Source organism: Heptranchias perlo, chromosome 17 (genome assembly GCF_035084215.1).
Source record: "Heptranchias perlo isolate sHepPer1 chromosome 17, sHepPer1.hap1, whole genome shotgun sequence".
In the NCBI taxonomy this organism is placed as follows: Eukaryota; Metazoa; Chordata; class Chondrichthyes; order Hexanchiformes; family Hexanchidae; genus Heptranchias; species Heptranchias perlo.
The window spans coordinates 18,796,113-18,940,291 of record NC_090341.1 but is presented as its reverse complement, the minus strand read 5'-3'; the positions used below and the strand labels follow the sequence as shown (position 1 = coordinate 18,940,291).

The following is a 144,179-nucleotide window of genomic DNA, read 5'->3' as shown; positions in this document are numbered from 1 at the left end:
TTCTCAAGGGCAATTAGGGATGGGCAATAAATGCCGGCCTCGCCAGCGACGCCCACATCCCATGAACGAATAAAAAAAAAGGTACTACTTTGCATCTGTTTTTACGAAGGAAGACGATGCTGCCAAAGTCACAGTAAAAGAGGAGGTAGTTGAGATACTGGACGGGCTAAAAATTGATAAAGAGGAGGTACTAGAAAGGCTGGCTGTACTTAAAAGTAGACAAGTCACCCGGTCTGGATGGGATGCATTGTAGGTTACTGAGGGAAGTAAGGGTAGGAATTGCAGAGGTGCTGGCCATAATCTTCCAATCCTCCTTAGATATGGAGGTGGTGCCAGAGGACTGGAGAATTGCAAATGTTATACCCTTATTCAAAAAAGGGTGTAAGGATAAACCTGGCAACTACAGGCCAGTCAGTTTAACCTCAGTGGTGGGGAAGCTTTTAGAAATGATAATCTGGGACAAAGTTAATAGTCACTTGGACAAGTGTGGATTAATAAAGGAAAGCCAGCAAGGATTTTTGTTAAAGGCAAATCATGTTTAACTAACTTGATTGAGTTTTTTGATGAGGTAACAGAGAGGTTGATGAGGGCAATGGGGTTGATATAGTGTATATGGACTTCCAAAACGCGTTTGATAAAGTGCCACATAATAGGCTTGTTAGCACAATTGAAGCCCATGGAATAAAAGGGGCAATGGCAGCATGGATACGAAATTGGCTAAGTGACAGGAAACAGAGAGTAGTGGTGAATGAATGTTTTTCGGACTGGAGAAAGGTATACAGTGGTATTCCCAAGGGTGGGTACTAGGACCACTGCTTTTTTTGATATATATTAATGATTTGGACTTGGGTGTACAGGGCACAGTTTCAAAATTTGCAGATGACAAAACTTTGAAGTGCAGTAAACAGTGAGGAGGATAGTAATAGACTTCAAGAGAATATAGACAGGCTGGTGGAATGGGCAGACACATGGCAGATGAAATTTAATGCAGGGAAGTGCGAAGTGATACATTTTGGCAGGAAGAATGAGCAGAGGCAATATAAACTAAATGGTACAATTCTAAAGTGGATGGAGGAACAGAGAGACTTGGGGGTATATGTGTGCACAAATCTTTGAAGGTGGCAGGACAGGTTGAGAAAGCGGTTAAAAAACCTATACAAGATCCTGGGCTTTATAAATAGAGGTATAGAGTACAAAAGCAAGGAAGTTATGTTGAACCTTTATAAAACACTGGTTCGACCACAACTGAAGTATTGTGTCCATTTCTGGGCACCGTACTTTAGACCCTCTGAAGACCTTAGAGGGGGTGCAGAAAAGATTTAACAGAATGATTCCAGGGATGAGGGACTTCAGTTACATGGATAGACTGGAGAAGCTGGGGTTGTTTTCCTTACAGCAGAGAAGGTTAAAAGGAGATTTGATAGAAGTGTTCAAAATCATGAAGGGCTTAGATAAAGTAAATAAAGAGAAACTGTTCCCATTGGTGGAAGGGTCGAGAACCAGAGGTCACAGATTTAAGGTGATTGGCAAAAGAACCAAAGGTGACATGAGGAAAAACCTTTTTACGCAGTGAGTAGTTATGATATGGAATGCACTGCTTGAAAGGGTGGTGGAAGCAGATTCAATCATGACTTTCAAAAAGGAATTGGATAAATACTTGAAGGGAAAAAAATTGCAGGGTGACAGGGAAAATGGGACTAACTGGATTGCTCTTACAAAGAGCCGGCACAAACTCGATGGGCCGAATGGCCTCCTCCTGTGCTGTAACCATTCTATGATTCTATGATATGCAGCAGAATATAATTGCCAGGGGCATCCGTTATAGTTTTTATCTTTTAATGCTAATGCTAGTGCTGTTAGGAAGTTCAAAAAATGAATGTTACTCATATTGCACTGATCATTAACTCGATTCCTCCTCCACATCAGCACCTTCTTTCCCTCTCCCCTCCTCCTGTTCCCCCTTTATTCCTCCCCTCCTCTTTCATTTCTTCTCTCCTCTCCCTTACTAGCCTCCTCGCCCCTCATCACGCCCTCATCCCACCCCTCACTTGTCCTTACCCTCTATCTGCCCTCTGTCCCCTACCCATTCCTCCCCCTCCCTGCTTGTCCCTTCCCTACCCTTCCTCTCCCCCTCACTCAGTCTGCCATCACGTTTTTCACCCTCTCTCTTTCTCTTACCCCTCCCCTTCCTGTCTTGGTATAAATATCTCCCTTGGTTCATGTGAAAAATTGCATTGGTTTTGACTCCCCATGTGCAATGCCATGGGAGATCAACTAGCAAAAACTGCAACCTATGAAAAGAAATCTCTCCCCCTCAGCACAGTCATAGCATCACTTTCTACATCTCCCGGTAGAATAACAAAAGGTTGCCCCCACTCAACTGAGCAAAAAAAATAAATTCACAACCCACCCACTGAGCAAACGTTGGAAACCAAGCCAATGATTCTATATAGGGAAATAACCCCCCAAAAAATCCCCAGATTAGGCAGGAAACCCGGAAGTGAAATCAATTGCCTTCAATTGAGATGCGATTGCAGATTCCAGAGCGCTTACTTGACTTCCGGGTTTCCCACGCGATAATCCACCCGCCCACTCAGTTCCCGGCTCCATGCTAAAATCATACCCCAGAGCTCCGGCTCTGAATTCTGGGTTGACATCCAGCGGGATACTCGTGTCTGGTGGGTGTAGGTGCCACCCTCCCGCATCGCATGGTTGTGGGATCCACAACCCTCCTGCTGTATAGGACTAATCACCATATCAGCTGGTATAAAGATGGTTACGGCCATGGAAGGTGCGTTCATGTCATGGCCCATCAGCCTGGTAATCAGCCTACGAATCTTCCACGACTTCACATTCTTCTCCAAGTGTGTGAAGATATGAAAACAACAACAAATCTCCTTTTAGTTTTCTCTGATTCAGTCAAAGTTGTCTTAGTATCTCAAGACTTTCCTCATTACCATAGTTTCCCAACCCTGGCATTATCCTGGTGAATCTACACTGTACGTTCTTTGTGGATTTAGTTTCCTTTCTATAATGGGTGCCCAAAGCTGCACACAGTATTCTAACTGTGGCTTACGCATTGCTTTGTACAAATTTGTCATTAGCTCCGTGCTCCTCTGCTCAATGTCCCTATTTTTTTTTATTCGTTCATGGGATGTGGGGATCGCTGGCAAGACCAGCATTTATTGCCCATCCCTAATTGCCCTTGAGAAGGTGGTGGTGAGCCGCCTTCTTGAACCGCTGCAGTCCGTGTGGTGAAGGTTCTCCCACAGTGCTGTTAAGTAGGGAGTTTCAGGATTTTGACCCAGCGACAATGAAGGAACGGCGATATATTTCCAAGTCGGGATGGTGTGTGACTTGGAGGGGAACGTGCAGATGGTGTTGTTCCCATGAGTCTGCTGCCCTTGTCCTTCTAGGTGGTAGAGGTCGTGAGTTTGGGAGGTGCTGTCAAAGAAGCCTTGGCGAATTGCTGCAGTGTATCCTGTGGATGGTACACACTGTAGCCACTGTGCACCGGTGGTGGAGGGAGTGAATGTTTAGGGTGGTGAATGAGGTGCCAATCGAGCAGGTTGCTTTGTCCTGGATGATGTCGAGCTTCTTGAGTGTTGTTGGAGCTGCACTCATCCAAGCAAGTGGAGAGTATTCCATCACACTCCTGACTTGTGCCTTGTAGATGGTGGAAAGGCTTTGGGGAGTCAGGAGGTGAGTCACTCATTGCAGAATACCCAGTCTCTGACCTGCTCTTGTAGCCACAGCATTTATGTGGCTGGTCCAGTTAAGTTTCTGGTCAATGGTGACCCCCAGGATGTTGATGGTGGGGGATTCTGCAATGGTAATGCCGTTGAATGTCAAGGGGAGGTGGTTAGATTCTCTCTTGATGAAGATGGTCATTGCCTGGCACTTGTCTGACGCAAATTTTTTTTTTATTTGTTCATGGGATGTGGGCGTCGCTGGCGAGGCCGGCATTTATTGCCCATCCCTAATTGCCCTTGAGAAGGTGGTGGTGAGCCCCCTTCTTGAACCACTGCAGTCCGTGTGGTGATGGTTCTCCCACAGTGCTGTTAGGAAGGGAGTTCCAGGATTTTGACCCAGCGACGATGAAGGAACGGCGATATATTTCCAAGCCGGGATGGTGTGTGACTTGGAGGGGAACGTGCAGGTGATGTTCCCATGTGCCTTGTCCTTCTAGGTGGTAGAGGTCGCGGGTTTGGGAGGTGTTGTCGAAGAAGCCTTGGTGAATTGCTGGAGTGCATCCTGTGGATGGTATACACTACAGCCACAGTGCGCCGGTGGTGAAGGGAGTGAATGTTTAGGGTGGTGGATGGGGTGCCAATCAAGCGGGCTGCTTTGTCCTGGATGTTGTCGAGCTTCTTGAGTGTTGTTGGAGCTGTACTCATCCAGGCAAGTGGAGAATATTCCATCACACTCCTGACTTGTGCCTTGTAGATGGTGGAAAGGCTTTGGGGAGTCAGGAGGTGAGTCACTCGCCACAGAATACGCAGCCTCTGACCTGCTCTTATAGTTATAGTATTTATGTGGCTGGTCCAGTTAAGTTTCTGGTCAGTGGTGACTCCCAGGATGTTGATAGTGGGGGATTCGGCGATGGTAATGTTGTTGAATATCAAGGGGAGGTGGTTAGACTCTCTCCTGTTGGAGATGGTCATTGCCTGGTACTTATCTGGCGTGAATGTTACTTGCCACTTATCAGCCCAAGCCTGGATGTTGTCCAGGTCTTGCTGCATGCGGGCTCGGACTGCTTCATTATCTGAGGAGTTGCGAATGGAACTGAACACTGTGCAATCATCAGCAAACATCCCCATTTCTGACCTTATGATGGAGGGAAGGTCATTGATGAAGCAGCTGAAGATGGTTGGGCCTAGGACACTGCCCTGAGGAACTCCTGCAGCAATGTCCTGGGGCTGAGATGATTGGCCTCCAACAACCACTACCATCTTCCTTTGTGCTAGGTATGACTCCAGCCACTGGAGAGTTTTCCCCCTGATTCCCATTGACTTCAATTTTACTAGGGCTCCTTGGTGCCACATTTGGTCAAATGCTGCCTTGATGTCAAGGGCAGTCACTCTCACCTCACCTCTGGAATTCAGCACTTTTGTCCATGTTTGGACCAAGGCTGTAATGAGGTCTGGAGCCAAGTGGTCCTGGTGGAACCCAAACTGAGCATTGGTGAGCAGGTTATTGGTGAGCAAGTGCTGCTTGATAGCACTGTCGACGACACCTTCCATCACTTTGCTGATGATTGAGAGTAGACTGATGGGGCGGTAATTGGACGGATTGGGTTTGTCCTGCTTTTTGTGGACAGGACATACCTGGGCAATTTTCCATATTGTCGGGTAGATGCCAGTGTTGTAGCTGTACTGGAACAGTTTGGCTAGAGGCACGGCTCGTTCTGGAGCACAAGTCTTCAGCACTACAGCCGGGATGTTGTCAGGGCCCATAGCCTTTGTTGTATCCAGTGCACTCAGCCGTTTCTTGATATCACGGGAAGTGAATTGATTTGGTTGAAGACTGGCTTCTGTAATACAATCCAAGCTGTAATTAGCCATTCTTATAGCTTTATCTACCTGCACTTGCAAATAATTATATATTTGAACCTCTAGGCTTCTGTGTCCCTCCACTCCCTTCACAGCCTTGGTCAGACCCCATCTGCAGTATTGTGTTCAGTTTTGGGCACCGCACCTCAGGAAGAATATATTGGCCTTGGAGGAGGTACAGCATAGATTCACCAGAATGACACCATGGCTTAAAGGGTTATATAAAGGGCAAGTTGCATAACTTGGCTTTTATTCCCTTGAGTTTAGAAGGTTGAGGGGTGATCTAATTGAGATGTTTAAAATGATTAAGGGATTCAGTAGGGTAGATACAGAGAACGTATTTTCTGTAGTGGGGAAATCCAGAACAACTGGTACAATCTTTTAACTGAAAATTTCAAGACTGAGATTGATAGATTTTTGTTAGGTAAGGGTATCAAAGGATATGGATCAAAGGCAGGTAAATGGAGTTGAAGTACAGATCAGCCATTATCAGACTGAATGGCGGGACACATTCCAGCCTATGTTTTACACTTTGTATTGCCTATGTAATACTTTAGTAAGATTTATCTAGCCTAGCACGTCAGTTAGGACCTCATCATACAGTAATAAGCAATCTGGTTTCACACTGTTGTGCACAAACTGTCACTGACTCTTGCTCCCTCTACAGTCCGTTTTCATTCTGCAGTTAGTTCCTTCGTCAGATTCTGTCGGGCCGATTTTAACACAGTTTGCAGGGTTGGGGGGGAGGTGGAAACAGGATTGTAGCAGCCCTAAATAGATGGGCTGCAGTTACCAACTCCTATCCCATTTTGCCTGGGGCCTTAGCAGGGGAGACCCAGGCGCCCATCTGAATCAGGTGGGAGCCTCATTAAGTACTGAAATGCAGTGTCAGCTGTGGCTTAGTTGGTAGCACTTTCTCCTTTGAGTCACAGGTTGTGGGTTCAAGTTCCCACTCCAGAGACTTGAACACATTATCACATTGCTATCTGTGGGACCTTGCTGTGCGTAAATTGGCTGCCATGTTCAAAAGTGCTTCTTGGCTGTAATGCACTGAGGTCGAGAAAGGCGCTATCCAAATGCAAGTCTTTCTTTCAAATTGGGGTCATATGACATAAATAGGATTGCAATTTCGAGGAGTGTGCACTGTGCACCCTCCACCCATTTGTACTGGGTGGTGAGCCGCCTAACCAGCGGTCCTTAAAGTGACTGCCAGAGGTCACTCACAAAACGGGCCAGGAAATATCCATTTTGTTTATTTGGTGGGGCCAAGAGGAACAGGAGTGCTCCGCATGGGCCCACAAAAATTCTGGGCTGCTGCTGGACAGTCCTAGGCACCTTGGAATTGCCTCCCCCCACCACAGGCTTCGACTACCAGCTAGCTCAGTGTGGGAGCTGGCTGATTTCTCACCCTCCCAGAACTGGCAAGCTGCAACGAGGTGCCTATTGGGCACCCACAGCTCACCGGTGGAATGGAAATATGTGTATTGATATGTGTATTTTACTGTAAAAACCTAATTTTCTGGGGGAGGATAGATGAATTTCGGTTCCGTCTCTGATGTGTACACCACAGTCTTCCTTTCACCTTTCTACAGTCATTGGGAGGAAATGGCATGTTGGGGTAAACCTATTCCTTTGTTGGATTTTACACATTAATGCATATGGGGACACCACAGATTTTGAAAGTCAAACAGGAAACATGCAAATACTACACATGGGAATTAATGGCCAAAAGCCCAGGTATGGAAAAAAAATTGTGGATGCATCCATGAGCAATCACAGAGACATTACTGGGAACATGAATCTACAATTGACTGTTGCACTTGTGACTTCATAGCAAGGACTGCAGGTTATTTTGTCAAAGATAACTGCTGCTCCTTTGACTGACATGCTTGTTATATGCACGTTTCTTTGTGCAAGATATGGCTTCATACATTTATGTTTAAATCTTTGTCTTTCTTTTGGATGCAGGTAGTGAATGGCTCTAATGTAATCACCTTTGACCTCCAGTGCCTCTAGTACGAACTATGTCAGTGTCTCTGTGGTAACAAAAGACAATTGCATTCAAAATGCATACAAATCAGAGCTTGTATGTGAGCTGATTTTCCTTTTAGTGTTCTTCTGCCACCCAATGGTGGTGCCAGGTTTTATCAGTAGGGCTCCAAATCTAGATGAGCTGTGAAAGGCAATGAATTATTTTCTTGACAAAAGGCAACGGGGGTGGGGGAAAGACAGACTAAAGCAGGAGTTTTAATTCTTATTTCTCAATGTAAAATGTGAATTTTGATAAAACATAAACATTGAGTCCTTCAGTACTGCATCAAATATCATTCTACATTGACAGATTATGGCAAGGAAGACAGGAGGTAGAATTAACATACAGTGTGCCCTATAGCATGTTGCATTACAGTAGTTAGGCATGGAATGGTAGAATAATTGTTATCCCTATGATGGCCTATGCTGAGTTCCTAATCTGTCCTCAGATTGTTTAAGGAGGCAATGAAAAAGCCACGGGAGGGAAAATCAGAGATGAATTTTTATGGCTTTGTAAAGCAGGGTTGCATTGGAAGATGCTTGGGACAGATTTGCCCCTTGTTGGGCAAACAGTGCAGAATATACATGCAATAAGTCAGTGTCTAAGCATTTGTTCCCTTTAAATGCAAGTGGTGTTAACTGCCACGCACAGGATTAGATTTAGATTTTTAATTTTAAAAAATCTCCTTTAAACATTACTGTACGATGAAAAGCATATTTTTGAAAGCTGAAAAGAATATAAGGCCTCACATGATTAAAAGATCAATAATCTGAATACAAAATAGATTTCTAGCATATCTCCTATGGTGGATGCAGCTAAGCATTGCTCTTTTCCAACTAGATTGGTAAATTTATTACAAGAACAGAAGCAATATGAAACAGAACATTCTCCCAGCATGCAAGATAATTAATTATGCATGCTAGGTAATAAAAGACTTTAATGTGTTCAAATATGAACCTTGATTTTTAATGGTTCCCTAAGGATCACTTTTGAACTTACATTATTGAAAGTACAAGGTTAAAAGGTGAAGCTGTCGGGAAGCCAGTGAGGCCACTGAAGGTAAGTGAAAAAATCTTTCCTTAGTCAGGCCAAGAGGAGCAGGAATGTTCCTCCAAGCTCCACAGAGAAAGTTGGGACCACTGGAGCCCCGGAATCCCCTCCATCCCCAGCCCTAAGTTATTCTACTTGTTTTGCACCATACTCTGGCAAGGGAAAACAGAGCTCTGTGAATGCTCTGCTCACCTGTACCCAAATGCCGGTTAAGTTTTAAGATGAGCAAAGCCTTAGCAAGACAGTCAGTTCATAGCTAACAATTTAATGGATCTGCAGTAGATATTCATTTGGGCCCCACATCACTGGTCACCTCCTAAGTGGACCCCATATCCCCTATGGTTAAGAGTGCGCCTTTATTGCCCAATATCTAGTTAAATGATAGTGTGATCTGGGGATTGTTACAGAAACCCTGCATTACAAATATTGGATACAACAGCCCCAATTTTATTTCCCTCCCCCCCACACTCGTCGGGAACATGGCTTGCAAAGGATTAAAATGCTTGCAGTGACTTACTCATCCCATCCTTGCTGGTCTCGTGCCATGCACCATTTTAACAGGTGCGCTGTGGCCAGCCAGCGAGGTTTTCGTAGCAGCCAGCCGAGGACTTCATTGTAATTAAAAAGTCGAGGTCTGATGTTGTTGTTAAGACCTTGGCTTCATTTTAACTCTCGGCAGTTGCGTTCGGTGCCCAGTGCCGAAGAGGGCCGGAAAGGTAAGTAATATTTTTTAAAAAGGTTTCATTGTGGGCTAGGAGGAGCAGTAATGCTCCTCCGGGCCCTACAAGGAAGTTTAGGGCCCTGGGCTTCCCACCCCTGACTGCCTACTCTCCTTACTACTTACCTGACTGCTGGGGACTGTTCCCACAGGTCCCCAGTCACAGCCGCCTGCCGAGCTCACCTGGCTCCCGCCCGCTGGTCTGATGTTATTGATGCTGGGTTCAGGTGGGAGTCAGGCCTGGTTTATTTAAATGAGGCCCGTGAGTTAAACTCGCCTGGGCCTCATGTCGGTGACCCTCAACCCAGCGGCTCAAGCTTATGATCTCACATGTATTGCCTCGTGTTTTCTCCTATCTTTATGGAAGATGGACTGAAAAACATTCAAGCAAGATTCAACTTTAAAGTCACTCCACTGAGTATAATGCTTGCTGAAATTTATGAAGTGGATTTATTCAGTTTGGGTCATTTTTTGTCGACAGTGATCCTTTTAAAAGTGCCAGCTGTTCATATACCCCCTCCCATCAGTGCACAACAACATTCACATTGAAGGATTAATAATTGTTTGATAAACATGCAAACATAATAGTACAATTTTCATTTCAAAGCCAGAAAATAATTTAGCCAATGAATATTATTAAATAATTATTCATAACTCATAGGAGAAAAAAATCCTAGATTAATTTCACTGCAGCCCAAATTTTGTGTTGCAGAGACCTTTGAGTATCATTAGAATTCATCTGAGAAAGGGTTAATTCATTGTACTATACTGGATCAGGAGAAACTGAGGCACAGCTGTCTGAGACTCAGACTTTCATCTAACTGCTAATAGAGAGAAACCTTGGTGCCAAATGCAGACCATTAAACCCAAGATAGCTGGTTTACAGTTGGCATGTGTGGTGAAATTACATTCAGATAGAAGAAGGATCCTAAGATCCCAATAAAATAATAAATCTATTGTACTGGCCCTTTATACTCATCTCTACTTTTTCATTAGTGATCAAAACAAAATATAGCTGTTAATTATTTCTGTCAGGAGAGAAGTTGGCTCCTGCTTACATTAACAACATTAAAATACAAGACATAATTATAAGATGGGCAAAATTAATTACTGTGCAGCCAATGTTGTTTTCCAGATCACTGATGAATATGTCAAGTAGATCCTCCAACTTCCATGATTATACTACGAGAGAGCCACAATATGTGTATATATTTTTATCAATATAAATTTGTACATATTTTTATAACATCTAATTTTATGTAATTTTACACCAATTTATTTTTCTATTATTCTCTGTGAGCAATGCCACGGGAGAGCTACTAGTAAGTGTGTTCGTGTTATGTATATATATAATAGCTTTTGACTGTTGCCAGTCACACTTTAGATGTCACATTTCAAAATATCAAAGCTATTAAGAGATTTGGAGGCAATCAACCTCAAGGTATGCCTATTTAAAGCAATTAGACTTTGTGATCCTAAATGCACAGGTTAATTAAACACAACTTCACTTTAAGTACAGAATAATATATTGCTGCCTACATTTTCTAAGCCCGTGTCAGTAGCAAGGCATCTTGGTGTCGGCCTTGGCTCAGTGGTAGCACTTGCACCGTGAGTTAGAAGGTTGTGGGTTCAATCCCCACCCTAGGACTTTAGTACGTAATCTGGTCTGGCACTTCAGTGCAGTACTGAGAGATTGCTGCATTGTTGGAGGTACCATCTTTCAGGTGAGGTGTTAAATTGAGGCTTCATCTGCCTACTCAGGTGGATGTAAAAGACCCATGGCACTATTTGAAGAAAAGTAGCAGAGTTCTTCTGGTGTCCTGACCAATGTTTATCCCTCAACCAACACCACAAAAAACAGATTAACTTGGATATTCATTACTGTGGAACTTTGCTGTGCACAAATTGACTCCTGTGTTTGCCTATAAAACAGCAGTGACCACACTTCATTGCTTGCAAAGTGCTTTAGGATGTTCTGAGGACATGAAAAGTAGTGTATCAATGCAAGTTCTTTCTTCTTTAAGGTGCATTCACTGGAAAACCTCAAAGAAAATAAAACCCATTCTAATTCTCTGTACAACCTTATCTGTTGTCGGCTTCTTTCTGAGGTCACTTTTTGATGTGATCTGAGAGAACCCATTACAATTTCTGAAATAACCTGTGTCTCAAGAGACAAAATGTCAGGCATCAAATTGCTTTTGGAATAGAAAAACGTCTTGTGCAAAAATGGGATTGGAATATTTGTAATAAATTCAGGGTTTCAAGATTGTACAGCACTAACAAATGTGAAAAAAGCACAGCATTTATTTGGCTTTAAATAAACATGAAAATATTTGGTTAGTTTGCTTTTGTGAATATATTTGTGAATTTAACTTTCAACAAATTGAAGCCCGTTACCATCATTATTTGTTATTCCTTTTCTATATACAATGTATTTTTGTAAATAAAAATTTATACTGCCATTAACAGAGTTGTTCTAATTTTTCATTGATGTTTCTTGCTTTGTATTTTGTCAAATCAGATTTAATGTGTTATCCTGCTCAGATGTCCCTGCAGGTGAGGAAACAACCAAAGTCATTCTTTGATGGCAGTGGTTGACAACCACTACATAATAGGTTAAATACCATGAAAGTCAGTTTTTGTTGCTAATTAAAAAACCTGTTTTCAGCTTTTATTGCAGAAAAAGGAGAAAATCAGTGTGAAAACAGTGGACCCCAAAGAATTCAGGGAAAATCAGGAAAAAAACAGTTTTTATTTTGAACATCAAGAAAACAAGCATATGACTTTAAAAAATTAGGCTTACTACCAGACTCTCATTTAAAACCCTAGATCATTTTATTTTTAAAATTAAAAGTAAAATTTAAGAATTTCCTTGGGCCTGCTCTTCTGGCATAATTGCAGCACAATAGACACCAGTGACCTGCACTCATGACAAGGTCAGAGTGGGAATATCTCATTTGCATGTCTTCGGGCATACATGTCAGTGTAGGAGCATCTTGGGCCCCTGCTAGCGAAAGGGTGGCGGGAATGTGGTGCCAGATGGCCGCTTTGGGCTGAGGGTGGGGGGTAGGGGGTGGGGGCAGTGACAGTCCCTCTCCAAAAGTGCAGGTTCTACAGCTGATTGACCCCCTTTAAAAGATGGCCAACTTCTGGGGGGGTTTTCCAGGCCATGGACCAGGTGGGCCCCACTTACACCCCTACAGAGACCTGTACTCTGGGTTCTTCCAGTAACCGGTATGTAGGCAAGAGCTGAGAGAATTCCGGGATTGGGAAAGCCCTCCCCCAGCCCTGCCTCCACTGACACCTGTAGGCACAATCCACCGAAAACTTGCTTTAAAGGTGTCCTTAAAATGGATTCTGAAACTATAGAACCGTGAGATATACTAAACAGCGAAGAGTTGTGAATACCTGTGAGAATAAGGCACAGAGAATGGGATGGTGTACTTTAAAAGGAGGAACACAGGGTTACTGCAGTCTGAAGGATAGTCATGGTAGTTATGCTGAATATATGTACTTCCTGGTTCTAAATAAAGTGCATATTAGTTTAGCTTTGTTTTTGGTTATAAGTAATTTATAAATAATGAATAAATAATTCTCTTCCAAAATGCATAAAATGGCACATTTGCTTATAATTTAATAATAATTGACTATGTTAACTGAAACTTTGGGGGTAATTTTAACCCCTAAGAATGGGTGGGTTAGGGGCGGGTGAGAAGGTAAAAATCGTAAAAATGTAAAACCCGACCCCAGCCTGCCTCCAACCCACCTACTTCCGGTTTTAACGGAGGTGGGTCAAGGGGCAGGCGACCAACCCGCTCTCAGGAGGGGGGTTGGTCAGTAACATTTTTTAAGGAGGCTGCGGGCCTCCGTTTCAATACTTTTTTATTTTTTGCTCCTGGGGGCCGGGATTCCTGGGCCTTCTGATTCACACCATATAAGAGGATGCAAGAAGGCCTGGATCAACAGGTAAGTGCCTTTACTGCACTGCTTGTGGGCCAGGAGCAGCAGGAGTGTTTCCTCCAGGTGCAACAAGCTTACCTGCCGCGATCTGACGCACGCGATCGGCCGACCCCGCTCCATGTCTGACCCCCCTAATCTATCCAAGGCCCCCCTCCGATGTCTCTGACACCCCCCCTCCCCGATGACTGATCCCCCTCCCCGATGCCCAGCCCCAACATCCCAACCTGGCATCCACTCCCCGGCTGCTTTCCCGTCCGACAGGCTGCCAGCCTGTCAATCATGCTGCCTGTCGAGCGGGAAACCTGCTGAAAAATTTAAAAGACGTCCTGATGTCAAATTCGTCAGGACCTCTGGGAAACCCGTACTTCCGAGTTTCCTATCCGGAAATGCTTCCCCCCGCCCCCGGCTCTCCATGGCTCGGAGTAAAAATCCAGGCCTTTGTTCTAGTTGTATTTGGATATTCTGATGTTAGCTAATTTGAGCTGTCAATAGAGTTAAAATACTATTTCATGCAAGAAGCTAAAAGGTCAAATCCAAGTATAGAAATGGAATTTGGTCTTGTGCTTGCTTGAGGGAATTCTCCAAATTTTGCTTTCTTTTATAGTAAGCTATGATCACCACTTTCCATTTCCTGCGTTTCTATGACATTATTTCCTATATTTGAGATTTATCAGTGCTCTAAATCACATTAGCCCTCCAGCAGTATCTGAAATTTCCAATTTGATGCTGTCTCTTGATAGATTTGTCACTTGTATCAGTATTGATGTGTCACTTTGCTATGATCATGCAGTGTACCATGAATTATTAACATAATGTTAATCTACAGTGTCATGCAAAGACAACTAATACAAAAAAATTCTCATGTTAGGATGACCAGTTTTTAGTAACAGAGTACAATTAACAGAAATTCTTTTACACAGAGACATTTTAGGCATTTGATGTAAGGTTTTATTGATGTAAATCATTGCTGAGCAGCCTGATAGATCTAGAAATAGAACTTTTGGCTTGAATTCCAGGGCCTTGGGACTGATGTTGTGCTCAGTTACCTCTATTGATAAGGTTTGTTAGTTCATATATGCCCCAGTTATATTAACTTAGCTTCAGCAAATGAGGCACATTAAATTAAGCACTGGTTTCCTCTGTTGGGCTAAATCCCACTGTCCATACGTGGGGACGTGCACATTTCATCCGGAGTATATCTATACCTGTACGATGCTGTTCCAAGTATTGGTGCATAGTCTATAGGCTTGAGGTGTTATCACTGTGGGGATATGACTTGCCCCCCCGAGGCCTGTGGCAATGCTACTCTAGAACTAAATGCCAGGAGGTGTGACAGAGCAACCCGTAGGGATTTACCTTTTAATTTTCTCTGCCTTTATGTCAGGAAGAGTCTCCGTTTAGTGCCTCTCCCAACAGCACAGCTGAGATGAGGAACTCACCCGTGCTTATTTGCAACCTGCACTCCATAGGATGATCCACTGGTTAACCGCTACTGCTTATTGTGTAATACTGATGCAAATATCTAGAAGCATTAAATGTGAACCTATAAGGGGAGTGTTCTATGTTACACAATAAAACAAATTACTTTATATTCATTTATGTTTCCTTCCTGCTGTTTATGATTCTGTACATACAAGATATAATAAAGAAGTAAACCTTACATACAGTAGGGAAAGAAAACAAATAATTATAGCCAAAGGCATTTCCAAGAACTGAGAAAGCAACAGTCTGCAGGAACAATAAAAATACCAAAATCCATGTAATAAGTGATCCTTGACCAAGCCCAGAGCAACTGAGGTGCCTGCAGCTGAGCTGAAGATAGGTAGGTACTTAAGTCACAATAGTAAGAGGCAGCTACATGAGTCCAAGAAAGGGTGTCTACAGATGGTGTAAACAAAGGAGCTGTAAAACTGAGTACCACTGAGCACAGAAATACAGTTTCCTATTGTTTATTTGGCTCGATCTTAATGTGAAATAAATACCATCTTGGATCTATAGTAAGCATAAAAGATATTTGGAATAATAATAATGTGAATTTAATAACAAACTTTATAGCATCTAGTATGCAAAGCTAAAAAAAACCTCCAGATATTTGAAATTATTCATCAGATATCACAACTTTAATATATTAAGAAGATTTATAAACAGCCAGTCATATATAACCATGGACAGTTGTATTATGATGTATTAAACATTCACAGCACGTAGCATTAATTGTGAAACAGTGAAAAATACTGAACTCATTAAGCAAGGATTTTAATCATCTGCACTGAATTAATGTTGAGAACATTAGCAAAATAAATTACCAAATGTTAGTCATTAAGTCATTCAAAAATCAATTAAAATCCCTGGCAATCACTGCAAGATTTTAACACTTTCTGCAGCACTTGCAAAGTAAGCTTAATCATGATGTATTTGTCCAATGTTGCATTATAATAATTTTCTGAAACACATTAAACTTTTGAGAAAAGATTTTGGGAATAAACAAAATGAATTTTCTAACTGGAAATATATCGACACCCATCTGATTTATTATACAATGGTATATTCAGCACACATATCCTGTCAGTCACATCTCACATCCTGTCTCACACTTTGGCTCAAATTTCATGCTGCAATAAATCAGAACTCAGTAATTAAGAGCAGCGATGAAAATCTACCAATTAAAAAAACACACAGAATCGAACTAATCAAATCATTCAAAATCATTTTGACCACCATTTTTTCCTCAGTGATCCCAATGAAACAACCTCAGCGGCTGGATAAAAGTTATTTTAACCACAGTCAGCTGATCCCTGTGCCAAGTTGTGAGAAACGTAGAGGAATATACTTGCAACAGCATAATCTCTGTCTCACCATGAGAGTTCTTCTAGTAACATCTAGAAAGCAACATTGGCCATTATATGTAAGGACATTGTAAATGTGCTTTTGAAGATTTCTTCATTGTTTATATTAAAAAAATCATGCGGTAAAGACATTTTTAGCAGCCCTGGACAGTACAAATCATACAGAGCTTAATCCAATGTGTGTTGGAATGTCAGAAATAAATTGCGACTGTCAGTTAAATAGTTTCCCCAGAGTTTGAAAGAAAAAATAAACTGACATTTAAAGGAAGAGTATAAATCATTCTTATAGTTCATTATTGTATCTTCCTAGTGTTAATGTCTCTGATTAATCTTAAAATTCCATTGGATTACAGCTTTCATTCAATAAAACATTTTGTAAACATGTCTTTAGCCTAACATTCTGAATTGAATCAGCACTGACAATTGATAAGGAGTTGGCTGAAAGGTGAGTGGTGATTTGTAGAAGACCATTAGGGACAAGTCTAGTGTTCCATAGGGCTTCATCAGTGGTTTTCAGAATAGATTGTGGTGAGGTCTGACATTATAGACCATTCAATAACACAAAGATCTTCTTGTTGACAGTATTCAATTATCTTTTGCCATTTCAGTTGTGGCAATTACAAAAGGAAACAAGCTTTTATTTTCTTCTGTGTGCTAAATATTAGGTACTTTGGGAAATAAGAAGCAATAGTGTGTTTTTGCTTAGTATTGTGTCAGAATTGTTGAAATAAAAAGCAAATTATATTTGTAAATTTTAAATAACTTATAAGTTGGATCTGGATTTAAGAAAATCGAGAAAACAAAAAATATCATAGTGCTCAAGTTCAAAATAAAGGAGGCAAAAGGCACAAAACATGCAATGTTGAAAATGGTTAACAATACTGAGTAGGAACTTCAAAGTTTGACAGAAAATCAGTTAAGAAATTATAAAAGTATCTACAGTCTGGCCTCAGCTCATGATGGGTTACAATGACATGGGTTGGAAAACGTTACAGAGATATTTTGTGTGTGGTCGTACCAGGTCCACAAACATTACCTCCATTATCATTGTTTTCCAGATTCAAATTGTTCTTCTTGGTTGGGAAGGCGATAGAATCTAGCCTACAGACATCTGCATGGAGGGCATCGACTCCTCCGTTAACCTGCCAGCAGGTCTTTCCCAGCACCGACACCTATCGTTGCGGTACAATCTCTTTTGCAAAGAAAGGGTTAACAATCATTGTTGTTGTTTTTAGCATCTGCCAATCAAAATCATTAAAGAAATACAAATTGATTAGCAGGAATTACAGTAAATCACCTATCACAGTGCAGCTGTAATAATGGCCGTTTCACGCTTCTCTTTAACTAACAGATTAACTGAAACATACAGCTCTTTGTGTTTAAAGAACAGCTACAGATGTGTAGCAGTTACTGCGTGAATGGTCTTAGTTATGCACCTTTGTACTGGGTTAAAACTAGAACATAAATGCAGTGGAAAAATTCTAAACTCAGATAATTATGGAAGGTATACCGACAAATGCTGCATTGCAAGAAAATCTTCACAACCTATTCATATGAGCAAGTAATAGCCATAAGCTGTGATTGTTGCTATGGTTACAGCAGTGACTATTTTTTTTACAGCATACAACCATGGACATAATATAAATTTATAATTAAGATCTGTTGTATATTTATAGAAACTTATCATAATCTGGCCGATTCAAATAAAGTCATTGTTACATAATTTTAAAAATACAGATTTTACTGCATTCGTGCAATAACAGTAAAATATATTTGTACATGTATACAAACACTAGAAGATCTCCTATAATGTTGCTCATGGGTGGTCCAGGGCACAGGACTGGAAATGGATTTATTAGGTGGGGAATAGATCTCAGGGCTGTGGAATGGGGCAGTGAGGTGAAGTGGGAACTGGGACAAATATGCAGTAGGGTGCAAGCCCTGAGTTTAAGCAGGAATGGAGTTAGGTCAATTTCCTGCTACATGGCAACCAGAAGCAGCAATGTCCAGGGACCATGGTGGGCAGAGATGTTAGCAGGCCTAAGGCCAGAAGATAAGGATTTCCTGGGGATGAGATGTGGATGATTTATCACATCATAATTCCATTTTGATGAACAATGCAGCCTTCCTAAATCCCACAAACTCACGCACTACATAAAACAGACCACAAATTGTAAATTGTAACGATTTATCTTTAAAGATAAAGTGAGTCACCTGACAAAGGAGGAAAGCTCCGAAAGCTTGTGATTCCAAATAAAGCTGATGGACTATAACCTGGTGTTGTAAGACTCCTTACATTTGTCCACCCCAGTCCATCACCGGCATCTCCACATCACAACATTCTTTGTGACTGTGACTTTGGTGCATATTCTTCCTCAACCTTTCTGCAGCCTTTGATACTGTCGACCACACCACCTTGCTCAAATGCCTCTCCTCCATTATCCAGTTCTCACTCAGAGCTACAGCCTCTCCAGCAATGGCTTCTCTTTGCGCCCCATCACCATTACCTCGGTAGTCCTCCAAGGATCTATCCCTGGTCCCTTCCTCTTTCTCATCTACATGCTGCCCTTGGTGATATCGTTTATAGACATGAGGTCAGCTTCCGCATATAAGCTGATGGCACCCGGCTTTACTATTTCACCATCTCTCTCGATCCCTCCACTTCCTCTGTGTTATCGGTCTGCATAGAAGTTTACAACATGGAAACAGGCCCTTCGGCCCAACATGTCCATGTCGCCCAGTTTATACCACTAAGCTAGTCCCAATTGCCTGCACTTGGCCCATATCCCTCTATACCCATCTTACCCATGTAACTGTCCAAATGCTTTTTAAAAGACAAAATTGTACCCGCCTCTACTACTGCCTCTGGCAGCTCGTTCCAGACACTCACCCCTTCAAAAAACTCAATCAAATTCGTGAGACATGATTTTCCTCTCACAAAACCATGCTGACTGTTCCTAATCAGTCCCTGCCTCTCCAAATGCCCGTAGATCCTGTCTCTCAGAATACCCTCTAACAACTTACCCACTACAGATGTCAGGCTCACCGGTCTGTAGTTCCCAGGCTTTTCCCTGCCGCCCTTCTTAAACAAAGGCACAACATTTGCTACCCTCCAATCTTCAGGCACCTCACCTGTAGCGGTGGATGATTCAAATATCTCTGCTAGGGGACCCGCAATTTCCTCCCTAACCTCCCATAACGTCCTGGGATACATTTCATCAGGTCCCGGAGATTTATCTACCTTGATGCGCATTAAGACTTCCAGCACCTCCCTCTCTGTAATATGTACACTCCTCAAGACATCACTATTTATTTCCCCAAGTTCCCTAACATCCATGCCTTTCTCAACCGTAAATACCGATGTGAAATATTCATTTAGGATCTCACCCATCTCTTGTGGTTCCGCACATAGATGACCTTGTTGATCCTTCAGAGGCCCTACTTTCTCCCTAGTTACTCTTTTGCCCTTTATGTATTTGTAGAAGCTCTTTGGATTCACCTTTGCCTGATCTGCCAAAGCAATCTCATGTCCCCTTTTTGCCCTCCTGATTTCTCTCTTAACTCTACTCCGGCAATCTCTATACTCTTCAAGGGATCCACTTGATCCCAGCTGCCTATGCATGTCATATGCCTCCTTCTTCTTTCTGACTAGGGCCTCAATCTCCCGAGTCATCCGAGGTTCCCTACTTCTACCAGCCTTGCCCTTTACTTTATAAGGAATGTGCTTACCCTGCACCCTGGTTAACACATTTTTGAAGGACTCCCACTTACCAGACGTCCCTTTGCCTGCCAACAGACTCTCCCAATCAACTTCTGAAAGTTCCTGTCTAATACCATCAAAATTGGCCTTTCCCCAATTTAGAATTTTAACTTTTGGGCCAGACCTATCCTTCTCCATAGCTATCTTAAAACTAATGGAATTATGATCACTGGTCCCAAAGTGATCCCTCACTAACACTTCTGTCACCTGCCCTTCCTTATTTCCCAAGAGGAGGTCAAGTTTTGCCCCCTCTCTAGTCGGGCCATCCACATACTGAATGAGAAATTCCTCCTGAATACACTCAACAAATTTCTCTCCATCCAAGCCCCTAATGCTATGGCTGTCCCAGTCAATGTTGGGAAAGTTAAAGTCCCCTACTATTACCACCCTATTTTTCTTGCAGCTGTCTGTAATCTCCTTACATCTTTGCTCAATTTCCCGTTGACTATTTGGGGGTCTGTAGTACAATCCTATCAATGTGATCTCTCCCTTCTTATTTTTCAGTTCTACCCATATCGACTCCGTGGGCGAACCCTCGGATATATCCTCTCTCACTACTGCCGTGATGTTCTCCCTAATCAAGAACGCAACTCCCCCTCCTCTCTTACCTCCTGCTCTATCTTTCCTATAGCATCTGTACCCTGGAATATTTAGCTGTCAGTCCTGCCCCTCCCTTAGCCATGTTTCAGTAATAGCTATAACATCCCAGTCCCATGTACCCATCCATGCCCTGAGTTCATCTGCCTTGCCCATCAGACTTCTTGCATTGAAATAAATGCAGTTTAATCTAGACTTCCCTTGGTCTTTGCCCTGCTTTCTCAGACCATTTGTCCGGTCATGTTTTGTACACTCTCCCTTACTGCCTTTTGTTTCTGTCACCACTTTACTTCCCACTGACTTCCTGCATCGATTCCCATCCCCCTGCCACTTTAGTTTAAACCCTCCCCAACAGCACTAGCAAACACTCCCCCTAGGACATTGGTTCCAGTCCTGCCCAGATGCAGACCGTCCAATTTGTACTGGTCCCACCTCCCCCAGAACCGGTTCCAATGTCCCAGGAATTTGAATCCCTCCCTCTTGCACCATCTCTCAAGCCACGTATTCATCCTAGCTATCCTGTCATTCCTACTCTGACTAGCCCGTAGCACTGGTAGCAATCCTGAGATTACTACCTTTGAGGTCCTACTTTTTAGTTTAACTCCTAACTCCCTAAATTCAGCTTGTAGGACCTCATCCCGTTTTTTACCTATATCGTTGGTACCTATATGCACCACGACAACTGGCTGTTCACCCTCCCCCTCCAGAATGTTCTGCAGCCGCTCCGAGACATCCCTGACCCTTGCACCAGGGAGGCAACATACCATCCTGGAGTCTCGGTTGCGTCCGCAGAAACGCCTGTCTATTCCCCTTACAATCGAGTCCCCTATCACTATAGCTCTGCCACTCTTTTTCCTGCCCTCCTGTGCAGCAGAGCCAGCCACGGTGCCATGAACCTGGCCGCTGCCACCTTCCCCTGGTGAGCCATCTCCCACAACAGTATCCAAAACGGTATACCTGTTTGAGAGGGGGATGGCCACAGGGGACCCCTGCACTACCTGCCTGCACCTCTTACTCTTCCTGGTGGTCACCCATTCACTTCCTGCCTGTACTGCCTTTACCTGCGGTGTGACCAACTCGCTAAACGTGCTATCCACGAGTTTCTCTGCATCGCGGATGCTCCACAGTGAGTCCACCCGCAGCTCCAGCTCCGAGATACGATCGGTCAGTAGCTGCAGGTGGACACACTTCCTGCACACATGGTTGGCAGGGACACTGGTAGTGTCCATGACTTCCCACATCTTGCAGGAGGGGCATATCACGGGTGCGAGGTCTGCTGCCATGATTTGCCTTAGCTTAGTTACCTCTTTTAAATTACGTTGAAATTTGAAAATGTTAACTATACCAGGGACCTAGGTTCACTAAAAAAAAACTACCTGCTATAAAAGCTGCTTAGTTTCCCAGCTCTTAGTTTAAACCAATGCCCTAATTTAGAGAAGAAAAAAAAACAGTAATACTCACCAACCAATCACTTACCTGCTGTCCTGTGACGTCACTCCTTGGTTTTCTGTTGTTGTTTTTGATCCGATCAGGTCCACCGCCGCTCTGGTCTCGGGCCTCGGGCCTCGGCTCTGGTCTCGGGCCTCGGGCCGCCGCTCTGGTCAAGGGCCTCGGGCCTCGGCTCTGGTCTCGGGCTTCGGGCCGCCGCTCTGGTCTTGGGCCTCGGGCCTCGGCTCTGGTCTCGGGCCTCGGGCCGCCGCTCTGGTCTTGGGCCTCGGGCCTCGGCTCTGGTCTCGGGCTTCGGGCCGCCGCTCTGGTCTCGGGCCTCGGCTCTGGTCTCGGGCCTCGGGCCGCCGCTCTGGTCTTGGGCCTCGGGCCTCGGCTCTGGTCTCGGGCTTCGGGCCGCCGCTCTGGTCTCGGGCCTCGGCTCTGGTCTCGGGCCTCGGGCCGCCGCTCTGGTTTCGGGCCTCGGCTCTGGTCTCGGGCCTCGGGCCGCCGCTCTGGTCTCGGGCCTCGGGCCGCCGCTCTGGTCTCGGGCCTCGGGCCGCCGCTCTGGTCTCGGGCCTCGGCTCTGGTCTCGGGCCTCGGGCCGCCGCTCTGGTCTCGGGCCTCGGCTCTGGTCTCGGGCCTCGGGCTGCCGCTCTGGTTTCGGGCCTCGGCTCTGGTCTCGGGCTTCGGGCCGCCGCTCTGGTCTCGGGCCTCGGCTCTGGTCTCGGGCCTCGGGCCGCCGCTCTGGTTTCGGGCCTCGGCTCTGGTCTCGGGCCTCGGGCCGCCGCTCTGGTCTCGGGCCTCGGGCCGCCGCTCTGGTCTCGGGCCTCGGGCCGCCGCTCTGGTCTCGGGCCTCGGGCCGCCGCTCTGGTCTTGGGCCGCCGCTCTGGTCTCGGGCCTCGGCTCTGGTCTCGGGCCTTGGGCCGCTGCTCTGGTCTCGGGCCTCGGCTCTGGTCTCGGGCCTTGGGCCGCTGCTCTGGTCTCGGGCCTCGGCTCTGGTCTCGGGCTTCGGGCCACCGCTCTGGTCTCGGGCCTCGGCTCTGGTCTCGGGCCTCGGGCCGCCGCTCTGGTCTCGGGCCTCGGCTCTGGTCTCGGGCCTCGGGCCGCCGCTCTGGTCTCGGGCCTCGGCTCTGGTCTCGGGCCTCGGGCCGCCGCTCTGGTCTTGGGCCTCGGCTCTGGTCTCAGGCTTCCGGCCGCCGCTCTGGTCTCGGGCCTCGGGCCGCCGCTCTGGTCTCGGGCCTCGGCTCTGGTCTCGGGCCTCGGGCCGCCGCTCTGGTCTCGGGCCTCGGGCCGCCGCTCTGGTCTCGGGCCTCGGCTCTGGTCTCGGGCCTCGGGCCGCCGCTCTGGTCTCGGGCCTCGGGCCGCCGCTCTGGTCTCGGGCCTCGGTCCGCCGCTCTTTTATCCCCGCTCTCGGTCTCTCTCCTCTGCTCCCGATCAGGTCCGCCGCCGCTCTGGTCTCGGTCCGCCGCTCTTTTATCCCCGCTCTCGGTCTCTCTCCTCTGCTCCCGATCAGGTCCGCCGCCGCTCTGGTCTCGGGCCTCGGTCCGCCGCTCTTTTATCCCCGCTCTCGGTCTCTCTCCTCTGCTCCCGATCAGGTCCGCCGCTGCTCTGGTCTTGGGCCTCGGGCCACCGTTCTTTTATCCCCGCTCTCGGTCTCTCTCCTCTGCTCCCATTCAGGTCCGCCGCCGCTCTGGTCTGGGGCCTGGGGCCGCCGCTCTTTTATCCCCGCTCTCGGTCTCTCTCCTCTGCTCATCCAGGACTGGATGCATGTGTGACATCCAGTCCTGGATGAGCTGCAACTACCTCCCATTAAACATTAGGAGGACCTTCACAAACTCCACATCCTTGTCACAAACTCAATCCTCTTCCTTGGTCACTGTCTCAACCTGAACCAGACTTTTCACAACCTTGGTATCCTATTTGAGCCTGGGCTGAGCTTCCGACCTCATACTTTCTCCATCACACCACCTTTGTCCACCTCTGTAACATTGCCCACCTCTGCCCCTTCCGCAATCCATCTGCTGCTGAAACCCTCCCTCATCCATGTCTTTATCACCTCAAGACTCAACTATTCCAAGGCTCTCCTGACCAGCTACCCATCCTCCACCCTCCATAAACCACAACTCATTCAAACCTATCCTACCTTGCACCAAGTCCCACTGCCCATTATATATTGTTCTTGCTGACCTGCGTTGGCTCCCGGTACATCAACACTGCAATTCAAAATTCTCATCCTTTTGTTTAAATCCCTTCATGGCCTTGCCCCATCTCATCTATATAACCTCCTCCCGAAGTCTCCGTTCCTCAGACTCTGGCCTTTTGTGTACTCCCTCCTCCCTGCCCTGTCGACCTGTTGTCAGGTTGCCCCACTCCCCTTAGTAGCATGGTGTTTGGATCTAGTGCTGTTAGTGTGGTAAGAAAACAGCAAAACGTGGGATCCAACCGTAACTTTTTTCAATTTTTTAATTGAAATATTGAAAATGTTGGCCTGAAAAGTTCTAATCTTGGTCTGTCCAGGAAAAGGCATCATATTCTGTTTATTCTGCCTTTCAGGAAGGACCTGAAGACAACCAACAAAGCTACAGTAAATCAAAAGCAAAATACTGCCAGTGCTAGAAATCTGAAATAAAAAGAGAAAATGCTGGACATACTCAACAAGTCAGGCAGCATCTGTGGAGAAAGAAACAGAGTTAACGTTTCAGGTCGATGACCTTTCGTCAGTAAACCAGAGTACAAAGGCGTGATTTTGACCCCGAGCCGGGAAGAGGGTGGGTGGTCAAATTGTGAACGGGAAACCCGGAAGTATGCCTCCTTGAAAGGCTTTAGTCACCAATCCGCCTTCTCGGCCCGCCCTGGTGAAAACTAGAAATGGGCGGGTTGGGGACGGCTTGGGGGTGGGTTGGGGGCAAGTCTGAAGCGGTTGCAATTTTGAATGCCCCCCCCGCCCCCAACACACCCGTTTTTCAAAGTTAAAATCATGCCCCAAATGTTAGTCAGGTCTAATGCTTTAATGTTGAAGCTGCCACAAGCAGACCTAAAACAAATGACATTTACTTGTAAATTATCATTTTGTAAAGTTATTTTCTCCTCTATTTGCGCCCCCCGCATGCCATGAACTATGCCTTGCCCAACAAGGCAAGCAGTTGGCCAAGAGCTCAAGAATGACACTGTAATTGGCCACTAGTGGGCATACAAGGGTATCTGAGGTGGCTTTGCCATTATTTCCCATACTTTTCCTTCTGTGTGCAGCTGCGGCCTGGGAATTCACAGTGTAGCCAAGTACAATACCCAACTTGTACTGCTGTGTAGTGCAATATATTCATGCATGAATGCACGGTACCATCAGGCTGGCCAAAGCAGATTATACTAATAAAAACTGTCAGGAAGAGAAAATACTGAAGCATTTAGCCTTCCAATTTAACTTTGTAAATAGGCTTTGCTTATCTTGCATCATCTTCTGGCACAGTGGCATGAGTTATGCCATGAGATATTAAGGCTGTTTATTGCTTTATCTTAAATTCATCTCTGTCATTTAAACCAAGATGCTTACCTATTTACTTTAAATAAATGGCACTTCTAAAATAGCGTAGGAGGAAATTTTAGGTGAATGTGTTAAATGTTTGTATGCTAATATTCCATTGCATAATTTGAGGGCCTATATATAGGTCAGAATATAGATAGGAGGCAGTTGACATATCCATGACCTAACCACTAAAGTAGTCCCTGTCATGAATCACTACTTTCTCTAGTCTAATATGCTCATACAAAAATCATATATGGATTATGAAATCAGTTTTGGTGGAGTATGGTGGTCTTTGTTGCATAGTGTAGAGTTGTAGATAGTAGGACCAGATAGTAAACCAGAATGTAATTTTCATGATGCTGTTGCTTTATAGGATTATCGTTTCCATTAGCTCAAATAACTGGATTTTTCGAGAAATAGTAAAATGTGGTGTCTTTTGAAGTAGATGCAAATTTCACTAAGCCTGAAGAACTGATTCAATGCAAATGGCCTCCCAGGATTTATGGTAAATGAGATCAAGCTCTTTTGCTTGTTTTTCTACTTGTAATTTGCATAAATTTCTCTCTCTCTAAGCTACTTTTATTCTGGTGTTCAGTCAGTTTAGATTTCAGGAGACCATAATCCGTGAGTTGTTTACACCATTAAATCTGGTTCTCTTTCCCAGTGGTAGAATTGTTTTTCGGGGGTCTACTGCTGATTCTACTGCTGCAATAAGGGGAATGGATTTGGTAATGTCATCATAAGATTCTAGCTCAAAGACGTCAATCCTCTGGAATCTGAACTAAATTAGCAGCAATTTAAAAGCAGCTTTAGTGGACTTTTTTGTGCTTGTCAAGTTGAAGGATACTAGTGATGAGAAACATTTCAGCACCAACTTGCATTCATGTGCCACTTTTAATCTGCTAAACACTTGCAGGCGTCACAGAGGAGAAACTGAGCAGTAAAAGAAGAATGTGGAAGAGATTTAAAGACTGGTTTGAGGTTATGAAGAGGCTTTTGTAAGTGGGAAGAGAGATAGCAAAGTGGAGGAGTTAAGGGAAGGAATTCCAGAATGTCAAATCAAACTGGCTGTAAGCTTTGCTGCTGTTGATAGAGCTGTTTGAGTTGGAGCAGAATTTCACAAGAGGCCTGAGTTGGAAAACTGAAAGGCACAGGCTGGGATGTAAGAATTGAGGAGTTTACAGAGGTAGAGAGGAGTGAGGGAATTGTAAGTGAAGATGAGGATTTTAAATTCAATGCATTGGGCTCGGAGAACTAGTGGTACTTGGCGAGGTTAGAGGCAAGGAGTCTGAGCACTAGATTTTGACTAGCAGGCGGCTGACTGCTGGAGCGTGCTGGCAGCTGTCTTATCGAGCCGGGTCCATTTTAAGGACTTGGCCTCATTACCAGACCCTGGCAGGCTTTGGGTGGAAAATATGTGCCCTTGGGGCAGCCCACCGCCTCCGGACTGGCTCTATATTAGAGGCCGGCCTGACCCAGAAAATGATAGGTCTGGGAGGGGTTACATTTGTGCGGGCGGGGGCAGGAAGGCCCATGTAGCAGCGGCCCTGGTTATTTTTATGAAGCCCTGGAGGAGCACTCCTACTCCTCCTGGCCCAACAAAAATAAGTAAAATCTTATGCTTGGGCTCCTCTTCGGCTAGATTGCCATCTAAAACTGGCCAGAGTGTGCACGCGCATGCTCTGCCCAGTTCTGTCAGGAATGTCCTAAAGTTCTTGCTCCAATTCTTCATTTATATGTTGCACCTTGGCAATATTATCAACAGGTGTGGGGTCAGCTTCCACGGGCAAGATGATGACACTGAAGTCTATATCTCTGCTATCACCCTTGACTCCACAACCAGCGGTGTGCTGTCAGATTATTTGTCTGACTTTTAAGTCATAGATGATCTAGAACTTCCTCCAACTTAACACAGGCAAGATTGAAGCCATGCTGTTTGGCTGTCACCCAAAACTCTACTTTTGCTCATTGGCATAACTGTAGCGCATCTAAATGCATGGAAATTCTCCCCCGATTACTTTTTGGACCTATCGTCAGCATCAAGCACTCCCAGTTCAAGCTTACCATGGTATAGATGCAGTGTAAAGTTCTCTTTGCATTACTCCAAAAATACTTCTTAACCCTAAACCACTTCCATATTGCATCAATATGACATTTCTATTTCCCACATTAACTATCCTTTTGACATCTCTGAATGAGATTGCTATGGATAACTTTATGTGTGAACTCACACCAATCAGGAGCTTAATTGGGATTCCATAAGCTCATTATTATATGTAAGATCTTTATGGCTATTAAAGAGAGGAGGCTTCCATCCATTACGCTTTGCTGAATTGAAACCTAGGTCCCAAAGGTGAAAGAACAGTGTTGTAACCCACTGTGCCACCCAGTCCCTGAAATCTGTAGGGTTTATTTTCTTTCTTTTTGCCATAAGAAATGCAATTTTGCTGCTTTGATAAAGTGCCTGGTAACCTTGCAGACCTGCAACAAAATAATGACACCAGTGTTGTGTTTGTTGAAATTACTAATATCCTTTTGTGGTGTCACCTCATGCCATGTGTTATCAATATCTGAGAGGATGAGGTGGGGAATCTTCTCCCAAGTCCCTGCAAATAGTGCTCCATAAGCGAGTGCACAGAAATATCCAAGAGTGTCCCAAGGTGACTGGGCCTCAGGTTTGCTTTTTGTCCCCATGAGGAAGTAGACCTCGAGTCGGTGCCTCCCTATAATAATGCAAGTGAATTTGGAAATCTCATTGTGTGGGAAATGGCCAGAAACCAACGTCTCACCACTCTATACCGCAGTGTTAAAGAAATGTGTGACTGTAAGAGAGGGCAAGGGAATATGAAAGCTAACTGGAGTTCTTCTACTAAGTTAATTATTCTACATTCACAACTAAATTTGATCAGTTTATCTTTGTGTGTCCATCTGTATTTAATCCAGATATTTTGCTGTCACAGGAAGATTTGTTGTGCTCAAGGTTTTTTTTAAAAGACCTATTAGATGGCATTTTCTCCAAAGAACTATGATGCAAACTGCAAAATGAGAACAAAGGATTTGAAAGGCAAACAGCACGAAAGGTTTTCATTCAAAGTATCTTGCTGGAAAACAAATTTAACATGATTACTTTATGAACTCCAAATCAGTGTGCCAGGGATCTGGGAGTTGTAGGCTTGTGCCCATCATTACCCTGGTGGTAAGTTGTTCATTTCAGATATGCTGCTATCAAGAGGCAGAGTGGAGGTCTTGCACTTCCCCACTTGGAGAAAGAGAAAATTGGAAGGCCAGTCAATCAGCTGTTTTCCTGGACCTTCTAGAGGTCAGAATGGGTGGAAAAACTAGTGGGGTAAATTTTTGTCTTCATGCCTGGACGTAAAATATCGCTTAGATAGAGGGCAGAAAGGAAAGCCGGTTGGAGCAAATTGCACACCCTGAATGAAGCTCACCCTATTTTCGTTCCATTAACTTAAAGCCTGTATATATAAAATTCTGAGCTCTTGGTGATTTTTTTAAAAATAGGTTCTGGGTGATAGAGCAGGGAAACTCGGTTTTTATCAAGTTACTTGGAATCTGACCAAGTAGTGGGGGCACTGCCTTCAAGTCTAATTTTGAAAGCACAGGTCAACAAATATCAAAAATCAAGAACATTAAAATACTTTGAGATTAGAGTTTTTTTTAATGTTCCTGGACTACAACTTTTCTTTGAATTTCAATTTTTCCAACAAGATACTCCATATCCTACATATATAAACAAACTCTCCCTCCTATGCAGGTTTATGATGATAGACAGCATCTGCATGGTCGTAATATTGCATTTGGCAAAGCAGGTTAAAAGTAAGATTTACTAACTGAGACATAATGAAAAACAGACAGCTTCTAGCTTTCTGTCTGGTTGAAAAAATTTGGTGTTGAATCTTGTCAATGATTTCCTAAGAGCCTTGTAGATTTTGGAAACACAACACACAAAAAATATGGAAACCTTTCATCAAGAAAAGAGGATCATCTACATAAGTAGATGTTTCTCTTCGGCTGACAGGTTTCCTAATAGCAAAGCAGTCTAACACAATTTTGGTGCAACGAAATGTAAATTCCTAATGATTATCAGAATCCCCTGTTCGGTTTGAATCTTCTGGAGACCAAATGAAAAAAATTAATTGACTCTGGATGAAATGAGGGATAACAGAAACAAAGCGAACCTTGATTTTTGAGTTCTGACGGAAGGTTACATCCTGATCGTTAAACTGTCTTTTCTCTGACTGACCTGCTGTGTATTTCCAGCATGGTACTGATCTTGTTTCTCAATTTTCATTGTTACTTCAGAGTTACTTGACATGTTGCATGAAGTGCTGATATGACACTCATGCTGAGCAAAATAATTCCAACTAAAATAAACGGCCAAGGTGTGGGGAAAGGATTGGGGGTAATATTCTGGCATGGGTGGAGGATTGGTTATCTAACAGGAAGCAGAGAGTTGGGATAAATGGTTCATTCTCGGACTGGCAACCAGTAGCCAGTGGTGTTCCACAGGGGTCGGTGCTGGGTCCCCAATTCTTTACAATCTATATTAACGATTTGGAGGAGGGGACCGAGTGTAACATATCAAAGTTTGCAGATGATACAAAGATGGGAGGGAAAGTAGAGAGTGAGGAGGACATAAAAAACCGACAAGGGGATATAGACAGGCTGGGTGAGTGGGCGGAGATTTGGCAGATGCAATACAATATTGGAAAATGTGAGGTTATGCACTTTGGCAGGAAAAATCAGAGAGCAAGTTATTATCTTAATGGCGAGAAACGGGAAAGTACTGCAGTACAAAGGGATCTGGGGGTCCTAGTGCAAGAAAATCAAAAAGTTAGTATGCAGGTGCAGCAGGTGATCAAGAAGGCCAATGGAATGTTGGCATTTATTTCTAGGGGGATAGAATATAAAAACAGGGAGGTATTGCTGCTGTTATATAAGGTATTGGTGAGACCACACCTGGAATACTGCATACAGTTTTGGTGTCCATACTTAAGAAAAGACATACTTGCTCTCGAGGCAGTACAAAGAAGGTTCACTTGGTTAATCCCGGGGATGAGGGGGTGGACATATGAGGAGAGGTTGAGTAGATTGGGACTCTACTCACTGGAGTTCAGAAGAATGAGAGGTGATCTTATTGAAACATATAAGATTGTGAAGGGGCTTGATCGGGTGGATGCGGTAAGGATGTTCCCAAGGATGGGTGAAACTAGAACTAGGGGGCATAATCTTAGAATAAGGGGCTGCTCTTTCAAAACTGAGATGAGGAGAAACTTCTTCACTCAGAGGGTAGTAGGTCTGTGGAATTTGCTGCCCCAGGAAGCTGTGGAAGCTACATCATTAAATAAATTTAAAACAGAAATAGACAGTTTCCTAGAAGTAAAGGGAATTAGGGGTTACGGGGAGCGGGCAGGAAATTGGACATGAATTTAAATTTGAGGTTAGGATCAGATCAACCATGATCTTATTGAATGGCGGAGCAGGCTCGAGGGGCCGATTGGCCTACTCCTGCTCCTATTTCTTATGTTCTTATGTTCTTAAAGCCAATACCTGAATACTTTATTGCACGAGGCATTCGAGACTGAAAGGGTGTTTCACGACTTCAAATTACACAATGACACAGCAATAGTTTCAGGTAGGAGAAGACTTTCGGTCCATCTAGCCTACCTCTCCGCAGTATTCTCTTAGTGCATTTCTAGTTGTGTGAAAAGTACTAAAGTATTAGCAGTAATAGAGTCTGGTTAACTTCAGCTGCAATCACTTATAATATTTTGTTTCTTTTATGTTTTGTTTTAGATAATTGCTTTGTTAATGACATGTGGCATCTCTTTTTGTAGTATCACAGGGCTGCTGATGATGCACAGAACTGAAACATTGCTCTATGCCATAATGCCAGTGAAGGTTTTTTCTTTTACAGTTGTTACTAAACTTGAATTTTTGTGTAATCCAAAATCTATGTACAATACCTAGTTTTGTATACCCAAAATACCCGATTCTGTATGGGTACACAGGAAAACATACAGCGACATTATATAGGAAAACCTAATTAAAAGGTGATGGCCTAGAAATTTGAACACTGTTTTTCAGGTGCTAAACAATGCCTAAGCCTCCAATATGGCAGGCAGGAAGTGTGCGCTCATTACCAGCTGGGAGTGTGCCACCCAGCAGATGGGTATAGGCAAAAAAAAGACACTCAGGACTTGCGCCTGAGTGCTCCTCCTGGCTCCACATTAAAACTGCAGGCTGCTTCCAGCCATCTCTCGCTCCCCCGTCTCAATTGCCCCCCCATCCTGGTCGCCTGATAGCCCACCGTCTCAGTCGATCAATTCCCCCCCCCCCAACCCCTGGTCCCGGTCGCCCGACCAACCCTCTCTTGGTTCGTCCCCCTCCCCTCACTCCCAATCACCTTCCCTTTCCCAGTCGCCTGCCTGAGGGCCAATGCTGACAACGCAGCAGCCTAAAATTCAAAGCCTCTTCGTCAGTGAGCTACCTGGGAACGTCAAACAGGTGTCCACAGCTCGCCGGTCTCATGTAAAGGAGGCCCAATGTCAACCTTTTCAGGCGATCAGTTCACACCGGCCTGTGATCCCTGGTGCTATAGAGGGTGGTGTGTGAAATGAGGGCAAAACTATGAAGTCTCTGGTAGTCTAGGCATGTGGTAGGCAGTCTTGTAAGGGTGGTATGTCTGTCCCATCCCTGGTAATCTAGTAAGGAGAGAAGTAAGCCCTTTTTCCCATGTCTGATATTTTTATATCTAATGGGCAAAAGCATTCAAAGAAAGTTTAAAAAAAAGACCATTTTTTATTGCCCATATGATTTTTCTCTTGGGTTGCTCGCAGCAGTCTGGAGATTAGTCTTTAATTCTTGGAGACTCCAGGGCAATTCTGGTGGGTTGCCAACTCTATCCCAGGCCAAGTTTCTACTCTGAAGAGTGTACTATCTGCCAATGAAACAGAAAATGAAGTTGTGTTTCCTGATGGCCTAGTGGGTAAATGCAATGTGTGCTGTGTTAGTGAGCCATACAGAGCAGAAGGTCTTACAATTTCAGCATGGAGTGACTTAGTTGTCTCAGCTAGAAAATCTCAACCCAGATTCCGCTTCTGAAAGCGCTGAAATAGTCCCTGCTGGAAAATGTATGCGTACAGACATAAGGAGAGAACTGAATTGGCACCGCTGTGGTGTCTTCATGAATGAATAGCCTGCTGAAACTGCCTGGCTCACACATGATGAATGGCTACTTTGGTGAGACACTGGAGGGCTGCTTTTGCTCATAGAACTGTTTCCTAGCAGAAGTCAATATCTTCAGGTGAGGGTAGTAAATCCGAGAAAAAAACAAAAGTTGAAATGCACTCCAGTCTTGAACTAATGAAAGTTTAATTATCTTTGTACCCATGCATTAAAGCAGTCAGATACAGAATCACTCAGTTCCTTATCCTAGATCTAAACCCTCACTAATTACAGTATACTGTGTAAGTTCTGTAGCTTTCACAGCATGAACAACTGATGTTAATTTAGAATCGCAGTCAGCCATGACATGGGCTCTTTATGTAATGTGGTAGAAATTGGCCTTAATTGTAAGAAAGAAAAATAGCCTAATAGACAAAAGACTGAATTTGTCTTGAGTGCCAACTATTCTTGTCTGCATAGACTGCTTGACCTACTTGCTTAATCTGTCGTTGTGCTGAAATATAACGCTGAGAAAAGATGCCCACATAATAGCTTGCATCTATTTAGTGAAGGCAGACAGAGCTGTTGCCTTTATTTCATTGGCTCTTTAAACAGATGGAGACAAGGTAAACGAACATTAAATCTGTAGTGTATGCCACTAAATGCGCATTTTCTCTAAGCTTCACCTAGCTTCAACAATTTGAAAAGTTTGATGACCTGCATTCAGTGTGCCTTTCAAAGATATTTGGCTTTGACTGATCACATATTCAACAATTCAACAAAATGTTTATCTTTTGTCCTGCCAGCTGATAATTAATCAGGTCAGTCAACCATTTTACATAAAGAGAGTGGCAGCAGAATTCTGCACCAGAGAGCTGACAATGTATTTATTAAAAAGAAATTTCAAGTAGTATTGCCTATCAGGAGAAGGTTGCTGCATTTGTACCTCTACAACTTTGTTGTGTGCTAAAGGTGTCTAAAAGTTAAAAGTGTATGGGTTACTTCAGGAACCCGAGCACGGATGCGGAGATGAGGTACAATCAGTGCTATGTCTCCACTCGAACCCTGATATAGCAGACCATAGGCCTTCTGAAGCAACACTTCCACTTCCTAAATAGGTCTGGAGGTATGCTGCAGTTTAGCCCTCAGAGAGTCTCTAAGATCAGTCGTTGTATGCTATCCTCTCGTTGTGCCTTTACTCCTGCACACTTTTGCTCAGTGCATCACCCAGTGCTGACCCTTTCTAAGTCACTATCTAAAGATCGCGAGGTACCAATTTCAGAGTTGGTGCTTGCAATGGTAAGAATGTGTGATGATGCAACCTTCAATTGGAATTTCCTCCTCTACCTTTACTGCCAATAGGCCCGGGACTTCTGTTGGACCTGATAAAGAGGGAACGGAGAAAATGGTTAATAGCTAGAGGCAATGGTATATTGTTGCAAAAGAGTAGTCACTCAGTGCAGATTAGGTAATAACACAAAAGGATAGTTGTAGGGCCAAGCACCCTGTGGCACATTTCCTCCTGCCTTGCCCTCTACTACTGCACTGGCTCTCCTTCTGCCCAGGATATTCAGGATTATGAATGTGAGGACTTGAAAGGATGGTGTCCCTCCTCTGTTACGGGATCTCTCCCTGGCAACGTGTGCAAGTTTTTCCTGCATGAGGAAGGGGAGTGTGTTAGTGAGCGATGGATGAAAAGTTGTGAACATCTGTGTGCGAGGGTAGAATAGTTTGTCTGCTGCTATAAAGAAGTATCTGGTGTGTTCAAAAAGAAGGCATTAATTGTGAGAGTAGGTGCACAGCATGGATGTGGCAGTGGGAGGAGGGCCACTGAAGTGTGTTGCAGTGATTGGATGAGAGGGATGTGAAGCAGGAGAGGTGAAACTTTTCAGTATGCTGTTACAGTAATTGGTGCTAACAGTGAGAAAAATCTGTGAATGGCAGTCTTACCTTAGCAGCCCATGTCAGGTCATTGAACTTTTTCCTGCTCTGTCTCTAGGTCCGAGGGGCTAAACTTCTGGCATTGACAGGCTTAACAACCTCAGACCATCTTTTCCTGGCAGTGTGGTGGGGCACCCTTTTCCCATCGAATGGAAGGAGGATATTCTTCCTCCTGCTGACCATCAACAGTCCAAGGCACTATCAGAGAATTGGGGTGCCCTCCCAGTGGACATTGTTGCAGTCTAGAAAGAAACAGCCTTCAGTTAAGCTCCACAATGAACACTGCACCTCCCCTTTAAGAGGTGCGGGCCAGCTGGAAGTGATGTCGGGCCTGCCCAAAATCCCTCACCCCAGTTGGTGAGCCGTCCAATTACCAGCACTATCCGAGCTGACAGCTCGCCCATCATACTTAAACCTGAAAATGGTTTGTGCCTCCTGCTGATGTGATCAGAAGAGGGACTTGGTCACCCTGCCCACTTTGCACCCATTTTCGGCACAACTTGAAAATCTTCCCCAGTATTTATCTCAAAGACTTTATGTACATACTCGTTTTCTGTGCTATATCTAGTTAGGCATCTATAATATGAATGGAATGATGTTGCTGCAAAAAAAGCCACATTATATTAATAACACCATTTGGGAGTAGACTAAGATCTGTTAAGAAATGTGACTGGCAATCGTTTATCTCAACTATTAAAGGAAATATTTAGTTGATATGAAAAGCTAAAAATTGTTGGCAGGAAATTGTATTCCAGTCACTAAGGTAGCAGAACTCTGTAAATATCAGAAAAAATTAAAAGAATGTTATCCCACTAAGGGACACCTTAATAACTTAAAGGAAGATGGGTGGGGGAGGGGGGAGGAAACAGGGGGATTGTAACAGCATAACATATAAGACATTAGGATTATGGATGTCAAGGATTATTATTAAAAATCACAGAAATAAAACAAAAAATGTAAAGATTTTAGAGAAAAAACAGAAATATAAGAAATAATTTGCTGTAGTTTTAGGTTGAGCTACATTCTCTGCCTCACCTGACTTGTATGTAAGGATTAAGAGCTTTGTGCTTTTTGGTGCTGTCACTTTTAATGACAGCAGTTACCATGACTACAGTATTTGTCTGTTCTATTAGTGCACAAAAACAGTTTCTCTGTTATTAACCATTTTCATTCCTTGCGTAAATTGCTAGATTTTAGGATCATGATTTATGTAACAATTTCCAGACTAACTAAATAGCAAAACTATATAAGCAGACGGCTGCATTGTTAGTGTTTTCCCAGCTTAAGGACAACTAACAATTGATTAAAAAATGAAAGAGATTGTACCTACATTTCTTTCATTAGTTTGTCACTTTTCTGTTAATGGTTATTAGCGAGCCATGCCCATATAAGATGTGGTTAATTTTTTCAACCAGTTGGTGTGACTAAAGGTGATGACATCAAACAGATTTCTCTGTACGTAAATCCTGCAGCACTTAATTTGTCAATGTCAACTCTAATTCTTACGTGGTAGCTCACTTTTTAAGGTATTTTTATTTCCTATCATATAACATGCACATTCCACACTTACGGATTTGGAGGTGGCTTGTGGGAGAAAAGGGAGGCAAGTGATTTGCTCTGCAGCCTTTGCCTCACTTAAACTAGATGCTAGGAAGTGCACACATGTAGCCTGAGGTGACTTTCTCTCCTATTGCAGCAGATAAGTGCCACGTTGGAAAGGATGTTGGCACAGTTACAATGAGATGACATGCTTGAAATAAAGGGTTGGCTGAAGCTTTGCACTTAGGCAATATAAGCTCATAAAAACTGCCCTGATAACCTTTCCAACATGCTAGTGTCACCAGAAAATTAGCGGGGTGGGGGGAGGCAGAAATCTTAGATCCATTCATTTCCATCTTTATTACTTTCCGTGTAAATATAAACTGCTCATGCAATATTTTTATGATGAATGTGCACAAAGTTTAAAGTATTGGTTATAATGTTTAAAAAGTGTCTTATTATCTGCAGTCTGTGTTAAAGAATTCAGACTGTTTTCTTATTTTACATGTGAATAGCTTATTAGTCCTCTGCTGAGCTTTGTGTTCCTGTGCTGTGAAGACATCTAGTTCAGAACATTACATTTGGGGGATACCATTACCTCCTCATCCATTGTGGCAATCCGTAGGTGTGCTTTACGTTTTACAGAATTTTGACCCATAAAGGAATTAACAAATTAGACAAAATGTAGCTGAAACATTTCCAGTGTATATTGAATTTTTACTCACCCACAATTACTTTTCTTTTTCTCTCTCTTTGTATGTCTCCAAATGCCCTGAGAAGCTTTGCTGCTTGATGATTCTTTTATGCCAATCAAGAAGGTTCTAGGCAAATGACATTAGCCAGGTTACTTGTCAGCACTAAAAGCATGTCCAGCATCCTACAAAAGGAATACTTTACTGACGTCAGCACCCAGGGTTAGTCCTGATCACTATGCTGTGATCATTGATGGGAGTGCATGTGTGTATATGTCTGGTGAGGGTGGGATTGTGCTTGGCTGTGATGCTCCTTATGGTTGAGTAGCCTGCTGCCATTCACTTTCAAACCTCACACAAGAATAATGATCCATGGAACTGCACCCAAACAAGGTTTCTAAGCTATCAGGAGCGCAAAGGAGAAGAAAAAAACGCCAAGAAATATGAAGCAAAAAAATTACCTTAGCTGCACGTGGTCCTGTATTACTGAATCAATGAAAGAAGGAGAGGGAATGGTGCCTCAAGGTACAATATCGCCAGCACAAACACAAGAGCAGGACTCCGAACACTGAAAGTTAAAGCAAAATAAAACTAACTAAATCCTGCTTCTATGGGTTTTTATTGGGAGAAGAGAAAATATTTTTTGGCAATCAAAAGATATTTAATGGAAGAAGAAAGGTGTTAGATTAGAAAAGAGAGTTTTGAAGGATAGGAACCTGAAATGGTTAATTATGGTTGCTTGCAAGGAACAATACTCTTCCCTCTGTAAAGTGCACTATGGTACAGTGGGTAAATATTCTTGTGTTACCCTAAGCTATTTATCTTACCAGAAACATATTTCAACTTTAGTAAGATTTGACTGATTCTATTATGCAGCAGTGGAATATTTGATGTTGAGATAGATCATGAATCATAGAATCATAGAATCTTACAGCACATTGTGCCTGTGCCTACTCTTTGAAAGAGCTATCCAATTTAGTCCTACATCCCAGCTTTTTCCCCATAACACTGCAAATTAGTCCTCATCAAGTACATGTCCAATTGTCTTTTGAAAATTCCATCACCCTTTCAGGTAGTGCGTTCCAGATCTTAACAACCCTCTGTGTGAAAACATTTTTCTTCATTTCCCCTCTAGTTCTTTTGACAATTATTTTAAATCTATGGCCTCTGGTTACCGACCCACTTGCCAGAGGAAACAATTTCTCCCTACTTGCTCTATCGAAACCCCTCATTATTTTGAATTTCTCTATGAGATCTCCCCTTAACCTTCTTTGCTCTAAGGGGATCAATCCCAACTCCTCCAATCTCTCCACATAACTGAAGTCCCTCATCCCTGGTATCATCTTGATAAACCTCCTCTGTACCCCTTCTAAGGCATTGACATCCTTCCTAAAGTGTGGTGCCCAGAATTGTACACAATACTTCAGCTGAGGCCTTACCAGTGATTTAAAAAAAAATCTGCATTTATCCCCCAAAGGTCAGAACTGTCTGTTCATAGCTGAAATTCTTTGCTGAATAGCAGTAAGCTCCTTTCAAATACTGATGTTCCTCAGGGTAGTAAGATGTGAATCTAAATGCTGCAAAGGTCAGAGCTTGTTAGTGAGGATGCAGTAAGCTCATAACTACTGATCAGTTTGTAAAATGCAGCTCTTTTCAAAATGCAGTACAGTTTTGGTAAAACATGCATTAGAGTTTTAGATGTCCCTGTGATTTTAATATTTAATTGCAATGGTGGCTGCCTGTCACCTCTGAAATAAATGGGTTGAAGATAGCATGACTTAAAATGGAAGTACTAAAATGCTCTCCAAACATGTCTAACAATGTTCATTACATAGAACTACATAGAATTTACAGCACAGAAACAGGCCATTCGGCCCAACAGGTCTTTGCCGGTGTTTGTGCTCCACATGAGCCTCCACAACCTTACTTCATCTAACCCTATCAGCATATCCTTCTATTCCTTTCTCCCTCATATACTTATCTAGCTTCCCCTTAAATGCATCTATGCTATTCACCTCAACCACTCCATAAGTGCCATATTCTATCCACACACTGGGTAAAGAAGTTTCTCCTGAATTCTTTATTGGATTTTTTAGTGACTACCTTATTTTGGCCCCTATTTTTGGACTCCCCCACAAGTGGAAACATCTTCTCCATGTCTACTCTATCAAACTCATTATTCATTATTTAAAGTTCAATGAAATAAAATGTGATGCTTCTTAAGCAATACAAACAGAATAGACCATGTGGAATAATACAAGATCGAGTGTTTATTTTTATGCTTAAATGCCTGTACTATCTTCCCCAAATGATAATAAGTAGACAATAGTGCATGCTTTTAACTTGTTTCCAATTAATTAACATCCAGGGATTGCAGCCTCTTGTAAACAGTGCTGTCTAGCGGTTGTGGTAGACGAATCCCCATGGTGGCACGATAACAGGAGGTCGCGTTTGAACATTGAGATTTCATTCATCATAACTATACTTTACTGCAGGCCTCTGATAAATTTGTTAGGCCAGCCTCAAGTGCCATTGTGACTGATGTGCTACTCCACTCAGAGGCTGATCCTGTCAAAGGTTTCTTACTGTGATTCTGTCTCCCAAAGTTGTATACCAAGAAGTTTTAAGAGTTTTATAAAATAGTAGTGAAACATATTTTTCAATGTGAAAAATTTGCCCTTTTTTGTAGGACTTTTTGAATATGAACAAATATCACCTGCCGCAATGGATTACTGAGAAACTGTTTTGTGTGATGTCCTACTGAGACAATATAAACCAGGCACGTGTATTGAGAGAAAAACAAACAAGAAACTTATAATTTCTACATTTAGCTCCTAGTTCCTTGATTGCAGAAATCTTTTTACTATTTCAAATTAAAATAGAAAAAGAGCCCATGCTGTAAGGTGGCCCTGTATTTCCCTGAAATGTTCAGCCACAATTACCAGGTTTTTATCCTCTAGGTTTTCTTTTCTATACCATTTGCCTGTAGGAGATGACTTGTTTTTTTCCAGGTCATTTTATTAAATATTACAATTGCATAATATTTAAATATACATGATTTTTAATGTAACAATTTTCATTTGTGGTGGTCACCGTAGTAACTGATAATGAATTCCAATAGGTCTATAAATTACAGCAGTTGCTCACTTGGCAGATTATTCATGAGAGATTCTTGATTTAGCATTTATATTGAGCTTTATTTCAAATGTTTAGTACACAAATATGTAGAAAATGAAAGTTTTGCTTGTTTCAGGTCCACAGCTTAATTAGGGGCTTAATTGCGGTCATTGTACCATTTTAATATAGGGGTTAATGATCTGATACATGACTTCAAACAGGATCTTCTCAGTCAATGTCTTTTAATCCAGAGTGGGGGCATGAGATTAGAAGAGTGTAGGTACCTATTGTACAGGATATGTGTGCATTGTTGGAGATATATGGAAGTACAAGTTTCACTCAGTGTACATTACATTATTAATCCCTGGTCTGCAAGTCACTGAATGTTTCCTAGCTGCCCTTACCTGGCTGCCTGTACAGTCCAAAGTGGCTTTATCCTTCATTTTGAAGTTCTACTAATTGAAAACCTAATTTGTAAATTATAAGGTTTTGTTTGCTTTTAATTTTCTAAGCAAAAATGAGTGTACACAATTTATCTCATTCACAACCCAGTTGAGACCTTCTCACAAAATCCCTGGACGCCCGTTGGCAATATTTAATTTAAGTGACCCCATCCTGACCCTGGAAACTCTGGCAGGGTCAGGACCAGAGGTCACCAGCACCCGCTGTGCCGCACTTACGCTGTTGAAGCATAGCCAAGGATTTTTGTCCCTCTTGCCTCAACATTAACTTCTTCTAAATTATGTAGAATTATTACCAAAGACTACTTTTATTTTCAGAAAAACACCCTCACTGCATTGTATACAGAGCACAGTAGTGTCCTTATATTTTGTTCATTGATTTTATCCATTTTAACTAGTTCCATTGCTGCTCTCCAGTAATTGCTCATGATGAATAGACAAAAAGAAAACCCGTAGGTCCTCAGATGTGAAACACTGAGCATCATTGACCAGTTTTCAGAGGCCTCGTTCTTTTTGAGTTAGAATTCTTAAGGTTCCTTAGGCAGTTGGTGCAATTCTGTGAGCTTGTTTTACAGCTGACATAGTTAATTAACTTGGGCCATTTTGCTGAAGGATTCTTGTTGGAAGTCGGGCAATTTTCAGTCTGCTTTTGCTTATGCAATAAAGTAAAGGTTTTGGCATATTTCAGAATATATATTTACTCATTTCTTTGAATACAGAAATCAATTTCTTCCCTTGCCAGTTTCTATCTCTGTTCTGATTTAGTTCCGAAGATGTTGATTCCTTGCTGGGATACGGTTCCCATGGGCGCCATTCATCCTCTAATACCTCACTACTGCAACCACTATTCATGTATGAGCCTGGACAGTGAGTGCTGTTAGGCTATTTGTCATGTAGGGCATCACATTTGAGCCCAAACCTGGCCCTGGAGCTGCCACCTGCTCCATGGATATCTGCATGCTCTCAAGTCCGTTTATCAGAACCTCACACATGAGGGTGTAGACTCCTCCACACTGGTCACCATGTTGCGGAAGCTGTTAGGCATATCATCCAATAAATACAGCAGCTCATCATGTTCTGCAAGCATTATTTGTTAATTGTATCCATATGATTTATATCAATTAGCATTAATTGTATTCAGATGGTGTGTATCAATTGGGGACTCCCTTGTATCCATTTATATGAGAGCTTAGCTAGGGTGTGGTGTGGGTAATGCGGATCTCTGTGAATAAAGGCTTGGAAGCAACTGAAGACCAGGCTCTAGTATTCTATCCTTCACCACCTGGCTATCCAGTTTATTACATTATATTTTCGAAAGCAGAGCCATGGAGATCTGAGCCCACTGCCTGTACAACTGTTGAAGGAGGGGCTCTCCTCCAATTAAGTGCCATCTCTTCTTCCTCCTCCTTACTATCCTGTGTTCAGTGATTCCACCTCAGTGCTCCCTTCATATATCCTCCCCCCCACCCCCTGCTGGGTGGACGTAACTTGGCTATTGCATACAGAGTCTTGGAATTGTGATGGGGTGCCAGGTGAACTGCTTCCTGCAGGTTCTGTAGAAGGTCTGGCATTTCCTTGGTGTGCCAATCCTGTGAAAGCACAAAGAAGGACAATCATAAGAGCAAATGCAGAAAGAACTTAAGGTATACTCACCCACCCATACCATCACTTTCATTAACCAGGGAAAGTTATCAGAGTTGACAATTACTTGGATTGGAAGGCTGGGAATTTAAGACAATGATGAACCCTCAGTAGGGACTTGCCCGCCGATTTCACCATCTTCTGCCACCTCTTCCAAGTTCTGTTCTTGGAGCTTTATAACCCCTTCCTCAAACGGGGCAACTTCCTGGATGGTAGAAGATCCTTCTCCAGTAGCGATGGCCTGTCTTCCATTTAAAGCCATCTTCTCCTTACATTAGAACCATTCTTCCTGACCTGTATCCAAGTTTTCTAAGTCCTGCACACAGCATTACTCTGTCAATAATTTGCTCCCAAACTAGCTGAACTAGTATTTTTGAGGAAGGTGCCCTTCTGATTCATACATAACAGTCCTCTTTTCCCCAACTTCACAAATTAGTACTTCCATCAAATCTTGCACTTCTTGCTCTCCTTGATTTCATTGTACAGGAAAATGGTTGAGAAATCCCAGGGCTATCCCTCCCCTGTGCAAATTTAGGGGTTTAAATGTCAACTTAAATTAGCTAACTGTGGCTCTGTTTAATAATGATTTCTGATGTCCCATTGAACAGCCCATTGTGCAGGTGGAAGATCATATGGTTTCATAATGAAAGTAGCAGTATTGGGGTTAAATGGCAGATGAGAATTCCCCCTAAATTCCCCCCCAAAAACCTTTGTAGCCCACAGTTGTGCCCAAAATAGCATTTCAAGAGCAATTCCTAGTCTCTTGTTACCAAGTGAAAACCTTTCTGCAGTGTAGAAAGAATCTAATAGCTTGCAGCAATGTGGTCTTATTTTTTTCCTTCAACAGAACAAAGCCTCGCTACATTCTTTCAAGAATAGCTCAGGAAGTCTTTTCTGATCAGAAAGGATTAAAAGTTTTAGCCTTCAGCGAAGAAGGGCAGGTTTTCGGGAGGTTTTAACGGTTCCATGATTACACAGCATGACTTTCTCAGATGGCCTTATGGCTTTAAGCAAAGATAAAGTGGAGCTGCAATTATTAGAGCTTAGCACACCTACTTTGCTGCTGCTAAACCATCTGTGTGTATAGTTATTATTCAGACTCCATGAAGTTGAGACTGCCAACCAGAAATATTTACTGTATAAATCTTTAATAGCTTTTTCTTAAGATGGTTAATTTTATGATCTGTTAGCATAAACCAACATTGGTTTCAAATTTACTTCCATCACATTAGGATGCCAGATAATGTGGAAATACTGTGCTTTACCTTTCTCTTAAGACAGCATCGGAACATAGGAACAGGAGTAGGCCATTTAGCCCCTCGTGCCTGTTCCACCATTCAATGAGATCATGGCTGATCTGTGACCTAACCCCATATACCCGCCTTAGCCCCATATCTCTTAATACCTTTGGTTAACAAAAATCTATCTATCTCAGATTTAAAATTAACAATTGCGCTAGCATCAACTGCCGTTTGTAGAAGAGAGTTCCAAACTTCTACCACCCTTTGCGTGTAGAAATGTTTCCTAACTTTACTCCTGAAAGACCTGGCTCTAATTTTTGGGCTATGTCCCCTAGTCCTAGACTCCCCAACAAGAACCATAGAAACATAGAACCATAGAAAAGATACAGCACAGAAGGGGGCCATTTGGACCATTGTGTCTGCGCTGGCTCGAAGAACAACCAGGTGCCCATTCTAATCCCACCTTCCAGCACCCGGTCCATAGCCCTGCAGCTTACAGCACTTTAGGTGCGGGTCCAGGGACTTTTTAAAAGAGTTCAGGGTCCTTGCCTCTACCACCAATTTGGGCAGCGAATTCCATAGACACACCACCCTCTGGGTAAAAAAGATTTTCCTCATGTCCCCTCTGATCCTTCCATCAATCAGCTTAAATCTACGTCCTCTAGTTCTTGAACTCTCCACTAGGCGAAACAGGTACTTCCTGTCTACTCTATCTAGGCCCCTCATAATTTTGTACACCTCAATCAAGTCTCCCCTCAGCCTCCTCTGCTTCAAGGAAAACAACCCCAGCCTATCCAATCTCTCCTCGTAGCTTCAATTTTCAAGCCCTGGCAACATTCTTGTAAATCTTTTCTGTACTCTCTCCAGAACAATTACGTCCTTCCTGTAATGTGGTGACCAGAACTGCACACAATACTCCAGCTGTGGCCTTACCAGCGTTTTATACAGTTCCATCATTACATCCCTGCTTTTGTATTCTATACCTTGGCTAATAATGGAGAGCATTCCGTATGCCTTCTTCACAATCTTATCTACCTGTACTGCCACCTTCAGGGACCTGTGCACATGCAGTCCAAGGTCTCTCACTTCCTCCACCCCTCTCAATGTATTCCTGTTTACTGCATATTCCCTTTTACTGTTTGCCCTCCCTAAGTGAATTACCTCACACTTCTCCGGGTTGAACTCCATTTGCCATCTTTCCACCCACTCCACCAACCCATTGATATCTCCTTGGAGTCTACAGCTATCCTCTTCACTATCAACAACACGGCCAATTTTTGTGTCATCTACAAATTTGCCAATCATGCCCCCTACATTCAAGTCCAAATCATTAATATATACCACAAACAGCAAGGGACCCAACACTGATCCCTGTGGCACACCACTGGAACCGGATTTCCATCCGCAAAAACATCCATCGACTTTTACCCTTTGTTTCCTGAGCCAATTTTGGATCCAATTCACCACATTTCCCTGTATCTCATGGGCTTTTACCTTTCTGACTAGTCTGCTATGTGGGACCTTGTCAAATGCCTTACTAAAATTCATGTAGACAACATCCACTGCACTACCCTCATCAATCCTCCTTGTCACTTCCTCAAAGAATTCAATCAGATTTGTAAGGCATGACCTTCCCTGAACAAATCCATGCTGACTATCCCTGATTAAACCATGCCTTTCCAAGTGACAGTTAATGCTATCTCTCAGTATTGATTCTAATAGTTTGCCCACCACCGAGGTAAGACTGACCGGCCTATAATTATTCGGCCTTTCCCTCGTGCCATTTTTAAACAATGGTACTATGTTTGGAGTCTTCCAGTCCTCCTGTACCTCCCCTGTATCTAGTGAGGATTGGAAAATGATCCTCAGAGCATCTGCTATTTTCTCCCTGGCTTCCTTCAATAGCCCAGGAAACAATCCATCCGGTCCTGGTGACTTATCAACTTTCAAGGATTCCAGTCCCTCTAATACTTCCTCTCTCGTTATGTTTACCTTATCCAATATTTCACACCTCTCCTCTTTAACTACTATGTCTGGATCATCCCTTTCCTTTGTGAATACGGAGACAAAATATTCATTTAAAACCCTACCCACATCCTCTGCTTCTACACACAAGTTACCCTTATCATCCTTGATAGGTCCCACCTTTTCCTTAGCTATCTTCTTGTTCTTAATATACTGATAAAATATCTTTGGGTTTTCTTTAATCTTACCAGCTAATATTTTTTCATGCCCTCTCTTTGCTTTCTTATTTCCTTTTTTACGTCATCCCTGTACTTTCTATACTTCTCTAGGCTTTCTGCGGTATTTCGTTTTCTGTGACAGTCATAAGCTTTCTTTTTCTGCTTTATCTTGCCCCGTATACTTCTAGACAACCAGGGGACTCTAAATTTGCAGTGCCACCCTTTTTCTTTGAGGGGGTGTGTCTGGATTGTACCCGTAGAATTTCACTTTTTAGTGCCTCCCACTGGCTTGCCACTGATTTCTCCTCAAGTAGTTGTGTCCAGTCCACTTCTGCCAAATCACCTCTTAGTTCTGTAAAATTTGCCTTCCCCCAATTTAAAACATTTACTCCTGATTTAACTCTGTCCTTTTCCATAATATGCTAAAACTAACTGAATTGTGGTCACTATCCCCAATATGGTCACCCACTGTCACTTCACCCACTTGCCCATCTTCATTTCCCAGGACTAAATCTCGAATTGCATCCCCATTTGTTGGGCTTGTCACATACTGGTTAAAAAAGTTCTCCTGGACATCGATCAAGAATTTTGCGCCCTCTGTGCCCCTCACACTGTATGAATCCCAGTTGATGTTAGGGTAGGTGAAGTCCCCTACTATTATTGCCCTCTTATTTTTGCACTCAGAAATTTGCCTACGTATTTGTTCTTCTCTCTCCCTTTCGCTATTCGGGGGTCTATAGTACACTCCTAGTAGTGTGACTGCCCCTTTTTTATTTCTTAGCTCAACCCATATGGCCTTGATTGATGATCCATTTAGCATATCATCCCATCTCACAACTGTAATTGATTCTTTAACCAATAATGCTACCACCCTCCTTTTTTATCATCCACTTTATCCTGCCTGAAATCTCTATATCCAGGGACATTGAGCTGCCACTTATCCCCCTCTTTAAGCCAGGTTTCCATTATAGCAATGATATCATGCTGCCATGTGTCTATCTGTGCCCTTAGCTCATCTGCTTTATTTGTAATACTCCTTGCATTGAACTATATACCCTTTAACCCCGTCAAATTCCTGTGCTGAACACTATTTAACCTTTGCTTCTTTTGCCTTTCTGAGTCACTAACTGTGTCACTAACTGCTTTTCTACTTCCCGTTTCCTGGTCTGAATTTGTCCTATCTGTACCTGCCCTTTGGTTCCCATCCCCCTGCCATTCTAGTTTAAACCCTCCCCAACAGAACTAGCAAATGCCCACACGAGGATATTGGTCCCGGTTCTGCTTGGGTGCAACCCGTCCACCTTGTACAGGTCCCGCCTTTCCCAAAATCAGTCCCAATGCCTCAGGAATTTAAACCCTTCCCTCCTACACCATCTCTCAAGCCACGCATTCATCTGGTCTATTCTCCTATTTCTGCTCTCGCTAGCACATGGCACTAGTAGTAATCCTGAGATTACTACCTTAGAGGTCCTGCTTTTTAATTTATTTCCTAACTCCCTATATTCTGCTTGCAGGACCTCATCCCTTTTTTTACCGATGTCGTTGGTACTGATATGGACCATAGCGATATGGACCATAACTAGTGGAAATAAATTTTATCTACCTATCAGTTCCCCTTAATATCTTGAAAACTTCAATCAAATTACCTCTTAATCTACTGAATTCTGGTGAATAAAACCTTAGTTTGTGTAAGCTCTCCTCGTAATTTAATCCTTGGAGTCCAGGTATCATTCTAGTAAATCTACGCTGCATACCTTCCAAGGCCAATATATCCTTCCTAAGGTGCAGTACCCAGAACTGAACATAGTGCTCCAAGTGTGGTCTAACCAGGGCTTTGTATAGATGTAGCATAACTTCTGCCCCCTTGTATTCTAGTCCTCTAGATATAAAGGCCAGCATTCCATTAGCCTCTTTGATTATTTTCTGGACCTGTCCATTACATTTTAATGATCTATGTACATAGACCCCTAAGTCTCTTTGGACCTCAACTGTTTTGAGCTTTTCACCATTTAGAAAGTACTCTAATCTATCCTTTTTAGGTCCAAAGTGGATGACCTCACACTAGCCTACATTGAAATCCATTTGCCACATTTTTGCCCTTTCATTTCATCTATTAATGTCTCTGTAATTTTATGCTTCCACCTGCACTGCTTACAATGCTGCCTATCTTTGTGTCATCTAAGTCATTAATAAATACAGTGAATAGTTGAGGCCTCAACACAGATCCCCATGGGACACCACTAGTCACATCCTGCCAATTTGAGTACCTGCTCATTATCCCTACTCTCTGTCTCCTGCCACTCAGCCAATTTCCTAACCAGGACAATAATTTGCCTCCACTTCCATGAGCTTCAACTTTAGCTAACAGTCTGTTGTGAGGGACCTTATCAAATGCCTTCTGGAAGTGCATATAAACATCATCCATAGACATTCCCGTCGACTACTTTGATCACCTCTTCAAAAAATGCAATCAAGTTCGTCAGGCATGACCGATCCTTTACAAATCCATGTTGGCTCTCTTTGATCTGCTGAAAATTTTCAAGGTGTTCAGTCACTTTATCCTTAATTATAGACTCGTAATTTCCCGACAACAGATGTTAGGCTAACTGGTCTATAATTCCCTGATTTCCCTCTCTCACCTTTCTTAAATAGCGGAATGACATGTGCAATTTTCCAATTTAAGTAACGGTTCGTGAATCAAGAGAACTTTGGAAGATTATAGTTTGGAAGATTATAATGCAATGTTCTCAGCATTAAGATTACATATTATGCAATTTGCTTTTTACTGCATCATTACATTTTTATTTGTCTGCCTTCTGCATTGCAGTTTTGGTATTTTGTTCCAATTTCTCTCAGCAATTTCACATTCACTAATCTCAACCGAGAACTGTCCATAATTTGGAACATTAGCACAAAATTGACAATCTCACTCAGAATGGTGTGAGAAGTAGAAAACTTCATACAGGGGCAGTGAATGGTGTTCTGAGGCTCAGTGTCCTACAACACATTGTTGGTAGAGAGTAAAAGGAAACAGATGACTGCAGTGCTCCTCCTTTATGCCAATGACATATTTGAACCCCCCACCAGAGCAGATTATTTACAACTCCCCCCACCCCGCCCAGATCAACCATTAGCATCAGTCCTGAATAATTTCTCAAAGTACCTCTGCTTTGCTTAGGAGCCACAAAATATAATCAGATTCGCAGTACCCCAACACTATTAACAGAGAATCAAAATGACATTGTAATGTCCTACTTCAAATTAAATAATATAAGCCAGCAGAGACTTCTGACCACTTAGGGCAGAATGTTTCCTACATTACAACAGTTACTACACTTCAAAAGTGCTTCATTGGCTGTAATGCACTTTGGCATGCCCTGAGGCACTTTATAAATGCGAGTTCTTTCTTTCTTTAGGGATGTCTGCCTGCTCACAATCTCCATACACTGATTGCACACACGTTCTTGGAAGGATTTAAAGCATGAAAGAACCTTATGCAGCAACATATGTACTTCACTGAAACTCCTTCTCCCTGCATAGGGAGAGGCCTCAGCTAATGTTGCAGGGTGTCCAGATCTTAATACCGCTGTCAGTAACAAAGATCCCATTATAAGGAGAAGGCAGCTTTTAATAGAAGACAGACCAATTCCACCAGAGGAGGATCTGCCACCTTTCAGGAAGTCTCTCAGTTTGAGAAAAGGGCTATCAAACTGCAAGGAAGGAACTTGACAGAGGTGGCAACAGAAGGAGATACAGATGGACTAAAATCAACTGAGGAGTTGTTCTCATCTCTTTTTTCCCCTTCCAATCCTAGTAATGTTCATAGGCAATGTCAAGTCTGATGACATTCCTTTGGAAGATGAAGGGGATGATATAGGCAACAGATTAAACCTTAAATTTAAATAGCATTTGGTCTAATGATTGTCTCTTTTTATGTCCTCACAGGAACGTCACAACAAGCAGATGTCGGACCCTCCTCAGAAGCTACAGGAAGCAGAATGGAAAAGGCTAATGGAATGCTGGCCTTTATATCTAGAGGACTAGAGTACAAGGGGGCAGAAGTTATGCTGCAGCTATACAAAACCCTGGTTAGACCGCACCTGGAGTACTGTGAGCAGTTCTAGGTATCACACCTTCTGAAGGACATATTGGCCTTGGAGGGAGTGCAGCGTAGGTTCACTAGAATGATACCCGGACTTCAAGGGTTAAGTTACGAGGAGAGATTACACAAATTGGGGTTGTATTCTCTCGAGTTTAGAAGGTTAAGGGGTGATCTGATTGAAGTTTGTAAGATATTAAGGGGAACAGATAGGGTGGATAGAGAGAAACTATGTCCGCTGGTTGGGGATTCTAGGAGTAGGGGGCACAGTCTAAAAATTAGAGCCAGACCTTTCAGGAGTGAGATTAGAAAACATTTCTACACACAAAGGGTGGTAGAAGTTTGGAACTCTCTTCCGCAAATGGCAATTGATACTAGCTCAATTGCTAAATTTAAATCTGAGATAGATAGCTTTTTGGCAACCAAAGGTATTAAGGGATATGGGCCAAAGGCAGGTATATGGAGTTAGATCACAGATCAGCCATGATCTTATCAAATGGCGGAGCAGGCACGAGGGGCTGAATGGCCTACTCCTGTTCCTATGTTCCTATGTTTCTAGAATACCTGACAACACATCATAATTCCAAGACTTGGCATATAACAGCCCAGCAACATCCACGTTGGGGAGGGGCGGGGACGGGGTGCAGATATAGATAGAAGGCTATGAGGGGAGCATGGAGGTAGATTCACTGAGCATAAAAGTGCAAGATGATGTGTAGGACGAGGTGGCCGAGGAGGCCCCTCAGAGGGGGAGGGCGTCATCTCCGACGGCTGCACAGGCAATGAGCCAAGATCGCAGAATCCCTACTTTCAAAACACAAATGCTTTCTGAACGTGAAAGACTTTGGCAGAGGCAGGTTTTATGCCCATTTGTACCACCATTGACCCCAGCGAATTTTCTGCTGCATTTGCATCACTTTGGCAGACTCCTGCGTAGGGGATCTCGTTTTAGGAGAGGGAGGGAATCCACTGTTACAGGGGTGGCCATCTCCCTCCAGTGCAGAGGAAAAAAGATTTAAAAACACTTCCCGGCTGAGGGTATTGATTACCCTGTGATTAGTTACACTCCACTGGGGGGGGGGGTTTACATTTTCAATCCGCCTCCAGCCACCACAGCAATACGCCAGGAAAGCACTGGGTTTTTTTTAACGTCCAGCATTGCTACGGCGGCAAAGACAAGAAATGCGTTATATTCAGTGTCCCCCATTAATCGTGGTAGGCATCTTAGAAGCAACAACGACCCGCAGCCAGCCAGCAGAAAGGTTCCCTAGTCAACCTCTCACAATTACTCTTCCCACATCCACCTGAAATCGAGCAGTGGAAAACCCGAGCTTAAATCTCTTTTAATAGATTCATAAGATTTAATTCACAGTCACTTTTGATCTGGAATTTGGTTCACTGTTCATCCTTATTGTCTCATGAGTAAAGGAGGCCCAATTTACTTGTCGTGTTTGAATGGTAAGTATTAGTGAGATGATTTGACTTGCAAATATTTGCGTACTCTGGAGAAAATGTTAAAGATACATTTGAATCTGAATGTACATACAGCAGGACCTATGAAGAGATGAAGCTCCTCTGTTATTACAATATTCTGGTCTGAGCTAGTTAAAGCAATCAGAACTCCTGCGTTTATCATAATTATGTTGTGTATGTTTGTGTGAGATAACTGCAAAGAAGCATTCAGCGTGACACTGGGTAATTCAGTGTTTTTGCTGCTAAATGGTTGCTAGGTTGCTCCTCCTGAAGCAGCGCGTAATGGCTTAAAGATTTCCAGGCAATTATTTTGAATGGAAGTAACCTACAGACCATAACAAACGATTGTATACTGTGATAAACAGCACTGATAGATGTGAAGGGTTTCAGTGGTTAGGACAAAATGAGGTCCTGAATAGTCTTCTATGGAAAAGACAACATAAAAATGCATAATGCTGTTGGTGTATTTAAAATATATATCCCAGTATTACAGTGTATGGCGTATGAGGTATTAAATTATGTTCACATCTTAAATCTAAGATTACAGTACTTTTCTCTTAAAAATGTATTTGCATTTAGGATGGAAGCTTTGTACTTATCAGGGTTTGCTAATGCAACTTAAGCAACCAAAATGGTACATAGATAGCTATTCTGGTAATGATAAACACAGTACAATTTAGATTGATAATGTGTGTCAGCTTGGCTCAATTGGTAGTACAATACTTGTCTTTGGGTCAGAAGGAGCATCAGCTGATATCCCTGTGCAATGCTGAGGGACGCCGTATTTTCAGGTAAAACGATAAACAAAGGTTTCATCTGTCTTTTCAGGTGCATATTAGCGATCCCATGGCATTATTTGAAGAAGACTAAGGAGGTGTCCCGATCAGCATTCCTCTCTCAACTAAAGTCACCAAAGAACAGAAAAATATTGGAATGTTCCTGGTGTAGAATGGGTGCCTACATAACAATAGTCACTGCACCCCATGAGTAATTAATTCTGTGACAATATGTTTTGATGTTATATAAATGCACTTTTTTATTTAATATTACAATTCAAAGCAAGCCTAATTATTCTAGAATATGCTGAACTGAGTTAAATCTCTGAATCTAAGCCTTCTGTTATCGGTCAAATTTATCGATGCATTTCGAGTAATGAAACATTTTTCAAACATGAACAGGGGTCAATTGGTCAGCAGGAAGTGGACATCTCGAAAAAGAGTTGAAAAGAAAATTAATGTTTGTTTAAATACTTTGACTGTTTACTTCCGATGATTAACAGTTTATCATGATGTCACTGTTAATGGGAAATAAAAAAAGTCATCTTGTTTTTTGATGATTTACTTAGAAACCCCGATTTGAACTCAGCGTGCCTGGCACGAACGGGTAGTTAAAATGGTGGGGGGTGTTTGTGGGCTGCGCTCCTGCCGCATTCCTGCCGCACAGCATTTTAACTGCCAAGATTCCGGCAGGGTGGAGGCTAGGGTTGCCAACTCTGGTTGAACGTATTCCTGGAGTTTTGTCACGTGGCCTCCTGCCTCCAACTGCTCCGCCCAGTCAAACATCCTTTTTCTCCATCACCAATATTTTTATAACTAATAAACAAAAGTGTTCAAAGAAAATGAAAAAAAAAACGCACAACTTTTTAATGCCCTTATGATTTTTCTCCTGAGTTGTTTGCAGCAGCTTCCAGGAGATAAATCTTTAATTCCTGGAGATTCTGGGACAATCCTGGAGGATTGGCAACCCTAGTGGAGGCCGTCCGCCCCAGGCACGTGGAGGCATAATTATAATGGGAAAGTCACAGCCCGATGACGTCATCAACGCCGTGATGTGATTTTACCTCCTGGGATCGGGATGACCTCACAGCACCGAACCCATCAGCAATCACTATCGAGTCAGAAGAAACCCAGGTAGTTTTATTTAAACATTTTCTTAAGGTTCCTTGTGGCCCAGGAGGAGCAGGAGTGCTAGGCTAGGCTTTCCCTTCTCCCTTCTCCAGCCACAATCAGCCTGGTCCCCTCTCCTCACTTACCTTGCCGGGGATCGTTACCTTGCGACCCCACCGGCATCACCCTCCTGCCCGATATACCGCTCCTGCCCAGCGGTTCTTACTTTATATCCGTCGGCGTTGGGTGGGAGACAATGCAGAGAAATGTAAATGAGGCCCAGGAGTTAAAATGGCCCACGCTGAGGAGTCCATGGGGATTTTCTTCCTACCCCGCACCCCTTCTGCCCTGAGTTTAAAATCAAAGCCAGAAGATATTTTCCTGATTCTTTAGGGCCATTCATGGTGTGTGCTATTCTCTATCCGGAAATAACAGTTGAATTATTCAAATTTCTTTGCCCTACAATTGGTCGCTGGAGGATGTACAGTGGTGATCTGATTGCTGCTTTGTCCAAAGTTCCCTTGCTCCTTGGGATGAAGGCCTCCCTGACAATTTGTCCAAGATCAGGAACTTGCCGTACGAGGAATTAAGCTGTGATTCATTAATAGAGGATTGTGCTGTGTTACTGGGATATTGAGAGTTTAAAATATTCAATTTTATCTCAATAGCATAACATCTCTAGTTGTGGTGAGTGAACATGGAATTCTCTGACCAAAGGAATAAGAAACCATTAAGAAACATCGCAGGAATTAAATGGAAAGAAAAGTAGGTAATACATAGAATGACTTCACCAGCTGGGCTTATTTCTGCTTTAAGTAGAGAACTAACAGTAGATTCAGCAAATTTGTTGTGGAGATGATTTTTATTACATTAAAAAAAACCTTAATAGGGTAGTATAGTGGCACAGCATGATGAAGTAGAGTGGGTTTGCAACTACAGATGCTCATATATCAGCTCAGTCTTGCCATTGTGAAGAGCTGCTGAAAGGATGAAAAATTCAGTCATGAAAGCAAATTGCTTTCATCTGCCTTCTAGTGACTGGGATTAGAGTGCTATTGGCCACAGAGCAGATTCTCAGCAGCAGGCTGTGTAAGTGCAGGAAGATCATGAAAAAGGAAGGGAAGGAAAAATAAATTAAAAGGAAGAGGTCTCACTGCCTTAACAAGAAAACAAAACCTTGACAGCTCAACCGAAAATATTTTACATTGGAGTGAACAATATATACTTTTTTGAGTTCTTTATTAGCACCACTTAAGCTATACGGCTAAAACAAATTGTAAATCTTCAATATAGCACTATCCAATGTCTACCTTTTAAAGGTGAAACACATTGAACTGTTGTAATCAACCCAAAAGCAGCATAATCAAAGTATCCAACCTGCACAGTCTAACAGCAGCACTCCCCACCACTACAGGTAGCACTTTTCCAGTATTGGCCTTTGACTTTCAATAGCTTGGTACTGTCTCCCTGTATGCAGCTGCTTGTTCCTCAGTTTCTGACTATGATCAGCCAAGCTTTTCAACAGTGACTGCATAAACCTCTGCAATCGGATCATCTAACAAACCTTCTCCAAAACCCGAGCTCCAGCGCCATAATATCCCCTAGGTATATTTCTGTGATCACAATTCCTCTAAGCAGAATTCCATTAGTTAGACGTTCTATGACTAACTTGGTTGTTCTTACTTTGTGAGGGGGTTCACAAGAGTAGTGGGATCTTATTGTAAGGATATGGAAATTTCAAACAAGTTCATTTTCCGACTGAATGAAATTTCTGTCTCCATAATTCTGGCCCAGGACACGAGAATTGGATTTGAATGGGTAGCTGATGTTTTTCTTTTATTGTTTTATCAGCACCAATCTTTACTCATCTCTGAAAAAATAATAATCATACGGTAGCATAGCCTACCTTAGGACTAGAAACATATGTCCCAGATTCAGCTCCTCTTCTTCCTGTTCTCTACTAAGGGCACTCAACAACAACTGACTTCATGTGACCCACCTTACAAGAAAGTTAAAACATTTTCACCAATGTTTTCTCATAATTCTCCTCCGTCTTTGTTGGAATGACGTAAACTGGATCCTTGCCCCAGCATCTTCCATTGGTTCTTGTTCAGTGTAGCCTTGGGTAGCTTCTCCGGTAGAAATCTAATTCATGTACAAAATGATTAATGTGTGGTACATGTTGACCATCATGATTTCTTTTGTCCCTTTGTATTCAAAAGCACAAAAAAGTAAATTAATCTAAATCAATCTCAACTGATCTCCAGTGTTCGTGTAGAAAAAGACATAATCATTCCTGACAGCCTTTATTACTTTAAAATCTTAATATGTAAAGAACAAATTCTTTCCCACAGAATTTTCCTTCAGTTGCCAGTTTCTGCAAATGAAGTGCACGATGAGTGTTTTTTTATGAGAGCTCATTAGTTCAAATCGATAATACAATATGTGGCAAGTGTGTCTTAATGTGAAGATTACAAACAGGGAATAAATTGAGTTATCAAAAGGACATTGTCAAAATGACCTTTAATATGCTTTCATCCCTCATATGCATTTAGTCCAAAAGTCCTTCAGTGGTCAATTTACAATTACTGGCGATCATTTGGGTTAAAGCCAGCACTGCAACTGGATGCTCCCTTGGAGATAATTAACCATCATGGGGAAAGGGGGGGGGGGGTGGTGAAATATTTCTTTTGACAAAGAACACAAGAATACCCACTGTTCTCCATAATTAATGACCTACTAATGAAACTGAATTCTCAGAAATGGCATGTTGCTTTGGGCTAGTAATTATGGTGAATAACTGGCATTCTCCAATTTGTCATTAAAAGATGAATTCTTGAACATCTCTGGCAGAATTCACAATCTTACACAATAGAAAAACATCTGGGATCAACAGTGACCTTCATACACTAATGCAAGACAACTATGTTGCCAAGTAGTGAGCTGTCTGGTACAGTGCAGCTTGCAGTTCAATTCATTGGCTTTCGACAGCTGGTAATCAACAGTCACATCTCAGTCAAGTTGAGAAAACCTTGTAGAGCAGGACTTTTTTGCCTGATTCATTTGATTGTTTGAGAGATTTAGAAAGTGATTGTGCTGAAAGCTGGTAGTTGAGCATTAGAAAACTTTGTGTAATAAGCACAGAGTTCATGCGAAGTAAGTTCTTTTAATAGTTGTGAATAAAATAAATTTTAAAAACCTGCAAGTACTGAAAATCTGGAACAAAAACCTTCCATCTTCCATCTCACAACCTCCACATTCGAAGACTGTCTTCTGCAATTTCTGCCACCGTAACATAATCCCATCACCAAGCATATCTTCCTTTTCGCTACCCTCCTTGCTTTCCAGAGGCTCCATTTTCTCAACAATACACTTCCACTCTCCCAACTTCCAGTTGCCCTTCCCCATGCACTTTCCTGTACAATATATGTCCACTTGCCTCCTCCCACATCAGTCCAGGCCCCCAAACTCTCTTTCCATGTAAGACAGGAATTTACCTGTACTTCTTCCAATATAAGGTACTGTGATTCACTGCTTATGGTGCAGTGCCCTCTGTACTGGGGAGACCAAACGCAGATTAACCACTTTGCCACATTTCTGCTCAGCGCTTTAACTTCCCCTCCCAGTCCCACTCTGATCTGTCGCTATTTGTTCCATTACATTGTTGTACCCAAGCTCTGTATTACACTGTGCCAACCAATTTAATGTAAGCTTCAGGAAGAGTATGTCTTCTTTCTGCCTGGTGCTCTGCAACCCTTCAGGCTGAACATTTTCTTTAGTAACTTGAGACCTCAGCCATATCCCACTTTATTTACTGCAAGCAATGTTGGTGACGGAGGGTGGGCCTAATGTTGTCCAGAGGAAGGAGAGGTAGGTTTCATTTTGCTTTAATCCAGCTGTGGATCACTCAATATGATACATGATACAAGAAGCAGCTGTTGAATAAAAAAATAGAAACTGCTGAAGGTGATCAGTCAGTGTCTGAAAGAGAAAGAAAGGTTATTAGTACTGTTTTGAAACAGTAATCTATTTTTTATGGATGCTGGTAGCCCTGCTATGTATTTCCAGTATTTTCTGCTTTTATTTCAGGTTTCCAACATTTGCATCTTTTCTTTAAAGGCTCAAGAACAAAAGGCTAAATCACTTTCTATGTTTTGTTTGACCTGGTTTGGCAACTAACAACTAAATAAACCTATTAAGGTTCAAACAACCAAACAAACCATTTACAATACAGTTGCTTTTGGGCCAGAAAGTAGTTTCTAATATAAATTGTATGTGTGAAAATCAAAAAGCAATGGAGTGATTCATTAGAACAAAATAGGACTGTTTTTGCTTTTTGACCATGAGTTACTGGGATGGGTCCAATGCTGTTGAATTACACAATAGTAGTATTGTGAAGCTTGAAAGCCGTATTGTGGCAGCCCACTGAAAGTGGAAAAACTACAAGTAACAGCCAACCTTAGATAAAGATGAAATCAGGATTTTCATGATCAAACTCGTATTCAATTGCCTTTAGCAAGAATGAGATTCCTGTGAAGTAAATAATAATTAGTGCACAAACTTACCTTGGTGCATAGAATCAATGTACTGCAGCTATATTGGAAAGGTACCATTCAGGGAGACATAGTTTGCAGAAGAATGTGCAGGATATCACAAAAGAGCATGGAGGAAAATTCTCTGTGTCCCTTATTTATAGTGAAATCATATATACATTCTCTATACCTATTTTTATGATTTTACTATAAATATTGAACAGCAGAAATCTTCCTCATGTTATTGTTAATTATGTCAGCCACTATAAAATGTAACAGTCACTGAAAAATTATATTGCAAAGGTTTGAACTACACCAAGGGTAGCATCTGCTGCAATACAAACTTACCTTACTGACCAACATTGTGATTTATGAGCAGGTTTTTCAGAGCAGAGCAGCCTACTCCAAGAACTTAGCCTAACTAACAATGACCCAATATGCCAACAATACCCATTTAAAAGCCTTGTTCGCACAGCCAATAAGTGACACTGATATAAATTAAGAAGTTGTCTGGGTAAGAAATCAATACAAAAATTCTTGATATCAGAGTGCTCATACAAAAAAAAGTGAGAAAGAAAAAAATCTTTGTCAGGGGAGGGTAGGGGAGAGGATGTGCACTGCTTCTGGAAAGGAATGTCAGTCAATTGGTGCTGGAGGAACTTAGTGCCATTTTTATTGTGATAATGTCAATGTCTAGTAATGAGGTAATTGTATTGCATGCTTATTAAACTGAACTTTTCTAACAACATTGCAAACTATATTCCACAAAAGAAAGACCCAGTTCCAAAAATCTGAACAGACTACATTATGTATAAAATATATTCCAAAGTGTGATCAGCTGCTGATGTCAATGACCTATTGTGAGTGCTTTGTGAGGCTGAAGCCTGTGCCTGTCCATGTGCTAAATTAGTCTGCATATTTTAGTCATGACTTTGAAACAGAGCCACGCAATGGTTGGTGCTGCATGGTGGAACCAATGTACTATTGATTGAGGATAAGTTTCTCGGAAAGCATTAATACTAGGAATGCAACATTTCACTTCCAGAAGTTGACATTTAACTGGATTATTCCCATTTTAGTTAGAGATTTATTTTGACAATCAGAAGCTAATTCTGGTTAAATCTAATACAGTGATAGATTATTTTCAAATCTTAGTCAGCATTTAGCAGAATCTTAAGTTACAATATAGGTGATTCAATAAAGTATCTGTTAATTCTTTCTGTTCTTGTAAGAGAATGTGGCAAAAACTGAACAAAAATATTTTCATGCAAGCCAGCTGCTAAAGCATTCTCTTGTCACACTGCGAATCCTTGCTACTGTACATTAAAAGCTACTTGTGCTTCAAAATTAGTGCATTTTAAGGTGTCAGTATTGGCTCAGTGGTAGCGCCCTTGCCTCTGGGGTCATGAAAGTTGTGAGTTCAAGTCTGACTCCAGAGACTTGACAGTTGAGGGATAAGTATTGGCTAGGACCCCTGCTCTTCTTCCAATAGTGTCATGGGATCTTTTACATCTATCTGAGAGGGCAGATGGGGCCTCGGTTTAACGTCTCATTTTCGACAGTGCAGCACTCCCTCAGTACCGTACTGAAGTGTCAGCCCAGATTTTTTGCTTGTCTCTCGCACGGGTCTTGAACCCGCAACCTACTGCAGTTTTTGTTAACCAGCAGCACCATTAGCAAAGTATTATGCATTGGTCTATTCTTCATGTGTACACATAAAATTCTGATTAAAGGCCTTTCTGTGGGTAGGAGCATTTCATTCTTACGAATAGACTGTGGAGGTACTGTAAATCTTTTCTTGATGAAACCTCACCTTGCTTTGATAACAGTTAATATACATATTAAGGTAGGACAGTATGGAATATTGGTGAATAACCAAGTGGCTTAATTTCCATTGGGCGTGCTCTCACTTGTCCATTGTAACAGTGGCGGAACAGCTACAGAAAACCCAGAAAAATGGTGTAAATAGCTTTTTAAAGCGGATGAGAAGGAAAACCTCTGCAAAAATTCACCCCCACCGCCCCCCAAGTCTGTGCAGATAGGAACAGGAGTAGACCATTCAGTTCCTCGGGTCTGATCCATCATTCAATTAGATCATGGCTGAACTGTACCTCAAGTCCATTTACCTGCCTTTGATCCACATCCCTTGATACCCTTACCTAATAAAAATATGTCGATCTCAGTCTTGAAAATTTCAATTGACCCAGCATCCATGGCCATTTGGGGGAGAGAATTCCAGATATCCACTACCCTTTGTGTGAAAAAATGCTTCCTGATTTCACTCCTGAATGGCCTAGCCCTAATTTTTAAGATTGTGCCCCCTTGTTCCTCACCAGAGGGAATAGTTTCTTTGTATCTGCTCTATACACTATTTTTATCATTTTAAATACTTCAATTAGATCACCCCATAACCATCTAAACTCAAAGAATACAAGCAATAATAATGAATAATGAACAATAAAGAATAATGCAACTGCTCCTTATAATTTAAGTCTTTAGGCGCTGGTACAATTCTGGTGAATCCGCTTTGTACCCCTTCCAAGGCCAATATATCCTTCCTGAGGTGCGGTGCCCAAAATCGAATGCAGTACTCCAAATGGGGCCAGACCAAAGCTCTGTACAACTGAAGTGTAACTTCCTCCCTTTTGTATCCCAGTCCACTTGAGATAAAGGCCAGTATTCCATTAACCTTTTTGATTACTTTTTATACCTGTGCTCTAGCTTTTAGTGATTTGTGTCCCTGGACATCCAAATCCCTTTACACCTCCACAGTTCCTAGTCTCTCACCATTAAGAAAATATTCTGATTTAACTTTCTTGGATCCAAAGTGGATGAGCTCACACTTCCCCACATTGAACTCCATCTGCCTTTAGTTTTGCCCAATCACTTGGTCTGTCTATCTCCCTTTGTAACTTCCAACTCCCACCTACACAACTTACTGTGCCTCCTAACTTAGTGTCATCTACAAACTTGGATATTCAACTTTCTATTTCTTCATCCAACTCATTGATATATATGGTGAAAAGCTGTGGCCCAGTACAAATCCCTGGGGAACATCATTTGTTACATCCTGCCAAATCAGAATGCATTCCCTTTATCGCTACTCTTTGTCTTGTACATACCAACCAATTACCATCCCATGTCACAAGGTCACTTCCTATCCTGTGCACTTTTATCTTTGCTAATAATCTCTTGTTGGAACTTTATCAAATGCCTTCTGGAAGTCCATATAGACAACATCCATAAGCACTGCCCTGTCCATCATGTTTGTGACCTCCTCAAAAAATTCAACTATATTAGTGAGATATGACCTACCTTTCACAAATCCATGTTGACTCTCTTTGATCAGCTCGTACTTGTTCAAATGCTCAGTCACTCAATTCCTGATGATAGATTCCAGTAACAACCTCACATCTGCTGTGAAACTCACAGGTCTGTAGTGGGCCCACATTCTCCCTTATCACTCTCTTTCTCTTAACACATTTATAAAAACTTTTACTCTTAGCTTCGATATCTCTTGCAAGCTTTTTCATTCTCCTTTTTTACATGTATTATTACATTCATTGGGGGTGATTTTAAACCCCAAGAATGGGTGGGTTGGGGGCGGGTGGGAGTTGAAAATAGTTGTTTTTTTGGGTCGCAACCACAAAATTTTCGGACTTTGCATTCCCAGTGGGAAGCCTGTACTTTTACGCACTGACGTTAAACCCGGAAATAAAGCCAAGTTGCGGTCGCGACCCAAAAAACAACTATTTTCAACTCCCACCCGCCCCAAACCCACCCGTTCTTGGGGTTTAAAATCACCCCCTTTGTATCCCTTTGTTGTTTTTATAGCTCTCCCAATTGCCTGGATTTCCATTTCTCCTTGCATTTGTACAAGCCTATTTTTAGCTCTTACCTCATGTGTTGACCATGGTTGCTTAACTGCACAAGTGGAGCTTTTTCCTTTTAAGGGTGTGCACTGGTTTTGTAAGGTACCAAAAACTTCTTTGAATATGTTGGTTTACTCATTAACAGCTCAGCCCAGTTTACTGTGGTCAATTTATTTCTCATCCCTTCGAAGTTTGCCTTACTTCAATTTAAAACCTTGGTTTGTGACTCCTGCTTCTCCCTCTCAAACCTAATGGCCCGGAATTTGTTCTAAAAATAACAGCAAGCCTAACAGGGCTCACCGTTATTTCAGTGCAAATGGTAGAGGAACTTCCGGTGACCGCACATGTGCAGTTGAACGTGGAAATCCAGAAGTTCCTCTGCCAGATGCCCTGCTCGTCCAAAAGCTTCACGGGAAGGAGATCTCGCTGGCTGGCTCCCCATTGAAATGCCTGCAACGACGTGAAGTTCCTTTCCTGCCCTGCTGGAAACAAATTAATCACGCCAGAAAAAGGTACCTCCAATTTTTTTAGTCTAACCAAAATTTTAATGGCATGGTAGGTCTTAATGACTGCCAAACAACCTCTGGCACTGAAAATTTACTTTTTTTTTATTCGTTCATGGGATGTGGGTGTTGCTGGCGAGGCCGGCATTTATTGCCCATCTCTAATTGCCCTTGAGAAGGTGGTGGTGAGCCGCCTTCTTGAACTGCTACAGTCCGTGTGGTGATGGTTCTCCCACAATGCTGTTAGGAAGGGAGTTCCAGGATTTTGACCCAGCGACGATGAAGAAATGGCGATATATTTCCAAGTCGGGATGGTGTGTGACTTGGAGGGGAACGTGCAGGTTGTGTTGTTCCCATGTGCCTGCTGCTCTTGTCCTTCTAGGTGGTAGAGGACGCGGGTTTGGGAGGTGCTGTCGAAGAAGCCTTGGCGAGTTGCTGCAGTGCATCCTGTGGATGGTACACACTGCAGCCACTGTGCGCCGGTGGTGAAGGGAGTGAATGTTTAGGGTGGTGGATGGGGTGCCAATCAAATGGGCTGCTTTGTTCTGGATGGTGTTGAGCTTCTTGAGTGTTGTTGGAGCTGCATTCCTCCAAGCAAGTGGAGAGTATTCCATCACACTCCTGACTTGTGCCTTGTAGATGGTGGAAAGGCTTTGGGGAGTCAGGAGGTGAGTCACTCGCTGCAGAATACCCAGCCTCTGACCTGCTCTTGTAGCCACAGTATTTATATGGCTGGTCCAGTTACGTTTCTGGTCAATGGTGACCCCCAGGATGTTGATGGTGGGGCATTCTGCGATGGTATTGCTGTTGAATGTCAAGGGGAGGTGTTTAGACTCTCTCTTGTTGGAGATGGTCATTGCCTGGCACTTGTCTGGCGCAAATGTTACTTGCCACTTATCAGCCCAAGCCTGGATGTTGTCCAGGTCTTGCTGCATGCGGGCTCGGACTATTTCATTATTTGAGGGGTTGCGAATGGAACTGAACATTGTGCAATCATCAGCGAACATCCCCATTTCTGACCTTATGATGGAGGGAAGATCATTGATGAAGCAGCTGAAGATGGTTGGGCCGAGGACACTGCCCTGAGGAACTCCTGCAGTAATGCCCTGGGGCTGAGATGATTGGCCTCCAACAACCACTACCATCTTCCTTTGTTCTAGCAATGACTCCAGCCACTGGAGAGTTTTCCCCCTGATTCCCATTGACTTCAATTTTACTAGGGCTCTTTGGTGCCACACTCGGTCAAATGCTGCCTTAATATCAAGGGCAGTCACTCTCACCTCACCTCTGGAATTCAGCTCTTTTGTCCATGTTTGGACCAAGGCTGTAATGAGGTCTGGAGCCGAGTGGTCCTGGTGGAACCCAAACTGAGCATCGGTGAGTAGGTTATTGGTGAGTAAGTGCCGCTTGATAGCACTGTCGACGACACCTTCCATCACTTTGCTGATGATTGAGAGTAGACTGACGGGGCGGTAATTGGCCGGATTGGATTTGTCCTGCTTTTTGTGGACAGGACATACCTGGGCAATTTTCCACATTGTCGGGTAGATGCCAGTGTTGTAGCTGTACTGGAACAGCTTGGCTAGAGGCGCAGCTAGTTCTGGAGCACAAGTCTTCAGCACTACAGCCGGGATGTTGTCGGGGCCCATAGCCTTTGCTGTATCCAGTGTACTCAGCCGTTTCTTGATATCACGTGGAGTGAATCGAATTGGCTGAAGACTGGCTTCTGTGATGGTGGGAATATCGGTGTGGAATCTCATTCTTTCACATTTTAACTGTTTACATTAAAATTAAAATTTTAACATTTTTATTTTCTTACTTTTTCTTTTTGTCTATTTTAGCTCTGTCTTTTAATTCAATATTTCTTACCCTTTATTATGCTTTTTGTAACTGATTTTACATTGAATTTACTGTTCTAACTTACACTTCCTGGCTCTGTGTCTGCACTGCTTATTAACATGCTTCAATCTGATTGGTTAAGGGGATAGACAGTTCCTTGCCCCATTCACACAGTTGCCAGATGCCTGGGAGAGGGGAGAGAGCCCCGTGCTGGATTGAGGACCCGATAAGAGACACTTGCTGTGCAAAAGCCCATGAAAAGTCTATGGGCAAGTCCAAGTCTAATGAATGGTGAGTGCCATTCATTCGCCACTCAGAGCAAAATCCAGCCCATTATCAAATTCAATCATATTATGAATACTTGCTGCAAGATGTCCATTTACAGTCAGATTGTTAACTAATTCTGGTTTGTTACTTATCATTAAATCCAGTATGGCCTTAGTCCTTGTCGGTTTGAAAACATAATGTTCCAGAAAACTGTCCCTAGATTCTAGAAATGAATTGCCTTTAATACTTGAGATATTCTGCTTCATCCATTCTATGCAAAATTAAAATCGCCCATGATATGATAACCACATTGTTTCTGCTACATGCTTCCTTGATCTCTGTATTTATGCATTCTGCCATTGCATCACTACTGTCAGGAGGTCTGAAGACAACTCCCATCAGAGTCATCCAACCTTTACTGTTCCTTAGTTCTACCCATACTGTTTCCACCGCCTATTCACCTATATTGAAATTCTTTCTTTCCACCGCTATAATTGTGTCTTTTATCAATAGTGCAACTCCTCCTCCATTCCCAATTTTGCCTTTTGTAAAGATCCTAGAGCCTGGAATATTTAGCTCCCAGTCATACCCAGCTTGTAGCCAAGTCTCTGTAACGGCTACAACATGATATCCTTTAAGCAGAATTTGTGCTCCTAACTCGTTTGTTGTATTTCCTATGCTGCATGCATTCGTGAACACAATGCAACAACAGTAAAAATGCTCTCAGCATTCTGAGAACCAAGAAAAAGTCAATAGTCTTATTAAGGCCCTACAATTCATATTTCAATTTGATGGATGCCATCATACAGCTAGTCTGCTCACAGCATGGGACTCAAAATGTACTATACAGCTGATAGATTGTTTCAATAGTGACATTGCTCAGAATAGATTTTGAAGGAAGTGAAGGATCCCATTGTTTTAGTATTAATTAGAAAGTATTTCACCTACAAAATTATGAAACATACATGCTTGGGGAGGGGGAATGGTTGAAGCAGAGACTAGGAATTATTTTGAACCCTGGTGTTTAAATCATCAAAAATGATTAATCTTTACTATATTTAGTTATGTTCACTTGGATTAAATATATTTAATGATAAAGATTATGCAGCTGTATGCAAAGGGAGTAAAGCACAATAATAAAATTCAACTGATATTGTACAGAAATACTTGTTTTGAACAGTCATTGATATAAAAACATTGGTCCTGATATTCCTGCTGGTCTCCCACTATAACTCTGGCAAGAAACTGGCATAACCTCAGGGAAATGGCAAACACATGGTTATGATGGGTCTCTGCCATTTGTAGGAGTTTTCTTTCTCTAACCCCTTCTGGTGCTGTTATGTTAACCTTGTAATGTCAATAGTTTTCATCTGTGCTGTTTATTTGCAACATTTTGAAAATTTTATTTGAGATTTCTATGTTTTGTAGTTTTTCTTTTTATGTCTATGGGAATCTAAGCTGGTTGATTGCATTTTAAAAATGGTTTATTACCTTTCATGTAGTCAACTTCAAAGTACAATGTGCCCAAAATTGAACACTGTACAGAAATGAAAAACCCATTCCAATCTTTAATCAGATCAATCGTGTTAGACCTAGTTTTGCCCAAAGGAAAAAAAGATTTTTTTTTACAAGACAGAAAATTGTATGGTACAATGTAATAACTTCCTTTCAGACAAGAGCCAGTGCAAGGATTCATTTAAACAGTCTGGAAATGCATGGCAAATTTAATGATTCACTGATGGAAATTTAGACCAAGATGAAGGAATCTTAAAAAAAAAATCAACTTTATTTATTTAAACACTTCATACATATGAGAAATAGTTATGGTAATATTTTTACCATGTACACAGATACTTTTGGAGTTGAAATTGATACTTTTGACAATTCTATGGGAGAACCAGAGCTCTTTTGACAGCTTTCCATTGGCCATAAAGATCTTGATTTTCAGATTTTATCTCCGTGAAGATGCAAACTTTGAGAGGTAGATTTTAACTGTCGGGCAGCTGACCAGCGGAGCGAGTCGAATGGCCGTTTGATAGTACCGACTGCAGGCCCAGTCCATTTTGCGGGCCAGGTCTCATTAGCATCAGGCCGGTGGGCTACATGCAGATATCGAGTGGCTCTGGGCAACCTTTCCGATCTGAGCCACTGTAATATCGGACCTCCGAGTCAGAAGAAGATAGATCTAATCTCAGGAGTGGCAGTGGCACAGGCTGTTTTGTGGAGCCTGGAGCAACACTTCTACTCCTCCCAGCCCCATAAAACTATGGCTAAACACACCTGTGAATTCCTCTTTAGCTAGATTGCCAGCTGATACTGAGCGGAGCACAAGCGATGCACGCTCCACCTAGTACTGTCCTAAAATGGCAATCAGGGTCCTATTATATCTTAGCACCCTGATTTGCATTTTAAATGGCCTACCGCCTGACTCAGCTGGGTGCTCTGGCCACCCAGCAATAGGCACAGGGGAAAGATTGCGGTGACCATAGCGACGGTGGGAATGAGTCAGTAATTCATTCCCCACCATTTTCAGGGCACTAACAGCCTGTTTCTGGTTGGGAGGTCTTAGACTTTACCCTTGAATCTCTTAGAAAGGGAAGATTGTCTATCACGGTGGGAATGGGTCATTAATTCATTCCCCACCATTTCCGGAGCGCTAACAACCCATTTCTGCAGGGTAGAAGGCCTCAAAGCCTTCCACTGAATCTCTCAGGCAGGGAAGATTGTCTATCACAGATGGGAATTACACCTCACTGACTAATGGCCTCATTATTGAGTAAGGATTACAGCATGTGATAAAAGCGGTCATGATGTTTGTTCAGGAAATTTATCACCTGGGTGATGCAAGTGAGAACGGTTTACTACCCAGAATAAGATGAATGTAAGGAGTCTTACAACACCAGGTTATAGTCCAACAGCTTTCCTCCTGAAGGAGGAATATATAGCAATGTATTCCTGAAGGAGGAAAGCTCCGAAAGCTTGTGATTTCAAATAAAGCTGTTGGACTATAACCTGGTGTTGTAAGACTCCTTACATTTGTCCACCCGACTCCATCACCGGCATCTCCACATCAGAATAAGATGAGGCTCTCATGTTTTTTGGAATCCTAAATCCTTACTAGATGGGATTGGTAAAACATGTTCCAAAGGGATGTATGTACCTTCCATAAGTGCATTCCACACTTCCATAAGAAGTAGCTCAATAGTGAAAGATTCTTTGTTATTAGGATTTATAAAACAGGATTTGAAACTCAATTTCTTTCTTCTTCGTAGAAAAAGAGTTGAAAATGGCTTGCTCTATGAAGCTATTCACAAGAGAGTGAATAGAGAACAGATCAAACTGATTGGTGTGATTACATTGAAAGAGCTATTTTATAATAGATATATAGCAATGTATTCCAGTACTGATATGAGCATTACATTTAAATCAATGCTACTTTATACATTTAACTTCACAGTACCATAGCGACAAGGTCCTGATTTGACCTTTGAACAATTGAGGGTATGAGACTGTATGCAACATACTACAAAGCTGATGTTTATACTAGTTCATATTCACAATGAATAAGTCAAAATGTCATCTCTTAAAATCAAACTCATAGTAATGATGCTGATGGTGCAAATCTATTTATGGTCAGGAGGTAAGGATTGAAATATAAGAGAAAAATGAGAGAGAGTAAACTCCAGTCATTCAATTAGCAATCCATACAATAAAACCAGATAGACTACCTCATTGTTTTATATCGGCTTTGCTTCAGATTTGAACAGAGAACCAAATTATCATGCTAGATATTTTTGCTAATATGTATAATGCAGTGCGAAATACAGAGGCATGATGATAAAATGTTAATGAGATGTCACAAATTGAGCTTTCATTGTCATATCTGGTATTTCATTCACCAACGTATTCAGAAGATGATACAGCAGTCTAAGGATCAATTGAAATTTGATTTTGGGAAGAATTGGAGTTAGGAAGACAGTGCTGTTCCATTTTTTAGAATCAAGGGCTCACAAGTCAGGTTAATGATAGGCTAATGCTTCCTAACTCTAAACTTAAAAGATAGCGCCATTGTGACAGTTCCCACACATGCCAATCTTGTGCTTTCTAAATAAGACTGCTGATTAATGATGAAGGATAGCCTGTTTTTTATCTATGGATTCATGTTCACCAGTATGTGGGTTGTGACCATCCAACCACATTCCACTTACGCCCTTTATAGCTAACAGAGGGGCAATTGAATTCTATTTTTCAGACCAGTCCCTGAGATGAAAGGACAATATTATGATTCACTGTGACACCCAATGGGGAATTTTAACTCCTGAACAAGAAGCTGGCAGAATGCCCACCCACGAGTCTCCATGGGAAGCCTAGCTGATGTTAACTGCCATCCTCATTTACATCCCGCCGGCCAGCTGCTCACCTGAGATGGGCGTAAAGAGGCAGCTGGGCAGCTGCCAGCAGGCAAAAAACAAACGGTGCCCCGTAAGCCCCGTAAGCCTTCAGGTAAGGTGTTGGGCGGGGGGGAGGGAGGTTCAGTGGGGTTTTGCAGGTGGGAAAATGGAAGCAGAGGTTCAGCTTTTCCTTGTGGGGCCCCACAAAGGTAGGTTTAATTATACCTTTAGGGCCTCCATTTCTTCCCCGACAGGTTTTACTGGGCAGGACACCCGCAATGGGCGCCCCCGTTTAAAATGTCATCAGAGTCCTATGTACATCTTACAAACTGGATTAGCATATATTAATGAGGCTCCTGCCTGAGTCAGGTGGTTACCTCAGCCGCCAGAAAAAACAGCCGGGTTAAACCTAATGCGGGTTGGGAATGGAACAGCAATTGGAACCACTTCATTTTAACTCCAGTTCCGCATGTTTTCTACCATTTGGAGGAAGTTAAATTCCCCCTCCAGTCCCCAACTGTGTACTGTGCATGCCCAAAGCTCTGGAGTGGAGTTTGAACCCACAGCCTTTTGACTTAGGAGCAAGAGTACCAGCACTGAGCCAGAACTTGATGAGGAGCTATTAAAATAATTTATTTTATAAATGTTATATAGAAGAAAGTATTTGTTTAATCTTCCAGTATTAATCTATACTTTTAATGATTCTGCATAATACATGTGTGGAGAGAGACAAATTGTACAGCAGATGTTCACCAGCTCAGATGTTAGACAGGAATTTTCATTCAAACAGCTAGCTTGTGGAATGCAAACAATTTCTACAGCTTACAACATTTACATAGTGTACACACAGGAGTTAGCACTGAGATATACACAAACAAAACAGTACGTGATGTGAACCAATTGTTATGTTTTACCCAGTATATACTCTTGTTGCAAAAAATGTTCTGCTTCTAAAGTCTTTTCAGTTTTCTCCATGTAAACCTCTAACAATATGCATTGCCCAAGATCAAGTGTATTAAATTATTTTTAATACTTTTAATCCTTAAATCTAGTGACAAGATTTTTAGCATCAGCTGCTCTGCTGTGCCATTTATTTCAGTGGACTTTTCAATTTTCTGAATGTTAGCTTAGGAATCTCATCAGATCAGGCTGCAGAGACAGGACCAGGTCCAAGTTCAATAGCCTGGCAAAGCAGCTTTTGGACCAATTTTCAGCCAAAAATCCTGAGTTTTACTCCCACAGTCCTAGCTCTGGAATGGATAGTAAAAAAAAACAGTAAGGTAAAGTTTAAACTATGTAATAAGGGTAAGAAATAATATAAAATGAAAGTAGAAATATTTGGTATCAGAGAGAGACTAGGAAAAAAAGAACTGAGTGGGAAAAAGGAAGACTGGCAGGATGCAAGTTGTCTCTAAAACATATTTAGGTTTTTAAAATGTAAATTAATATCACAGCAATAAAGCTATTCCTGAAATCACAGCATTATTCTTGCAATATTTTATGAGTTTCAGCTTTAGGGTGAGTGAACTGAAATGTCAAAAATGACCAGCTCTAAGGGCCTCCAAAATTCCTTGGAGCTATTGACCAGCCCCAAGGGACTCTAGAATTCCCTGGAGCTTCTAGGAATCTAATAATTAAATGCTTTTTTTCTGTAGGAGAAAATGATATCTAAGAGAGTGGAGTGTAATAATTTGTAAGAAGCAAGTTAAATGAAGCCCTTTCACTGTGTTACGCCAGAGATTCTTAGATTATTCATCTTTATGTTTCTTTTCAAATAATAGATGTCCATATTTGTCTTCTTTCACTGGATTGACAACATCATCTGGAATATGAAAAACCCAAGGAGCTACCTCGAACTCTTGTTTGGTGAGAAGGTCATTACCTAGGATAAAAAAAAAATCAGCTACTCTTAAGTTCTTTGTTCCTGTCAGAAATTACAACATTCTTGCTTTAATACAGCAGGTATATACTGCACACAAAACCTATCAAAATGAAAAATTACTAAGGAAATACAATATCATGTGGTTGTAAGGGAAAATATAGATGAAGATGATCAGATACTCTGTGAAACATAAGGGCCTTTGAGTTGCTGGAACCATGGAAAACAAACAATTGAAAATGGATAATTTAAGTTGTAAAGTTATGCATAGATGTTAGGGTTTCACTACATTACATTTGGGAAATAGGGTAAAAATATATTGGTAGATCATGTAATTTGGGTGGAGTCCATAAGAAGGCAAATTGCAGAGTCTTTGGAAAGAACAGGGCTATTGTGTGAATAGACTTCTTCATGTTTAGTTCAAAACTTGATCAGCATATGTGGGAGTTTACTGAATAACAAAACATGACAAATGATTTTGTAAACTGGAGGATGCAAATAACAATGAGAAAATTGTACCTCTTTCTGAATATTGCAGCTGAGCAACCATGTATCATCATTATCATAGCAACAGGTCTCACTATAGATTTTACTTATCTTAAAGCTTTAATATGATCTCTTATAGAATCATAGAAAGGTTACAGCACGGAAGGAGGCCATGCGGCCCATCGAGTCTGTGCCGGCTCTATGCAAGAGCAATCCAGCAAGTCCCACTCCCCCGCCCTATCCCCGTAACCCTGCAAATTTTTTCCTTTCAAGTACTTATCCAGTTCCCTTTTGAAGGCCATGCTTGAATCTGCCTCCATCACCCCCTTGGGCAGTGCATCCCAGATCCTAACCACTGGCTGTGTAGATAAGTTTTTCCTCATGTCACCTTTGGTTCTTTTGCCAATCACCTTAAATCTATGTCCTCTGGTTCTTGACCCTTCTGCTAATGGGAACAGTTTCTCTCTATCTATTCTGTCTAGACCCTTCATGATTTTAAATACCTCTATCAAAACTCCTCGCAACCGTCTCTGTTCCAAGGAGAATGATGCCAGCTTCTCCAGTCTATCCACATAACTAAAGCCCCTCATCCCTGGAATCATTCCAGTAAATCTCTTCTGCACCTTCTCTAAGGCCTTCACATCTTTCCTAAAGTGCAGTGCCTAGAACTGGACACAATACTCCAGTTGTGGCTGAACCAGTGTTTTATAAAAGTTCATCATGACTTCCGTACTTTTGTACTCTACGCCTCTATTTAGAAAGCCCAGGATCCTGTAAGCTTTTTTAACCACTTTCTCAACCTGCCCTGCCACCTTCAACTATTTGTGCACATATACCCCTAGATCTCTCTGTTCCTGTACCCCTTTTAGAGTTGTGCCCTCTAGTTCATATTGCCACTTCTCGTTCTTCCTACTGAAGCCTACTACAGCTAGCCTTTCTGTGTTAAATTTCATCTGCCATGTGTCCGCCTATGCCACCATCCTGTCTATATCCTCTTGAAGTCTATCACTATCCTCCTCACTGTTTACTACCCTTCCAAATTTTGAAATTGTGCCCTGTACACCCAAGTCCAAGTCATTAATATATATCAAGAAAAGCAGTAATCCCAGCACAGACCCCTGGGGATCACCACTGTACTCCTCCCTCCAGTCCGAAAAACAACCAACCATTCACCACTACTTTCTGTTTCCTGTCACTTAGTCAATTCTGTATCCATGTTGCTATCGCCCCCTTTATTCCATGGGCCGCAATCTTGATGATAAGCCTGCTATGCAGCACTTTATCAACTGCCTTTTGAAAGTCCATATACACCACATTAACTGCATTGCCCTCATCTACCTTCTCTGTAACCTCATCAAAAAACTCTATCAGGTTAGTTAACATGATTTGCCTTTAACAAATCCACGGTGGCTTTTCCTAATCAATCCACCCTTGTCCAAATAACTTAATTCTGTCCCGGATTATCGTTTCTAAAAGTTTCCCCACCACTGAGGTTAAACTGACTGGCCTGTAGTTGCTGGGTTTATCCTTACACCCTTTTTTGAACAAGGGAGTAACATTTGCAATTCTCCAGTCCTCTTGCACCACCCCTGTTTCTAAGGATATTTGGAAGATTATGACAATTTCCACCCTTACTTCCCTCAGCAACCTAGGATGCATCTCATCAGGACTAGGTGACTTATCTACTTTAAGTACAGCTAACCTTTCTAGTACCCCTTTTTTAAATCAATTTTTAGCCCATCCAGTATCTCAACTACATCTTCCTTTACTGAGACTCTGGTAGCATCTTCTTCCTTGGTAAAGACAGATGCAAAGTACTCATTTAGCACCTCAGCCATCCCCTCTGCCTCCACGAATAGATCTCCTTTATGGTCCCTAATCAGCCCCACCCCTCCTCTTACTACCCGTTTACTGTTTACATGCCTGTAGAAGACTTTTGGATTCCCTTTTATGTTGGCTGCCAGTCTATTCTCGTAATCTCTCTTTGCCCCTCTTATTTCCTTTTTCACTTCCCCCCTGAACTTTCTATATTCAGCCTGGTTCTCACTTGTGTTATCAACCTGACATTTGTCATATGCCCTTTTTTTCCGTTTCATCTTACTATCTCTTTTGTCATCCAGGGAGCTCTGGCTTTAGTTGCCCTACCTTTCTGCCTCGTTGGAATGTGCCTAGACTGAACCCGAACCGTACAATTGTTTGGTTGCTGGTGACTCTTATTGTGAGAAGTGTTTCCATTTACTTGCTGCATACAATGTTTTCCTCAGATTACTCCTATTAAATGTGTGTTTATTCAATATTGTCAGGAAGGTTCGATAAAATGGGATGTTCCACATGAAATAAAAAGTGATCTTGTATCTATAAATGTTTTGGGATCAAAGCTTCTTGCATTCAAATTCCATGTTAGTGGTTCAGGCTAAATTTATACTGAGGAACAGTTAGGATGGGTACGTTTTGTGATTTTTTTTCCAGGATTGTTGATTTTATTTATTATGTTATAAATTTTATTTCCAGCAGTATATAGTCAGATGGGTGAAGATCCATTCTGGCAAAGGACTTTTGTTAATGGAAATTTTTTGAGAAATAGCGAAGTGCACAGTTGGGTCCCGAAATTCTGCAGGGATTCTCCCCGGAGCCCATAGGACTGGTAGGAAGCGGGTGGAACACCTAGAGAAATAGTATAAATGGTCGAAAACAGCTGCTTTGGACATTTCCCTGGTGTTGCCACAAGAGACGGGTGAACCTCCGCAGAATGTCAGCGCCTCTATGTTTTATGTTTTTGATTGCTTTTAGGTAAATGTGAAATTTAAACCAATGAGAATGCTTTACACCCTCTGGACACCTCAGACATTTTCCTGTGGTTTATAGATACCTGTCTGATGTTAAAAAAAGAATGTAACTATATAGATTGCCTCACAAACAATGGTTGTAAATAGCCTCATGGAGTTTACTCACACTATAATGTTTGCAGGTGTTTATAAAAATAAACAGCAATAGGGAAACAAAAACATTAAAAAAGGAGGGATTCAATGACAAGTAATCATGGCAGCAGAGCCACAGGCCATTTTGTTTCACTGGCATTAAGTTTTGTTAAAATAGATTTTAAATGGTACATTCTGTGTCATTGATCATTTGCATTGCTCTCACTCTTGGTTCTTCACCCCTAGCTTTGTAGGACACATAACAGTGTATGATTTAAATTAATATTGCCGTTAGTTCAAAAATTTATAAAGAATACAGTAATTTAAACTCCATGTCACTTGCTAGTTATCTATGTTTTTGATTCCTTTCATATTGAAATATCTCTCAGTCTGGGTGGTGTTACCATCAACATCGGCAGTGTGGAATGGTTGGACAGCATCATCTTCATTAGTTTCTGTGATGTTTGATAGTTCATTGAGGCTGATTGTTCCATCTTTGTTCACATCATATGCTGCAAATTCACTCGGTATCTCTGTGGGACATATACGAAATAGGAGCTTGTAAAAACAACTGTGCTTTCCACTTCCACTGTTGGTGTGGACAATTACATTTTAAGTTTGACTATTTAAAAACTTGATTCACTTTTATTTTTTTTAAAAAGCATCATGTAGTGAGCAAAGCCATAGGAATTATAGTTACAGGAAGTAAATTATGTCAATAACACAATCCTGGCCCACATAACAATAATTATCTTTCTTTTGAATGCAATGTTAAACCAAGGTCCATCTGCCCTCTGAGGTGGATGTAAAAGATCCCATGGCACTACTTGAAGAGCAGGGGAGCTCTCCCTGCCAAAGTTTATCCCTGGACCAACACCACCAAAAACAGATTATCTGGTCATTTATCTCATTGTCGTTTGTGAGACCTTACTGTGTGAAAATTGGCTGCTGTGTTTCCCTCCATTACAACAGTGACTACACTTCAACAGTACTTAATTGGCTGCGAAGCACTTTGGGACATCCTGAGGAGGTGAGAGGCACAGTATGAATGCAAGTTGTTTCTCAATTATGCAAATAAATGTGCAAAGTAAATATTCATAAAATAAGTTTGTATGCAAATACTTTATGGGTCCAAAAGTATTTTTTCTATCACTTATTCCACCTTTGTGATCCGTACTGGCTCTGTTTCTTTTGCACACTTTCTGGAAATTAATCTTAAGGGTGAAATTCTCTCAGGTACACTGAAATCAATGTACTAGCACTACATTACCAACTAGAAGATATAAATGAACTTTCTCCATCCAAACAAAACTCCTTCCCCTACATTATGGGGCTCCCTCTGATTTCAGATTAGCACATGGGGGTGATTTCTGTCACTGTGAATTTTGTCCACCTGTAATTTATCCTTATTTCCTTAATGATAGGATACCATGATTAAATCAAATGCAATAGGCCCACTATCACATTTAATACTGCACCTGGCCCAGGATGATCCTGCATTTTGCTGGAAACAGTGAGAATTCCAGAAGCACTAATCTAAAGCACTTTGCTGGCTTATCTTGAGGGAATGTTGAACTATCCAACAAAAAAGGTTGCTGTTCACAAGATTGACCCCATTTATAGCCACTCTTTAATATTTGTCTTGCTCACTTTTGCCCTCATTCATCCTTTCTCATTTCTTTCATTCATTCCTATTTATTTTTTGATTATTCTCTCATTATTTTCCTTCCTATTGTCTTTATTTTTATCTTCACTTTTGTATTCCCTGTTTTGATTCCTGTTTATTTCCAGTTCTTTGCTGCACTCAATCCCATCTCTACTTTCTGTCCTTAATTGTTATGGTATCTGTGTGCTGCCTTGAGAGTTCTCTTCACTTCATCTGTTTTTCCTTCTTTGTTGTTTTTAATTAGTTCATATCCTCTGTTCCTTCGATGTTGTTAATTCTATGTCGGTTTAATTACTGTTCTTGTCTTCTTTCTATTGTCGTTTTCTTTCAGGCCCAGAGACTGTTGGTAGCAATTCATTTTATTGCAGCTGCATGAGTCAGCTGCGGAGGTCAATGCTAGGGCTGCATTTATATCTACAATAAAATAATGGCCTCTGCACCAAGCTGGGGTGAGAGGAATCAAATGAGACTGGGACAGAGAGTCCCCAGTACACCAGGGAATGGCAAGGATTATAGGTGTCCTGGAGCAGATAGAGAAGGGATTGAAGATCGCATCAATGAAACCTTCCAAATTCACATATACAAGAGGCTTTACAACCTTCTGGACTCAACATTGATTTCATTAACATCAGATCATAACCACTGCTCCCATTTTTTTCAGACAGCAAGTGCTGGTGATGGTTCTTCGATTGCCATTTACAGCTCCTCTTGACCCATGTTTTATAGGAACATAGGAACAGGAGTAGGCCATTCAGCCCCTCGTGCCTGCTCCGCCATTTGATAAGATCATGGCTGATCTGTGATCTAACTCCATATACCTGCATTTGGCCCATATCCCTTAATACCTTTGGTTGCCAAAAAGCTATCTATCTCAGATTTAAATTTCTTTACTTGTTCCATTACCACCCTCCTCGTCTTGCACCATCATTCCTTTTGTCATTTAATCACTACTGCCCTCCACTGTCTGAGACTTTCCCTCTTGTTCTTTCCTCCCTTCCCCTCCCGCCTGGCTCTGTTCTTGCTTAAAAACTGTTAAATCTTCAACTTCTTCCAGTTCTGATGAAAGGTCATTGACCTAGAATCATAGAATGGTTACAGAACAGGAGGCCATTCGGCCCATCGAGCCCGTGCCGGCTCTTTGTAGGAGCAATCCAGTTGGTCCCATGCCCCTGCTCTTTCCCCATAGCCCTGCAAATTTTTCCCCTTCAAGTATTTATCCATTTCCTTTTTGAAAGCCGCAATTGAATCTGCCTCCACCACCCTTTCAGGCAGTGCATTCCAGATCATAATTACTCGCTGCGTAAAAAAGATTTTCCTCATGTCGCCTTTGGTTCTTTTGCCAATCACCTTAAATCTGAAATCACCTTCGACCTGAAACGTTAACTCTGTTTCTTTCTCCACAGACGTTGCCCAAATTGCTGAGTATTTCCAGCATTTTCTGTTCTTATTTCAGATTTCCAGCATCCGCAGTATTTTGCTTTTATACAAGATTATTGTCTGGTTCTATATGAAAATGACATTAAAGTCCGCAGTTCCAATAATTAGCCATTGTGAATTAACTTCGCATTGTCTTTGTTATTCTTCTGCAAGATGAACGGTGCACAATATCTGCGAAAATATCTATCCCTGATGTGCGACTTGATTTTTTAAAAACACTTCTCGAAAGATCATCTTTTGGTCCAAATTATCTCGACCCCGTAGAGGATTTGAACGATCATGTGTTTTTATTAGTAATGCAGAATCTAACCAGTGCTTTAATTGACCCACAAAGTTGAGACACATGTGTCCGTGCAGCGCAGGTTTGGTTACTAAAGGTGCAGTATTATTAAGGATTTAAGAAAACAAGTTCAGAGATAAATCAACCACTCAGTAGCACCAATTGTGACAGCAGAATGTGAGCCGGAGAGTTTTTTTTGTATTATATTAAATCCTAACTTCTGTGCTGTATTGATCATTTGCACTGCTCTCATTCCTGGTGATCTTTTCATGCCTGCCTCGGATGTGATTAGAATAGCTAACCTCCCCGCTGGGATGGTAATGCCCATCGCTGCTGGGAATTCGGATCAGTGGTGACCAGACTTGGCCATGCTGTTCCAGTCCTATTGGATGGGATTTATTTATTACCCAAATGTTGATGGATTACCAAAGGGTTTGGAGAGTAATAAAATTAAAATGACAATGTACATTGCACAGAAGTTGTAATTGAAGTGGGTTGAATTTGTAATTCAATATCAAGGGAGTTATAAATGTCATTTGACCTCGTCTGTTGAGCGCGATTATTCCATTAACTGATAGGTTAGTAATATGTTGCACAGATGGAATCAGGGGAAATAACACATTTACAGCTAATGTAAAGTTAATTGACCGCTAATTAATGTTTTATAAGTTATTTACCCGTAACTTTTATAGGACACTTTACAGTGACTGATTTAGATCTGATCTTGTCCTAAATTTAAAACAAAAATGAACAAAGCGTTCAGATTTAATCTCGACTCCAACCACAATATCTCTGGATTTCTATTCCAAATTATGTCGAAATGTACGTGCACCTTACCGACAATTTGAAAGCCACCAGTTTCTTCTGGCGCTGGGTTGAGTTCATCCGGTAGGAGATTGTTGGGTTCTTTCTGGCCTTGATCCGGGAGGGGGTTACAGTGGGCCAGGGTCGCCAAGGAGACAAAAACCAACCAGAACTGATGGTGCTTCATCGCCAAATCTGTAATCAGAGCAATGAAAAGTGGAGCCTCAGACCTAAATTTTCTCTGCACTGACTGGGGCACCCTAGCAGATAACGTTGACAGGTGTGCTAAAGGCAATGATTCATGCAATGTTTCATCTATTTAGAGAATGTCACAGGTCAGCTGTGGAATGCGAAGGGTAATTGACTTCATTTCTCCTCAGACACCTGCAGACACTGGAGGCGGGAGCTCGAAGTTAATGCTCTTCAGTTTTCAACTAAATAGACACAGTGCTTGTGAGCTAATCTCCGGTATATATTTCTACTTGCACAAACAAATATTGCTCTACAAATCGTATAACAGAGGGGACTGGGTATCAGCAGGTCATAGAATCATACAGCTAGAAGGAGGCCATTCGGACCATCGTGCTAGCTATGAAAGAGCTGTCCAATTAGCCCCCATGTTCCTGCCTTTTCCCCATAGTCCTGCAACTTTTTCCTTTTTAAGTAGAGATCCAATTTCATTTCGAAAGTTACTATTGATTCTGCTTCCACCACCCTTTCAGGCAGTGCATTCCAGATTATAACCACTCGCTGTGTCAAAAAAATCTCCTCATCTCTGGCTCTTTTGTCAATTATCTTAAAGTAACAAATAAGTGTGTTGGGAAAAAGCAGCTGGGATTCGTACGACCTCCCGAGAAACTAGAGGAGAAAAGAGGGAAATTTGGAGTATTTTTTAGCACAGTTTATACCTCCCCTCCAAATCCGAGAACCGCATCTCATGTCCCCGTCCACTCATGTCTGGTTCAGTCTTTGGTTGGGGCATTCAATATTAGCGGCCACTATTTACTCTTTAATTGTGAACAAAAAGATGCTTTTGGTTAATGTTAAATTAATTCTACAGCTAGAATTGACCACCCTGTTGCTGACAGTATGATAGGATGTATCTTTCTGTCTACATTTATTGTTATGTTCCAGTTTTCCATCCGACAGTACGAACGGCTGGGGCTGATTTAAGAAACGACAGTCACGGGCCACAAGTGAGTGGAGAGTGGAGGCCCGGTGACCCATTGGGAGCTCACGGTACGGATATGTGCTGAGTATCGGGGCGGCTCGGTCCCTGGCCGAGTCATTGGCGTTTAACAGTCAGACACACTCACGCTAAATGGCCATAGCTTCAGGTTGGCATAGACTTGGGGAAGGTGGAAAGTACTATCAAATTACCGTAATGATCATCAGTGTACACCGTGATCGCTCTAGTGTACCGTTAAATTCTCATTTCAATGATCTCCCAGTCAATATGTCGAAACAGAATTTTCCCTTCTTACCAGATGTTGTCTCAAACTTTTCACGCAGTCCTGTCTTGACCTTTTAAGAACTTCTCAGTTCAGGTCCTCGCTGCCAACACTGATCCAAACTAACAAAAGACGCAATGGAACCGCCTACTTTAACCGCAGAAGCTTTTTTTAAAAAAAAAACGAGTTGGGAGGGTCGAAACCGCGATTTCCAGCGCCTTCCTAGGATCTGTGCAAGTGTCTGTCGAAGCTCTCTCCCCCTCCCCTCACTGCCGCTGGGCTCTTACAGAGTGCAGATCTCCGAGGTGCTTTCACCTTAGACCCATGGACAGATTAGTGTGCTTTCACGGAATGAACCACAGCCAAAGAAATCAGAGTATATATAAACAGGAATTCCGCCTGGTGGTTTTATGTCCCCGATATTGCACGCATATCAAATGTGGCAAAGTTCGCCCATGAAACAGTTGCTTCCTGAAAAAAATACCGTTTTAAATCTGCCAGTGGCTCAGCTTTGATATAGAATAGTTCCTAAACAGTTTGATTTAAACGAGTTTAACTTTTCCCTGCTGCTTTAATAAATATAATAGTGTGTGTCAGATAGACGTTTTGTACTCATTTTATAACCAGCAAGGCAGGAAACAGTATGTCCACTTGTCCTGGTAAGTTTGGTGTACATTTTCATTTATACTGTTATGGAGAGGGAAGAGACTATAGTGAGCACTCTATCGTTCGGGGCAGGATGATAAACTAGACTCCATCCCTCCCCAAACGTAACTGACTCACGGGATCTTTTCCATATGGGAGCACATATCAGCTCGAGAATTCTGGCTTCATTTAGCAGAATGATTTATAGTCTGCCCACAGCACAGACCGCACCATTCATGTTACAGACACACCCGTGTGGGGTGTATTTCAAGTTGATTGCAGGCCATCATATGGTTTTAATTTGAAATTAATACCTCCCTGGATCTGTGAAAAGGAAATTAGTTACTCTTGAGGAATATGTTATCACTTAGCAACCATTCTAACAGCTGCTGATAACAAACACTTTAAACTTCTCAACAATTCGTAAATCTTAGTGTCCCAGAGATACACAAGGTCGTTACTTTGCAAAATTAAATATTTGATTTTCCATTTCTATAACTTTAACTATTTGAGTGTGGTCGCTGTTTGTAGCGTTTAAATAACGATGCTTTCGTATATGAAATCCTCAAAAAGGCTTTTTACACATTAATTAATGTGAAAATTGATGAACCATTTCATAACCACAAACGTTTTATATTGACACAAGATTGGGCCTATTCTATTCCGGTACACAAATTCCATGGCAGTCCTCCGATAGTCTTTATTTATGGTACCAGACTCTTTTCCTGAAAATGGATGCTCATTGCATTTTGTAGCCAACACAATATTCTTTCCAACGGTTTGACAACCTAAATCAAAGTAAGACCGAACAACAGAAGCTATTGAGTCCGTTTGTGACTATCTTGGACACTTAAAACTCTTTGGGACAACCTCTGTGTACAAAAGAATAACATTTGTTCAGTAAAACGCCAGCTGTATATTTTCACGAATAATAAAAGCAGAAAATGCTGGAAACACTCAGCAGGTCAGGCAGCATCTGTGGAGAGAGAAATAATTTTTTTTCAAAATATACTTTATTTCATAGGATTTAAAGGTATACACAGTTACCACAGTAAATATCACAATTCCAAACCAGTACATTTCAAACCAAGAACACCACAGATCGTACAAAGCGATCTCAATATTACAATTCAAACACAGTGTTTCTTATGACTCATGGTGTACAACACGAGGTGGGGTGGCCTTACACGGTGGCCTTTCCCCATAGAGCCTATGCGTAGGTCGCACCTCGCCTCAGTGCGTACTCCTGGACCTTGGAGTGTGCCAGTTGGCAACACTCGGTCATGGACAGCGCCTTCAGCTGGAAGACCAGCAGGTTTTGGCCTCTTCTTCAATACTTTGAGCATGAAAAAAAGAGAACAATGACCCAGTTGCCAAGTATTGCCTGAAGAAGCTCTCAGATTCTACTTACCATATCACCATAGCGGCATTGAATGATATTCTGTGTGAGCTAGCAGAATTGTGGAAATGCTTTCAGAAAAGCTGTTTAACAACAATCGGAGCTGTACAGTTAACGAGGGTCAAGATCTGCAGGATCAGAGGACAGGATGTGGGCGAGACAGTCTTCTGGTGCAACACAATGAAAAATCTAATTGCATCATTTGTGTCAGAAGGGTCTAGACAGAGTAGATGGAGAGAAACTGTTCCCATTGATGGAAGGGTCAAGAACCAGAGGACATAGATTTAAAGTGATTGGCAAAAGAACCAAAGGCGACAAGGGATATTATTGGGCAGGAAAGTGGAGTTGAGGTTGAAGATTAGCCATGATCTTATTGAATGGTGGAGCAGGCTCGAAGGGCCGTATGGCCTACTCCTGCTCCTATTTCTTACATTCTTATGTTATGTATGGCTCAGCATCACATAAGTTGGTGCAATAGTCATTGGTAAAGAAATAATGATTTGGATGGGAAGGAAAATTTCAAGAATGCCTTTCGCTAAGAACCTCTGACTCCATCTTGCAAAATACAACCTGATATAAAAGTTAATGCATCTGATGATAACCAATATTAAATGTAATTTATGATTTTGAAAGGCTTAAACCTCTCACTTTGATTTGCACATAATCTCTAAATTCTTAGGGGTGAGAGATATCTGTCATTTCTTAGTTATGACATATGGAATACATATGCCAACTATAGAATAGGCATGATGTGAAGAAATTACATTGAGTACTGCCTTTTAGTTGCTGGGGGAGGTAACTTTGACCTTGGTATATTGGCTGCAAAAAATATTCCCCCTTATAAAGGGAAACTAAGCAGATCCTTAACATAGACACACCTCCATGTAATTACAGTGTAAGATAAAGTTTTTATTTGCTTTCCAAAAAATTGACAACATATATATGACAATGTGACAACATAATCATGCCCTGGTTTCAATATCACCATTTAGAACTTAACTACACCATTTAATATATACGTTGAAAACTGTACATTTGATCAATTTAACATTTATAAATCTACAAAACAATACTCTCTTTACTAGACTCATTATATATTTAATGCATTTTATACAAATTAAATACATAGCTGATGTTCAAAGAATAACACCTTAATTGTGTATTTGTGTTAAGAGTTATTGCAGTGTTAAGGTCTATGATGGAAGAATTGTTATTTTTTGACAGAACGACATTAAGTAAGATGCAGACATGTACACTTAATCTTTACACACTTGCTATACAACAACGTTTTGACAGATATAGCTGTAATAGATCTATTTTTTTTAAAAGCAACCAATGTTTAATCAATGCACATGTACTTTCTATGCCTTTACTTAGAATACATTGTACAATATAGCTAAATTTTCTTCCGTGGTTCTGTTTCCCTGTCACATTTGCGTAGCTGCCATAGACACAAGCTGATGTCTGTCTCAAAGTAGAAAATTGTTGAAGCACTGCCTTGATCCGCTGCTACCTGATATTATGAAATCAATAATCATTTACCACTCCCTGGGTTATAAAGTACACTGTTAATGCCCGGATCTGGATCTTTAAATGTAGCAATTCCAAAATATTTGCTGCAACTACTTACTGTATCCTAACTGAAATGGAAAGTAATGTTTGAGTGAATAAAATGTTTGTACAAATATTTAAATATATTCAAATGCTGAGCTAACCAAGATGTAATGGTTTGGGTTCTGACTGGATTTGACCGTAGTGTGTTTGAAAGTGAACAAAATGAGGATTTGGTGTGCTTGAAAATCTAGTTAGTCAAATCTGGGATTCAATGTTAATGAATTGGCTTTGGGATCAAGTGGTTAGAGTTTGGTTAGAGATAGTTGAGGGTAGAGGTTCAGAAAAATGAACAAATGACATTAGAACAAAATCTTTCAACATTTTAGGAGCAACAATCTGGAAAAGGCAGGCGAGTGATATTAAGGAGTCAACCTCCAATCTGTGTGTCCCTCTTTTCCCCCTCCCACTCTCACGTATCATATCTCATTCCCCTATACCTGAGCATCATCATCCTATTCTTCTCCCACACTACATGCATCTGCCTCCCATTCCCCATTTTTTATAGCCTATCCTCCATATCTTTGCTCCTTCTCCCAGTTGTCTGACTTGTGTTGTCAATTGCCAGTGCCATAATTTAGTACTTCTTTGTCTCACAAAGCAAGAGACAGCAAATGAATGTTATTAAAGGTCGGGACTATCTTGGACATTGTAATCTAAATGATAACATTCTATTGACTATACAGAGAAGAATTTTAATATAATTTCTTTACATTTATCCTGTCTCCTAGTGGCAATACTTTGCATTCTCTCACTGGAAAAAATAATGAATCCCAACATTGGCAACTGACAATGGTACTTGGGAGGAACAGGAACTGGAGTAGATACACAGACAAAGAGTGACAAGTGTACAGGGGATTCCTGCAGATCGTAGCATCTGCTATGGGAGTTTAAGGGTGCAGGGAAAAATATGTAGACCCCTGGAAAGTATGGCAGGACTATTAAAGAGCAAGTGAGAAAATTCTATAATTTTATTGCAAAACCATAATTTTGATTAATGGCCTTAGTGCTATAAACTTGACAGACTGAATATGTTGACGTGTATAAAATAAGTCAGTGACTTTAATCACGTCTATATGATCATAGAATCTTACAGCACAGAAGGAGGCCATTTGGCTCATCGTGCCTGTGCCGGCTCTTTGAAAGAGAAAACTATGGTTTAAAAATGCTAACAGTCTGCCTCTATTGATGGTTGTTTGCCAAAATTACGTTGTTATCAAAACCCGAAACTTTTTTGTTAAGAGTTTTACTGATGTCCATCAACAAAGGTTTATAGCCTTGTATAACTATTGGTCATATTTGTGGTAGGAGGTAGGTGCACAATAACGTAACTACAGTCCTTGGTCTCGATCAACCGGTGAAAGATTCATTTTCTGGGCAGTGTTAGTATCTTATATTTAATAAATAATCTACATATAGGCTTCATCACTTGGAGTGTTGCCATGCTCGGGTTGTTCTGGTCCATTCTCCTGACATTTCGTGTCCTCGGTTGGTTGAGTCATAAGTCGGAGACGCTATGAATCAAAAACATTAAAAAAACACATTTAAAAGCTTGGAATATAGATAATAATGGTGTCACTTTGAGCACTATGCTAGAATGTATTAAGAACTACTTTCAAGTCAAGGGTAACAGTTCTACTTAGAAAACCTAGTTTTGGCTAACCCAAATGGAAGGCTACTATTCCTTCTAAATAAGCAGTGCTAATCCTAAATTTAAAGGAGAAGAAAACTTGGGTGCAATATTTTCAATACGAAGAACCTCTCCATCTGTATAATTCAAAAATAAACTGAAGAACATATTTCCTGCCTGCCAGGAGATATCTTCCATTTTGGATTCCATTTGCACTTGGACTCGTTCAGATGATGGATTATGATTGCCCTGAAGTGCTTCATTCACTTAAATTAAAATGATTGTTCTGGACTGGCCTTGATGCTGATCTAAAGGCTCTCCTGCTGTAACTCTGGTGGGAAGGCTGTGGAACCCCCCACTGTAAATGACCATTTAAACCATGTCTGCGGGGGCTCTACCGGTCTCCCGCCCGAGTTACAGCAGGAGACTGGGAAACCTACCACAGAATTTCAGGGTTATACCTTTAAGAGCCATGACTGGGGTAGAATTCAACATAGGAGTGGTAGAGGGCTTAAGAAAGTAGCCCCAGTCCATGCAGTTGAATAAGTTATGTTAAATGAAGATTGTTAGATAAAAGCTTACTTAGTATCTCCAGAAAGAAATACATGTCATATTATTATTGTTGTTTACATGCCCATATGAGTTAGTCTTTGCTTTAAGTCCACAAGAAGTAACAATACTTGTTTTCAATTTTAAGAGTGCATTTACATTGCCAGTTTAGTGTTGGTGCAAAGTGATTTCTGTTCATATACCAACATTGAACTAGCATGTTAAACCTATAGGTAGGGCCCTGACCTGATTCCAAGGCATAGCTGAGTGAAACTACCTGGAGTGGAGAAAGGACTCAACAATTAGTCACTAAGACAGCTGATGTTCATGAAACTGAGTAGATTAGGCACTCTGTAGTTCTCCAGTAACAACTCCCAGAACCTGATAGCGCTTTGAAACATTGCAATTTACTTGGTTTTCAATGGAAAATTAATTTTGTGTGCATTGGTTAAGTAATGTTTGTTTATGTTGTACACTGCAGAATGCTTTTCTATTCAGTTTGGATGTATTTTAACAAATGGGATCTTGGTTAAAATTCAGGAGTTAAGTCACCACAAATTTGTGAAACGTAGCTTTTTAATTGTTCTTACTTACCTGTTTTAAAGAGCCCTTTGAAATGAGGAACAAGTAACCCATGTAGCCAGGAATCAACAGCATGGATGATAAAGCCATAAGCCAGCCCACACCTTGGCCCCACTTGGGGAAAATATAACTCCCCATCTTAAGTGGTGTCATTTGAATTGCACTGAAGAGAAATACACCCTAGAAAAAAAAGAAATAAATATATCATGTCTTATTTTATCTCACAGAAACATCTCAAATCACTTCATATACAATGAATTACTTTGAAGTATGGTTAGTGCTGTTGTATAAGCAAATACAGTTCAACAAAATCCTGGAGACAGTAACGTGATGAATGCACAGCTAATTTGATTTTTGAAGAGGAAATTTGTTTTAAGATTGTTAGACATTGAATGTTAGATAACACTGGTCTATGTTTGTTGACCTCACAAAAAAAATTAAAAACAATTGTGTCTCTCTTTCTGTAAATGTGTCTGTTCTTGTCTCCCACTCTCTGGGGTGGAATGCATCTTGGGTGGAGGTGCAAAACGGGCGATAGGAAATTGGCAGCCCGTTGTACGCTCTGCCTGATTTTCTTTAACATTGAAATCAATGAGAAAGAAAATTGGGTGGGGTGTAAAACAGGCTGCCAATTCATTATTTCCGCCCAAGACCAATTTCACCCCTATTCTTTCTGTATGCCTCTAACACTCTTTCTCTGATTGTTGTCTCTATATTTTGTCATTTGTCTCCAACTCCCTTTCTCTTTCCTTCTTTCTCTAAGTCTCTCCTTTCCTCTCTTTTTTCCCTTTGTACATCCCGACACTCTTTGGATCCCTCTGACATACGTTGCTTTATTGATTTAATTAATTGGTATCTTTACCTTTCTCAAAGCTCAGCCTGGCAGTCAACCTTCATGGGTTGTGTCTAAGTGCAGAGGCTAGGTAGAAAAGAGAAACTGAGGGCTGCGAAGGAATGATGAGCTTAGATCAGGAAAGAGGAGAAGACAAGGTTGGGACCAAGGAGGAAGTAGGGGAGAGGGCAGGTCCTGGGAAGGAATGAGTGTTGTGGCATTTGAAGGGCCGGGAACTGGACTTGTGAAGGAGTGTGTTGGAAGTATATAGGTCAGATAATCTACTACATAGAGTTAATCTAATTCATTTTGTATAGTTATTTAATGCACATATTTGTATTATAATGTAATGTGAAGTATTGTATTGTATTTGTATTATAATTTAATGAACTCTATCGAGCCATCTATATTTATATAAATAAAAGTTTTGCATATGACACAGCATCACAAATCCAAAATCATCACATCTCAAAGTTTACGTAGGGTAAAAATAGTGATTGACTGAAATAACTACTGTTAGGTTAATGACACTTGTTGAAATTATCCCACTGATTAAACACAAAAAGATCAAAAACTACCTCCATTCAGAAAACGCAACACCAATAAACAAGCATCACCAAGAAGTCAAATCAACCATATTTTTCAAACTCAGCAATCTGGAACCAGTAACAATCACAGATTGCTCAAATTATTATCAAATTGCTTTTGGCTGCTATTATCCTTCCTTGCTTAAGTCCAGATATACAGCTGAAAATAACATTCATAACATAATAAACACATAAGAAATTGTACTAGTCTTTAAAAAATCACTAACTGTGCCCATAATATTAGAAATGCCTGCAAAAAGTTTCCCCTGCACAGGGGTGCCTCACTAAGCCTGAAGATCCATTCTGCTTCAGTTCCAGAGAGGGAAATGGACCTTAGGTGCTAGTGAGTTCCACTCTGACAAATTCTGTGTGTGTGTGTTTGAGAGAGATGCATCATGGGAGTTGTAGTTTTCAATCTGCTCTTGTGGATCTACAACATCCAATGTGCTCCATGGCGAATCTGCTAGCTGGCTGACAACATTTAGCTTAATGTGGAGGCCCAGCAGGGAAGGCCTAAGAAAAGAATGCAAGCTTTGGGAATGAGCAGAACTCAAGCCCAGGCCCTAAAGAGAGGGGCAAGATCAAACTGGGGAAAGTTTTTGAAGATCTTCCAATATGCAATGTCTAACTTTGTAGGCAGGTTTAGTGCTTTTTTTCTAAATTGTTTAATATTTTGAGTGTTTACAGTGTATTAAATTTTATTTTGGGTGGTGTTTAGTTAGATGGATGGAGAACTAACAAGGCCACTCAAAGGAGTTATTTTTTAAATCAAAACCAACAATTTCATTGGTTTTACGGTATTTCTCAAATTGGTCCATGGTATTAATGCAAATTTTTAAGAAGAGAAAGTGGTTTCTGATTGGAAAACCAATCAGGATTTTTTGAAATATGGATATTTTTCCACATCCGATTGATATTTTGCCCTTCAAATACACTCCAGATATAAGACTTTGAAAAACAAGAACTAGCTGACCTCCTGTAGCATTGTTCTTGACAGTCTGAGATTTGATGCACGGCTACGATGTTTAGTTGCCGATCTGGCCCATTCCTTTTAAGGTCATTGTTGAGGTGCCGGAAATGGTCTAAGCAGGTCCTAATATTAATTATTATTGGAATTTCTCTAAATCAGCAGCTACTTGGCCCCTTTCCCCTATCTCGACAACCTCTCCAGGTTATTGCAATGTTAGTAGGAAGAAATTAGCTTTCTTGCTCTTTTTGTAAACTTTTTATAAAGATTGTTCAATTGTGATTTGTTGGTGTTTTATGAAACATACAACAAATGCTATCAAAAATTTTATTCAAAGACTGTTGCAAGTGATCGGGGATCCCATATTATTATAAGGCAGCATTAGAAACAAACAAATGAAATATTTGCACGTCAATCGCAAAGAAACGGGGTTTTAAAATTTATTTTAGGATGAACGGATTATGGATGAACAAAACCCCCCAAAATATTTCACAGATGTTTTGTATATAACTGGAGGTAGAATCAAAATGTTTATTAAGCACAGAACATAGAAAGTGCAATGTAGGTTTACTTTAAATTGTCTTAACTGCAAATTCAAAAGTCCTGTTCTATAAATATAAGCATAAATGATGGCACTATTGGTATGTGACATTTTGTATCACTACATGCATTGTTCATGAGAGTTATTTAAAAAAGTTCAGGGATGGCACAGCAATTTAGTGAATTGAAACATCAATATAATGTGCCACATCAGTGGGAAAAATTAGTTCAGACCCCACCCTATGGAATTCTGAATCTCAGCTCTGCTGCAGCCGGTCATGCACCTTCTCAAGAGGAAGGTAAGTCAGGAGCAGTGTCACACTAAGGCAGCAGTAGCCGTCCACTCAATCATCTGCAAAACACGCCTAACCCTGGGCGATTAAGGGACATTTTTAAAAAGTTCAGACTGTGCACAATTATAAATGTCGTGAGAAGAAGTTCAAACCACACTAAGTACAAACTGTTCTGCACTGACCACATTGTCAGAAATGTGGTGTAGGTGTTCTCACCTGTCCCAGCAACTGAGTCCACCTTATGACTGATTTGTGCCGTAACTTTCAGCATACTCATAATGGTGCACATTAGCAGTTTTGTTTCAATCAATAAGCAGTCCTCTGACACTAAAATATTACGTAGACGTATGCTCTTCCTTACCCCCACAATAATTGGAGTGAAAAAGGACCAGCAAAGTTTCCACCATAGACAAGGTCTGTGGCCGACCATCTCCTCGATGTTATCAAAGAACCTGTTCACTCCTGAAGGAAGGAAATATCAATTTTATTCATGTATTGAATAAGTAAATGCAGTAATATGAAGCATATTCATGTCCATGGTAGATACAATGACACTCAGCACTAGTTTATCAACTCAGTAATTTAATTTACCGTTAACTCATTGCATAAATAAAATGTTACTGCAGACAAGAATAAGTTTTCTGTGTGGAGGCTAGAGGGAATAAACCCTGAAAACATTATAAAATATTCTGTAACTGAATTTAATATTGTTAGCTTGTTTTTTCTCAACAATGTAGAATAATCAAGAAGTGATCTAAAAGAAATTTTGATTGTTATACAGCTAACTAAACACCTTTCTGTATGTTTTCATGGTATGGAATATAAACTAGCGCTGGGCAATTTTAAAGAGTTGTGGACAAATCAATGTAGCCAAATGACACACAGAGAACAGATGGAATTTGTAAATTGTATAGCTTAAACAATCACACTTCTGTAGAGCCTGAGCATCAGAGGTACCTTGCATTGACTTTGGGTTTTATTCGGTATATGTATGCTCCTCACATATACAAATAAGTTAACCTTTCACTCAGCTGACTATTTCTGAACGATGTGTACTTAAAATGTCTATTTTTGGTTAATTTGTGAATGTGACAAACTGTGTTTCTCAGTTACTAATAACAAATGTACTGTAATCACTTTACAATTGCGACCACTAACAAATGTTTCAGATTAATTATCTATTTTTCTTTTTGTAGTTGCACTCTTATTGCTCAGTTATTACTTTCAATCATCTTCCAGTTTGATGCAAAGTCCTTTTCCACACAAGGCCCCCCTCTCAGATCCCCACTAAGCTTCTATCTGTTGTAATTGAACACTGCTGGTTTCATTTATATTGCCCTCCAGTCATGCTATTTCTCTTCGCTACACCCTTGATCTTTCTGTCATAAAACAAAGACAAAATGTATACATCTCTCTTATTTCACTAGTGGAGTGACAATGGGGTAGAGTTTCTGCTTTGGGCACAATCGGCCTGAGAATTGCACCAGCGGGGTTACAGTCTGAGTTTCTGCTAAAAAATATTAACATAATCACAAATGTAAAATCTTGCATGAATCACTGCAATCCAGCAGCTTAACAGGGTGTGATCATTTATTTTGCTTTCTTTACAATAAAAAAAATTCATTGATGTATTTAAGAGTGGGAACCTGGTGCAGTTTTATTAATGCAGCTGAGAATGGGTTTATCACAAAAAATAAGCATTTTTCTCCTGTCCTCCACCTGTGAGTAATCTGATTTTAAATCACTAAAAATGACTTGAAAAACTAATCGTTCACTACTTTCATTGGTGTACACTAGTTAGTATCTTAGTAAATTAAATATTTTTTATTACTTAAAAACGTTTCGAACGTGCCTACTAGTGCCTGTGTGCCTAAGAAAACTAGCTTAATTTGAAGACCTCCTCGAACAGCCGCAGGTGGGCGCAATCGACAGAAACTCACTATCCTAGTTATTTCGTTTGGGAGCGTGGCCAGTTTTGTGGGCAGGGCCGGCTTCAGCGCAATAATTTTTGAGCCAGCGCAAAAGACAACGGAAACTTGAATTACACTGGATGTAATTCATGCCCAGTGTAAATCGAAATTCCGTGATGTTTTGCGCTGATTCGGTCGGTTTACGTTGAAAAAGCCAGGGCAATCTATCGTAAACTCTACCCCCAGCTGTTCACCACTGAGAGCATTTATTTCTTCATCTCTCATTGGACCTTGATCAAATCCTCTGCTGAGTATCAGTAGAAGTGAATCTTCTTTTTTAGGAAACTTTGAAACAAACAAATTGAGGTGGAAATAAGTCAGTCAGATAATCTAGTCTTGGTGAAGAGAAGTATTTCACAATCCGACCACACCTTTTACATGATTCTGTTGGGCTATCCCACTAGACATAGGAAAATTCAGTAAAATGCCTGAGATGGTTCGCCCAAGAATATGCTGATTCCAAAACCAACTGAATTCTGAGAATTTATTCTTAGATAGCCTTTTGTAAAAATGTCATGTTTGGCTGGCAACGATTTTGGATGTTCCTCTGTTTGCAGCAAGCAGCAGAATCTTTGCCAATTAACTGAATTAGTAATGTGATTATTATTTAAATGTAAGAAGGACAAGATGTTAAGAAGCAAGGTTCTTGACACACTGTTGAAAAACTTGGGGTGGAGAGGATGTCTGAAGATGAATACTGGGCAGTTCTATGTTTGACTACTCCATGGAAATGCAGAACATCAGGAATACTGTGATATGAAGCCACATCACAAAGTATTGACAGGCTAAAACAACAAATAAGTTTCTCATGAGATCTTTGGGTTTCTCATGAGATCTACTGAGCCACATAATTGCTTGATTCTTAATTATTAATTTAATGATTTCTTAATTTTAAAACAATAAATAATAATTCAGGTAATCTCTCTGAGTGTTACTGGAGGTAAATTCAATGACCATTCAACACTACTTAATTGTTTCATTGTTCATGAACTTTCATTTTGCTTGGTTGTTATCCCTGATGAACAAGTTTACTGGTGTTGACAATTTCTATGTTGATATTGAATTTTATTTTCTGTCATTTGTCATCTTGTTCCAGATTCAGTAATTTTTCTTCAGTTGAAGATTCCATCTGCCTTATCTTTTCCTTCTCTTTCCCAACTGTCACTACTGGTCAGTTCCTCTCTTTGATTATTTTTCACTACCTTCTTTTCCAAGTCTTGACTTTCTCTGCAGGAATTCTTCATTCTTCCAAATTTCTATCATTATTGGAACATTCATAAAAGAATTCCTTCCCATTGGCAACTAGCAAACATGCTGTCTTATTTATTTAACTTCTTCAAATGCATTTTTCAGAAGTGAGTTCTGTATTTTCTTGTTTCTTTCTGTAAAACCATTCTTTCTCTTCTGCTGTCTTTCAATAATCTCTCACCTTTCTCTTAACAAACACAAACAATTAAAAGGAAAATGCTCATTTTTTCCATTAGAAGCACTGAATATTACATAATATTGGACCAAAAATGTGAAATTTAACTGTCCTGATAGTATGAATGTTCACTTGTTCTAGTAGGAAAGCAGAGCAGTAATGAGTGGAGAATGAGATTCTGTTTAAACAGCTGCCATGTTAAAAAGATAGGATTGGTGGTGAATTTCTATAGGGGTTTCCCCACTTGACTGCTGTAACTTTGATGGAAGAGCCGTTTACGCCAATTATCCAGGATTTCCACTGCTCTTCCACCAAAATTACGACAGACAAGTGGGGGAACCCCTGTGTAAATTCACCCCCATTATGTATACACATGTCAGAAGAGCATTGAGAGCTGATTAAAATTCAAACAATCTTACTGGCGTAGGGAAAACCTAAAGTAAAACCTATATGCTGTAACGGAAGGTGGGACACTTGCATCTGTCATTTGTTGCATTCGTGGTTGCTGCAGATACATAATCAAAATGATCATCAGTAACAGATCTCCCCTCCTACAATATAAGATGACAGAAAGCATATTGCACAGCAAAAAATATTTAATAATTTGATGATTGCATATAGTTTTACCTGAATATTTAACACAAGCATTAAATATTGATTCTATTTTCTATGAATATTAGCTTTGACCTGTAATTATACTGAATCTACCCTTATCAGGCTCTTAGCTGCATAGTGTGATGGTCATTTAGGATCATTTGAATCTGAGTTACACTGTCTCTGGTCATACTGAGGTCAGCTACAATGAAGCTCTGCACATTTGCTTGAACTTATGCTCCTGAAGCAATTTATTTTTAATGGCCTTGAAAATATGTCATGGAATACCAGGCTACAACTATCTAACGCATTTGTGTTAAAATGCTGTCTCCATTATTTTAGCGGAGGTGACAATCTGTTTATTTTAAACATGTTAATGCCTCTGCTAACATAGGAACAGAAGTAGGCCGTTCAGCCCCTGAAGTCTGTTCCGCCATTCAATTAGATTATGGCTGACCTGTACCTCAACTCCATTTACCTGCTTTTATGCCATATCCCTTGATACCTTTACTTAATAAAAATCTATCGATCTCAATCTTGAAAATTTCAATTGACCCAGCATCCACGGCTTCTTGGGGAGTGAGTTCCAGATTTCTACTACCCTTTGTGTGCTTCCTGATTTCACTCCTAAATGGCCTGGCTCTAATTTTAAGATGCTGCCCTCTTCTTCTGGATTCCTACAACAGAGGCAATAGTTTCTCTGCATCCAACCTATCAAATCCCTTAATCACTTTAAATACCTTGATTAGAGCACCCCTGATCCTTCTAAACTTAAGGGAATACAAGCCACATTTATGTAACCTATCCTCATAATTTAACTCTAAGTCCTGTTGGCATTCTGGTGAATCTGCACTGTACCCCATCGAAGGCCGATATATCTTCCCTGAAGTTCGGTGCCCAAAACTGGGCGCAGTACTCCGGATGGGGTCTGACTATTCTCTGTACAACTGAAGCATTCTTTCCTCAAGTTGAATTCCAGCCCCAATGAGATACAGGCCAACATTCCATTAGCCTTTTTGATTACATTTTGTACCTGTGCACTAGCTTTTACTGATTTGTGTACATTGACACCTAAATCCTTTTGCTCTTCTGCAGCTCCTAGTGTCTCACCATTAAGAAAATATTCCAATTTGTCTTTCTCAGATCCAAACTGGATAACCTCACACTTCCCCATATTGAACGCTATCCGCTGTAGTTTTGCCCATTCACTTAGTATGTCTGTATCTCTTTGTAACTTCCTGTTTCCATTCACACAACTTACTGTGCCGGTGTCCCATGGTGGAATTTCAAGGCCAACGGCATGAGTAAGTGGCAGTGATGCTATAAAGTTCCCAAGAAAATTAATGATTATTATTTAACATACACCTTCACATCGGGCTGATATAAGCTGATGCTCATTGCAATCCCAAACCAGTGTAAGGGTGCATTTACACTACAACAGTAGAATCGATGTGAAGTGGTTTCGCTTCATACCGATGCTATAGTAGCAATGCACCCTGAACCCAGAATGTGGAGTCAAGTCGAGATTTAACTCTGGACTTATGTTAAATTTGTAAGGCAGTGCAGACTTGTAAATGTATCCTGAGGCAAGCTTTGGGAGGAGGTCTCACACAGAGCTTGCTTTTGTATGCTCAAGAGTGAGATGGAGATCCGACTCCTGGGCTATACTGCCACTTTTGTATTGATGTACACCTGAACCTCCTTTGCATCAATGTGAAAGTGGCAGCAAAATCACACCCTAGAACACTCTCAAAGTAGAAATTCTGAAATACGTAAAACATTTTGAAGGAAGCTTCCAGTCACAGAATTTAAATGATTTTGTATGCAATACATAAATTTAGTTCTAGATCTGTCCAGAAATCTATAGAAGATGGATGTAAATCTTGTCTATTGCATGAAGACCTTAGAATAAAACAAACTTCTAGTAAGATACAATGGCTCACTTTTGAATTGCTTTCATTGGGATAGATCTTGATTTTGTGTGATAGTATAAAACAGGTGATAGCGAGTCAGCAGCCCGTTCTACACTTCTCCCGATTGGAAATGAAATAGGGAGAGATGTAAAACGGGCTGCCGACTTCTATCACCCATTTTACACTATCGAACAAAGTTCAGATCTACCCCATTGTGCTTTGCTTCAAAGTTCTTATTTTCAGAATTAATATGCAACATGTCTTGTTCCGGTTCCAACTACGTTTCTAATTTTACTTCTGTTGGAGAAGTGGTCAGGCATAAATCTCCAATTTAGTGACTGACCCACCTCCTGATGATCCTTTCCTCTTTGTACCTTTACAAGCCATGGCTTAGAATGAGCACCTGCTTCATTTATTTTTGGCTATTGAGTTTGGATTCAGCATATATTTGTTCAGATGGGTATCTTCTAGGTGGCATATATGAGTGAAGGTTTTTAACCAGCATGTTGTCCTACACTATAGTTTGCATAGAGAAATAACATGTTTTCTTTTGTGAGCAATAAACAGATATTGATGTAATCTACTAGGCAGAGGTGGAACTTGCTGGATTCTGCCATTCTCCTGGCAATCTCAAATGGTAGAGAAATCACTGCTCCATTTTCTCGTTTTATGTGATGTTGAGATAAATTGCTTGGGAAGCCTTCTCATACACTTCTACAGTGCTACATCAATGTATTCACTTTTAACTGGGCACCAATCATTTATTGTTGTCCCTAACCATAATGAAATCTTCATGGCCGTATTGCAGATGTATTGCCACTTGTTTAGCATTTCTTTGAATCTTCAATTTCTAATGCAGACTTGCCTCTTCGAAGAGTATCATTCACTTAGCAATCATCTGTAAGATTACACAGATGAGCACCGACCTGTGTCTTGGAATTAAGATCTCCAACAGCTGGCAGACTTTGCACAACTAGCAATTTTTTTCATCAAGTGACCTTCACATCCATTTATTGGGAAATCTGACAAATTGCTTTGATGAAATCAGCTTATCAGAAGTTGCTATAAATTTGGAGATTTCTTCCAATATAACTCACGCTCTGGAAGTTGAATAATAACTGACAGTTGTTACTTTTGCATTTATTCTAAGATCCCATGGGATTTTATATCCTTTAAGTTCAGATAGTTTCTTTCTCGGCATGTTTTTGTTAATGGTGTGCAGGGCTGAGATACTTTTTCATCAAAAAATTGGAATGAATAACTTGAAGACATGTTCATTGAGCCAAGAGGTTTGAAGAGAATTGCCAAACAATTTAATTTCAGATTGATAGTTTTGGTTATGCAGCTGACACCTTCTGAAACTATTGACCTGATGAATAAAAGCCGTCTTAGCTTTTCTTCTCACTCGCTGTCAGAATGTTCATCTTTATCGTGTTATCATTCATCGTACAACCTTCTAATATACCAGTAACATCATTCTCCTTAATGCCATATGGCACAATGCTGGGATGTACATTGTCCGACTGAGTGACTTTGGGATCCATAGTGCCAACTGGTGCAATATGAAGTTTAGGTAATGTAAGGACCAACTACCACAGTGCCAACCTTTATCTTGTCAGTCTCCTTAAAGCCATCTTCAGCGATATTGAGATCTGTTTTCTCTTAACTATTACTGAATTTTTGATATCTACTGCCTTGTGCCCTCAGTGCTATCATGCACATTTAATCCTGCCAGTTGTTTGGGTACTGTTATCATCTGCATTTTTAAAAAAATAGTGTGCTGCTGACAATGTCTGACTTAATCCTCCCAGACTGACCACGATCTTTCATTTTTCCTGCAGTCAGTTACCAATTTCTGTTCCAATAATTTTTTTTTGTCATTTCCACTGCTTATTAGCACTCAGTCATTTCCTTCATATTACTGAAAGTCTGACAAAAAAAGTCTTGGATGATATCTTTTTCCAGCTCAATCTCCACTCTTGGACAAATCTTCAATGCTGCCTACAGCTGATAGAAACTTAGTAATTTGGAAAAACGCCTTGTTGTTATGTTTACATTGCCTGCCATTGAGACAACCAAAAATTATCTAACTGAAAGAGTCCTTCCCACTCAAACTTTCACTCTAATCTGAAAAATTAGCAGATGTTGCTACTATATATGTGACAAACTACCTGTACCTTTACATAAAAGGGGTACAAATTGCTCTAGTCACTGTGTAGCTCTTTTTAAATGCATCAATGATGTCACTATACATAGAGACTGGAACAATGCTTCTCCTAAAGTACTTGAGTATGGTTCATTTGCTATTAGCATGTAAGAAATCAAATGGATCTACTAAAAAGTTGGATTGTAAGTAAATTGCGTCAACATCAAATTGAAGCAATTGCAGGGTGTTGTGATCATCTGCCATGTTCGCTCCTTTTTTTTAGTGAAGAATTGGCCCATTCCAGAAATAACTTCAAAAGTGTTCAAAAGGAAATCCTCACACAAAATCTCTGAACTCATTTAATTGACCATATAGTGAGTGTACTGCTGACAATATTGACTAATATAGAAAGATATAATTTAGGACTAGATTTTGAGAGCTAGACCTTTATGATTAAAAGTTGCTTTTATTTTCAAAACTGTTATTGTTGTGAAATTTAATTCATAAAAGTGTTCTGTTCTAAGCTTTTTCCCCCAATATTTAAATTTGCATAAGCACTAGTGGTTTTCTTGGGGTATTGCACATGTTGAAATGCATGTTAGGCTGTATTATAATGGAATCCAACAGCAGCGATGCTTTGTTCCCTGCAGATTCGGAGAGTCCCACCCTATCAATTTGTAACAAGGTCTGTGTTCCCATCTTTTCTAGCCCCACTTTTCCCTTCTTTTATCGTCAGAGAATTTCTCTGCCTGTCCTTTCCTCACCCTCAAGAGGGTCTGTCTCTGTTTCCCCTTCTTTCCACTGAATAGTGTTGTTTCTGTGCATCTTCCTTTCTTTCCCTCATGACCACCTCTGCCCCCATTTTGTGATATGCAGTCTGAGTTGGACTGTTAAAATAAATAAATGCAGTCAGGCATTTGTGTACCCCAACTTCAATTATTTATTTCCTTTAACAATAGAGAGTTGCAAAATAAAGATGGGAATTCCTGTGGCCCATCCCTCCCTCCCTTCCTCTAATTTGGAGTTCAACCTGCTGAATTTTCTTTCTTTATTTTGGCAATGGAGAGTTAGTTATATTTCTGCCAGGCAGAACACTGACAGTTTTCTAATTTCTAGAGGCTTGAAACTCTTTGGGGAACTGAGATTGCACATGCTCTGGAGCACAACGAGCATTGTTATCCAAAGCCCAGGTGAATGATACAAGCTCTTAGAATGGAAAACAAATCTCTCTTCCCTCCTTTAAGACACTCCATAAAACCTACCTCTTTGACCAAGCTTTTGGTCACCTGTCCTAATATGTGGCTCGGTGTCAAATTTTGTTTGCTGACACTCCTGTAAAGCGCCTTGGAACATTTTACTACCTTAAAGGCGCTATATAAATGCAAGTTGTTGTTGTTGTCTATCATTTTATATATGGGTTTTTTTGTGTGATACTGATGCAAATGTTTTAGTGTTTTTTTTAGTAAATATGAAATTTGAGCCGATCAGCATGCTTTGTGCACTTTGATCATACTGGTAATTTTGCCAGATGTAAAACTTTTAACTCTATAGATAGATTGTCCAGAAAAATATTCAAGAAATATTTCCCATCATTTTGGGAATTCTTGCTGTGCAATTTATGCACTTGGGCAATTTTCAAAATGTACAATGCTACAAATTGACAGATTGTGAAAAAAAAATGTTTGATCAGTTCATTCTCTTCAGGGAATTCAACATCTAGGCAAACTTTTCCTCAGTTTGATGAGTAATGCCATGATGCCATAAACAAAAGCTTGCAGCTTGGCAAGCATCTTAATCAAATGTCATTCATGTTGCAGGTCAGATGTATTGCAACAGTACAAAATAACATTTTAACCCTCAGTAGAGTTGTTATGAGTTGTACAGTGTAAGTCACAAACTATTTTGTTTGTGAATGAAGTGCTTAAATGTTACTAAGCTGTTGGGACATGAAAGGTTGGAGCAAAGTCAATATCCAGTTGAACCAATTACAGGATGTTATGATTATCTGTGATGACCACTCTCTTCTACAGTGGCGATACAGCCCATCCCAGAAATAGTATTGGAATTGAGTAAATGGTGTTCATGAGGAAATGAGTACAGAATATATGAAGTGAAGGTTGCAGATGCAAAGAGCATTAAAACAGCCACAGGTCAAGCCTTCAAGATGACGGTGCATACAGTCACCCAAGATGAACAATACTACATTGTAGCTTGAGCAAAGTGTGAAATATTGATTGATTTAAGAATGGTGGTAAGATACTAACTAAGGCACAAGGTTACAAAAATTAACGTGTCAGGCCAAGAGTTGTGAAGCCTATTGTATTCTGTAGTTTGTCAATCAAAATTGGATCTGATGGTCTCAGCTCCTGTGTTTTATGAGGTTACAGAACTTTCTCTCTTGATCACTCACTTGTATACTGTCAGCTTTGACATGGGTTGAAAGGATTACAGCTAATGCAAATAATCCATATTCCTAAACTGGGGAAATATTGGAAATGTTCATGTGGCCAACATGAGAATGGAGCATCAATGTTCCTCTTTCAATGATAATTCAGATTCCAGTCAGTCAGTCCGTGATCAATCTTTTGTTTTATATAACCCAAACATGGACTGACACATTGGATCACCTTGATGAAATTTTTCTGGTTGCCTGAATATAATGTAGACACTGATAGTTCTGCAATAGCATCGAGTTCATACAGACTACATATGGCATCAATAGCAATTTATTGATCTGTCTGACTTTTTTAATGAATTGCAGTCAAACAATGATCCTTTTGGTTCTACATCCAAATTAAAAAGCATCAATGTTGTGTTCCTCAAGAGAGTTTCTGAGGCTATTTTATTCCTTATATTCAGAAATCCTATTCCATTCCACATGAAAACCCTGAGATTAAGATATTTGCATATTATACCCTTTAACAATAATAAGTGAGATGTCACTGGCATCCTTAATTATGATCTGAGTTGGTTAAGAGATGGTTAGTGTTAGCCAAAACAGCCATGACCAAACATTGACCCTTAGTTAGACCAGAGATATGCAAAACCGTAGCTTCCTCATCTATTTTTGAATTCTGCTCTGAGAGAATGTGATGATTGCTGTGTTGGATGTCAAATTAACCATCAAGCATTTATATTTCTCATGTAGAGTGGATTACCTCTCATGCTGAGCATATAAGCATTTCCTCCTTTGTAGTGGCAATCAGCTGCCACTACAGTGCCAAATAACTGTTTGTACAGCCTTAATCTGATCTACAATGGTATACTGATCAAACTATTTATGGTGGAGAGCGCCAACTCAGTTGCCTGGCTTTGACAATGTCATGTGATCTACCCTTTGCTGCTGATTCTAGGGAACAGGTAGATGAGAAGAGTTGCAAAAAGAGGACACATCAACACAGTGGCTCCAAGACAAATGTTCAACATTGCCTGTAATTTTTACCATGTATTACCTGTATATGGAACATTCTCCCTATCAGTAATGGAGCTGACTAGTACAGTGTTGGTGCCGTGCACCATCAGTACCTGCTTATCTGTGACAAGTAATATTCTGTCATTTATTCTGTACATATATAAGAAATACATAAGTTACGTGTAAGAATGTATGTTTCAGGAAACAGAAGGATTTAAGTCAGATCATCTGCTAAAAGTTTGAATTCACTGTAATCTAATGGGTCTAGTAATTCTGCAAACAATTATAATTTCTTTATAATACAAATTTCATGCAAATCTCCCAAAAATTATGGAACAATTGTAAAATTGCTTTTTAAAAAAAGTATACTTTGGAAATTAGAACCCAGACTTTTTCTGGCTAAACTTAGTTAAGTTGTACTTATTAATATGTTGCCCTTGTAAAAAGATTCAGGGTTCAGCTACCTGAAATATTTGATATGTGGTTATATGTTGGTTCTGATTGTGCATTTAAACAAACCCAATTACATCGCTGAATTTTGGTTCCCAAATTGTTCTAATAACCTTTCGCAGAATATGTGTGTGTAAGATCTTCAGTGATGTGACCCAATATCAAACTATTTGGTGCAATGAATGATTTATTTTTCCTGTTGGGTTATAGGGTTGAGCTGCTTGGTAAAGCAAGTGATTATGGCCTCATGTTGTCTATATGTAAAGGAAAAGCTGTTGGTGTTTTTCACATATACACAAAATACTATTAGCAGAGAAGTTTCATGATACAAAATCAACAAAAATCAGTGTTAATAATTCTTACCATAGCACCAAGATATTGAGATGGTCTCAAAGAAAACAAGAAAGAGCAAAGACATTCCACTAGCAGAGTAGTAGTCAAAAAGTTTAAAGACATACAGACCACCCTAGGGAAAAAATGATAATATATTGCTATAGGTAGCTTCTCATTTAATACATCATTCTTAAGTATCATTTAGTTGTGCACCAGTTGCATATTATGATAGGCACCCTAATTGCATTCTCAGTCTTTAGCTGCTCTAAATATAACTGACAGATTAACTAGCTTGACAATATCTGCTCTGTAGATAATTCTGATCCATCAGGTGAAAGTAAGTTTGCAATATAAGCATATTTTTCACATCACAAAAATGGAATTGCCATTAATGTATTTTGTGCAACACTTACGATACATTTTAAACAAGCTTCAGTATAATTTAAGTATCTACTTTCAGCCTTTATGTGCATATTGTACAGATCTAAGCACAGAAGCATTACTTACCCTATATATGCTGATACATATAGTGACTGACGATGGTTAACTGATAATTATTATATTATCTCTACTCTGGTTGTTTTTAATATTGCACTTCTAAGAGAAGAGCGCAGAGGAATCATACTCCTACTAAATACCTTTTTTCAAAACTTTTAATCCTTAAGGAATTACACACAGCCTTTATAACATGTTACTCCTTGAAAACACTGTATAATGATGTCACTAAGTCAGTCAGTTAGGACCAATTATGTATATTTCTATGCTTATTTGCAATATAATTATATATATCTTTGTACCAAATATGTATTCTATTGCACTAAAAGCAACTATCAATCTCATTTCAGTGCTAGTTTGTTTGCCCTAAATATGACAATTCAGAAATACAATTCGCTGGTCATGATAAAATCTAGTTCTGACATTCAAAAATTGGTTTTCCAATTGTGTAAATGCTACTAAAATTATTAGTTAAGTGATGTCTGGATAACACAGATCTCATTGTGCATATTTCTCATCCAAATATAGAATCAAATAGTTGTCCTATTCACTCCTTATATATGAAAGTTCTAATCCAAACAACATTCTAATTCAAGCAAAATATTTCTTAACAATTCATTCACATACTTCTTATTTACATTCAGCTGTATTCATACCTAGGCCCAGTGATAAATTAATATATTAAACTTCTGATTACAAGAGATGAAAAGTTTGAAGAGTTAGATAGTAAAAAAGAAAAAATCAGCCTGGTGGGAAGCCTAAATAAGGAACAATTGCCAAACAAAGGGAATCCAATTTATAATGTGTTTTTATTAATGAACTGAGTATAGGAAACAAAAGTGGGGAACTAAAGCCATTGATCAAAATAGAAAGTCATGATATAATAAGTTACGGAAACGTGGCAATTAAATATTCCTTAGGTATAAACTTTAAGAAGGGATATGGAATGAAGAAAGAGAGGAAGGGTGGCAATATTAAATAGACAATATCAAGGCACTGAAGTGTAAGGATTTCAATAGAGAAGTAATCCCAACAGAATCCCTTTAGATTGAACTGAGGGATAGCAAGGAGTATATTATAGTCTGCCAAACAGAGGAAAGGAAATTGAAGCTCAAAGTTGTAGACAAATTAAGGAGGAATGTATTGACAATAGAGTTTTAATTGTAAGAGATTTTATGTATGTAAAAATAAACTGGGATAGAGAAAATATCTGTGGCAAAAAAGGGGCCTTTTTTGAAATGTGTTCCAGACTATTCTCTCAGTTAGTTTGTTGATAGTCCAAAATGGAAGGAGGCGCTAATTGACCTGGTTCAGGGTAATGACGCAGAGCAAGTTGGACAACTAAAAATAGGGAAGGATTTGGAACACAGAGGCCGCAATATAATTAGGTTCAGTGTAAAAACTGAAAAAGGAAAAGAAGAACAAACTATAATATGATAGAAAAGGACCTTGCTCTGATTAAATGAAAGGGAAAATTGGCAAATAGAACCACAGATCAGCAAAAGGAAAGATTTAAACAGGAGATGGAAAGGGTACAAACCAGGTACATTGCATTGAGGAAAAATGGGGCAAAAATTGTTTTATCAATAGTTCTGATCCACATAATAAAAGTAAGATATATCAAAGACTGGTGTGCCATGGATGAATAGAGAAATTAGATCAAATTTGAAACTGAAAACCCATTTAATGCTTACAAGGCAAGTAATAAACATGAAGGTGAGGACACATATAAAGAAGACAAGGCAGCTACAGAAAGGGAGATTAGAAAGGCTAAGTATGAGATATGAGGGAGCATGAAATAAAAAAATGTAAAGGGCAATAAAAATATGTTCTATAGGTATATTACTAGTAAGAGAATAGTCAAGGCAGCGGTCCAGTTGCTAAGAAATGAAGGAGGCAAGCTTGTAACGGAGAGTGAGGGAATGGCAGTGATACTAAACAAACACTACTACAATTTTCAGAGCGCAGGTAAATATTGCTGAACCACCAGAGGTGGGTATAGAACTGTTAGTGAAGGTTATTATTCAAAAGGAAAATAGTACTAAAGAAGTTTCTCAAAGTTAAGGTAGACAAATCACCAGGGCCTGATGGTTTACATCCAAAGATCCTGAGGAAAACTAGGGCAGAAATATTGGAGGCTCTGACTATAATTTTCCAAGATTCTAAGAAAGGAAAATTGTGTCAGAGGACTGGAGGATGGCAAATATAACACTGCTCTTCAAAAAAGGAGACAGTAATAAACCAGGAAATTATAGGCCAGTGTTCCTCAGTTTTTGGTAAACTGCTAGGTCTAGATTTTTTTCTGTGGCAGTGTTTCTGTCTGAGGTGTATCAGGACAGGACTTCTGCCTGCTGGTCTCTCCCCTCTTCTGAGATAAATGACCAGTTAATCTTCTTAGTTGAGGAATAAATGTTGGATAGGACACCAGGAGAAATGCCCTGCTCTTAGAATAGTGCCATGGGATCAATTACGTCCACCTCAACAAGCAGACAGGGGCTTGGTTTGACGTCTCATCTGAAAGACGGCACCTCCAACAATACAGATCTCCCTCACAACACCACTATAGTGACATCTAGATTATGTTTCAAGTACTACTATTGGGCTTGAATCCATGATTTTCTGACTCAGAGACAAGAGTGCTACCACTGAGCCAGACTGACACTTAGCACTTTCTTTTGGGAGCACACCATAGGAGGGGGAAAAGTAAATAGTGGCAGCTCCTGCCACAACATACAGTGGCCAATAATGTCAGATGGAGAAAGATATTTTAAAATTTATTTTAAATCTCCTGCATTGTCTATTTCAAACACACTATTCAAATATGGGTGGGTGTATTCAAAGTCTACCATCACTTCTGGTGGAAAAAGATAGTGGTAGATATCAGGGAGCTGATTTCCCACCACGATTCTCATTCCCATCCTCCTTGTAACTGCACCAAAATGGGCATAAGGAGAGAGGACAATCTGAGCTCTAAAATCTATAATGCAAGATAAAATTATTAAGGACATGAAGAAATGGGAGTTAATTTAAAGGGCAGGTCATGTTTGACCAAACTTATGTAATTCTTTGAAGAAATAACAGAATGGATGGATAATGTAAAGGCTCTGGTTGTATTAATATGGATTTTCAAAAAGCATTTGATAAACTTCCACATATGGCAAACAAAATGCTACAGTGAATTAAGGGAAATGCGGCTACATAAATATAGAGTTGTTTGGAGGGCAGAAAGCAAACAGTTGCGATAAAGGATAGGGTGAATTTTCCTGGATTAGAAGGATATGGTGAGTGGTGTGCTATATGTTGGGGTTGCTATAATTTATGTTAAGAATTGAGTGAACAATGTCAAAATTCACTGATGACATTACATTTTGACAAGGATTCTGAAAATGGAAAAAGGACATTAGCTGACAGGATGGGCTGATAGGTGACAGATGCAGTTTAATTTTTAAAAATGTGAAGTAGTACATTTTGTAACTAGGAATTGGGAAAAGAAGTACATCTTGAATGGTAAGATTTTAAAATTAGTAGAGGATCAGAGGTACCTGTGTGCAGAAACACAGCTCATTAACAGTGTTTTTTTAATTCATTCATGGGATGTGGGCGTCGCTGGCAAGGCCGGCATTTATTGCCCATCCCTAATTCTCCTTGAGAAGGTGGTGGTGAGCCGCCTTCTTGAACCACTGCAGTCTGTGTGGTGACGGTTCTCCCACAGTGCTGTTAGGAAGGGAGTTCCAGGATTTTGACCCAGCGACGATGAAGGAACGGCGATATATTTCCAAGTCGGGATGGTGTGTGACTTGGAGGGGAACGTGCAGGTGGTGTGGTTCACATGTGCCTGCTGCTCTTGTCCTCCTAGGTGGTAGAGGTCGCGGGTTTGGGAGGTGCTATCGAAGAAGCCTTGGCGAGTTGCTGCAGTGCATCCTGTGGATGGTACACACTGCAGCAACTGTGCACCGGTGGTGAAGGGGGTGAATGTTTAGGGTGATGGATGGGATGCCAATCAAGCGGGCTGCTTTGTTCTGGATGGTGTTGAGCTTCTTGAGTGTTGTTGGAGCTGCACTCATCCAAGCAAGTGGAGAGTATTCCATCACACTCCTGACTTGTGCCTTGTAGATGGTGGAAAGGCTTTGGGGAGTCAGGAGGTGAGTCACTCGCCGCAGAATACCCAGCCTCTGACCTGCTCTTGTAGCCACAGTATTTATATGGCTGGTCCAGTTACGTTTCTGGTCAATGGTGACCCCCAGGATGTTGATGGTGGGTGATTCGGCGATGGTAATGCCGTTGAATGTCAAGAGGAGGTGGTTAGACTCTCTCTTGTTGGAGATGGTCATTGCCTGGCACTTATCTGGCGTGAATGTTACTTGCCACTTATCAGCCCAAGCCTGGATGTTGTCCAGGTCTTGCTGCATGCGGGCAAGGACTGCTTCATTATTTAAGGGGTTGCGAATGGAACTGAACACAGTGCAATCATCAGCGAACATCTCCATTTCTGACCTTATGATGGAGGGGAGGTCATTGATGAAGCAGCTGAAGATGGTTGGGCCTAGGACACTGCCTTGAGGAACTCCTGCAGCAATGTCCTGGGGCTGAGATGATTGGCCTCCAACAGCCACTACCATCTTCCTTTGTGCTAGGTATGACTCCAGCCACTGGAGAGTTTTCCCCCTGATTCCCATTGACTTCAATTTTACTAGGGCTCCTTGGTGCCACACTCGGTCAAATGCTACCTTGATGTCAAGGGCAGTCACTCTCACCTCACCTCTGGAATTCAGCTCTTTTGTCCATGTTTGGACCAAGGCTGTAATGAGGTCGGGAGCCGAGTGGTCCTGGCGGAACCCAAACTGAACATTGGTGAGCAGGTTATTGGTGACTAAGTGCCGCTTGATAGCACTGTCGACGACACCTTCCATCACTTTGCTGATGATTGAGAGTAGACTGATGGGGCGGTAATTGGCCGGATTGGATTTGTCCTGCCTTTTGTGGACAGGACATACCTGGGCAATTTTCCACATTGTCGGGTAGATGCCAGTGTTGTAGCTGTACTGGAACAGCTTAGCTAGAGGCGCAGCTAGTTCTGGAGCACAAGACTTCAGTACTACAGCTGGGATGTTGTCGGGGCCCATAGCCTTTGCTGTATCCAGTGCACTCAGCCGTTTCTTGATATCATGTGGAGTGAATCGAATTGGCTGAAGACTGGCTTCTGTGATGGTGGGAATATCGGGAGGAGGCCGAGATGGATCATCCACTCGACACGAGTGGATAAGGCCACGAAAAGGCAAGCAGTATACTGGGTTTTATATCTAGAGGCATAGAATACATAAGCAATGAGGTAATGTTGAGATTGTACAAGGTCTTAGTTAGTCCACAGTTGGAGTATTGAATAGAATTTTGGGCACCTCATTATAGGAAGGATATAAAAGTAGTGGAAAAAGTACATAGTAGGTTCACGACGGATAAGCTGTTACAGTTATGAAGAGAAACTTGAGAAGTTAGAGCTTTTTCACTGAAACTGAGAAGGTTGAGGGGCGACCTGATCAAGATCTTCAAGATTATGAAGGGCTATGATAGGGTAAATCGTAATAATTGATTACATTGGTCAGTGAGACAGTAACAAAAGGGAACAAATTTAAGATAATTAGCATAAGAATTAAACGGGTGGCTAGAAAACCATTTCATTACACAGAGAATAGTTGGAAAGTAGAATTATCTGCCACAAACAATTGTTGAAATAAAGTCAATAAATTATTTTAAAAGGGAATTAGCTAGTTGCTTGATAAAGAGAAATCCTGAAAGTTAAGGGAAGTGAGCAAGGGAGTGGGATTAGACCAGATCACTCATGTGGAGGGAAAACATCAGGGAAGACTTGTTAGGGTAAATGGCCTGTTTCTGTGCTGTACCATTCTAGATTCTATGATAAGGCCTAATGCATTTACTCACCTTTAGTTTGAAAATGTGACAGATACGTTTAATGCTTTAAATATAGGTTTTGAAAATAGCCATTTGAAATGTTACTTAAAGCTTTTACTGAAATGTTTTTGATTGTTCTGAAATCTGACAAATGTTAACCTGAGGGAAAACATTTCCAGAATCTATGAAAAAGAAACTGGCATAGTTTTCATCAGCAAATTCATTGAAACAATGTCAAATAGACAGCACCTTACACAATATAGATCCCACCAATAGAAACTACAGCATTATAGCTACATGGCCCCACAATTTTAATTTTAATTTCAGGGGTACCCATTAAAATAACATGCTCCCCAAAACAATAAGTGAAACGCATGTTTTATTTTGAAGATACTGGATCACAAAATTTAAAAATACAATTAAGTTGCTGGTGGTTCAGTTGGGAAATGCAATACCTAATGCAAAATTGATCTGTAGACACCTAGAATATCATAGGCTCTGTCCCAATCAGTTAGTTGATCTCAGCTGGAGTAGTCATAGGACGCTAGAATTGGCCTTAGTGGCCAGGCCTATGGAGGTAAAAATTAGCTAGGATTTCTGCTCCTCATCACTATTCAATGGTCCTTGCTAGAAAGTGCACATATTTTGATTTTAGGTGAGGACAACATCTGTCTTGGCTGTGATGCTACCCAGAGTTAAGTAGCCAGGTGACACCCACTGTCTTGACTCTCTCTTTTATAATGCTGTAATGTTTCCTACATGGCTGTATAGCACTTTTGGACATCCTGAGGCCATGAAAGGTGTTGTATAAATGCAAGTCCTTATTTCTTTCTCATGCATGAAGAATGGCTATTTGGGCAAGATACCAAGGGACCAGTCACTGTTGGTGGAACTAAACCCCACAAATTAGTGTCCTCAGGATAGCAGGCAAGAAAATTGGACTAAATACAGTTGCATTTGTTTGTTTGTTGATTTATTATTCTGTCTTAACTAAAGAAAGCCTAAAGATTGTGGACGTCTATTTATTGAACAGCCATCTTTTAAAAAATAAGCACTTCTCATTAATTAGCACTTTTGTCTGTGTATCCAATGTAAAGCCAGGCTACGTTGTTTGTACTCCAAATGGGTATGATGCACCAATCTGTTCATGTGTTATTTTTAAATAATATAACTTCAAAGGTGAACCAAATTTGTTCTTTCTCAGAAGTGATTTTTCGGCGGGGGGGGGAGGGGAATGGTTCAAAAAAGTATCACAGAAAGGTGAGGCAATGCAGTTCAATAACATGAAAATTTGATGTTAAAATATGAGTGGGGGAATTGCATTTTCTGGGAGCACTGCAATTGCTTTTAACTGTTTTGAATGGATATTAATCTATAGCTAATAATATCAAATTCATAAAGAATCCAAAGGCTCATTTCCTGATCAGGCACTCCCATATTGTGGAGCCCCAGCCCCTGATTTTCCGTCCATTTAAATGAATGGACAAAAAAAATCAGGGCCTGTGGGCCCACAAATTCCCAACCAGTGCTCCCTTTAAGTGCTGTTCCTCAGTGGCAATCAGCCCTAACATGTTCTTAGTTGACAAACAGTAGCTATAATTTTAATATTTAAATATTGTTTATTATTTGCATTTTGAATTTTGTTCTCATCAAATTGCAGGAGATGTAAGTAATATAAGTTTTTCCCACACTTTTCGAACTCCCTATCAAACTCTCGCATATCATGTTTAAAATGTGTTAAATGTAAGGGAAACATGCCTTTACACTGCCCAAACCCTAACCTCAACCTCAGAAGAACATGTCCTATTCCACTAGTATGACATTTTCATTTCTATATCAGTCTGAGTGGCACTGTCAATTACAGTTGTGACAAACATGGGCAATTTTGTGCTCTGGACTCATACCCATTAAGGACTGGATTGAGAAAATACAAACTCATTTTATTTAGAATGCTCACATTAAGGAAACTTTCACTGATAATTCTGGGTTGGATAAAGGAAAGTTTAATAACCCTCTGTACCATCCAACTGCACATTTCAAACTAACCTCAACCTAAATTAGGAAAAGTAAACTTTGCTAAGTAATTGATCTTTTACTGAAATCAAAATGTTTAAAATAATGGCAATGACACAGTTTATTATGTTTTCAATTTATTTTATTGCTGCGCCCTCACTGGATTGTTCCCAGGTTAATCTGATGGGTTGAGTCTCAGCCATTTACCTCATGTTGGGCGGAACATTCCGAGACCCCTTGCCATGGATATTAATGGACAGAAGAATCACCTGTGATTTTCCAATCAGCCTCCTGCTGCATCCCAGGCGAGTGGGACAGAGACCTAGGAAAGTTCCGGCCATTATCTAATCCAGTGAAACTGTTCTTTTAAAAAGAGTGAAGTGACACAGTTTTGGCAATAAAATTTAAGTTTTGATTCAGGATTTGTTACTTTTAAATATTGTTTAAATTTGAAATGTGCTTACAGATCTGTCACAGTGCTGCTTATGGGATGTTGCACTGTTTTATAATGATACCAGCTAAAGTGCAACTATACTCAACCAAGCCTGCCCTTTTAAAGCCACAAAGTCTAACTGCTGTAAATAAGAGATCTTGAGGTCAATTAGAGGTTAACTGTTGTTAGTGAGGGAAGCTTGCAGATTGCTGTGTAAATTTCTGGCTCCAGGTCAGAAGAAACTGTCTGAAATAACTGCACTTCTTTAGACATATATTTTTGATGTTTCAAAATGCTGGGGTCAGTTTTAACTTTTGGTGCAAAATGGCCGGGTGGCAGGGCAGGTGCCCTTTGTTACTGCCATGATGCCAAAGCCGTTTTGAGGCCTGAGCCTCATTTGCAAGCTGCACATGCTAAACCAGTGCTCCAATGCAATTTGCTGGATGGGGAGGGCAGGAAATCAGCCAGCTCCTATGTGGCACCAGCTAACAGTCCGGGCCAGGGGGAGTGATCCGGGGGACACACATGGGCTAGCAGCAGGCCGGAGTATTTTTGTGGAGTCAGGAGGATAGATAGATAGATTTTTGGAGACTAGGGGAATCAAGGGATGGGGGATCGGACAGGAAAGTGGAGTTGAGGTTGAAGATCAGCCATGATCTTATTGAATGGCAGAGCAGGTTCGAGGGCCATATGGCCTTCACCTGTTCCTATTTCTTATGGTTCTTATGAACATTCCTGTTGTTCCTAGCCCCACAAACATAAAAGGTGAAAAAAGTTTACGGCTATTTTTTAAACTGCTTCCAGCGGTCCCTTTAAGGACTGATGATTAGGTTGCTCAATGCCAGTATAAATGGATGTAATGTGCATGGCGCATACCCTGTCCATTTGTACATCAAAATTGCAGTTGAGGCCCTAGATATGTCATAGGACCCCAATTTGCATTTTGAAAGTGGTCTTCCACCTGAAACAGGCAGGCGCTCCGGCTGCCCATCTAAAGGCTCCTACCAAGATGGTGGTGGCTGCAGTCCCAGCGTAAACAGGGCAGTAAGTGACCCAATGTCATTTTCAGGCTGCCACCGCACCATTTACACTGGGTAGCTGCAGTAAAATTTGGACCTGTGATGTCCGAAATGTGATGAATGTGCACTAGAAGCAATATTTTTCTATACAGATGCTGTGGATTTGCTTTGTTTCAATTTCATCCCAACCAAAATCAGAGTTGAATAACCACAAATCATGTTATGTTATGGCTATTTTTCTGCAGCAAAATATTATACTGTATCTGTCACTTCTTCAGATGGAAATCAGCTTAAATCTAGAGATTGCATATTTAATACAGTTTCATGGAAATTGATTGTAATTTACCTGGGTAATGTTAGATAGTCCTATCAAATATGAAATAACACAGACCACGGCAATGAAAATTTCTCTCCTTCCTCGTAACACTTTGGGAAACTCATCCACCAAAGCAGTTATAAAGCCTTCCACAGTGCAAAACTGAAAATTAAGAAATATTGCACAGGAACATCAGTTTATTTTTCCTTTAGACTATATAAGTATTTTTTGTAAACAGCAATAGCTTATTTATACTTCCTATTATTGTACAGCATCTTCCTTTGTTTGTACAAATGTAAAATAAAATGTACAAACATGGCCATTCCTTATTATCAAATCAGTAATTATTTTAACTTCTTTTTGACAGCACTGCATTTGGAAATTAGCCAGAAATCTGAAGGTTTTGATGTGATTTTACAAATGGCAGGGTGCTGAATCAAAAACAGGAAAAGAGTTCTTGAACGAGGCGAATGGATCCTTGGTCCCTCCCCCAATGGCTGTCTTTTCTTTTCTTCATGCTTCAACCTCATTTTGTTTTAAAATTAATTTTTCTTTCCTCTTTTCTCTATTGAGTGCCATTCTGTTCTCTGAATAAGTTTGTAATCTTTAATTTTATTGAACTTCTAAAATATTTTCTTTCTTTTTTCTTTATATTCTCCCTCTTTCACATACATATTGCCCAACAAAACACCTTCCAAACAAAACAGCGCAAAGTTGTAAATTGGGCAGATAGAGTTTACACCGTAAAGGTGGAGAGAAGATCTGAGGTAATTTTTTCACCGTAATGTGTGTATTACTTCTGAAAATCCCACTCTGTGACTGGCTGCTAGAAGGTGAAAAAAGAGTAACTCAAGTTGATTTGCTCTTCAGCCTTGTGGAAAAGTACCTAGCCTTCACTCAACTCCCTCTCCTGTTAGCACAACTGAGTTTGGGAACTCACTGTGTGAGTAGTGGCAAGTGTAATTACATCTTGCTACTCCATTACACACTGAGCATGTTGGCACACGAACCTACATCTGAAGAAACAAAGTACAAGGTTCAACAGGTTCAACATCCAATTGTCGTTTTATGGAAACTGTGTTGAAGGAAGAAAATGTCTCCTCTCAAAATCTAGCTTTTAAATATATATTATTCATTTTTATAAAATATATTTACTCAAAATCTGGAAAGAAACCAATTTTGTAATCTACTTTGTAAATAAATTGTCCAGGGCAGTGTGCCACAGAGCAACTCTTGCTTTCCTAGACAAATATTGCCAAATGTAAAGAAAAAATATTGCAATTGCCTGCCTCAGTCACTCTTGCTATTAAATGTTGACCACATTGTTGCTTTAGCCATCTGCCAAACTCATCTCATCTTATCTCACGGGGAACCTTCTCAGCCTGTGCACTGAGCATGAATTTATTTAGACTGTTGTACAGTGCAATCTTCAATGGAAGCTTGCATTGAGAATAGAGCGATTCTTCACACTGACATATTTAGACAGCCTAACTTGGATTACTATTGACACACAAAACATTGATTTTACCAAGAAATGTGATTTTTATTACAGCATTTTATCCTAGAAATTGCAGTAGGAACACAGCCAAGGGCTAATCAGCAGTGTTACCCATAGCAACAGGAAATTGTTCAGTACTGATGTGCGGCTGAGGCAAGGCTTGGATATGTCTGCACCTGTCAGGCACAATCAGCAAAGGCATTCTTGGTGTTTTTTTCCCCATAACCATTAAATTCGCAGAGAATATATGAAGCAAGTGGCAGGATATATCTCTGGCTAAGCCGACCAGCTCTATAAATTCACAGAAATATACAATAATTCTGTATTGTAGTACAAAATATAATCAACTTGTTTTTACTCAGGTGTAATGTAAAATGCTTCTTACACTGTAAATCTTGCAATTCAAATTTGTTTAAATAGCATAATTTTTAAAATATTCAACTATATTGAACAAATTTTAAATGTTATTAGTAACAACTGCTCACAATTTCAAATACAAATATGTACAAAGATTTTTGCCATACAATTTTTATTTTGTATTAAAATTTTAATAAATTGCAATTAATCAAGAAAGAGAATTACCTGGTGATTGAATCTATTCAAAAATGAACAATAGCAATTCTTATTACTGACACGTCAAATTAAATACAACATGAAGTGCTGAAGTTGAAGCTTACCTGGCTGTCAATCCCAAGCATAAGTAACATTGAAAAGAAGAGAATGGACCAAAGTGGAGATATTGGTAATTGTGTCACTGCCTCAGGGTATGCCAAAAATGCCAGACCAGGACCTTAGAAAAGAAATAAAAATTAAGTATTATCTGTTTTATGTTCAAGGGCAAACATAGCTACATGGGTAAGATTAAATATGGTATGATGTAATTTCTCTAAGATAATTTTCAGTGTAGGAATACACGGTTAGAATGAACTAAAAGCATAAGAATGAGAAAAGATTATCCATTCACAGACCACGTTCATGATCAAGGACTCTACTCAACCCATTATGTTGCTGCAAAGTTCATATCAAGGATAATAGTGTTAAACTACAGAATATCTAATGTTACATCCTACATTACTCTTCCTTGGCTTGTTGCCTTCCCTTGTCATGGCATTTCCATGATCTCAAGGACCACTGTATTCCACAGAGCTTATGGTTATCTTTATCCTCACCACCCTTGTTCCTGCTTCCAACCAGATATTTATTTTCGTGTCTTTAAAGGTGCTAATTCACTGTTTTGTTGGCAGGCTAGATTATATATTTATGGAGAAAAAAATCTTTTATTCTTTAGTCTTGCTTACTTTAGAGAAACCCCCCTTTTTAATTATATACACTTATCTTCCTAATTAGGAGTACATATGTTATATTCTTATACTTGGATAATATTGGAGTTTATATTTTAATGTATGCTTGATTTTGGATACTATTGACCTCATGCATTAATATATTCTCTAGGCACTTAAAAACAGGTATAGTTTTCAAAAAATCTGGTATGATTTATTTCAAACTGTTGCCAATTGGTTGGATTTTGCATCTGATTCAAAGATTTTTAGGGTTTCCTACCATTCTCTTTTTTTTAAAAGTGAAAGCATGACTCTGTACATTTGCTGGACACCATTAGATTGATGGTGTCCAGCTCTGTCTGAATTCAATACAGTACTTTATATGTATGAAACACACATTCCACTTACCATGTTTTGACAGTTAGAATGAATAAGTGGGTAATAATTATAATCTAATTGTGCCAATGGTGATGATAGCAAGAGATTAGCAATTAGTCTCAGGTCTGTAGCATTAGCCATCTAAGATCTTCAGGTCCTTCCACATACATTGCAACGAAAACTAGCATCTGAATATTCCAACTGCAGTCTATTTTCCTGTTGTTCTTGCTTGATCTTCTTGTCTGGCCACCAAGAGAGTGTTTTCCTTCCTTCTCTTGTTAAAGTACAGTCCTGAGAAGTCTGTCCTGCGACATTTTCAGCATCTCTCCAGACCATCTCATTTACGTTTACAGCAAAATGTGGTCAATGCTGGTTAATGTTTCTCTGATGACTATGTTCAATGTTTTTTTATTGGGGGGTGGTCTCGTGATGCTATTTGACATGAAGAATGGTGCAGCAGCATCGCATGTGGAACTTCTCTAGCTCTTTGTGCTAGTTATAACTATTCAAGTTGTACAATTAAAGAGTAGGGACTTTATTCACAACAGCATGATGGACTCTGATTTCAGTTTTCAACCTAATACCATGTTGGTTCCAAAGGTATTCCATTTCTACAGAAGCCAGGACTAGTCTTCTCGGTATAGCTGCAGACTTCCAAGTCTATTATCCCATCACTCGATTATATTCTACCCAGGTAAGTAAAAGGTGTCACAGATTTCAGTGTAGGACTCTCGATCTTGATGGAGGATGGAGAGGACGTGTTCTGAGGCGCAGGGTGATAGATCAGTTCTGCCTTTTTCAGGTTGATTATAAGGCCAAATCATTTCACAGATATTTTGTAAAACGGTCCCGAATGTATGGCAAATCCTCTTCTGTGTGAGCCACAGTATGTGCAGTGAGCTCAGAAAAGCATTTCTTTCTTCGCCATGGTACAATGAAGACAATACCTTAAAGAGTAGATTTTAGTAATATTTCCTTTTGGGAGCGACGTACGTTGAGACAGAGTTACAGAAACAAACACTTGTGGCATCCATGAGCATTTATAAGTAACGCCGATGAAGCATATTCGTTGCAGGAGTGCAATAAGTACTCCAAAATCACAAACAAGCATAACATGTTATCATTAAAGGTCACTCCAGAAATCTATTTTTCAGGGGGTGGTAATGGGGAAAATAAAAGTGTCTGGTATACAACATCAAATATTCGCTAACATCATTCAGAAGAAATGATACCGATACTTTCATAATGAGGTTAGGATGGGTCTAAATCTGTGCATTAGATATTTAATAAGTATACCTTGTAAAACGGCTTAAACACGGGTATGCACGTACCTGAAGCAGCCACATCTGCTATAGACCTGTTTGTCACATGTGCCATGAAGCCTACGATGGAGAAAATGACAAAGCCAGCAAACATACTGGTGGTGGAATTTATACAGCAGACGATAATCGAGTCCCTGAAGTAAGGAGGAAAAAAACAACATTGCTTCTAGTTTCCTCATACGATTGATGGAAGAATGCTGTTTAATATGCGCTCATATATAATTATTTTGTCTGTAGCGCTTGCAAAGTTACAGAATTAATTTCTTGGACAGCAACAAATCAGCACCAACCATGCAATGCCGTGCAATGGTGGGCCGAGGATTCCCGCTTGTGATTCGCCAAACAATTGAGTTGTTGATATCAAATGTCATTATTGAGAAGCACTGAGTGGAGGTTAAGCACTTCCTCACTGGGTCAGAAGGAAAATGGGCGAGCCTCAACGTCAGGCTGCTCCTGGACACCTCCTAGTAGTTGGTGATGAACAGCATTGACTGAGGCTTGGGAGCAGGTCAGCTTGCTGCCTTCCTGCTGCAGTTTGTTCATGGTTCACTTTAGTTTTATCGTATTTAAGAGGCAGACAGAAAGAAAGATGCCCAAAATATCCTTGAGATCATTATTTTAATTTATTTTACTTCAAAACACAGATGTTAGCTGTCTTCTATGGAGTCTCCATACATTTTGATTCAATGAAACAGAGAGGGGGACGAGGCAGACATTGTAGTTAAGGAGGAGGAGTGTGAAATATTGGATGGGATAAACAGTGAGAAAGGAAATAGTGAGAGATTTAGAATCTTTGAAAGTAGGTAAATCGCCAAGCCCAGATGACATGTATCCCAGGCTGTTAAGAGTAGCAAGGGAGGTAATAGTGGAGGCTCTGGCCATCATTTTCCAATCTTCTCTGGCTACAGGAGGACTGGAGGACTGCTAACAATGTCATGTTGTTTAAAAAGAAAAAAAGGGTTAGTCCAAGTAATTACAGGTCAGTTAGCCTAACCTCAGTGGTGGGCAAATTATTGGAAAAAATTCTGAGGGGCAGTATTAATCATCAATTAGAAAGGCATGGATTAATCAAGGACAGTCAGTATGGATTTGTTAAGGGAAGGTCGTGTCTGACTAACTTGATTGAATTTTTTGAAGATGTAACAAGGAGGATTGATGAGGGTAGCGCATTTGATGTAGTCTACATAGATTTTAGCAAGGCTTTTGACAAGGTCCCACATGGCACTCTGGTCAGAAAAGTAAAAGCCCATGGGATCCAAGGACAGTGGCAAGTTGGATCCAAAATTGGCTCAGGGTAATGGTCGATGGGTGCTTTTGTGACTGGAAGGCTGTTTCCAGTTGGGTCCTGCAGGGCTCAGAACTAAGTCCCTTGCTTTTTGTGGTATATATCAATGAATTAGACTTAAATGTAGGAGGCATGATTAAGAAGTTTGCAAATGATACAAAAATTGGCTGTGTGGTTGATAGTGAGGAAGAAAGCTGTAGACTGCAGGAAGATATCAATGGACTGATCAGGTGGGCAGAAAAGTGGCAAATGGAATTTAATTCATCGAAGTGTGAGGTAATGCATTTGGGGAGGGCAAACAAGGCACGGGAATACACAATAAATGGGAGGATACTGAGAAGTGTAGAGGAACAGAGGGATCTTGGAGTGCATTTCCACAGATCCCTGAAGGTAGCAGGACAGGTAGATAAGGTGGTTAAGAAGGCATACGGGATACTTTCCTTTATTAGCCAAGGCATAGAATATAAGAGCATAGAGTTTATGCTCGAACCGTATAAAACACTAGTTAGGCCACAGCTAGAGTACTGTGTACATTTCAGGTCACCACATTACAGGAACAATGTGATTGCGCTAGAGAGGGTATAGAGGAGATTTACGAGGATATTACCAGGAGTGGAGCATTTTAGTTAAGAGGAGTGATTGGATAGGTTAGGGTTGTTTTCTTTGGAACGGAGGAGGCTGAGGGGAGATTTAGTTGAAGTGCATAAAATTATGAGAGGCCTAGATAGGGTGGATAGGAAGGACCTATTTCCCTTAGCAGAAAGGTCAATAACCAGGGGGTATAGATTTAAAGTAATTGGTGGAAGGATTAGAGGGGGGGTTGAGGAAAAGATTATTCCCCCAGAGGATGGTAGGGGTCTGGAACTCATTGCATGAAAGAGTGGTAGAGGCAGAAACCCTCATGGAATTTAAAAAGTGCTTGGATATACACATGAAGTGCCTTAACCTACAAGGCTCTGGACCAGGAGCTGAAAAGTGGGATTAGGCTGGATAGCTCTTTTTTGGCCGGCACAGACACGATGGGCTGAATGGCCTCCTTCTGTGCCGTATATTTCTATGATTCTATGAAACGGTTTGGGGGGAAATAAGGCACTAGACACGTCCAGCAACTGGTAACAGGTGAAACCCAACCCCGAATGCCTGTCATAAATTTGGAGTATTATAATAAGCTATCCTCATGAACAATTATGGCACTATTGTTAAACCAGGCATTGATGTGCATTACATGGATTTTGAAAAATTAGACTCTCGTTTTAAATATATGTTCAACAGCTTTTAATCTCGCATGTATCAGAAAACTGCATACTCCAGCTAGCTATAATGAATTAGACAATCCTGTGCTAATGTGCAAAACTAAACCTAAATTACTGCCTTAGGATACATTGGATTTAACTTTGTTGCATAATTGAAGGTATTCAGACAATACTTAATTGAAGTGACTCGAATTATTGAACTCCCGAAGACTAAATGATTCAGCAGATGTCTGAGTGAAATGCATTGTAACCGGAAAAGGCTCCCCTCCCCAGGAATAATGGGGGGGGGGGGGGGGCTGGGAGTAATAAAACAATCATCTGATTGACAAGTCGGGATGACTACAAAAATAAAGTGAAATTAAAGTTAGGGAGGTTTTTAAGTGTTACCTGAACCTATGACTCATCATATAGCCTTGATCACCAACAGGTGATTGGATATATACTTAAAAAGGAACAAAAATTGTAGGGTTATGGGGAAAGAGCAGGGGAGTGGGACTAATTGGATAACTCTTTCAAAGAGCCAGCACAGGCACGATGGGTCGAATGGCCTCCTGTGCTGTATGATTCTATAACAGTTTATTTTTGTGGCAGAATGCCGTCAGTATATGTAACAATAGTCGTAGGAAAATGTTACCTGTAAATATTATTGTGGAATGTGTTGTAGCTTCCAAGCGCCACCAGAGAACCAAGACCCAAACCGTATGAGAAAAATATCTGTGTAGCTGCGTCCAGCCATACCTGAGAAAGAAATGGTCGAGATTGTCGATGGACGGTGGTTGTTAAAGCAGTTTCATTTACCTCTTTATGTGAGCCCCGAAACGTAAACATCGCTGCTGACATACCTCTGAATCTCCAAGGCGGCTGAAATTGGGAGTTATGTAGAACAAGATCCCTTCGCGGGCGCCAGGCAGTGTCACTCCACGGAAGAACAAAATAAGAAGCATGATATAGGGGTAGGTTGCTGAAAAGTAAACTACCTGTGAAAAGACACGGGCTGATTAGTATAACGGAGAAGATCGTGGTAATACTTTATCTATACCATGAATATAATAGATTTACAACACTTTGTTATATAGGCTAATACACAACTTTAAAGGATTAATAGTTTCGTGCACCAAAATACGCAAACTAAATATTTAGACTATGTCAGGTGCCTATGTCATTGATGTGAAGTATTCTGAGCACTAGGTATGTTTTAATTGTCTCGAAAAGAGACTTTTATTAGACTCATTCCACTGTTAATTCTAGCGGGAGCTGTGTAATTCCATTAGATCTACGAGGAAGAAGGAACAAGTTGAAACTTATGTAATATTCCCATTTATTCCCATTAAAACCTACGATAGGGGATAATTTCCAGCGCGAGTGTAAGGCTGTGAAAAAATGTATGCCTGTAATTTATTTTTCTAGGCTCCAAGGACATTGCCATTGTTCATTATTCATCGCTAACTACTGTGGATTGACCCGAAACCTTCTTTACCTAATGGACAAATATTCTTCTTTGGGCAAAGAATGCTTTGCCACAGGAGATAGTTGAGGTAAAGACCACTGTACCTTTTAAGGGAAAGCAGTCGCTTGAACCAACAGGACCCTGAGAAGAGCGCACTTCGGTGAGATTAATTTCTGGTTGCTCAGGTAAAAAGCCAGCACAGACACGATGGGCCGTATGGCCTCCTTCAGTGCTATAAATGTATCTGGTTCTATGGGTTTTATTCTGCATGTTCCAAACCGTCAGCCAAAGACATATAGGAAGTAGTGAGGACACAAAGATTTCATACTCCAGCTAAAAATCTAAACTGGCTTGGTTCTAATTATTTTAATGTCGCAGGTCTAACCGTGCCCAAGAATTGTTCTCTTTAAGTTAGGAAAGACTTTACCTTTCCTGTCCAGCTCACACCTTTCCAGATACAAAAATACACAAGAACCCAAGCGATGGCGAGTGTTATTGCAAGAGGCGCTCGGATTTGTCCAGGTTGATCCAATCCGTCCGTTAGCTGGTGCATATTTCGTCTGTGGATATAGTTATGTGTTTATCAATAAGACGTTTCGCTCCTGGCCTACTTTGTCTTTGTTAAAGTAAACCTTAATTCGCAAAATAAGACAAATCGAAAGACGTAAAAGCCATCTTACTCCCAGAATTCCACAATTGGGCTGGTGAGGTTAGTTGCATTGGTCATACTGTAGTTTGAAAAACATCTGTCTGTATTCCAGGAATTATCACAACTTTGCCAAGGAAGTTCCTGTTTACAAAACGTTACAATTATTTTTGTTTTTCCAAGAATTAACCATGTGGATCTCACACAGTTACCAATCAATCTTTATTATTTGTAGTTAGTTATTTGTCAATTCAACCGAGACCAGCGCTATGAATGCTGTTATGTGGTATCATATATGTGATTTTTTTTCTCCTGTTGTGGTTCATTACAAAAGAAACGGTATTGATCTCCAGTCACGGAGTGTTTCATTGCCTTAGTAGTTATTTTCGAGAATGAGAATAATTACGTTACCACCAATTAAGCTTTTTATAATAGCCAAGAGAATTTAACTAACGCTCAGAAATAAGCATAAAAAACTTACTGATGTGAAAGAATTATATAAGTAATAAATGGCCCAAGCAATTATGACGACGTAGTAGATGTTTAGCCAGAAAGAAAGGACTGCGGCTGCGAGACCCACGCCTGTAAATAGAAGAAATATCGAGAAGCTCGAAATGTTAAACCGAGCAGGTTTAATACAACAGGTTGTGTCATTCATTCGTATAGTATCAATCATTTTAAGGGCACGTAAAGGGAAGACTTTACACGTTATTTGTGTAACGCTAAGTGACATCCTGGACTACCTACTGTGAAACCGACTGTAGGTGTTTGTGATTAGTTTTTTGTTCAAATTCAAACTATATTGGCCCTAGCATTTGAAAGGAGTAACCTGGATGTGAGACAGGCGTGCCACTTAGAAACTAACATTAACATGTGTCGACTTCAGAACAGACCGTTCAAAATAAATATTGCAGTAATACAACCCAATATTTCAGTGGTTTCAAACGATGACGAAATAATTACTACGGTCCGTATTTGTAGCGAAATCGTAAACAGTATTTTGAATTAGGTTAGAATGTCGCTACATAGAGAGCAATTCTTCTCCTATATGAGCTATTCTGTACATAAAGACTGGAAATAGCGCTATATTTCGCTTAGACAATGTTAGTGTTATTTTTCTACCCACTGTGATCTGGCGAGAGGTGTGCGTCGTTCTTGCTCACGGTGCTGATTTAGACCATACCTTTGAACATTGGCGCCAGTCTCCAGATACCGAGTCCTCCGACAGACGTGTACTGACCCAGCGAGCATTCCAGCAGGAAGATAGGCATCCCAGCAAAGATCAGTGTCAAGAAATAAGGAATGAGAAAGGCCCCTTATAGAGAACAATGAGCAGTATGTTAGAAATTCATGGGAAATAGCCATCATCATAAAATCCAGACGAACTGGAAAGATCTAGATACTTAATAAATGCGGATATATGTAAAGTACACGAGTTGGGGGGCATTCCATCCAATACCAGAACCGACGCGTTTAAGTGCCTCTTTTCTCGAACTTAAAAAATGCATTCCGTTAGAAAGTATGAGTACAGTGCCTCAACTGGATTTCACTATTCCAAGTTTTACACATAAAAATAATGCATAATGTTGCAGTAATTGAATACCTGACAATATTCAGTATCTACACAACTGCACAGAGCTCTTCAATCAGTTGATCTTTAACGTACAATTGACTCTAGTTATTGAAATCCAAAACCAGGAAAGAGGGAATGTTCTGGTTTACCTTTGTTCAAACTATTATTTAGAAAGTATAATTGTGAAGTGAAAAGTAATTTTTACCTCCGCCGTTCTTCCCACAAAGATAAGGAAACCTCCAAACATTTCCCAGACCTATTGCATATCCAACACAGGAGAGCAGAAAGTCAAATTTTCCTCCCCATTTCTCTCTCTCGGGAATCTTTCTCGTCGTTTGCACCTTCACCACGAGGGTTTTCGGTTTATCGTTTGAGGTGGGAGCGTCATGCAGCTCGGTGGAAATTTGCCCGTCGGGTGTTTTTGCGCCGTTGGTCGCCATGCCTTTGAATTTGGGCGCCGAGCGTCTGGGAGATGGTCGGAAATTTTCAGCACCAGTCCACGTGGAAAGCAGCTTCGCGGTTCTGTCGGACCAGCACAGGTGGAAAAAAATACAGGACTGGATATGTAGCCGAACTTGGGGGGATGGCTGAGTTCGTACTCGATGAGGCGAGCTGCCAGGTTTAGTCAAGGGGAAAGATGCTGGAATGAGACAAAGATACGCAGGCTAGAATTGGTAACGATAGAAACAGCCAAAGGCACGTGTTTTCATTCTGCTATCGGTTTGGTCATATTGATGGAATTGGGGCACCTCACGTCATTTTATGGTTTGGCAAAATCAATAACACAACTGTTGGATTTCCGTGCACAATACGCGGTGATCTTACTACAGCTTGAGGACATTCTAACTATTCATTTTGTTTCATTTCTTTACAAGAAAACTTTGCTTTTAAAAACCCGACCTGACGCCTTTATTAAAGATAACATCAAAATATCATTCAGGTTAATACAACTGTTTGTCACTACCCGTAACATTTCCCACAAATATACTACTTTATGCCAATTAAATAGTGCAATGTGTCCATTTGCTACAAAGCCTCGCTGCTCAGCGGGAACATTCTGCACGATGTAAACTGCATGCAATAGACCTGTCTTGTCCTTAATCCTTGTGCAGTCTTTCGGACATTGTCACAAAGTGATAGCGATCACATTTAAGCAGATAGTCCAGCCAGATTTGCACGAACAAGACGCCCCAAGCTCCGCGGTTTGCCAGTCAAGCTGTCTACTCCTGATGTGTATAAAAATATCCCTTGTCGCTTTCAATTGATCAAAGTAAAGATCACCAACATTTCTTCTCCTGCTGAATTTCTGGAGAATAGTCTGGCGTCTTGACCCTAGTGTTTAGACTTTAAATCTTGGCAATTGCGATTAGATTCCCCTACACCAGCACTATGTCACATTCCCGTACACCAACACTGAAAGTTTCCTTATCATTCAGTGAAATAACTGTACACAGAAACTATTGCTACAAAACCGCATTGCGATTATAATTGTTTCAAATATGTGCTATTTTTCCCTTCAAATCAGCCCACCCGCGTGGTGTTACTTTGTTTATCAATTTTCTCATAAATATTGGTCCTGACCGCCTCCATGAATGAAACAGTTTACTCTCTTGAAATGCAGTATAGTCAAACCGTCCACTTACTGTTCCAAAGCGCAGGGTGAGTCCGTGTTTACTGTTTGAAGTTGTTCCTTCCTCTTGTCGAGTACAAAATATATATATTTTTTTGTTTTCGGTTTGAGGTGCGAGCCTAAGAGCTCAGAGCAGTCGGCGCAGTATCTTCCCACAGCGCGGCTCTGATTGTGCGGCGAGTCGAGCTGAGCTCCGCCGAGCGGAGAGGAGCAGAGGGGCAGGGAGCAAGAAGGATGAGGCTCCCGCGAAAAGCGCCGCTGTCTAATACCTCTAGCAACAACGTAGCGTGCGGCGCTCAGCTGCCACTCTCATCTACATAGCGTCAATGTCATCTCAAAGTCACATCCACTGAAATTGCAGTGGGCTTCGCTCTGCTGCCCCTTCCTTTTCGCTCCAGCCTTTACATATTCTGGCTTTTGTTGTTGTTGATGTTTGCTGGCTACTTTCAACAAGTTAACACTGTGCAAAGGCCAAACAAGACTCATTTCGAAGACTGGCTAAGTGGAAAGTATGTAGCATTTTAATAAGGTGGCAAGTTATTTTGAAAATTACATCCTGAGTACTTCGACACACGATAGAGTTAGCACTGCAAACCGGTAATGTTTCTCAAGGAATGCCACGGAGAAAAGTGACAGATTGGTTTCAATTTGAATATTGCAGAAAGCGATACATACAAATACATTTTCTCGACATCATTCTCTACTGTTAAAACATGTTAAAGATTTCCTTAATTGTGGTGAGTTTCCACAATGTCTGCACTCCCTTTACTTCATACTGTAAATTTTATAAACAAAACCACTTCATAAAAATGGACAATTGATTACAGAAAAGGATAAAGTTTGTTACGAGGCACTTCAAGTTCCAAAATGTACAAACAGTATTAACTATAAGGGGAAGGCAGGGGGATCCAGAGTTAGACTAAGTTAACTTTGAATGGGGGGATGGGACATTCTACCCTGACATCAAGGCAAAGAAAATGTCACTCAATATAAGAAAGCAGAAACACCTCAAATCTTCCAGTTGTAAAGATAACGCCTCAAACGAGTTTTTAAAATCAAGTTCTGCGTGAAAAGCTCAAGGAATTCACTTTACCACAATTCACAATTTCAACTGGCAGAATTTGGAATCCTGGCAGAATAAGATGAGAAACAGTCAATGGTGCTTGGTCTGGAGGTAAGAGATAAACTGAAAATAGTATTTATAATCTTCTTAACTTCCACACGCTAGAGAAGAAAAAGCCTCAGTGTCCAAACTCCGGAAGATAGAGCTTTGCTTTAGAGTTTAAATAAATGGATCAGCTTCTCACCAGAGGACAGGGAAATGTTACTGTGCAGTTTAAGCCATTCCCATGATAATTTACAGTATGGTCTTGGGAGGGTGCATGTTAACTGTCATAACAGCAATAGATTCATACCGGGTTCCACAAAACACGCTGCTTTTTGTCCTTATAACCTGCTTTAACAACCACTTTAATTAAAGTCGGACAAATAAAACTGGAATAAAGACTATGGTCTCTGTAGGTGACAAGTAGATTCACGTTTGAAGTACAGCTTTATCCATTGGGATAATTAGGGAAAGTGGGTACTCATCTCATTAAGCGCGTTGAAACCTTTAAGCCTGACATACAAAAAATCCTATTTAATTATTTAAATATATTTTAATTTAATGGTTAATTCGGTTGAATGACACGTAACAACTGGCCAGTTTGAAATGGTTCATATATCGTTTAAGATTCATAATGAAAATGTCCACGTGTAGGATAGAGAATTAGAAATGGAAGCAAATGTCTTAGATGTCATAACAGATGCAACAGTAAAACGTTCAGTATTATTGTTCTGATAAATATTTGTAATATATTTATAAACATCCCACGTAACTTTCCGATCTAAACTATGTCCCTTCTTTCCACGTTGCTGGTCCTTCAGTAAGCAAATACAACAAATTAATGCAATCATCTGGCTTTTTCAGAATAAATGGCTTGTCTTTAACTGGGAGGCTGTTACAAACACCTCAGATACTAATCTTATACTTGGTAATGTTCGCGTTGTATTTTTAAGTGTTTTGCAATGTAATTTCGCTGTAATAAACTGGCAGCAAGAATTTCAGCAGCTATTTCCTAGGAGTGGAATAGGCTGGGGTTGTTTTCCTTGGAGCAGAGGAGGCTGAGGGGAGACTTGATTGAGGTGTACAAAATTATGAGTTGCCCAGATAGAGTAGACAGGAAGTACCTGTTTCTCCTATCAGAGAGTTCAAGGACTAGAGGACATAGATTTAAGCTGATTGGCGGAAGGATTAGAGGGGACATGAGGAAAAACTTTTTTACCCAGAGGGTGGTGGGTGTATGGAATTCACTGCCTGAATTGGTGGTAGAGGCAAGGACCCTCAACTCTTTTAAAAAGTACCTGGACCTGCACCTAAAGTGCTGTAAGCTGCAGGGCTATGGACCGGGTGCTGGAAGGTGGGATTAGAATGGGCACCTGGTTGTTCTTCGAGCTGGCATGGACACGATGGGCCGAATGGCTCCCTTCTGTGCCGTATCTTTTCTATGGTTCTATGGTTCTATGGGGGGGTGGGGGGATTGGGTTTCATTAATAAGTGAGAGATGATGTTTACAAATGTACATTTTCCAGTTCTGACGAAAGGTCTTCGACCTGAAACGTTAACTCTGTTTCTTTCTCCACAGATGCTGCCTGACTTGCTGAGCTTCTCCAGCATTTTCTGTTTTTATTTTACATATGTAAAGTTTGCCGGTGGAACCAGCGTTAGGAAAATCTACTCGCATTAAAGTTAAAATTGGGAAACATGTATTCCCATTAAAATGTGATGAAGAGGCGCTGAATAGAGCCTCACATTTCCTATGACATATTGCAGCTGTGGCTCGACCCCATCATTTGCAGTTAAATGCTGTAACTGTGCCAATTATGGGATTTCTTGCCATTAAATCATTTATCCCTTCCCAGTAACGACCACTTGAGGTGTGACTGACGCGCCAATATTTCGAATTTTGCAATACGGCTGATCTGATTTGAAGAAACCTTCATACACAACGAACCCAAAATTGGTGGTTCCCATTGGAATATTGTTTGTGCCGTTGGATCGCAGACCATTGTAACGGTCTCCTTAGGTTTAAGAACACATGGCTTTGAGTGTCCTCAATGATATTCAATTCATAGTGTACTGTAAGGGTCTGGAACAACTTCACCGAATTCACTGTGCTGATTTCCCAATTGCTCTGGGTTAGTGTTCATTATATTCATATAAAACCAGTAGATACGTTTAATTATCGGTGTGGATCTGAGAAATACTCGTTTCACCCTTTTAAAGTGAGTTATGGCGTCATATTTCAGTTCAAAGCGCAGTAGTAAAACATAATTAATAATCCATTTACCGCGAATATCATAGTTATTCCATTGGATGTTGAATCCAGTCCACAATAAGTTGGAAATTCATATTGTTTGAAGAGATATTTTGTTTAATATACTAAACAAGTAATGCACCGCATTCAGTAGGATGTTTAGAACTATTTAAAATAACCTTTTTTTGTATTTCTGACGTTTAATTAATTCAGCTCTTTTGAATATTGGATAGCTAACTATTTTTGTATTTATAGCTATATAATTTGAAACACGTAGATTCAGCTAAAGTTGGCATGACTATCAGGAAGCAAGTTGCAAGCAAGATTTTGGACTTCACTGATCTCAGTTGTTACTTGGGCAGCGGACTAAGGATAATTCACCCAGAACTATTAGGACATTTTATGATATTCCAGTTCATTACCTCTGGTGAACTTCAGTGTCTTTCATAATCCGGTATTAAAATTGATTTAATTGTCTAACCAGGAATGGCACAGCAACCCAACAGCTACATGTAGTGATTAGAATGGAATAGTTCTATATGCACCGAAGCCCTTAAGAACGATGTCACATACTTGCTAAGTATGATACTTGATAACGTGTTTAGAAATAGTTCCAATTTTATATATCTCAAAGGACGTAGGATTTTACATTCAAGTGACTTCAAGTGAATGGTTAATTCAAGTTATATTCGGGCGATCAAGGATTTAAATAGACCACTAAACGAAGTAACGTAGTAGATATGTCACACCGTCCGTTGTGTAATTATTTGTGATGTAACGTGCAATGAGATTTAACACACACAAACATACATACATACATATATACACAAACACATTATTGCTGTAGTTTCCTTGGTGGATGCGCGAAGCACCAGTCATCTTTATTAACTGGGTGGGACTGATGGCGTCAATGTGTGACCGTATCTCCCTGTCACCATCAAACCTACTCTACAAGATTTAAGACACATGGGCTAAATATCATAGTAAAGCTGTGTTTGCTTGCAGTTTCGGATTCCATAGTAAACAAATGAAGTTTATACCACGGTTTTTTGTCCAACATTTGATGACTAGTAATTATTTTGATCTAATTTTGCCCCTGCTGCGATCTTTTCTCACTCAGTTTCATTCACTATCTACAGAAAGGACAGAAATACACATTTATAAAAATAATCTGCATAACGTTCCGTTGGTGCATCGTTACATCAGCTTCTCACTTCCAAATTAATCGGTATTCAATTAATTAGAAAATGAATCTTTTTTCATAAGCGTTTGTGAGGATTATTGTTGATTTATTTTAAGGAACAAACTTACGTTTATTATTGGCCAAAAATAACTCATATTGTGATTTTACTCAAGATAATACCGCACCGTATGAAAAACGTTTTAAACAACGTTGAACATCTACCAGTTCGGGAGCGATAATCCCCTTGACAGTAATTTTAATTCGCACTCCATAAAAACCGTGTCCATCTTGGCATAAGAGTGGCTATATAATAGAACTGCCAGTTTGTATTTCATGGCACAATTTTAACAGAACAGGGACGTTTTAACAGTCGTTTAAGTTATGATTGGGTGTAGATAGAATCAATTTTAACCAGCCAGCAATTTCTGAAGTACTATGTTTTGAAACGTATCTGGATTTATTTTAGTTATACTCGAACCAGATCTTAATTTAATTCAAGTGACTGTGGTGAAATTATATTTTTAATACTGTAATCGGAGAACTCTGCGAACTGATGTACAGAGAGCCATCATGTCTTAATTCAGGGAATTGATTAACATGAGCTTGAGCAGTGATTTAAGTACGATGGCCCCATTTCAACAGTGATTCAGAATGGAAACTTACTGAATAAATGCACATACAACATTGCGCTTTTGCAGCTGAAACCGTGCAGCGTACTGCCACACCAACAATGTCATGTCGGCTCCAAGAAAAAGCGAACCAAATCAGACTGAGCATTCAAGGAGCATTCAGAGTTCCACCCGGAAAGTCGATCCAAGACCACACTGAAGGATCAGGTTTATGTGTGAGCTGAATTTGAAAGATTGGCATAGAGGAGGAGTAGACAGGGGAGAGGTAAGTCGTAAAAATACATATCTTGCTGTAACAATTTAGAAAAGGTGATAAAAGTAAATAAAATTTCACTACTCTGCAGACAAGTTATATCTTGTAGTTATCCCCACTGCAGTCTGAGATTGTCCAATTGCTTAGATTATGTCTGCCATTACATTATTTTTCTGTGCAAAGATTCTGTGCAAACATAGCTTAAAAGATAAACAGTGCTACTTAGACAACAACTCCATACCATTCTATAGGATATATTCATGGCTTCACTTTTCAGATTTAACAAAGATACATCTGCCCTCCCAAAGTGAGAGTCAGGTAGGGGTGTCCAAGATTTTTATCTTCATGGGCGACAAAGGTGTATGCAGTGGAGCCTTGGGGAGCACATACAGGCCCCAAAATTCAGACCTTGGGCCAAGGTGGAGAGCAGGTGGAGCCCCTAATGGGAACAGAATTTGGAGCAGAACCCAATTCTGCCTTAATTTCCAGCAAGGAGTGGGGGGAATGTGTAAGTCTTTTGCCCCTCTCCCCTCTACATCAAGGGGGCAACTTTGGGGGAGTTCCCAGGCTACACTAGGAATTCTGCCTAGTATGTCCTCACAAGACCTCAACAGAATTCTCGTTAGCTGAGGCCTGGCAAATGTTCTGTTGAGGTCCTTGGGATGGCCCCAGGAGGTTCTCAGGCAAAGTTGAGGGATTGATTATCTTTATTTACAGTACTTATTGCTTTCTTTGGAACTGAAAATTGTAAAGCTGGTAACATGCCTTGGGGGGCCTTTATGATTGCGGCTGTGGACTGCTTCACTTTCCAACAGTGGATTGGGGTGGGTGCCACTGATGCGTCCTCGAGGGCATGAGCATCCACTCCAAACCATGTAAATAACCCTGTCCCTGCGATTTGGGACAGGGTCTGTGACCTTCCATTCGGGTTGTTGTGAGGTTTACTCTGCCACACTTACACCAGCAGAGTGGGTCCATTGGAATTTGGACCCTCTAACATTTAAATCCATGTTCCCATTAATTTTAATATATCTCAAGTTGCTGATACTAATAGACTTTGGTGCTCTGATTTAGAATTTATCCACCAATGAGGGAATAATGCTAAGGACAGCCTTTCCAAACCTCCAGACCCATGAACTTCAAACAGGACAATCCAGAGATTAAGAAATACAAGTGGTTGCTTGGGCTTTGAGGGCCAGATTGCTACATCTTGAGGCCACAGTTTGGATCCCTGACCTAAGGCAGAGGTGAAATGGATCCCTGCACCACAATTCCTATGGAAAGGTCTTTAGATGATTCTATAAGGCTGTGAATTGCTAAATCCTGGAGCAACATGGAGGACAGTAGGTCATTATGTACAAGTGTGCTGAGAAAATTGAATACAGAACCTGTATACACTACCAACAGTGCCCAGCCTAACTGTACAATGTTCTGCAGGTAAACATAGGAACATGGGAAAATAGAAACAGGAGTAGGCCATTTATCCCCTCGAGCCTTTTCCGTCATTCAATGAGATCATGGCTGATCTGTGACCTAACTTCATATACCCGCCTTAGCCCCATATCACTTAATACCTTTGGTTAACAAAAATCTATCAATCTCAGATTTAAAATTAACAAATGAGCTAGCATCAACTGCAGTATGCTTAAGAGAGTTCCAAACCACATCAGTGTAAATTTACTTGTTGCTGGATCACACATTGGCATGAAGATTGTCCCTGGCCTGCTTCAGCAGATGCATAACCTTCTTTACAAGATCTCTAGGACATTGGAGGGTGTAAAAAGCTTAGCCTCTATCTTGTGTGGCTCAGGTGTGTCCTCATCTGCCAGTGCAGAACCTCCTGAAAGTTTGATCTACCTCTGGGCAGGGCCCATTGCAACACTTCCTTATCTATCTGTTTTCATCAGTATAATTTTCAATCCCAGTTTAAACAGTTATTTATCCAAATTTTCTTAAGGGAGTTAATCAACTACTTTTGTTAGGAGTCTATATGCATTTCATTGTGGCAAAAAACCCTTCTAATCTCTGGTCTTACTTGAGACTTATTAATATTGTAGTCACATCCTCTAGATTGGCAATCCAGGTCTAGATTAATAAACTGATCAAACAACATGTTCAACAACTCTCACAATTAAGCCTCCTCTCAATCTTCATTGATTAAAATAATGTTGGTTCTGTAAACTTTCCCCATCACTCTAATAGGAGAGGTGTTAAGAACATAAGAACACAAGAAATAGGAGCTGGATTAGGCCACACGGCCCCTCGAGCCTGCTCCACCATTCAATCAGATCATGGCTGATCTTCAACCTCAACTCCACTTTCCTACCCGATCCCCATATCCCTTGATTTCCCTAGAGTCCAAAAATCTATCGCTCTCAGCCTTGAATATACTCAATAGATTCAGCATCCACAGCCCTCTGGGGTAGAGAATTCCAAGATTTACAACCCTCTGAGTGAAGAAATTCCTCTTCATCTCATTCTTAAATGGCTGTCCCCTTATCCTGCGACTATGCCCCCGAGTTCTAGACTCTCCAGCCATGGGAAACAGCCTCTTAGCATCTACCCTGTCCAGCCCTCTCATAATCTTATATGTTTCAATGAAATGTTTAACGGGAGCCATCATTTGCAAGCATTATAATCACAGTATCGACACAGTCACCTAGGTGAAAAGAAGTGTGAGTGACAACAAAATTCCTTTAACACTGTGTTCTCTCTTTGCAAAGGAAAAAGTAGCACATGAACAGCACCAAAGAACAGCAACTAGAGGAGAAAAATAATCTTGGATACTTTTGAGTGCCCACAGGGAGGAAACTTTGCAGCTTGTAGGTAGATATACAGTAGAGGCTGTAAGAGATGGCAGAGTAGGAGGTGAGCTGTCAAGATCAGATTGGTAAAGACAGAGCACAGGTCATTTCAGCTTCATGTGAATTATTAAAGTATAGCAGTGGCTGTGCTTTCATTATCTATTTGAATTCTTATTGAATGGCGGAGCAGGTTCGAGGGGCCGTATGGCCTACTCCTGCTCCTATTTCTTATGTTCTTATCGCTAGATTTTTGGTCTCTAAGGGAATCAAGGGATATGGGGATCGGGCGGGAAAGTGGAGCTGAGGTCGAAGATCAGCCATGATCTTATTGAATGGTGGACCAGGCTGGAGGGGCCGGATGGCCTACTCCTGCTCCTATTTCTTATGTTCTTATTTCTTCAGGGAGTCATATACTGTAATTGTTTACACAGTTAAACAAGCTTTTGTTTTTTGCAATTCTAGGGGATGTCTCGGAGGAAGAAGCCAGCCACTCAGATGAACAGTTAGGCTCATTAAGATGCATAACTTTTGCCCTATCCTCACCAACTGCAACATGGCATCTTACCTGCTCCAGCACTAGCCCAGATACACCCGGCCACCAACCTCTCAACCTTACAGATACTTGGCTCATTCATGGCTACTCCTGCTAGCACAATTTTCCTTTTGCACAGAATTTTGGGAAATTATAGTCAAAACCTCCACTATTTCTTCCCTAGTTTCCCTTAAGATCCTTAGATGTAAACTTAGTGATATGTCCACCTTAAGTTTGAATACCTGTGTAATCAGCATTCATGGACTGTTTCTCTCATGGCAGGGCTGCACAGGATAAGCCTTTATGAATGTTTAGGTTAACAACAAAATAATTTATGGTTGTGAGCGTAGATTTTGAGGCATGCATACTTGTAGCAGGTACTGCTTTAGAAGCTGAGCTGCACTGTAGACTTACCTTAGCAGCTTTCTTCAGGTCAGCCATCTTCTTCTTCACCTGCATCCAGTCTGATGAGTCCTGCAAACAACATTGAATCTGACTGCAATCTGGTCCCATGCTTCCTAAACCAGTTATTTTTGCAAAGGGTTTCCTTCTGTCCTATGCATGACAGCCCTAGTTTCCTGCACTTCATTGTTAGTAATCTCCAGTGCTTGGTCATCTAATCTAGCCATTCACACTTTGGTAACCTCCACTTAACAGGATTATTGGAGCGTTAACTCCTGGCCTGCTCTCCCCTGCACAAATGCAGGGACTCAAAGGCATGCTTAATTCACTTAAGTGTTGCTCAGCAGTATAATTGATTCTGACGCTCCATTGGAGAGCCTGCTGTGTGGATGGGAGCTCGCATGGTTTGCTCATGTGTCTAAAAACAGTGCTATTGGGGTAATTTGCAGGTGGGAACATGCCCCAAAATTTTCAGTTAACCACAGTAAATGAAATAGTGCAACAACAGTAATTTCTAGATGTTTACTTGAAATCTTGATGTTTTGCTTAATTACCTCTGGGTCAAGGGAGAAATTTCACATAATTTTATCTTGGTCTGTGTTTACCTCCCTCAGGAGATTAAATAAATGGAGAACAGTCCATGATGGTACAAATTGTGCATGGTCTGTCAGTAAGAGTGGTCTCAATGAGATGAATGGCCTTTTCATGTTCTTTATTTTCTGAAGTTTTTGGTGAAGGTTCTCAGTTTCTGTCCATTTATTAAGATTTTATTTTTCACTCTACTTGGGTGGCAAGAACGTTCAACAAATCAGAATGTGGCAATTGTGAACCTTTAACTGGTTTGAAGTTTGCATTGACTTACTTAAATAAGTTAATCTCCTGGATACTGCGATCAATTGTTTCTTAAACTGTGGCACTAGCTGTATCAGAAAGAGCATAATTGATTAAATTGTGTATTGCATAGAACAGTTCTGTTGTGTATTTGTATTTAATTTTCTAACTGATTGTACTCACATTAAAAAGGAGCAGCTAATTTCAACTGACATGTACTTCTGACCTTCTCCTTGTTGATGATTATCATATCCTACTGCCACAAGCCACTTTGACATAGAAACAGGTCAGACTAGTGATGGCTGGTACACTGCCTGTTTCTCTCCCGATTGCTCTTGATCAGCTGCTTAGTCTCATCACTGTAGGCATCACTAGACCCTGCCTGACAAGTCAACCTCAGCACAGGAATGATAATAGTTTTCTGGAAGCAGTCTTCTCCCAGGTCCTCTTCTTCACTGTTCAGTGAGTGGGGGGAGGTCTTTGTGTTCGTTCCAAAAATGTTTCACTGTATTATGTCAAGCTTCAACTGTTAGAAGTTCAATCTTTGCCTCCTGAATCTGGCTTTGTACTGTCTGTCTGGGCTTTGCTTTGTTTCCTCTGCCAATTTCCCATGGATTTTGTGGAGCACTTCACTGTAGCAGAGAATTCAAATGAGCCTGTGCATCATTAACATGTTGTTAGGCATGCTAATAGTATTAATTGTATGAGAGTTGTGATTGGGCAGTGCAAAGCTGTGTTGCGGGTTTGCACTAGATCAGAGCGGAAAACATAGTTTTCTTGGCAAATGCAAATACAGAGCTCCTTTCAACTGTGTTTATGCTACGACCTGAATTTATGTCAGACTAGGTAAAAATTCAGTTCAATGCTAACCGTGTGATAGTTTTAAAACTTTTACACACTCCTTTATTTTTGATATATTTTGTAGAAAGTAACCTTTTATAAAAAAAAATCACAAAAAATATTACTGGATTAAAAACTAAAATTCTGCAGCTGGACAACTAAGAATCTGAAAGGAATTTATTGCCATCAATGATTCCACTTATGTCGATGATTGTCATGCTGTAGTAGTAACTGCTAAGCCAAGTAAATTAATTTAAAATCTAATTACCAAAACAGCTACTGTGATAGTTCAGCTTTGCTCTCATCATTTCTGTTTTCTCCTGGCAGGATACAGAAATTGTAGGTATTTGAAAGGATTGATATTTAGGTCTCAGGAATATAATATTTGTAAATACCATCTGGTATGTTAAAGATGTGTGAAACTATGTATGAATATAGAAATTAAAGTCTTGCCTTTATAAAGCAACTTATTGCATCTTTTAGATATATTTCAAATCATTTAACAACCAATGAATTACTTTGAAGTTTGTTACCTAGGTAAACACATCTATTTTTTACACAGCAAGATCCCACAAAGAGCAGTGAGATGAATGTGTTGGCTGAGGGTGGAATGTTGGTCAGGACAATTCCCCGCTTTTCTCTGAATGATGCCACAAGGTCTTTAACATCCATCTGAGAGGGCAGATGAGACCTCAGTTGAATGTCTCATTGAAAGGATGGCACCTCCAACGATGTAGCTCACCCTTAACATTGAACAGAAGTGTCTGCTTGGATTACGTGCTGAAGTTGGGAGTGGAGTTTGAAGTTATGGGGGTAGAAATTCACCTGGTCAGTAGTGCTAAATGAGCGGTATTGCATCGGATGCCTGCTATATGAGCCCCTCGATATTCAGTGAAGTCAATGGAACAGAATATCAGGTGGCCAATTTGATACCGCTCGTGTCGCGCTACTGCCCAAGGCCATAATCTTCTGACTCAGAGATGAGAGTGCTACCAATTGATCCGAGCTAAGGCTTATACCTGATATGGAATGATTATCATTGCATTTGCTTAAGGAATTATTAAGACCTGCCTCTGGCAGCAGCAATTACCTTTCTTCCCTAAAAAACAAAGGGACACCCTGATGCCAGGAAGATGCTGATCATTGCAGCGGCTAATCATTTCCATAGTTAAAATGCTGGCTTTCTTATGGTCGAATGTCCTCATTTAGTGATACTTTTGTATTGTGTATCCATTCACTAGGATCTTGGCCTAGTTTTAATGACCTCATTTACTTGTGACCCTTAATGGTAATCAGTGAGAGGAAACTTTCCCTTGCCTATGGTGGATTCTAAATTGTGTTTCAAAAGAGTAATAACTGAGATGTGTTTCTCAACTGCACCATCTGGCTGGATTGAAAGTTTGAGAAACTGGAACTATGGAATTTTTTTTTCTATTTAATATTGAATGACCGAACGAAACAGTCCTAGGTAAGATGTGGCATAGATTGTAATTATCTCAACAGCATTGCAACACAAATGCACTCTCTGTAGCAGTTGGAAATTTTTATCATCCACATTCTAAATCCCTTGATTTCCCAGAACAAGACTATTGGATTAATCTCAGCACTGGGTACAAAGCAGTATCATGCTCCAAACTGATATTCTTTTTGTGTCTGGATTGGACTGAGCCAGATTTTGTTTGGTCTATTGTTGATGGTAATTCTTCTAAGTGTGCTAAGTGGCAGAAATATATGGGGTAAAGGTCAAATGATTGACAAATCATTGCAATTTGGGTGCAGTGACCTTTGCACCAGAATTCCTGATACGAGCTCCTGTTGAGCAAAACTATGACCCAGGAAGTGCTAACTAATAAAATTTACCTCATAGTTCACAGACCTCATTATTTCATTTGTATCTCATAGTGAACCCCAGGTTAAAGAGATAAAAAAATGCAATTATAATTTCGAACAGCCCCCCAAAAAATCATAGCCTACTAATTAATGTTTGTGATATGAATACTTAATGCATCTGTATGACATTTCTCTATCAGTTACTTTAACAAGGCATTAATCCATTCATTTTAAATAGGCTAATGCCTCCATTAAAATAGTGGACAGAGGGATGTCACACCAATAAGTTAAACACTTTTACTTAAATAATGCAAATGTAAGGAATCTTACAACACCAGGTTATAGTCCAACAATTTTATTTTAAAATCACAAGCTTTCGGAGATTATCCCCTTCGTCAGGTGAATCTCCGAAAGCTTGTGATTTTAAAATAAAATTGTTGGACTATAACCTGGCGTTGTAAGGTTCCTTACATTTGTCCACCCCAGTCCATCACCGGCATCTCCACATAGTAAATAATGCAAACAGTTGTTTCTAAGCTTGTATGTGGGGGAAGAGGGAAGAGATGTCAGTGACTCCACGTGAATCAGAATGGTATGTGCTGCTTAGTTTTGATATGTTTCCCATAGGTTCTTGTCTGTTGGTCGCATGAATGTTTGATCAATTTAGCAGAAACAAACCATTGAACTACGGGGTAAATTGTGGCAGTTAGCGCTTCCTGTCGCAGTTTTACACGGCAGCAGCTGACACCAGGAATCTTGGTGCAAAGGTCAGCACGTCCAATCGTAACAATTTTCCATCCATTAAGCTTTACCCCATATATTTCTGCCAGTTAACAAATTCAGAGGAATTACCACCAACAATAGATTAAAGGAATCTTGGCTCAACTTGAGACTATGTGCAGTTTAATTTGTGTGAGTAGCTGTAATTCAACAGTTTTATACCTGGATTATAATCAATATAAATATTTATATCTAAGGGTGCTATTAAAACTAATTAAATGGAAAAAATCACCAAAGGCCCTGTAAGTAGTATATTTTACACTGCCATTTTTAAAAATTATGTGAGTTAATGCATTGGTTTTATTTTAAATATGCAGTGTTATGAAAATATATATTGTGTTTCTATTGAAACATAAATATACTTTGCCAGAAAAAAGGCAAGATACATTCATATTGGAATTAAGTCATGATGGAACATTCGAGGCGTGATCACTTTAATTCGCAAAATAACAGATGGTGAACAAATGAGGGATGAAGCAACCAGTTAAACGATGGGAAAGAAATTTAGCGTTTAAATTTCCATCTGGTTTACCTTCATAGCTATGCCCTCTTCTGGGGTTTGACTGTGGAACATGTCACATCCTTATGAACCTGTAACATAATTTGCAAAAACTTGCCAATTGGTGCAGTGGAACACATGGTTGCACTGCTGAAAAAGAGTAAGTCTCAGAGCCACAGAAGGTATCAATTACAGTTCCTCATGGGGGTGGGGGGGCAGACATTATTTTGTACTTTGATGTTAATTTACTGTAACAGCTGCTACACTTTACATTAACAAGACTTTTCTTTTTCAAATAATAATGAAATCAATAGGTTTATCTATTCATTTTTTTTATAATCAAGAGCATGAAATGAAAGTTATCAGTACATTAAGAATAAGAGGATAGCTAAGGAAAAGGTGGGACCTATCAGGGATGATAAGGGTAACTTGTGTGTAGAAGCAGAGGATGTGGGTAGGGTTTTAAATGAATATTTTGTCTCCGTATTCACAAAGGAAAGGGATGATCCGAACGTAGTAGTTAAAGAGGAGAAGTGTGAAATATTGGATAAGGTAAACATAATGAGAGAGGAAGAACTAGAGGGACTGAAATCCTTGAAAGTTGATAAGTCACCAGGGCCGGATGGATTGTTTCCTAGACTATTGAAGGAAGCCAGGGAGGAAATAGCGGATGCTCTGAGGATCATTTTCCAATTCTCACTAGATACAGGGGAGGTACCGAAGGACTGGAAGACTGCAAACGTAGTACAATTGTTTAAAAATGGTACAAGGGAAAGGCTAAATAATTATAGGCCGGTCAGTCTTACCTCGGTGGTGGGCAAACTATTAGAATCAATACTGAGAGATAGGATAAACTGTCACTTGGAAAGGCATGGTTTAATCAGGGATAGTCAGCATGGATTTGTTCAGGGAAGGTCATGCCTTACAAATCTGATTGAATTCTTTGAGGAAGTGACAAGGAGGATTGATGAGGGTAGTGCAGTAGATGTTGTCTACATGAATTTTAGTAAGGCATTTGACAAGGTCCCACATGGCAGACTGGTCAGGAAGGTAAAAGCCCATGGGATACAGGGAAATGTGGCGAATTGGATCCAAAATTGGCTCAGTAACAGAAAAAAAAGGGTAAAAGTCGATGGATGTCTTTGCGAATGGAAATCCGTTTCCAGTGGTGTGCCACAGGGCTCAGTGTTGGGTCCCTTACTGTTTGTGGTATATATTAATGATTTGGACTTGAATGTAGGGGGCATGATTGGCAAATTTGCGGACGACACAAAAATTGGCCATGTAGTTGATAGTGAAGAGGATAGCTGTAGACTCCAAGGAGATATCATTGGGTTGGTGGACTGGGCGGAAAGGTGGCAAATGGAGTTCAACCTGGAGAAGTGTGAGGTAATGCACTTAGGGAGGGCAAACAGTAAAAGGGAATACACAGTAAACGGGAATATATTGAGAGGGGTAGAGGAAGTGAGAAACCTTGGAGTGCATGTGCACAGGTCCCTGAAGGTGGCAGTACAGGTAGATAAGGTTGTGAAGAAGGCATACGGAATGCTCTTCGTTATTAGCCGAGGTATAGAATACAAAAGCAGGGATGTAATGATGGAACTGTATAAAACGCTGGTAAGGCCACAGCTGGAGTATTGTGTGCAGTTCTGGTCACCACATTACAGGAAGGACGTAATTGTTCTGGAGAGAGTACAGAAAAGATTTACAAGAATGTTGCCAGGGCTTGAAAATTGCAGCTACGAGGAGAGATTGGATAGGCTGGGGTTGTTTTCCTTGGAGCAGAGGAGGCTGAGGGGAGACTTGATTGAGGTGCACAAAATTATGAGGGGCCCAGATAGAGTAGACAGGAAGTACCTGTTTCCCCTAGTGGAGAGTTCAAGAACTAGAGGACATAGATTTAAAATGATTGACGGAAGGATCAGAGGGGACATGAGGAAAAACTTTTTTACCCAGAGGGTGGTGGGTGTATGGAATTCACTGCCCGAATTGGTGGTAGAGGCAAGGACCCTCAACTCTTTTAAAAAGTACCTGGACCTGCACCTAAAGTGCTGTAAGCTGCAGGGCTACGGACCGGGTGCTGGAAGGTGGGATTCGAATGGGCACCTGGTTGTTCTTTGAGCCGGCGCGGACACGATGGGCCGAATGGCCCCCTTTTGTGCCGTATCTTTTCTATAGTTCCATGGTTCTCAAGAAGTTCCAGCACATACTTGGTGAAATAATTCTATTAAAGAATCTGTTTCCAAGTGAGAAATGGCTAAAATGAACTCTACAACAAGTTGAACAGCTACTTGAATACCTCTAATTGGACAGTCATACTGCAGCGTGGTACTGGTGCAAACTAGGTGGTATAACTACAGTTTAACTTTGACAACCTGACATTGATTCAGCTTTTGGTCTGAACCCAGCTGGAGGAGTTAGTCTCATCTAACTTCTGCTTTGCACCAGCCGCAGTTACACTGCAATTATACTTGGCAACAATTTAGTCCACCTTGCAATTGGACAACAATCCGACTAACATGAGGCTACCTTGGAGTGTGTTCTGCATGCCAAGTCAGTCTTTATGTGGTATAGCTTACCATCTTGCTCCATCTTTTGGCTCAGCAGTCCTAACGGCCAGTTCACAATCACCACTGTTTGTTGGTTACATTAGGGATAATTTGGCCTAGAAATTCGATTGCGCCCAAAAACAGGCAAGCAGGGGGTGGGGCGCGCACTGCATGTGAGTATCGGTGTTGTCCCAGGCAGCACGTAATATTCGTGCTGCCTGCTCATTATCATGAGTCAGGTGTGCAGCCAGCGCTACCTGGACAATTTATTGGCTGCATGCTTGTTTGAGTGGCGGGGGGCGCAGATATCGGGCGTCTTTCATGCCACTTAAAGGCAGCCAGCACCTCTTAAAGAGAAGTTGCACTGGCTGCAGACAACTGGGCGACAGTTCTGTACACGGAAATGGCCACAGCAAGTACTGAGGGGGCGCCAAGGTTTTCCGATGCTGACTTGGAGGTCCTGGTGCAGGCAGTGGACTGGAGGAAGGAGATCCTGTTCCTCCAGTGGGCAGAAAGCCCTCCAGTCAATAACTCCACTGCCAATGGGAAGACATCGCAGAAGAGGTCAATGCCAGGAGCATAGCTCCTGGGATATGACTGCAATGCCGAAAGTAGTTCAATGGCCACACCAGAATTGTCAAGGTATCAATACTGCTCTCTTGCTCTCTGCTCAAACCTCCAGCCTCACTACTTACAATACTCCCGTCCCCATTCCCCTTCCTTCTCCTACTATCACTGCACCACACTTCACTATGGCCCCTTCTCCTCATACTTACATGCTCACCACTTTTGAAACTTTCACTTCCCCACACCTCACGTCTGACACACTGCCATACCAGCTAGTCCACCATAACAGGCACATTCTCTAAGTACCTCACAAGACTGTAACTAACATACTCTCTTCTTTCTTGCAGGAGAAGGTTTCCCACAACTCCAGGCAGCACATTGGCAGGGGAGGAGGCCGAACGTGCCTGCACAGCTTCTTCCCCTCAAAGAAAGCGTGCTGGGCATTAGGGGCAGGGGCAGAGTTATGGCCGTGGTGACTGGCAACACTGGAAGCAACATCACGCAGGGTTTCTTCACACCTTATCCTCTTTTTCCCTTATTACTTCCATCTCACCCTACACACTCGGCTTGACAAACTGCAGATGCTTTCACCAGCCACTTCTCTCTCCACTCTCCCTGCACACTAAAAGCTAAGACTTGTTCCTCTCTTTTACTTCAGGTGCTGATGGTGTGGACATACCTCTGCCCCTTCAGGAGGACGCCAGCCTCCCTGATGATGCAGCATTACATGATCTCACGCTCGCAAGGACAAGCTTAGATACCAGCCCTACGCATACCTTAGAGGCTAGGCTAGAAGTCAGGTCTTCATCTGGTGAATCACAGGGTGCAGGAGCTAGGGCAGGGGGATAGGACACCACAGGCGCCAGCTTGCCAGTTCACATACTAGCTCTGCAGAGAACTCAGATGCTGACTTTGAGGGCCCAGGTTGCCGAAGAAGGCTGATAGGCATATATTGGGAAATACTAGGTGCAATGGGCAGCATGTCAGCGACCTTGCGTGCAATGGCTCAGTGCACAGTCCTGGTTCTATCTCCCTCTCTAGTTTCCTGTCCCTTTCTTTTCTCTTCTGATTCTGTGTCCTCTTTTACTTGTATTTCTTTCTCTTATTTTGTACTGTTTTCTTTACCTTCATCAGCTTCTCCCTCTCTCTCGTGTCCTTTCCAGTGGAAGGTGGTGAGTGATGTGGCAGGGAACAGAGCATTTGTGGTGATGGCTGCAGAGTGCTTGATGGGAAAGCCACCAGGCCAAGGGTGGGAGGCAGTAGAAGGGAAAGGAGGGGCACAAAAGTTATTGGATGATGGGCAAGTTTTGGTGGTGCAGATCACTGGTGGTGGATGGAGGGATGGATCTAGGCCATTTTTTGGTGGTTATTGTGGGGTGTTGAGTGGGGAGGGATGTGGCTAGGTGTGAGCTGCAGTAAGAGGGAGAAGAATAGGGTAAAAGACAGAAAGGCATAAGTGTGCGTGGCAAGACACAGACGAGGGAGAGAGGAAAGGTGAGTGGAGGGCACTTGGTGTGGGATGTGAAAGGAGGGCTAAGGCAAGGAGCCAATGTTTGAAAAAGCATTAGAAAAGAAGAAGTTCCCCAAACTTATGGGGAAGACCTTTAAGGAATCCTGCCCATGAAGTACCAATGCTGCAGACCAGACTGGAGAGCCCGGAGGTCAGCTGGGGCAGCAAAGTATTCATGCTCCAAAGCAGACGCGGCAGTCAGGGTGGGAAACCTTAGTGTGGGATGGGGGCAAAAATCTCAGTCTAAGAGCAGGTCACAGCAGAGCTGGAAGCCAGATCAAGGGGAACATTCTGGGAAGAGGAACTTTTACAAAATTGAAATGTTGTACTCACTGTTGTCTTTCTTTTTTTTTATTCATTCATGGGATGTGGGCGTCGCTGGCGAGGCCGGCATTTATTGCCCATCCCTAATTGCCCTTGAGAAGGTGGTGGTGAGCCGCCTTCTTGAACCACTGCAGTCCGTGTGGTGAAGGTTCTCCCACAGTGCAGTTAGGAAAGGAGTTCCAGGATTTTGACCCAACGATGATGAAGGAACGGCGATATATTTCCAAGTCGGGATGGTGAGTGACTTGGAGGGGAACGTGCAGGTGGTGTTGTTCCCATGTGCCTGCTGCTCTTGTCCTTCTAAGTGGTAGAGGTTGCGGGTTTGGGAGGTGCTGTCGAAGAAGCACAGGAAGCTGTGCAAGGGGACTAGGACGCTGTACAGCACCACCTGGTGGTGTGACAGGAAGACATTGCGATTTAGTGGAACTGTTAACATTAGAATTGCTATTAGAATACCACCTAGTGGCACAATAGGGAATCATTACTGGTAAGTGTTGCCATTTTAGAGTGTTCACATAGCAGTTTGCATAGCAGTGTGTGCCATATGCACGATTTTTAACATTATACCAGTTGGTCTCCCATTGTGTTACAGTTGGGGAGTTAAGACCAATTGTAATCTTCAGATGAAGTGGCGTTAGCGAGTGGGGGTTACTTAGACCAGAGTGTGCACATGTAATACAGACCCATTTTAAAGTCAAATATTCTGTCCTTATTATTTAATACTTTGATGTTATAGTTAAATAGCAATGCTTACAACAGTTTAGGATTGTAAACAATTTTACAACACCAAGTTATAGTCCAGCAATTTTATTTTAAATTCACAAGCTTTCGGAGGCTTCCTCCTTCCTCAGGTGAACGTTGTTGGAAATGAAATCCTCGAAATGAAATCACATTTATAAATCACAGAACAATGCTTGGTGATTACAGACAGTTTTTTCAACTGCCCGTTGCCAAGGCAATCAGTGTGCAGACAGACAGGTGTTACCTGCAAGGTCTCAGAATATACAAATCACCAAAAAAACCCCCAAAAAAACAGAGATAGAGAGGTAGAAACATAGAAAAGACCGCAACTGACCCGTTATATTAAAAACAGATAACATTTGTTCGCTGGTGGGGTAACGTGTAGCGTGACATGAACCCAAGATCCCGGTTGAGGCCGTCCTCATGGGTGCGGAACTTGGCTATCAATTTCTGCTCGACGATTTTGCGTTGTCGTGTGTCTCGAAGGCCGCCTTGGAGTACGCTTACCCGAAGGTCGGTGGCTGAATGTCCTTGACTGCTGAAGTGTTCCCCGACTGGGAGGGAACCCTCCTGTTTGGTGATTGTTGCGCGGTGTCAGTTCATCCGTTGTCGCAGCGTCTGCATGGTCTCGCCAATGTACCATGCTCTGGGGCATCCTTTCCTGCAACGTATGAGGTAGACAACGTTGGCTGAGTCACAGGAGTATGAACCATGCACCTGGTGGGTGGTGTCCTCTCGTGTGATGGTGGTATCTGTGTCGATGATCTGGCATGTCTTGCAGAGGTTACCGTGGCAGGGTTGTCTGGTGTCGTGGACGCTGTTCTCTTGAAAGCTAGGTAATTTGCTGCGAACGATGGTCTGTTTGAGGTTGGGTGGCTGTTTAAAGGCGAGTAGTGGAGGTGTGGGGATGGCCATAGCGAGGTGTTCGT

At 41.0% G+C, this 144,179-nt stretch overlaps 1 protein-coding gene across 1 annotated transcript; it reads right to left on the bottom strand.

Annotated features, from left to right (window-relative positions):
• Window positions 1-84,177: 84,177 nt before the first annotated feature.
• slc6a1b (solute carrier family 6 member 1b) lies at window positions 84,178-122,430 on the bottom strand. The gene is made up of 14 exons (XM_067999109.1): window positions 122,196-122,430; window positions 121,601-121,732; window positions 120,899-120,999; window positions 120,452-120,561; window positions 120,199-120,331; window positions 119,167-119,301; window positions 118,959-119,062; window positions 115,796-115,920; window positions 113,484-113,596; window positions 111,339-111,470; window positions 101,156-101,258; window positions 89,246-89,346; window positions 85,678-85,845; window positions 84,178-84,418 (listed from the first exon to the last, which is right to left on the bottom strand). Exons 1-14 carry the CDS (start codon window positions 122,428-122,430, stop codon window positions 84,314-84,316), a joined length of 1,797 nt encoding a protein of 598 aa, XP_067855210.1. The 3' UTR covers window positions 84,178-84,313.
• Between the last annotated feature and the right edge of the window lie 21,749 nt (window positions 122,431-144,179).

Coding starts and splice junctions, on each gene's coding strand:
- slc6a1b (XM_067999109.1), bottom strand. CDS start 122,430: ATGGCGACCAACGGCGCAAAAACACCCGACGGGCAAATTTCCACCGAG. Junction 120,562..120,898: donor TATATAATTCTTTCACATCA/GTAAGTTTTTTA, acceptor TTTTGTAAACAG/GAACTTCCTTGGCAAAGTTG. Junction 111,471..113,483: donor TGCTTGGGATTGACAGCCAG/GTAAGCTTCAAC, acceptor CTTAATTTTCAG/TTTTGCACTGTGGAAGGCTT.